At 42.2% G+C, this 108,460-nt stretch overlaps 3 protein-coding genes across 11 annotated transcripts; 2 read left to right on the forward strand and 1 right to left on the reverse strand.

Moving 5' to 3' along the window:
* Window positions 1–12,634: 12,634 nt before the first annotated feature.
* TMEM62 (transmembrane protein 62) lies at window positions 12,635–58,344 on the forward strand. Of its 7 annotated transcripts, XM_082388768.1 has the most exons (14): window positions 24,027–24,342; window positions 24,619–24,730; window positions 25,892–26,029; window positions 28,262–28,307; window positions 32,087–32,228; window positions 34,749–34,873; window positions 35,021–35,143; window positions 38,311–38,466; window positions 42,001–42,160; window positions 46,176–46,289; window positions 49,492–49,576; window positions 52,863–52,967; window positions 55,021–55,139; window positions 57,493–58,344. In XM_082388768.1, exons 1-14 carry the CDS (start codon window positions 24,163–24,165, stop codon window positions 57,817–57,819), a joined length of 1,932 nt encoding a protein of 643 aa, XP_082244894.1. In that variant the 5' UTR covers window positions 24,027–24,162; the 3' UTR covers window positions 57,820–58,344. The 7 variants fall into 7 exon arrangements, with proteins under 7 accessions (XP_082244895.1, XP_082244894.1, XP_082244899.1 ...); XM_082388769.1 differs by lacking the exons at window positions 24,027–24,342; window positions 24,619–24,730 and adding an exon at window positions 12,635–12,775; XM_082388773.1 differs by lacking the exon at window positions 24,619–24,730 and having other exon boundaries at window positions 24,071–24,342.
* A 130-nt stretch (window positions 58,345–58,474) lies between these two features.
* CCNDBP1 (cyclin D1 binding protein 1) lies at window positions 58,475–69,783 on the forward strand. Of its 3 annotated transcripts, XM_082388835.1 has the most exons (11): window positions 58,477–58,670; window positions 58,859–58,918; window positions 59,212–59,291; window positions 62,064–62,145; window positions 63,936–64,032; window positions 64,209–64,276; window positions 64,859–64,935; window positions 65,283–65,563; window positions 66,710–66,770; window positions 68,380–68,426; window positions 68,682–69,783. In XM_082388835.1, exons 1-11 carry the CDS (start codon window positions 58,562–58,564, stop codon window positions 68,794–68,796), a joined length of 1,077 nt encoding a protein of 358 aa, XP_082244961.1. In that variant the 5' UTR covers window positions 58,477–58,561; the 3' UTR covers window positions 68,797–69,783. The 3 variants fall into 3 exon arrangements, with proteins under 3 accessions (XP_082244962.1, XP_082244963.1, XP_082244961.1); XM_082388836.1 differs by lacking the exon at window positions 68,380–68,426 and having other exon boundaries at window positions 58,475–58,670; XM_082388837.1 differs by lacking the exons at window positions 59,212–59,291; window positions 62,064–62,145 and having other exon boundaries at window positions 58,476–58,670.
* A 1,284-nt stretch (window positions 69,784–71,067) lies between these two features.
* Window positions 71,068–88,871, reverse strand: EPB42 (erythrocyte membrane protein band 4.2). The gene is given in 14 exon segments (XM_082388876.1): window positions 71,068–71,517; window positions 73,357–73,490; window positions 74,610–74,764; window positions 77,543–77,842; window positions 78,885–79,127; window positions 79,896–79,999; window positions 80,296–80,434; window positions 81,005–81,182; window positions 82,069–82,173; window positions 83,099–83,217; window positions 86,049–86,279; window positions 87,243–87,428; window positions 88,642–88,644; window positions 88,647–88,871. Coding segments are annotated over 14 exon segments (2,154 nt in total). The 5' UTR covers window positions 88,741–88,871; the 3' UTR covers window positions 71,068–71,354.
* Between the last annotated feature and the right edge of the window lie 19,589 nt (window positions 88,872–108,460).

Raw genomic sequence — 108,460 nt, forward strand, 5'->3', positions numbered from 1 at the left:
TTAAGTGGTCATAAAAATCAAGAATAATAATATTTTGTGACATGTGAAAGTTATTTGAAATTAATATTTCAGTGTGCATAAAGTTTTATTGGAATGTTGCCACTTGTCTCTGGCTGCTTTCATGTTGCCACAGCAGAGCTGAGTACTTGCTACAGAGACCAGATGGCCCACAAAACCTGAAACATATATTATCTGGTCCTTTACAGAAAGTGTGTCTACCCCTGTCTTAGAAAATGATACAGCTCTGCTCCAAGTAGAAATTACATAGTCACAATGAGGTCAACCCTGAATACAGACTTAACCAAAATTGTGATACAACTGTTTTGGGAGGAGGGGTCTGGGTATGAATTAAGGTAGTCCTTGTGGTGGTTATGAAAGAGGGTTTGTTCCTAAGTGGGAGTCAGTAGGATATCACTTAATCCTGAGAGCCCAAAACTATCATGATTGGCATGTCAAGAGAGATATGGAGGTTGATAAAAAAGAGTGAGCTCCAGAATTGAAAGTCTCCTCTGGAATGTGTGAATGGGGAACACTTGGGACCCAACATTTTCTTGGTAGTAAACGCCATTTTCTTAGTCACAAATTTGTTGAAATATTGCTTCCTTAAACTGAGAGCATGTATAATTTTGAGTAAAATAAAAATTATATTAGAAAATAGTGCCATGGGGGGGGGGAACCTGGGGGGATTCAGTAGAGGCCAAACTTCTTCATATTTTCTCTATTCAGGTACGATGGGAGCTCTGGATAAAAATAATAGCCCTCCCTTCCCAGCCGAGGCTTTGGAGGTATGTGAAGAGACACCTGAGCTCTCCTGTCAGGAATATTGTTAATGGGACTAAGGCACCTGGTGTGGAGGGAGTGTGTGTGTGGGTGGAGCAACTTCAGAAAGTTGGGAAAACAAAAAAATCATGTGCAGGCAGAACTTGAATAAATATAAAGGATGTAAAGCGAATATATATGTTTATGTATGTACAAATTAAGCATCTACATTGAATTGAACGTTTCCATTTGTAAAAGTTGTCAAATTATTTTTACTACTCTAGTAAGATTATCCCAGCTTCCTGTTAGTCTGTAATTTACATGAGTGGTTATCCTTAGCCTTTTATTTGTCTTGTTCATTGACTAGAGTTCCTGGATTGTCTCAGTTGGGTCAGCATGTTCCTTGTCAAGAAATATTTCCTTCCTTTTTGACATTAGGGACTGTTTTTCTTTTTCTTTTTCTTTTTTCTTTTTGGCTGCACCTCGCGGCATGTGGGATCTTAGTTCCTAGACAAGGGATCAAACCCCTGTCCCCTGGAGTGGAAGCAAAGAGTCTTAACCACTGGACCACCAGGCAAGTCCGGGACCAGGCATGATTTGTTAAATGCCAGCAATTTGAATGTTGCAGGGTTGGAACACAGGTATAAAAATGAAACATGTATGGAAGCAAATCCAGTATACCCTCTGCAAATTTGAAAAGGCATTTATGTATGGTGAATGCTTAGTGGTTTGAATAATGATTGTTTGCTCTGGGGTGGAAAAGTTAGCCTGTCTTCAGAGAGGGGGACTCATCTTATCTCATGATCGGTTTAGAAAACAAAACAATATAAACCTAAGCTGAGTCTTGTGCTTACTAAAGGAAATATAAATTTTAAAGAAGAAGCAAAGAAAGAAAGAAAATTATAGAATGGTACCACTGTCCTCATTTTCTGATTCAATTTCTTCGCAGCTTCTACTCCTGCTACCTGTCCCAGGAGTGCTGATTTCTGAGCTGAGAAAAGTGGGGCGGGGGAGGGGGGCTGGCTGTCTGTCCTCTCAGGGAGACTGTGGACCATAGCAAACCGATTTGGGGGCAGGTTCACTTGAAGAAAGAGGTTCTCATATTAAGCTAAGAAGCAGGGGTCATTGAGGTCAATAGGGTCAAAGGATGTGGAGAGGGTGGTCCACTTTAGTCTTTAGTCTTGGACTAAGATCATTCCCACAGCTGAGATCAACCCTCTGTTAGAACCAGGAAAGTCCTGAGAATGTGGTGAAATAATCAGGGTTGGAGACTTCAGCACCAATTTTGGAAGAATTAGTCCTCAGATCAGAGATTTCATTTCTGAGTTTGGCTTGGTTTGTTGGGGTTAGCTTCATTTTAGAGAAGAGGATTTCCACACTCGGAATCATTTCTGGAGTGAAACTCAGATTGCTGGTTCAAATTGAGTCAGACATAGGTTAGGGGGCATAAATAGACCTGGATCTTGGTTTTACTCTCAGCCCTGGATCTAAGCCCTGGATCATTTAGGGCACTGCTGGTCAGAGGATCCTGGCCCTGCAGGTGATGAAACACAAGAGCATTTCAGCCATAGTGGAGGGGAAAGGGTGTGGAAAAAGGATCAGACAGATAAAGAATTTGCCAAAGGTAACACAACTAGGAAGAAATAGAGTCAGGATGTGAATCAAGATCCATAAGACTCGAGGGAATGTGCTCTTCACAGAGGCGCCTGGGCATGGAGATGTGGAAGTGATTGGGAAGAAATGAGACTAAATGCTCAATGGAAAGAACTTTGTTTAGACATGCAGGAAATAGCTCAGTCTACCAGGAGAATAAAATCTAGTTTGGAGGACTTCCCTGGTGGCGCAGTGGTTAAGAATCTGCCTGCCAAGGCAGGGGACACGGGTTCGAGCCCTGGTCTGGGAAGATCCCACATGCTGGGGAGCAATGAAGCCTGTGAGCCACAACTACTGAGCCTGCACTCTAGAGCCCACAAACCACAACTACTGAGCCCGCGTGCCACAACTACTGAAGCCCGTGTACCTAGAGCCCGTGCTACGCAACAAGAGAAGCCACCGCAATAAGAAGCCCGCACACCGCAACTAGAGAAAGCCCGCGCATAGCAACAAAGACCCAACACAGCCAAAAATAAAATATAAATTAAAAACAAAATCTAGTTTGGAAATAGACAAAGTTGATGATTCCACCAAGTCTTTGAAAGGAGTTATATGCCCTAGTTTGCAGACGACTACTTCAATCCTGGGGTTCAAGTGGTTTGGTGAACACATTAAATAGACATGAGCAAATTTCTTTGTCCAGGATCTGAGTAAATTCTAGGAAGAGGACCCACATGGGACCCATGATGGACCCACGATGGTTTGAGAACCTGTCGATGCAGCTTGCCAACCAACTATATATTCTATACAGGCATCTTTTCCCTTAAAATGTGGCAGTGTTCCAATAAAACTTTATGTGTGGTAGGACTTCCCTGGTGGTCCAGTGGTAAAGAACCCGCCTTCCAATTCAGGGGATGTGGGTTCAATTGCTAGTCAGGGAAGTAAGATCCCACGTGCCATGGGGCAACTAAGTTCGTGTCACAGCTACTGAGCCCGCACGCCTCAACTAGAGAGCCCACGTGCAGCAAACTGCAGAGCCCATGTGCTCTGGAGCCCGCACGCAACAACTAGAGAGAAGCCCTTGCGCCCCATTGAAGATCTTGTGCACCGCAACGAAAGATCCTGCCTGCCGCAACTAAGACACGACACAGCCAAAAATAATTAATTAATTAATTAAGTTAATTAAAAAAACTTTATATGTGGACACTGAAACTTGAAAAAATGGAGGTGAGCTGAGTATAAGCAATACATGGAACACTGTATTACTAACAGAGATAAAAGGCAAAAGAAATCCCTAGGCACAGAGTGAAAACAGATACCCAGACAACAGTTGTGCACCAGACATGGTGAACAAACAGGCCAGGTTAGAAGTTAGAAAGCTCTGGGAGATGCTGTTTCTGAAAAATCAGAGTGACACAATACTTGAAGGGTTTAAAAATGCCAAGTAGAAGTTCAGACAATTAGTGATAAGAACTTGAAAAACCAAACATATAGAAAAACCGAGATAATTCATCGCTGTAGGAAAAGGAGTTGTGCAAGATAAGAATAGTTGTCCTAGAGCAGGGGTTAGCAAAATGTGGCCCCCAATCCACCTGCTGCCTGTTTTTGTACAGCCTTCAGGCTAACAACAGTTTTTACATTTCAGATGGTTGAAAAATAAATCAAAAGAAGAATATTTCATAGTACATGAAAAATACATGAACTTCAAATTTCAGTGTCCATATGTAAAGTTTTATTGGAACGCTGCCACTTCATTCGTTTATGTATTGACTCTGGCTTCTTTTGGGTAAAGGTAGAGTTGAATAATTACAAAAGAGACAATCTGGTCCACTAAACCTGAAACATTTACTATCAGGTCCTTTACAGAAAAAATTTGCTAACCCAAAACAAAACAAAATTTTTCTTCTCTTTACATGGTTATTGTTAACAACTCAGAAAATATGTATAAGCAAAGAGAAGGAAATATAAATAACCTATAATTTCATAAAATCTCACTATCCCAAGATAAGCATTATTGACAGTTTGCTATACATGTTTCCAGGCTTTTTTCTGTGTGTGTGTGTGTGTGTGTATGTGTGTAAAATGACATTATACTGTAAAGCTTTATAAAATACTCATTATCATGTTATTAACATATTTTCATAACATTAATATTTTTCTTCAAAATTGTTTTAAGATTATTGCATGTAATTCCCTTATATGGCTGTGACATTTTATTTTTAAGACTCTTATTGTGGAACGTTTACTGTAGTTTGTTTCCAGTTTTCTCCTATTATAAATTTTGCTTTATTTTTAAATTTTTTAAATTATTTATTTATTTATTTTTTGGCCACGCAGCTTCCAGGGATCTTAGTTCCCTGACCAGGGATTGAACCCTGCCCCCAGCAGTGAGAGTGCCAAGTTCTAACCACTGGACCACCAGGGAATTCCCAAATTTTGCTTTAAAAAACATATTTATTGGTAAATTTCTATAAACATCCATATTTTTCCTTAGGATAAGTTGTAAGTAGAAATACTTAGGATAAGTTGTAAGTTGAATGTACATTTTAATATTTTTTATACTTTGATGGATAAAGTATGAATTTATTATATTTTTATTAAATGTATCTCATAAGAATTTTGTGTTAAATATTTTATACTACTAAAGATTACATGTAACATGTGTACAAGTTAAAGAATAACGGTAGAATGAATACCAGTGTATCCACCACCAGCTTCAGAAATAAAGGTTAATTTTTTAAAGTATTTATTTATTTATTTATTTATTTGACAGCACTGGGTGTCAGTTGCAGCACGTGGGATTTTTGTTGTGGCATGTGGGATCTCTAGTTGCAGCATGCGGGATCTTTCATTGCAGCATGTGAACTCTTAGTTGTGGCATGTAGGAGCTAGTTCCCTGACCAGGGATTGAGCCTGGGCCCCCTGCATTGGGAGCTTGGAGTGTTAGCCACTGGACCACCAGGGAAGTCCCAAAGGCTAATTTTTAAATATTAAAAATAAATAGTAATAATGTGACCAAAATATTTTTCTGGTAGTTTTTAGTTTTAATGACTGATTTTGGTGCTTTTTCTGATTTTTGATGAAGGCATTAGTCCTCTGCATTTTTTTTTTTTTTAATTTAAAGCTTGTGGATTCATGCTTCATTGCAGGGATGGCAGAGTGGCATTTGTATCACAGGAAAGTGAAAGCTGACAATCTTATGATTGTTTGTAAATCTGTTTCATACATTTAAATAGATGTAAAGAATGGATTTGAAGTTAATCAAACTTGCCTTGATTGACTCATTCCAAAGTGGCTATCTGGTCATTGTCTCTTTTACTCAACCATAAAATGACTTATGAATGGTGATCATTTTAATAGTGACCTAGGTTCAAGCCTCCCACCTTTATTTTTTTTTAGTTTACTACTTATCCTTATTTTAGAAATTGTGGTAAAATATACATAACACAAAATTTACTATTTTAATTTTAAAGTGTACGTTGTGTACATTTTTGTTGTCAACCCCAAGTCTGTGCACCCAACAAACGGTAATGCCAAACAAACAGAAATGTCAGAGTTCTGAGGAGAGAAAGGTTTATCGCAAGGGCCAAGCAAGCAGTAAAGCTGGCTCATACTCAAGAGACCTGAACTCCTTGATGGTCTTCAGAGAAGGGTTTTTAAAAATTATTTATTTATTTATTTTATTTATGGCTGTGTTTGGTCTCCGTTTCTGTGTGAGGGCTTTCTCTAGTTGCGGCAAGTGGGGGCCACTCTTCATCGCAATGCACAGGCCTCTCACTATCGCGGCCTCTCTTGTTGCGGAGCACAGGCTCCAGACGCGCAGGCTCAGCAATTGTGGCTCACGGGCCTAGTCGCTCCGTGGCATGTGGGATCCTCCCAGACCAGGGCTCGAACCCCTGTCCCCTGCACTGGCAGGCAGATTTCAGAGAAGGGTTTTTAAAGGCAAATTTTGGGGGGAGGGCTGCAGGATGCATGAATTTCTTCTGATTGGTTGGTGGTGAGGTAACACCGTGGTGTTTCAGGAATCACAATCGTCAGCCTTCTGGTTCCACCTCACTACAAATAACTCAATTTTGTTTCTTTTTATGGGTGAGTAATATTCCATTGTATGTATGTGCCACATCTTTATCCATTCATCTGTCGATGGACACTTAGGTTGCTTCCATGTCCTGGCTATTGTAAATAGAGCTGCAATGAACATTGTGGTACATGACTCTTTTTGAATTATGGTTTTTTCAGGATATATGCCCAGTAGTGGGATTGCTGGGTAGTTCTATTTTTAGTTTTTTAATGAACCTCCATACTATTCTCCATAGTGGCTGTATCAATTTACATTCCCACCAACAGTGCAAGACAGTTCCCTTTTCTCCACATCCTCTCTGGCATTTATTGTTTGTAGATTTTCTGATGATGGCCATTCTGCCCGGTATGAGGTGATACTTCATTGTAGTTTTGATTTGAATTTCTCTGATAATTAGTGCTGTTGAGCATCTTTTCATGTGCCTCTTGGCCATCTGTATGTCTTCTTTGCTGAAATGTTTATTTAGATCTTCTGCCCATTTATTGATTGGATTGTTTGTTTTTTTGATATTGAGCTGCATGAGCTGTTTGTATATTTTGGAGATTAATCCATTGTCTGTTGCTTCTTTGCAAATATTTTCTCCCATTCTGAGGGTTGCCTTTCACCTTGTTTCTGGTTTCCCTTGCTCTGTAAAAGCTTTTAAGTTTCATTGGGTCCCATTTGTTTATTTTTGTTTTTATTTCCATTTCTGTAGGAGGTGGGTCAAAAAAGATCTTGCTGTGATTTATGTCATAGTGTGTTCTGCCTATGTTTTCTTCTAAGCATTTTATATTGTCTGGCCTTACATTTAGGTCTTTAATCCATTTTGAGTTTATTTTTGTGTATGGTGTTAGGGAGTGTTCTAATTTCATTCTTTTACATGTAGCTGTCCAGTTTTCCCAGCATCACTTATTGAAGAGACTGTCTTTTCTCCATTGTATATTCTTGCCTCCTTTATCAAAGATAAGGTGATCATATGTGTGTGGGTTTATCTCTGGGCTTTCCGTCCTGTTCCATTGATCTATATTTCTGTTTTTGTGCCAGTACCATATTGTCTTGATTACTCTAGCTTTGTAGTATAGTCCGAAGTCAGGGACCCTGATTCCTCCAGCTCCGTTTTTCTTTCTCAAGATTGCTTTGGCTATTCAGGGTCTTTTGTGTTTCCATACAAATTGTGAAATTTTTTGTTCTAGTTCTGTAAAAAATGCCATTGGTATCTATGCCAATAGATTGCTTTGGGTAGTATAGTAATTTTCACAATGTTGATTCTTCCAGTCGAAGTACATGGTATATCTCTCCATCTGTTTGTAACATCTTTAATTTCTTTCATCAGTGTCTTATAGTTTTCTGCATACAGGTCTTTTGTCTCCTTAGGTAGGTTTATTCCTAGGTATTGTATTCTTTTTGTTGCAATGGTAAATGGGAGTGTTTCCTTAATTTCTCTTTCAGATATCTCATCATTAGTGTATAGGAATGCAAGAGATTTCTGTGCATTAATTTTGTATCCTGCAACTTTACCAAATTCATTGATTAGCTCTGGTAGTTTTCTGGTGGCATCTTCAGGATTCTCTATGTATAGTATCATGTCATCTGCAAACAGTGACAGTTTTACTTCATCTTTTCCAATTTGGATTCCATTTATTTCTTTTTCTTCCTGATTGCTGTGGCTAAAACTTCCAAAACTATGTTGAATAACAGTGGTGAGAGTGAACAACCTTGTCTTGTTCCTGATCTTAGTGGAAATAGTTGCAGTTTTTCACCTTGAGAACGATATTGGCTGTGGGTTTCTCATATATGGCCTTTATTATGTTGAGGTAAGTTCCCTCTATGCCTACTTTCTGGAGGGTTTTTATCATAAATGGGTGTTGAATTTTGTCAAAAGTTTTTTCTGCATCTATTGAGATGATCATATGGTTTTTATTCTTCAGTTTGTTAATATGGTATATCTCATTGATTGATTTGAGTATATTGAAGAATCCTTGCATTCCTGGGATAAACCCCACTTGATCATGGTCTATGATCCTTTTAATGTGCTGTTGGATTCTGTTTGCTAGTATTTTGTTGAGGATTTTTGCATCTATGTTCATCAGTGATATTTGCCTGTCATTTTCTTTCTTTGTGACATCTTTGTCTGGTGGTGGTATCAGGGTGATGGTGGCCTCGTAGAATGAGTTTGGGAGTGTTCCTCCCTCTGCTATATTTTGGAAGAGTTTTAGAAGGATAGGTGTTAGCTCTTCTCTAAATGTTTGATAGAATTCGCCTGTGAAGCCATCTGGTCCTAGGTTTTTGTTTGTTGGAAGATTTTAAATCACAGTCTCAATTTCAGTGCTTGTGATTGGTCTGTTCATGTTTTCTATTTCTTCCTGGTTCAGTCTCAGAAGGTTATGCATTTCTAAGAATTTGTCCATTTCTTCCAGGTTGTCCATTTTATTGGCATAGAGTTGCTTGTAGTAATCTCTCATGATCCTTTGTATTTCTGCAGTGTCAGTTGTTACTTCTCCTTTTTCATTTCTAATGCTATTGATCTGAGTCTTCTCCCTTTTTTTCTTGATGAGTCTGGCTAATGGTTTATCAATTTTGTTTATCGTCTCAAAGAACCAGGTTTTAGTTTTATTGATCTTTGCTATCGTTTCCTTCTTTTTCATTTATTTCTGATCTGATCTTTATGATTTCTTTCCTTCTGCTAACTTTGGGGGTTTTTTGTTCTTCTTTCTCTAATTGCTTTAAGTGTAATGTTAGGTTGTCTATTTGAGATGTTTCTTGTTTCTTGAGGTAAGATTGTATTGCTATAAACTTCCCTCTTAGAACTGCTTTTGCTGCATCCCATAGGTTTTGGATCGTCATGTTTTCATTGTCTTTTGTCTCTAGGTATTTTTTGATTTCCTCCTTGATTTCTTTAGTGATCTCTTGGTTATTTAGCAGTGTTGTTTAGCCTCCATGTGTTTGTATTTTTTACAGATTTTTTTTCCTGTAATTGATATCTAGTGTCATAGCATTGTAGTCAGAAAAGATACTTGATACAATTTCAATTTTCTTAAATTTACCAAGGCTTGGTTTGTGACCAAAGATATGATCTATCCTGGAGAATGTTCCATGAGCCCTTGAGAAGAAAGTGTATTCTGCTGTTTTTGGATGGAATGTCCTATAAATATCAATTAAGTCTATCTTGTTTAATGTATCATTTAAAGCTTGTATTTCCTTATTTATTTTCATTTTGGATGATCTGTCCATTGGTGAAAGTGGGGTGTTAAAGTCCCCTACTATGATTGCGTTACTCTCAATTTCCCCTTTTGTGGCTGTTAGCATTTGCCTTATGTATGGAGGTGCTCCTGTGTCGGGTGCATAAATATTTACAATTGTTATATCTTCTTCTTGGATTGATCCCTTGATCATTATGTAGTGTCCTTCTTTGTCTCTTGTAATAATCTTTGTTTTAAAGTCTATTTTGTCTGATATGAGAATTGCTACTCCAGCTTTCTTTTGATTTCCGTTTGCTTGGAATATCTTTTCCCATCCTCTCACTCACTCTGTATGTGTCCCTAGGTCTGAAGTGGGTCTCTTGTAGACAGCATATATATGGGTCTTGTTTTTGTATCCATTCAGCTAGTCTATGTCTTTTGGTTGGAGCATTTAATCCATTTACATTTAAGGTAGTTATCAATATGTATGTTCCTATTACCATTTCTTAATTGCTTTTTGTTTGTTATTGTACATCTTTTCCTTCTCTTGTGTTTCCTGCCTAAAGAAGTTCCTTTAGCATTTGTTGTAGAGCTGGTTTGGTGGTGCTGAATTCTCTTAGCTTTTGCTTGTCTGTAATGGTTTTAATTTCTCCATTGAATCTGAATGAGATCCTTGCTGGGTAGAGTAATCTTGGTAGTAGGTTTTTCCTTTTCATCACTTTAAGTATGTCCTGCCACTCCCTTCAGGCTTGCAGAATTTCTGCTGAAAGATCAGCTGTTAACCTTATGGGGATTCCCTTGTATGTTATTTGTTGGTTTTCCCTTGCTGCTTTTAATAATTTTTCTTTGTATTTAATTTTTGAGAGTTTGATTAATATCTGTCTTGTTGTGTTTCTCCTTGGGTTTATCCTGTATGGGACTCTCTGCTCTTCCTGGATTTGATTGACTCTTTCCTTTCCCATATTCGGAAAGTTTTCAACTATAGTCTCTTCAAATATTTTCTCAGTCCCTTACTTTTTCTCTTCTTCTTCTGGAACCCCTGTACTTCGAATGTTGGTGCATTTAATGTTGTCCCAGAGGTGTCTGAAACTGTCCTCAATTCTTTTCTTTCTTTTTTCTTTATTCTGCTCTGCAGTAGTTGTTCCCACTATTTTATCTTCCAGGTCACTTATCCGTTCTTCTGCCTCAGTTATTCTGCTATTGATCCCTTCTACAGAATTTTTAATTTCATTTATTGTGTTGCTCATCACTGTTTGTTTGCTCTTTAGTTCTTCTAGGTCCTTGTTAAACGTTTCTTGTATTTTCTCCATTCTATTTCCAAGATTTTGGATCATCTTTACTATCATTACTCTGAATTCTTTTTCAGGTAGACTGCCTATTTCTTCTTCGTTTGTTTGGTCCGGTGGGTTTTTACCTTGCTCCTTAGTCTGCTATGTATTTCTCTGTCTTCTCATTTTGCTTAACTTACTGTGTTAGGGGTCTCTTTTTCCCAGGCTGTAGGTTCATAGTTCCCATTGTTTTTGGTGTCTTCTCCCAGTGGCTAAGATTGGTTAAGTGGGTTGTGTAGGCTTCCTGGTGGAGGGGACTGGTGTCTGTGTTCTCGTGGATGAGGCTAGATCTTGTCTTTCTGTGGGTAGGACCATGTCCGGTGGTGTGTTTTGGCGTGTCTGTGAACTTAATATGATTTTAGGCTGCCTCTCTGCTAATGGGTGGGGTTGTGTTCCTGTGTGCTAGTTGTTTGACATAGGATGTCAAGCCCTGTAGATTGCTGGTCATTGGGTGGAGCTGGGTCTTAGCATTGAGATGGAGAAATCTGGGAGAACTTTTGTCATTTGATATTACGTGGAGCCAGGAGGTCTCTCGTGGACCAATGTCCTGAACTCAGCTCTCCCACCTCAGAGGCTCAGGCCTGACACCTGGCTAGAGCACCAAGACCATGTCAGCCACATGGCTCAGAATAAAAGGGAGAAAAAAGAAAGAAAGAAAGAAAAATAAAATAAAGTTATTAAAATAAAAAAATTATTAAACGGTAATAAAAAAGAAAGAAAGAAAGAAAGAGAGCAACCAAATCAACAAACAACTCCACCAGTGATAACAAGTGCTAAAAACTATACTAAAAAAAAAAGCAAAAAACAGACAGACAGAATCCTAGGACAAATGGCAAAAGGAAAGTTATACAGACAAAATCACACAAAGAAGCATACACATACACACACACAAAAAGATAAAAAGGAAAAAATATATATATATATAAAGGAAGAGAGCCACCAAATCAATAAACAAATCTACCAATGATAATAAACTCTAAATACTAAACTAAGATAAACATAAAACCAGAAACAAATTAGATGCAGAAAGCAAACCCCAAGTGTACAGTTGCTCCCAAAGTCCACCGCCTCAATTTTGGGATGATTCATTGTCTATTCAGGTATTCCACAGATGCAGGGTACATGAAGTTGACTGTGGAGATTTAATCCACTGCTCCTGATGCTGCACAGAGAGATTTCCCTTTCTCTTCTTTGTTCATGTAGCTCCTGGGGTTCAGCTTTGGATTTGGCCCCGCCTCTGCATGTAGGTTGCCCTCTGGCGTCTGTTCTTTGCCCAGAAAGGAGGGGGTTAAAAGAGCGGCTGATTAGGGGGCTCTGGCTCACTCAGGCCGGGAGAAGGGAGGGGTACGGAATGCGGGGCAAACCTGCGGTGGCGGAGGCCTGTGTGACATTGGACCAGCCTGAGGCATGCTGTGTGATTTCCCATGGAAGTTGTCCCTGGGTCACAGGACCCTGGCTGTGGTGGGCTGCACAGGCTCCTGGGAGAGGAGGTGTGGATAGTGACCTGTGTTTGCACACAGGCTTCTTGGTGGCTGCAGCAGCAGCCTTAGCATTTCCTGCCCATCTCTGGTGTCCGCGCTGATAGCCACGGCTCGCACCCATCTCTGGAGCTCGTTTAGGTGGTGCTCCGAATCCCCTCTCCTCACGCACCCTGAAACAATGGTCTCTTGCCTCTTAGGCAGTTCCAGACTTTTCCCCGGACTCCCTCCCGGCTAGCTGTGGCGCACCAGCCCCCTTCAAGCTGTGTTTATGCAGCCAACCGCAGTCCTCTCCCTGGGATCTGACCTCCGAAGCCCGAGCCTCAGCTCCCAGCCCACACCCGCCCCATCAGGTGAGCAGACAAGCCTCTCAGGCTGGTGAGTGCTGGTCGGCCCCTATCCTCTGTGCGGGCATGTCTCCATTTTGCCCTCTGCACCCTGTTGCTGTGCTCTCCTCTGTGGCTCTGAAGCTTCCCCCCCGCCACCCCTTGTCTCCTCCAGTGAAGGGGCTTCCTAGTGTGTGGAAACTTTTCCTCCTTCACAGCTCCCTCCCAGAGGTGCAGGTCCCATCCCTATGTTTTGTCTCTGTTTTTTCTTTTTTTCTTTTGCCCTACCCAGGCACGCAGGGAGTTTCTTGCCTTTTGGTAAGTCTGAGGTCTTCTACCAGTGTTCAGTAGGTGTTCTGTAGGAGTTGTTCCACATGTAGATGTAGTTTTGATGCATTTGTGGGGAGGAAGGTGATCTCCACATCTCACTCCTCCACCATCTTGAAGGCGCCTCTCCCAATACTCCTCAATCTTGAGGGAGAACAAGTGTGGGACAAGACAGGTCATAAAGTTTTGGATAGAGAAATTAATCATAAACTCTGCAGAAGAACCTGGCTTTAGGGGAACTCAGTTTGATTTTGAAGTGTACATTGTGGGCATGCACATTTTAAGTGTACAATGGCATTAAGTGCATTCACATTGTTTTGCTACCCTCACTATACCATGCATCTCAAAGACTTTTTTCATCTTGCAAAACTGAAAATCTGTACCTATTAAACATTACTTCCTCATTTCCCCCTCTCCCCAGCCCCTGGCAACCACCATTCTACTTTCTGTCTCTGTGAATTTTACTACTCTTGGTGCCTCACATAAATGGAATTGAAACCTGGACCTGTGGGGCCCTCCTGGGCACAAAAGTCTTTCTGTGTCCCTGTTTCTTTCTTTTTCTTTTTTTAATTGAATTTTAAATACACGCACTTCAATCTGCTCATTTAACACTTACATTTTAAAAAATTAATTAATTAGTTAATTTATTTTTGGCTCTGTTGGGTTTTTATTGCTGTGCATAGGCTTATTCTAGCTGCCACAAGCAGGGGCTACTCTTTTTTGTGGTGCACGGGCTTCTCATTGCAGTGGCTTCTCTTGTTGCGGAGCACAGGCTCTAGGCACATGGGCTTCAGTAGTTGTGGCTCCCAGGCTCTAGAGCGCAGGCTCAGTAGTTGTGGTGCACAGGCTTAGTTGCTCCACGGCATGTGGGACCTTCCCGGACCAGGGCTTGAACCCGTGTCCCCTGCATTGGCAGGCAGATTCTTAACCACTGCGCCACTGGGAAGTCCCATCCCTGTTTCTTGCTTGTAGGAAATAGGCTTCATTTAGCCTCCTTGACCTTCCCTGAGTTCCAAAGGGCAGATTCAAACAGTTGTTCATCAGGGAATGGAGGGGATGCAGAAAAAAGGGAGGAGCAGTCAGGAAACAATAGTTCAGTCTTGGGGCAGGGTCCTGGTTCCTCCTGAGGAAGTATACATAAAAATATCTTTGAGTTGTCCTGCAGGAACTAAGGCCCCCCCCCCCCACCAAGGTGGAGGATGGTAAGTTCAGGCAGAGCACCAGATTCCTGGAGCACCACCGTGTTATGTCACCGCTAACCAATCAGAAGAAGTCACCTACTCTGCAGCCCTTACCCCAAATTCTTCCTATAAAAACTTCTCCTCTAAAACCACTGGGGAGTTTGGGCTTTTGGGGCATGAGCCACCTGTTCTCCTTGCTTGGCCCTGCAATAAACCTTTCTTTGCTCCAAATTCCAATGTTTCGGTTTGTTTGGCTTCACTGTGAGTCAGGGACATGAACTCGTGTTTGGTAACAGAATCATTCAGTATTTGTCTTTTGTGACTGACTTAATTTACTGGCATAATGTCCTCAAGTTTCATCCATGTTGTAGTATGCATCAGAATTTCTTTGATCTCTGACTTATTACTTTTGCAGGTGTTTCAGGTTCCTTATACAGAGTCTTAACTACCTAGACAAAATTCCCCTCAAATTTCTGTTTCCTAAGGAGTTAAAGGAGTGTTCCTTGTGCATCTTTTAATCCCAGTTTATTCTCCCCACCATGCACACTATCATATATAAAATAGATAAGCAACAAGGACTTACTGTACAGCACAGGGAACTAAATTTAATATCTTTTAATAAACTATTATGAAATAAAATTCATATTTTATGGCAAGATAAGAAAAATTTAAACATAAAAATTTTCTATGTCCTTTGGCCTCCTCTTTCCCTGCACTCTGCATTGTGTAACTGCATTATGCATCGACCAAACCTCCTCCATCAGAAATACTTGCTCGATCATCAAGAGCAACATTCTCCTAGCATCAATGACTCCTTAAAGATAATATTCCTTCTTGATAAGGGGTCCCATGGCGCTCAGATCTGGATTGTGTAAACTGTCAGTAATATGTAATTTAATGTACAGCCCTCTTTCTCAAAAAACTTACATAACTGTGCCTTGACTTCTAATGGGAGGAACAGTTCTCAGAGCTTTTGGAGATGCTTTCCCAGGTTATTATCCTCAAATTTGGCTTGAATAAAAATTTCTGTTTCTTTCTTAGATAGACTGATTAATTTTTTGTCAACTGTATAATGGAAAAGAATTAGAAATAGAATATATATATTCATATGTGTGTGTGTGTTTGTGTGTGTGTGTGTGTGTGTGTGTAACTGAATCACTTTGCTGTACACCTGAACTAACACAATATTGTAAATCAACTAGACTTCAATTTTTTTAAAAAAAGAGTGTTCCTTAAAAAGCTTTAAAAATGTCTGGTACATAATGATGTTTAGCAGCATTATTCACAATAGCCCAAAGGTGGAAACAATCCACATGTCCATTGACAGATGGATGATTAAAGAAAATGTGCTATATTCACATAATGAAATATTATTCAGCCTTAGAAGGAAAGGAAATTCTGACATATGCCACAACATGGATGAACCTTGAAAACATTATGAAGTGAAATAAGCCAGACACAAAATGACAAATATTGTATGATTCCACTAATATGAGGTACCTAGAATAGTCAAATTCATAAAGACATAAAGTAGAATAGTGGTTACTAGTGGCTCAGGGGTAGGGAGGGAAGAATGGGGAATTAATGTTTAATGGTTACACATTTCAGTTTGGAATGCTGAAGAGTTCTGGAGATGCAAAGTGGTGATGGTTGCACAACAAAGTGAATGTATTTAATGCCACTGAATTGTACACTTAAACATTGTTAAGATGTGTAAAACAAGGAATGTTGCCATCCATTCCAGTTCTTCAAGGATTAAGTTGCAACCCACTGCAGTCACCCACCCTGAGGGGAATTCAGGATGGAATAAGAAGCATTCTGTGCTTTGGATAAAAGGGCACCTAGATAGTTAAGATGCATATCCAAGGAAAAATTTCTATGACCCCAGATTCTTGCATCTTCCCATATAGAGAAAAGTGCTAAAATCATTCACTTGAAATATCTGTTCTTTGTGATTAGCAGTAATCTTTTTATGCCTGACTACATGTTTTTCCCAGCAAAACATTCACATATATCCTGGCTCCTTCCCTGCCTCTTCACAGCAGTTCCTTAGAGCTATCTGAGAGGCTATCTCCTGGGCTATAGTTCTCAGTAAGGTCTGTGAATAAAACTGAAACATGCTCTTAGGTTGTGCACGTTTTTCAGTTAATAGATATATAACATGTTATATGTATTTTATCATGATTTTGAAAAATAATTTTTAAAAACATTTATATACACGAAAAACTCTTTTGATTATACTACTTTAGCTCTCTATGGAAATTGAAGCCATGCTCCATAGCGTTAACAGAAGCTGGTAAGTAATGAAAATTCTTGAGCTTGTCTTACAGAACAACAGGTGTGGGAACGGCTTGTTAAAACCCCTCTGCCTGTAAATGGCCTTCATTGATTAAGGTTTTCTTCCTTCCTTCCTTCCCTTCCTTCCTTCCTTCTTTCCTTCCTTTCTTCCCTTTCTTCCTTCCTTCCTTTCTTCCCTCCCTTCTTCCTTCCTTCCTTTCTCTTTCTTCCTTTCTTTCTTTTTCTTTTTCTTTCTTTCTTTCTCTCTCTCTCTCTCTTTCTTTCTTTCTTTTTTCTTTCTCTCTCTCTCTCTCTCTTTCTTTCTTTTTCTTTCCACACCTCCCCAGCTTCACACAGCCCAGCTGTTTTACAGAAACTTGCAGTTAGCTCTTGCCCAGTCCAAGCTGGCTGGGGCTGGTTGGGGCCACTGACCTTTAAAACTGGGCCAGGGCAGGTGTCTGATGAATAGCCTCTTGATGTGAGACAGCCTGAAAACTCCACCCTCTAATCATGCTAAGCATTTCCATTTTCAATATGCAGAAACATGTAACCCACATGCACCTGCAAAGAACACCGATTACCTCACCTTTTCCCCTACCTCCAATCACCTTTCCCCATGCCTAAGACCACCCTGCTTATCCCTTAAATATCCCACCCCCCTCGCCTTTGGGGAGGCAGATCTGAGACTTGTTCTCTCATTTCCTCGTCTGGCTGCCTTGTGAATAAACTCTTTCTCAGCCATAATCCTCAGAGTCTCATCGTTTGGCTTACTGTGTGTCGAGCAAATGGACCTCATTGGGTAACAAAATGACTTCACAGAACAATGATTTAATAATACAGTTTCAGATTTTAAAATAAGGTTAGTATAGAAATAGTGATCTGATGGCAATTGCTATCATAAAGATAGCAAGCAGCAATTCACCATGAAAGCAAACTTTCCTAGAAATAAAGTCAAGGGAGGGGCTTCCCTGGTGATGCAGTGGTTAGGAATCCGGCTGCCAATGCAGGGGACACAGGTTCAAGCCCTAGTCCGGGAAGATCCCACATGCCGTGGAGCAACTAAGCCTGTGTGCCACAACTACTGAGCCCACACGCCATAACTGCTGAAGCCCGCATGCCTAGAGCCCGTGCTCTGCCACAAGAGAAGCCACCGCAATGAGGAGCCCGCGCGCTGCAATGAAGAGTAGCCCCCACTCGCCGCAAATAGAGAAAGTCCGTGTGCAGCAACAAAGACTCAATGCAGCCAAAAATTTTAAAATAAAATAAAATTAATTAATTTAAAAAAAAGTGAAGGGAGAATTTATCACTTGGACATTTCACAATACAATGTACACTGTCATCAATACTCATGTTTATGAGTCACGTAGTTCAGTTTATGAGTATTGATGACAATGTACATTGTAATGTGAAATGTCCAAGAGATAAATTCTCCCTTCACTTTAATTCTAGGAAAGTTTGCTTTCATGGTGAATTGCTGCTTGCTATCTTTATGAGATTACAAGAAATCTACCTTTCTCCTTTGACTGTCAGGAACTGAGAACCAGCTTTTATCCTAATTTGTAGTGATTAGCTGGTCAAACCAGTATTTCTCTGGAGAATCATTAACCATCATGACATAAAATAAATTCCTGTTTCTACTCACTTTTGTTACTGAACAAAGTTCGTGTGCCTGATGCACAGTGAGGCCAAGTAAATCAAAATGTTGAAGCTTGGAGCAGAGAAAGGTTTACTGCAGTGCCAAGCAAGGAGAACAGGTGGCTCATGCTCAAAAGCCCTGAACTCCCCGATGGTTTTGGGGGAAAAGTTTTTATAGGCAAAATTTGGGATGAGGGCTATATGGTGCGTGGCTTTCTTTTGATTGGTCGGTGGTGAGGTAACAGGGCGGTGTTCCAGGAATCTTGTGCTCAGTCTGAAGTTACCATCCTCCACCTGGGTGGGGGCCTTAGTTCCTACAGAACTCAAAGGTATTGTTATGTATATATTCCTTCCTGAGGAACCAGGACCCTGCCCCAAGGCTGCACTATTGTTTCTTGGTGGCTCCTCCCTTGTCTCTGTATCCCTTCTCTTCCCTGATTAGCAACTGTTTGAACCTGCCCTTTGGAACTCAGGGAAGGTCAAGGAGGCTGAATGAAGCCCATCTCCTACAAATAGGAGACGGGGGACACAGAAAGGAGGGATGGCCCCATAGGGTTCTGCTCTGTTTCACTTTGAGCACCTTGGGTGAAGCAGCTTGGTTACAATTCAGTGTCTGAAATTCAAACTGGTGGCCTTTGTGACTTTAAACCATGTTTCTCTGTCCAAGATGTCTTTACAGCAAGTCTGTTCCTATCATCTATCACATGGCTTCTTGTTGTATTCCATTTCTGGAAAATGATTTTCATATCTTTCATAAGATATGAAAACCTCCAAAACCTCTTCAAATGCATTTTTTAATATGCTACATTGCCTGTGTTTTAAATCAGATTATCTCAACCATATCTTCCAAATTTGCTTTAAAGATATTCAGCCAGATGTTTTTCAGTGGCGCAGTATTAGACAAAACCAAAAACTTTATTCATATGGACAATGGTCTCTACACATACACTATAGCCCTAGTCTTTTTCATCACTAGAGTTCCAAATTTTATACTAAATTTCAGCTATCTTTTGTTCTTCCTTCAAATATCCAATCAGCTGTCAAATTCTGTAGTTTCTGTCTTTACAATCCTTCCTTTCTAATCTCAATGTCACACTCTTCCACCTTCCTACTTCAGGCCTTTGTAATTACCCACTACCTGGATATCTTAGTCCATTCAGGCTGCTATACCAGAATATCACAGACTGGGTGGTTTGTAAATAACAGAAATTTATTTCTCACTGTTCTGTAGGCTGGAAGTGTAAGATCAGGGTGCCAGTGTGGTCAGGTTCTGGTGAAGACACTCTTCCAGGTTGCAGACTGCTGACTTCTTGCTATGTCCTTGATCTTGGGTGGCCTTGGCCTGTTGTGGCTTGAAGCAGGATTTTGGTTCCTCAGCCAGAGACTGAAGTCAGGCCGTGTCAGTTAGAGTGCTGAATACTGGCCACTAGACCACCCGGGACAGTGTCCAGTTGTTGCCGAAATGTAGGCTTCCCTGTGCACCGATGCTGAACAGAAATATGGAGACAGGGATTTTGGAGGAAGAGAGAGATGGCTTTATTTTTCCGCCAGGCAGAAGGGAAGACACAGCAGGCTAGTGTCTCAAGAACTGTGTCCACCCCTCCTTGGGAATCAGGGAAGATTTTATATGCGGGGCTCGCAGTCGTGGGTACAATAAGGATCAAAGTAGTGAAGGTCTTGCATTCTTCCTTTCCTTTGCATTATTTCAAAACAGTCATAGCTGGCCGTCAGGCCGTTGGGTAATTGAGGTCCGGCAGTGTGGTAATTGTGTCCATTTGCCTCTGGTTTATTGGCCGGTGACCTTGTTTCTGAAATGCAAAAACTACAGGGAGTGATTTGTTACCAGGGGCATATAGAATGTAAGTGCTTGGAGGTTATAAGGTTAGGGGGTGACAGGCATCCTGTGTGAGGATGTAACTCACACAGAGTTAGCAGTGATAGGTGCCAAATGTAAATTACATAGTGTCAGGGAGTGAGATTAGCTTTGTAAAGTACAAATCTAGTTACTACAAATTAGTGACAGCTAAAGTAAAACAAGGAGTGATTAACTCTTTCAGGCCAAGTTATGTTTCTTCTCTAGCCTGTTTGCTGTTCCCTTTGTTTTCTTTGCTCTCAGGAGAAGAAGAAAGAAAACTCTCACTGCTATTTACATTGCAACATAGTGACAAGGCCCTGGCCCTTGGCTTTGTAGAAATGAATTTCCCCAGGAGACAGAAAGTAGTGAAACAAGTAAAGTGTTTATTAGGAGGAAAAAGAGTACCTGTGAATAGACACACATGGGCGGTCACAGAGAGAGAGTTGTGCCCTCGTGGTAGTTTGAATCACTTATATGGGGCATTTGTTCTGGGTTTCCTCTGGCCAATCATCTTGCTTTGCCTGGTTCTGAGTCCGTATTTGGTTTATCTCAGGGTCCTCCCATGTGTGCACGCATGCACATCTCTTAGCCAAGATGGATTCTAGCGAAGAAGCCTATGGGTAAGTTGACGTCACTCCTCTTTTGACCTCCAAGGAGCCTTTCTGCGCATGTGTAGTTGGGAAGGTCTCCTTGACTTCGAGAATGAGAAATATGCGGTCTCTTTATCTTTTATCTGGGCAGGGCTCAGCTCCTCTCTGCTACTGTCCCCCCACAGGGGACAAACTCCAGCTGCTCAGCCTGGGGTACACCTATCTCCTGCCTCATCCTCAAATGGTGGAAGGGGCCAGGGATCTTTCTAGGGTCTCTTTTATAAAGGCACTAATCCCATTCAGGAGGTTGGAGCCCAAAGCCCCCACCTCCAAATACTATCAACATATGAATTTTGTGGGGACATATTCAGATCATTACACAGGATTAGTGCAGTATTCTTTTAACAGGACTCTCTGCCACATCTCTCTGTTTAATTGGTTCCCTATGCCATTGCCAGATCTATCTTCACCCTTGGCATTTATAGAGGCTTTCTGTTGCAGGAAAAAAAAAGGGCACAAGAGGAGGGTCATGTCCCAGGTCTTGAGTGAGTCTGTGGGACTGGCCGCCAAGTGAGGGTCCTTGGCTTTGCACAGGAAAGAATTCAAGAGTGAGTCATAGAAAAGTGAAAGGTTTATTTAGAGAGATACACATTCCGTAGACAGAATGTGGTCTATCCCAGAAAGTGGCCCTGAAATATGGGGTGGTTAGTTTTTATGGGCTGGGTAATTTCATAGGCTAATAAGTGGGATGATTATTCCAACTATTTTGGGGAAGGAGTAGAGATTTCCAGGAATTGGGCCAGCACCCACTTTTTGGCTTTTTATGGTCAGCCCTGGAACTGTCATGGCGCCTGTGGGTGTGTCATTTAGCATGCTAATGTATTATAATGAGTGTATAATGAGGCTCAAGGTCTACTGGAAGTCAAATCTTCCACAATCTTGGACTTATTTGGTTCTAACCGGTTTATGTTGTGTCCTCAATGGCTATGCCATTCTTTTAAAGGTTGTGCCCTGCCCCCTTCCTGTCTCACTTCTTCAATGTGGATCAAACAAAGGGTCCGGTCTAATTCCTCTAGGTATAACCCAGCCCCAATGAAACTAAAGTACAGTGTCCCTTGGTATGTGTGGGGTATTGGTTCTGAAACTGCACAACTCAGATGGGATTTGAACCCAGCGAAAACTCAGGTTGGGACTTGAACCCATGTGCTGGAACTCGAACCCACTGTCTTTATTTGAGATCACATACCTGGTCTCAGAACTTAATGAAACTCAGGTTCTTTATGTCTCAGCACAGAAGGAATTCAGCAAGAGGCAAAGTGATAGGTAAGAAGTGGATTTATTGGGCTTCCCTGGTGGTGCAGTGGTTGAGAATCTGCCTGCTAATGCAGGGGACACGGGTTCGAGCCCTGGTCTGGGAAGATCCCACATGCCGCAGAGCAGCTAGGCCCGTGAGCCACAATTACTGAGCCTCCACGTCTTGAGCCTGTGCTCCGTAGCGGGAGAGGCCACGAAAGTGAGAGGCCCGTGCACCGCGATGAAGAGTGGCCCCCGCTTGCCACAACTAGAGAAAGCCCTCGCACAGAAACGAAGACCCAACACAGCCATAAATAAAATAAATAAATAAGTTAATTAATTAATTTAAAAAAAAAGTGGATCTATTTAGAGAGATACACATTCCACAGACAGAATGCAGACCATATCAGTAGGTGAGCGTGGCCATGGGAGAAACACTCCAAAGACAGAATGTAGTCCCTCTGAGAAAGTGGGAGTGGCCCCGAAATACGGCATGGTTAGTTTTTTATGGGCTGGGTAATTTCATAGGCTAATGAGTGGGAGGATTATTTCAGCTATTTTGGGGGAAAGGCAGGGATTTCCAGGAATTGGGCCTCTGCCCACTTTTTGGCCTTTTGTGGTCAGCCTTGGAACTGTCATGGCACCTGTGGGTGTGGTGTGTCATTTAGCATGCTAATGTATTACAATGAGCATATAATGAGGCTCAAGGTCTACTGGAAGGTAAATCTCCCGCCATCTTGGACCTATGTACGCGGTTCTAACCAGTTTTTGTTGTATCCTCAACAGCTGTGTCATTCTTTTAAAGGTTGTGCCCTGCCCCCTTCCCTCCTGTTTCAGTTCCAGGAGTCTGTCCCCACCTTCCACCCCCCACCACCCAACTGCCAAAACCACTGGGTGCCGAAGTCCCAAATTTGGCCCTTTGTATCTGCAGCTTCCACACCCCCATGGGTTGGTTGAATCCACAGATGCCCAACCCCTGGATAAGGAAGACTCTCACTGTCTCTTCAACACGACCTGCGTTTTCACACCTTAATGTTCTGGTTCATGTTGTTAGGTCCTGGTGGAAAGTGCTTCTCCCCACCCCGCCCCCAATCTCTGCCACTCAGAAATGCTATCCATCCTTTATATGCCACCTCCTTAATTAAACTTTTCCAGATTCTCTCCAAAGATGTGATCTCTCCAGGTTTTAACCTTCCTCTAGCCTTTTACATCTCAATGTCACGTGTAGCAAAATGGCATGTTCTTCTCAACCTCATTTGTGTATTTCTCTCTGCTACATAAACTTCTAAGATAGTCAACTTTTTAGCTACTTACCATTATGTTTCTTTATGTTTTCTGCTTAGATCAATGTGTTGAATTCCAAAGGTACTAAAAAAATATTTAATGAATTGAAATAGGCATAACTTAAATACTGGCAACACAGCCCAATAAAATAACTCAAAAAGGGGTTAAAAAGGTGGCTCTATTCATATAAAACTGTTTATTAAGAACAGAAATATGTTTACCCAGAATGTTTTTCAAAACATGTTTATTCAAAAATGTTTATTCAGAACATAATAAACAATCCAAAAGTTCAACAATAAGGGAATGGTTAGATAAATTAAGGGCAGGACCCAAATGTAATTCTTCTCTTGTACCTGGCCCATAGGAAGTATTTTAAAATGTAATAAATGAATGGCACACCACCGTATTAGACTATTACGTAACCAAGTGCACATGAAATCAGTTTTAGGAAAAAATAACTTTCACAAAACATACGGATTAAATCTATAGAAAACCTACGGAGCGACTTTGTTAATAATCAGAAGGAACCAGAGAAAGCCACCTGCCACATGTGTGCAGCAATTTTTAAAAGGCGTCCTCATACATATTTTGATTCTCAAAACAACCCTGTGAAGTACGCTCGGTAGGTATTAACTCCGCTTTGCAAGGAAACCGATCGCCGGCATGATTGACTAAGGCGGAGTCAGGACGCTAGCCTCCGCCTCCCAGACCCGGGCTCCTTCCCTGCCACCCCACGGCTACTGCGAGTGGCGCTGGGGGTCAAGGTTTTTTTTTCTTACTCCGCATTGCATTAGCAAACCGAGCGCAGAGCCGCGGGCGGCCTGCAGGTGCACAGCCAGGCGCAAGTGCCAGCGGCGGCGGACCAGACCAGCGCCGTAGGCCCCGCGACCATAGAGTCCGGAAGTACGGCCAGAGCAGCTCCCGGGGGGCACCGCTCGGTCTCGGTGCAGGTGCCGGCCCCGGCCCCGCACAAGGGTGCCACGCCCCGGCGGGCGGAATGGCCGCAGCGCTGGCCGTCAGGGTGGTCGCCGGGCTGGCGGCCGCGGCCTTGGCGGCAGTGCTCTTGGAGCACTACGGCCTGGCCGGGCCGCCCTCGCCACTGCCCCAGCCCCGCATCCCCCGGAGCCCGCACCCTGCGCCGGGCCCCGGAGCCAGCAACATCTTCTGGGGTCTGCAGGTGACGCAGCGGGAGCCCAGGCGGGGGCTGGGTGGGTGCAGAGCTGGCGCCGCGCGGTGAGACGCCAGCAGTTTCCGCGGGGTCGCGACCCGCTCCTGTTTGGGCCCACCCTCTGGGCTGGGGGAGAGGGGGGTGGTGCTCCGTCCTTCCCTGGGGGTTTCGTTGATGCACTGCGTGTTTGCCTTTTCCTTCCGCCGGAGAGAGCCGCTGGGTCGTCTCTGTTCGTGCTGCCTCTTCCTGACTCAGATATCTCTGTTTAATACCTGCTTTCGGCAGATATCCGACATTCACCTGAGCAGGTTTCGCGATCCAGGCAGAGCTGTAGACTTAGAGAAGTTCTGTTCTGAAACTATTGACATCATTCAACCAGCTCTCGTCCTAGCAACAGGTAGGGAGGATTGCCGTGCTGTCATGTTGTTCTGTGGTCCGGATGGTACAATGCAGACAGGGCTGCAGCCTTTTAATTTGGGGACATTAGGAAAACTTTAGCCACAGCCTCAGGTGAGTCCTCCTCCTGTAGAGGAGATAGGATATTATAATTTCCTTTGCCTATGGATAACTGAGTCAAGATCCGGGCTAAATGACTTGCCATAGCAAGGTTTCGTCCAAGCGGTGGAAGCAAGGCTCATGATTCTCGTGTTAGTGTTCCGTCTGCCGTATCTGTTATCTGTTTTTTTGTTGTTGTTGTTGCATCTCTGGATTTGAGAGAGACTTAGAGAAAGCCCTTTAACCAGAAATGAACAGTTTTGCTCCTCCTCCTCCTCTTCTTCTTCTTTTTTTCTTAACTTTCCCATTTTCTTTACAGTATTAATCTTATATTGTCAGTTGTTTGAGGCTTCAGGTAACTCAGGACACTTTTTTTTTTTTTTCCATCCTTTGGTACTTCTGTGACTTGGTTCCCTAGAGTGTTCAAACCCCAAACCCTTTGCTCCCAACTGTGTTGGAGAAGAAGCTAAAGGAGCATCTCTCCTGGCTCTTGGGGGATTCATCTTTCACCCACCTTACTGAAACACCTGCTGATATGATGGAGTCCTCATTTTATGCACGATCTCAATTTCAAATATGTGTCTAGTTTCCCAGAAATTTTGGTATTTCATTTTCCAAACTACACCTTCCAGATTGTTTCTTGCTGTAAAAATAATAGTTGGTCAGATCACATATCCTGATTTGGGGTTTGGAAAATAAGGTTACCATAGATATTTACACCTTCCCAAAGTGTTGGAATTTCTTATTAAAGAGTTTTCATTTCATCACAGTCTCAAGATACGTTTTGTACTGCTCCCTTTAAAGATACATTTTCCACAACCCATTTCTACTATCACAGGAGGTTAAATAGGCACTTGCTAACCTGTAAGAAACAAATAAAGCCTGTGCTGAGAGTCTTATTTTCAATGGCTTGCTTTGGACAGAGATGGATTCATAAGTGGTAATGCTAATGCATATTGAGTACTTTAAATATCTTTGTTCTTCAGTGTGCATTAAAAAAAAAATTGAACCCCCAACCCAGCTTTATTTTGCATTGCTATTCAATTCTTATGTAAACCTACAGGAGACCTGACAGATGCCAAAACAAAGGAAAATTTGGGATCCAGGCAGCAAGAGGCAGAATGGCAAACTTACCAGGGTATTCTGAAGAAGACAAGGGTCATGGAAAAAACCAAGTGGCTCGATATCAAAGGAAATCATGGTAAGAGTCAAGTCCCAGTTATAATTAAGACTAGATTTTTTTTCCTTCAGGAGCCTAGATTCTCCAATTTAAATTGTAAAATTACAAAATAGGACATTGTAACGTAAGCTTAGATATACTAAAGGCCACAACTATGAAATTCAACTATAATATGTGATTTTAAAACTTCAGATGTCACTGTTAGACCTTGAGGGGGAAATTGGTATGGTTTCTTTCTTCTTTACATGGAAGAAAAGCATATAGCAAAATCCATGCAGATGGATGTTTAAAAAGATATAATTTTGCTAAGTGAAAGAAGCCAAACCCATAAGTCTACATTACTGTATAATTCCATTTATATGACATTCAGGGAAAGGCAAAACTATAGACAGAGAACAAACTGTGGTTGCAAAGGCTTGAAGATGGAGGGAGAGGCTGACTACAAAGAGGCATCATGAGATAATTTTGCAGGGTGATAGACCTGTTCTGTATATTGATTGTGGTGGTAGATACATGACTATGCATTTGTCAAAATCCATAGAACTGTACATCACAAAGATTGAGTTTTGCTGGATATATATTTAAAAATTAAAATTACAAATATATCCCAATATGCATGGAGAGAGAAATGGATAACCCCTTCCCATTTTTTAGATTATGATTGTTGTGTTAATAAGGAAATGAACTATTTTCCAGGAGTCCTGATGGTAGATCTGTTTGTTTCATAAAGGTTGACTTTCTTATTGGTTACTTAAGTATTTAATTTGTCTGCTTCATTTGATTATTCGTTGCTGATGAGTACCTATTTATATATTTTTAAAAAGCTATCTTTTTAAATTCTATCTGTTGAAATACACAGCTATTGGTTAGATCGGAAAATCCCTCTTTATAAAAACAGTTGACCCTTGAAGAACGTGGGGGTTAGGGGCACCGACCCCCAAGCCGTCAAAAATTTGGATATAACTTTCAGTCGGCCCTATGCATCTGCGGATTCAACCAACCAAGGATCTGTGTAGTACTATAGTATGTATGTATTGAAAAAAATCTGCATATAAGTGGATTGACATAGTTCAAACCTGTGTTGTTCAAGGGTCAACCATAGTTCTTACAAAGCAGCTAGAAATTATAAATTAAAAATAGGATTCTGGCTTACATCTTCCTCTGGTATGTTTACATTCCCTCTTTTCCCTGATCTTAATTAAGGGTACACGTCAAATTCTTTTGCAATTAAAAGCAAATCTGTGTATATTAAAAAAGTTTTCCAAGCCAAACTACTGACATATTTAAAGTAACAAATATCAAATGGAGTTTTGTGATTGAATAATTTGGATAGTCCTTTGGAGTTCATAATCATTGAATTTGACTTGTATAGGCATAAATGCTTATGGTATATATGTGTGTGTGTGCGTGTGTATATATATATAAATCTTTATTAAGATTTAACTATAATAAGGAGTTCTTTGGTGGTCTAAATGTCAGGATTCAGCACTTCACTGCCATGGCCTGGGTTCAATCCCTGGTTCAGAAATTGAGATCCCACAAGCCGTGCAGTGTTGCCAAAAAAAAACCAGAAGATTTAACTCTAACAGAATTGTTCTCTTAGCAAGAGGATTATATACACAATAATATTTCTTTTGGCCTAAATTGAGCTTACAGCTTACTTTCTAAGGTTATTAGAAATGTAGTGGATTCTTGGAAGTCAAAGCTGATAAACAATTTTAGCTATTGCAACCAAGCAATCAAGCTCTATGAAATTACTATATTTCCAGATAAGTATTCTATGATGTCCTAACCTTTTCCCTTACCATTATATAACTTCTTTGTTACTGAATCTTTTTTAAGATTTAAAAAGAGAGGGGCTTTGGCCCTGTTATCAAAGTCATCTGCTGTTTAGAAACCCATGACATGGATCCATATATCAGGCATGAATCCAGTCCTTCCTGGCTTCCAGAATCACACAATTAAAACAGCAGCAACAGTGGTCCAGTCTTAAAACTTCAAATTGATTTATTCTGAGTAGCACATAATTCAAAATATTTATTGTTCTTCAGTGTACTAGGTGCTTTAGATAAGTTTCCAGTTAACCTGAATTCTATTATCAAGTTTTAAAAATTAAAATTAAATGCCAATCTAATTAACTGGCATCTATCATCTAAAGTGTTATTGAAAGAATTGTCATTTTTCTTTAGTCATTAACGTGTTTGCATATTTCTTTTTAATATAGATGATGTTTGCTCTTTTCTTTTTAATTAGATGCATTCAACATTCCAAGTCTGGAGAGTGTTGAGAATTATTACAGGTACTGTAATGAACAGACGACAGACCACAATGTACAGTCTGTTACAAGGAGGGTGCAATCAATTCACTGAATGGGTGAAAACATTTTTTAACAGAGAAAAGAACCTCTGGTAATTTAGAAAAGGAGCCTTTTCGTTTATTATTATTATTATTATTTTGGTGATTCATTTTTTGTTTGCTTGGACCTCTTCTTTCCTTTTATTCTTTTCTTAAAAAATTATTTATTTATTTTTGGCTGCATTGGGTTTTCGTTGCTGCATGAGGGCTCTCTCTAGTTGCAGCGAGCAGGGGCTACTCATCATTGCGGTGCGTGGGCTCATTGCAGTGGCCTCTCTTGTTGTGGAGCACGGGCTCTAGGCACAGGGGCTTCAGTAGTTGTGGCACGCAGGCTCAGCAGTTGTGGCTCGCGGGCTCAACAGTTGTGGCTTGTGGGCTCTAGAGCGCAGGCTCAGTAGCTGTGGTGCATGGGCTTAGTTGCTCCACGGCATGTGGGATCTTCCCAGACCAGGGATTGAACCCATGTCCCTGCATTGGCAGGCGTATTCTTAACCACTGCACTACGATGGAAGTCCCTTTTATTCTTTTTATTTCATATACTTTAATGCTTTTTGTTGGCTAATGGTATTTTTAATATTCTATACAGACTTTTTTTTTTTTTTTTTTGCCATTGATGCACAGCAAAAATCGTTTAGATCAGAGCTTGTCAACCAGAGTACTGTGAATTTTAAGAATGCTGAGATACTGATTCTCTTAGCCTCTGGGGCGGCTGAAGAGCCCAGTTGTTCACCCCTGGCTGCTTTGTCCAGTATGTCATACAAATATTAAAAAAAAATTTATGTGCATGAATATGAAAAAGGCCATGAATATGAAAGGATCTTTGAGTTAGAAAACTCATTCTCTAGTTTCACTGTATTGGAATTCTTCTTTTGGCTGTAATTTCACTTTCTCTTCCAGGGTATTCAGTAGCTTTGTTTTACACTGTCAGTCAGTCAAGTAGCAAGTCTTAAGAGCCTATCATTAGTTGGATAGTGTGAGAGATACAAGAGCTAATATTAAAAAATATGGCCTCTACCTTCAAGTAAGTCTAGCTAAGGGAGATAAAAATTGTTCAGGAAACAATTAGAAAAGAACATGAAAAAAAAAAAAAGAACATGAAGGAATGGCTGTGAAATGCTAGATTATTTATTACACTTAATTATCACTATGAGAAATCAGAAAAGGCAGAGGTTAGCATGGGGTGGACATAGAGCAGACTTTATTGTTTATTTTTATTTTTTATTGAGATATAATTGACATATAACATTGTGTAAGTTTAAGGTATACAGTGTGTTCATGTGATACATTTATATATTGCAATATGACTGTTATCATAGGGTTAGCTAAAAACCCTATCACAAGTGACACAGTTAACTGTTTCTTTTTTTGTGGTGAGAACAATTAAGGTCTGGTCTGTTAGCAACTTTGAAGTTTATAATATAGTACTGTTGACTATAAGTACTATACTGTGCTTTAGATCTCTAGAACTTACTTATCTACTAGCTGCAAGTTAGAGAAGACTTTGTAAAAGAAGTGAAAATTGTGTCCAGTCTTAAAAGACGGGTAGCATTTGGAGAAGTAAGAAATTCTGAGGGGTATATTTTGAAACGATCAGTATAAACCGAGCTTTAGTTGCATGCCACAACTAAAAGATCCTGCATGTCGCAACTGAAAGATCCCACATGCTGCAACGAAGATCCTGCGTGCCACAACGAAGACCCGATGCAGCCAAATAAATAAATTAAAAATTAAAAAAAATACATTAAGAAAGCTAGAATGAGCTTTTGGGGGGCAGTAAGGAAACTGCTATCACCAGAATAAAGGTTCATATTGAGGATTGGTGTGACACTGGATAGATAGTGTAGAGCCAATTTATGGAGGTGTCAGGTGACAAGCACAGAAATTTAGATGTGATGGATAAGTTTATAATCCAGTATAGGTTCCTAAGGAGATAAGTAACAATGAAAATAGTATTTTATAAAGGGCAGACACACAACAAAATAGGGATAGAGATAAAAAGAAAAAGGGAGAGATTAGAGTTGTGTAGACCAAATAGAAGAATCCTGCAGCAGTCTAACCATCATAAGGAAAAGGCCTGAAATGAATATAAGATATACCTGTCTGAAAAAGGGTCATGGATATGGGGATGGTGACATGAATTTGAGGATGGTAGGTCAAAAAGCATTGGTCAACATATAATTAGAGTCACCTTAACTTGGAAGAGGAGGTTGTCCTCTTTTGTTAGTGTGAGGAAGGAAAAGGACAGAGATGAAAATCTTTTACTTCTTCTTAACTGTTTGTATCTTTGATGGCAACTGTGGGAATGGGCTTAAGAGACATTTTCAAAGAATCAATAGGACTTAGGGTCTGATTAGTTATTGGGAAGGTAAAATTATTAGTCACTTTAAAGTTTCTTACCTTTATATTTTTGTTTCTAACCACCTAAACTTTATCCGGATTTAATATGTGACATTTTGCTAGAGATATAGACATTACAGAAATATCAACTGGAAGGAAAAAAATCTTAAGGTTAAATCTTGATCTCTACAATGCCTCAGAGATGCCAAAATCCAGAATTCAAAAACTATTGTATATTTTAACCTCTGCTTTCAAGTAGTTGGATTTTATTTTAGATAGTTGGATTTTAATATGTCAAAAATGTAGGAAAGGAAACAACATATGTAAGATTATAAGATCCTGAAGAATAACTCTGAAAACAAACTAAGCAGGAAAAATATAAATACAAATTTTAATGAGGAAAAAACCCTGAAATAGAAATTCAAAAAATACCAAGAGGAGAGGTAATAGAGCTAATTGACTATTAATTGTAATATCTATGATAATATATTTATTTTTGATACATTTGTTGGCTGTTGTTGCTTAAAAATAGCTCCCTGATAGCACATTAAATTTCAGAATTTTATTTGTATTTTTTTCATATGTGCTCTTAGGTAAAACATGATATAAGACACTTAGATATTTTCTTATAATGTTCTGACATTTGAATAATAAAGGTATACTCCAAATATAATCTATACTTTCTTTCACATTTATTCAACAAATACTTAATGAGTGCTGACGCTGTGTACTCTGTTACCCATCCTTTCTCCCTGCTCTTCACTCTCCAACTTTCTGGACACTTGAATACTGTTGATACTTAAGGTGGTGAGGACTTTCATTACTGGATGGGGACCCTGTGTATGTTTTGAATATATTTTTAGGAACCGATAAAAGATTTACTGGCCCAGACCTAACATTTTTCTCCTGGCTTGATGACTTCATCTTTGCAAGGCTTTATTGTGACTTAAGCCTCTGCAGTCCTGCTTCAAGAAGTAAACAGTTGTATCTCACTACACCAAGAATTCTGCTAGGTACTTAGAAGGCCCTCACTAAAATTTTTAATGATTGATAAATACTATTTCCCTGGATTCTGACTAATCTCTTTTAAAATGTTAAGTGGACCACCTAAATCAGCCACCTACTTCTCTGCTTTGCTTGGTGACCTTGTGCTTGGTTACTGATGAATATGTTTGCCTGAATCTTCGGAGCCAGTGGGAGAAAATCTTTAAAATTTCTTTTAATCGATGTATCCATTGTGGATCTAGTTTTGTGTATTTCTCTGTCAGATCATGGAAATTTCCTTTTCAAAGGGAGGCAAAATATAGTGTGATTTTAGGGCAGGAATTTAAACTCAATCTGTCATTTTATGATTACACTAAAACTTTCCTGTCTTGTATTTTTTAGGAAATATTCTGCTGTACGTAGGGATGGCTCTTTCCATTACGTCCACAGTACTCCCTTTGGCAACTATTCTTTCATCTCTTTGGATGCCACTCTAAATCCAGGGCCTAAGAGACCTTTTAATTTCTTTGGAATTTTAGATCAGGTACAGTAAAAAATCTCACTTCCCTTTGCAGCTAACCTATTTTATCTTTTCCCAGATACATGCGGCTCACTTAAAGTTATACTAGGTAAACAAGTTCTTATCTAGAAATGCTCGAGGAAAATTCTACTGTGGTTACAGGTATGGCTAGAAGAAATTATTGACTACTTGAACCCTATTATTGTTATCCCTGTCCTTGTTCCAAAATCTGGGAAAGCAGTACCTCACATTTTACATTAATTCAGTAAACATTTGTTAAATATGTACTGGGACTTCCCTGGTGGTCCAGTGGTTAAGACTCCTTGCTCCCAATGCAGTGGACCAGGGTTTGATTCCTGGTCAGGGAACTAGATCCTGCATGCCACAACTAAGAGCCCGCATACTGCTACTAAAAGAGCCCACATTCTGCAACGAAGATCCTGTGTGCCACAACTAACCCAGCACAGCCAAATAAATATTTTTTTAAAATAAAATAAATATGTACTAAGTGCAGCATGCACTTTGCAAGGTGCAGGGCATACAGCTTTGTATACTATATGGTATATTCCTAAATCCCCACAGTTGCCATTTCTTTTTTTTTTTTTTTTTTTTAATGTCTGAAACATTTATATTAACATATACAGTTGCCATTTCTAACTAATGGTCTATATTTTTTTGGGAAGAGAAGGGCAACCATGGAAGTAAATGAGTTTTTTTTTTTTTTTTCATTTATTTTTTGTCTGCATTGGGTCTTCATTGCTGCATGCAGGCTTTCTATAGTTGTGACGAGCGGGCGCTACTCTTCTTGCGGTGCACTTGCTACTCTTCCTTGCAGTGCACGGGCTTCTCATTGCAGTGGCTTCTCTTGTTGCGGAGCACGGGCTTTAGGTGCACGGGCTTCAGTAGCTGTGGCTTGTGGGCTCTAGAGCGCAGGCTCAGTAGTTGTGGCGCACGGGCTTAGTTGCTCTGCAGCATGTGGCATCTTCCCAGATCAGGGATCAAACCTGTGTCCCCTGCATTGGCAGGCAGATTCTTAACCACTGCGCCACCAAGGAAGTCCTAAATAAGTTTCTTTTAAAGTATTTTTCGTTAAGCTCGGTGAAAATTGTTGCTGGATTAAAACTGTATGGAAAGTCACATCTGAGAACCTCTAATTATTTCTTGGTACAGCAAATGTCAACTCATTATTGAGCACGTGCCCAAATGCAAAACATATGTGCCCATATATAAGAATACAAGGGTGATAAGATCAAGTCCTTGGCCTCTTAGAATATTTAATGTACTGGTGGGGCTTAAGACCTATACAGAAATAACTATAATAAAAGGCAGAATTTGCTAAGTGCTGAAAGGTTCAAAGTGGTATGAGGGTTCAAAAAAACTTGAGCAGAATATTGTTAAATGCTTTGGGTTTATTAGACATTTTATTTCAGGAAGGTATATTTTGTTTCCTGTCTACTGAGTGTCTTTAGACGGAGTTGATCAGCTTATTATTTTAACGCCTACCCCTTAGAATGGTGTTTTTTAAGGTATGATTTGATAATCTGCATGAAAAGCAACTGTTTTGTAAAATGCAGATTCCTAGGCTTTGTCTGAGACTTACCAAATTAGAAACTCTGAAAGTAGGAGCCAGGAATTCATTGCTATAAGCACTTTGGAGATAATATTAATGTACATTTTTATATATACAAGTTATTTTAGAAATAATCTTTATGAGGGATGGTTTACAGACAATAAAATGCACTCATTTTGAGTATTTGAAGAGTTTTGACAAATGTATACTGGTGTAACTGTCACCACAATCAAGACAGAACATTTCCATTACCCCAGAAAGTTCTCTGGTGTTGTTAGTCTTCACCTGCAGTCCCAAGGAACCACTGACGGGTTTTCTGTCAGTATCGATTAGTGCTGTTTGTTCTAGAATTTTACATAATGAAATCATACAGTATGTACTCTTGTGTCTGGCTTCTTTTGCTTAGTATGTTTTTGAAATTCATCCGTATTACTGTGTGTATCCTTTTTATTGCTGAGTAGTATATTCCATTGTATGGGTATGGATATACTGCAGTTTTTTGATGTTTTCTAGTTTTTGTCTGTTATGAGTAGAATGTTGTAAATATTCAGGTACAAGGCTTTCTGTGGACATATGTACATCTTGTTTTAGAAGTTTAGTTTCAATATCCTCTTTATTAATTGCACTGTGGTATACAGGGCTGAAAAGATTAGTGGTTCTTCATTGCTGCAAAGAAATTTATAAACAAAGAAAAAAATTTATGTAATTTAAAGATTGTTTATTTCTGTTTCTTTATCTATCAAATGGGAATAATCCCTGTCCTAGTTAGTGCAGAGTTATTTTTAGGATCAAATAAATTGTATGTTTAAACAGTTTGAAACTTACAGAGGTCCATACAGGTCACTGTTTAGTAGGGTTTAAGCTTTAGAGGTAATATACTTATTATAAAACCTCGAGGGAGTCGTGTAACCTGTTGACATTAGATTTCAGCCTGAGCCCTTATTAAAGCTCCTTCTGTTTTTCTCTGATTTCAGAAACAGATGGAGGATCTTTTATTACTGGCCAAGGAGAGTAGTCGGAGCAACCACAGTATTTGGTTTGGACACTTTACAACATCCACTATCCTTTCTCCATCACCAGGAATTCGGTCCATAATGAGGTGAGGCAGGCTTCCAAAATCAAAATTAATTGCTTTTAATTCTTTTATGTTGTTCTACCTATCTTGCTTTTCTGAAGAGATATTTTTATTAGTTTGGCATCACAAGTTATCTTTGTTCATTTATTTCATTTATTTTTCATTGGTTAGTTCGGCTACAGCTTATTTGTGTGGGCACCTCCACACACTTGGTGGACTGATGCCTGTTTTGCACACTCGTCACTTCCAGGGCACTTTGGAACTTGAGGTGGGAGACTGGATGGTTAACAGAAGGTAAGGGAACTACCCCACAGAATACAACTTATACGTGTAAGTTTTGCTAAAGCAATGATAGTTTTCTGATCACTATCATGAGTGATCCCAGTTAAGGAAAAACATGTGATATCTCTATGTTTTTGAAGGAATATATGTATCTGGCAATTTTTATCCTTATGCAAAAACCTTGTTGCAGCAATTATGTTTGCCATCACTATGTTATGTTGGCTTTTCAAACGCATCCTCTAGGAAATAGTTCTCAAAATCTAGTGTACACGAGATCTATGGAGGAGCTTATGAAGAGTAAAAATTACCAGGCCCTGTCTCTAGAGATTTTGTCTGTGTTGGTCTGGGTTAGGACACAAGAAACTGCTTTTTTTTAAAAAGTCCACCAGATGCTCAATGGACCATACTTTGAGAAACACTAGGGCTAGAAATATGTCATCTTTTTCCCTGAATTTTATATCTGCCTTTCTAGTTATTGCTACAAGATTTAGTGATTTAAGTTTTTCAAACAGATTATAGTTGGTTTTATTAAGGTTAAAGTCTTTTAAAAATTATTATTATTAGACACTTTTTTAATTGAAGTATAGTTGTACAATATTATGTTACAGTTGTACAGTATAGTGATTCACAATTTTTAAAGGTTATACTCCATTTATAGATATTGTAAAATATTGGCTATATTCCCTGTGCTGTACAATATATCCCTGTAGCTTATTTTATATGTAATAGTTTGTACCTCTTAACCCCCACCTCTATCTTGCCCCTCCTCCCTTCCCTCTCCCCACTGGTAACCACTAGTTTGTTCTCTGTATCTGTAAGTCTGTTTCTTTTTTGTTATATTCCCTAGTTTGTTGTATTTCTTAGATTCCACATGTAAGTGGTATCGTACAGTATTTGTCTTTCTCTGTCTGGCTTATTCACTTAGCATAATACCCTTCAAGTCCATCACTGTTGCAACTGGCAAAATTTCATTCTTTTTTATGGCTGAGTAGTATTTCATTGTATATGTACCACATCTTCTTTATCCATTCTTCTGTTGATGGACACTTAGGTTGCTTCCATATCTTGGCAATTGTAAATAATTCTGTTATGAACATTGGGGTGCATGTATCTTTTCAAATTGGATATATATGCAGGAGTGGAAATGCTGGGTCATATGCTAGATCTAAGGTTAAAGTCTTCTGAAGAGAAAACATAACTTATTTATCAAAAGGATACAGTATAGTTAAATATATATTTATTGAGAAGAACGAAATATATATATTTGCGAATAACTATTTAAGTGCAAGTTTAAGTATAAATAAGTATCATCTCATTGTTTTTTATCAATTGCTCTTTAACTTAGTCAAACCCAGTGCTATGAAGATATTAGGTACTTAGTGAATATTTGTTGAGCTGAATATGTTATCTTTCTAATAACTACAGTTGACCTTTGAACAACACAGTTTGAACTGCGCAGGTCAACGTATACTCAGATGTTTTTCACAAAATACTTACTACAGTACCACACGATCTGTGGATAGTTGAATCTGTGGATGCGGAACTGAGGATACAGAGGGCTGATTGGGAAATTATACTTGGATTTTCTACTGCTTGGGGGTCGGTGCCCCAACGCCCGCATTGTTCAAGGGTCAACTGTACTTCCATTCATTAAAAAGCAGCTTTATATCTTGGAAGGTACTTATTCATTTCAGTTGGCTTTTCTAGAAACTGTATAAGAGCTATGCTTGAAGCCTGTGATTAGTTGGCAACTGTAATTACTTTGAACTAAGACCTGTCTGTTCATGACTGTGAGGCTGTGGGCTGGGCTGGAATTGCCTTTTACCAGGTAGCCTTCCTAACCCTTGATCAGCTTCTTTATTTCTTATAAATGCTACAGTTACAAGTTAAGTGATGTTAATTATGGAGCCGTTTCCTTTCTTTCTCTTCCCACCTGCTCTCCTGTGTTCCAACCCTGGGGTTTTATTTGGAGTTTGTTTTACTGAAAGGACCTAACCTTTACCTGCCCTTATAAACGTTTAAATTATATTAGTACAATAGAAGAGTTTTTTTTTTTTTTTTTTTGGCTGTGCCTTGTGGCTTGTGGGATCCTAGCTCCCCGACCGGGGATCGAACCCCGGCCCTCAGCAGTGAGAGCCTGGAGTCCTAACCACTGGACTGCCAGGGAATTCCCTAGGAGAGTTTTTAAAAACAGTTAGTATATTAGTAATATTAGACTAGGCTTTGTTGTGGATGCAAATAAATCTAGAAATATCAATGGCTTAACACAACAGATGTTTAATTTTTCATTTATGTAAATCAGTATGAGTCAGGGAAATTCTCCTCCATGGGATAACTCAGGGATTCAGACTTCCTCCATCTTATAATGTGACTATTTCAATACCTCAATTCCAGGGCAGGCAAGAGAGCACAGAGAACTCATACCCATTCTTAAGTACTTTGGACCAGAAGTGTGATGCGTGTCACTTCTGTTCACAGCCCATTGGCCAGAACTAGTCACATGGTCCCAACCTAATACCAGGGAGACTGGGAAATGTGGGGGAGCACGTGGAGTGTTTGGTGAGCACTATTGTTTCTGCCATAGCTAATCATTTCTCTCCTTAGTTCTAAAAGTTAGAAAATACAAAACTTTGGTTACTTTTTAGTGAATAGTTTTACCTTTCATTGTGCATTTAGAAAATCAAAACCACTTAACTTTTGCTGTTTTCTTTGAAATTATAGAAATAAAAGTTTAAAAGAAGAATTAAAGGTTTCTAATTATGTTTATTTTAATATTTTATGTAGCATTGTTGATGGGATGAAGAATGTCAGATATTATTAGACTTATGATGAATGTTTTAGGTTCAAAATAGCCTTAAAGTATAGAAATCAAATGATTTAATTCAACAGACATTTATTTAAAAATTAAAGAGTACATGCTATGTACCAGGCATTGTTCTAGGACACAGTGAAAATTCATTGCTTCAGTCAGATCCCAGTTGTGACAAATGTCACATGTGCCAAAATGTATAAAGTGATAAGGGCAAGGGAAGAAAGAGGAACAATATTATTTACTCTGCATTCAAATTCATGATCTCAGAAAGTATAGTTTTATATTTTTACATTTGTTCTGTATATATCCTTCAGGCCCTCTTATAATATGAAGTAACTAAATTACCTTCTTGTCCTCTGGTGTCTAGGTACCGGATCTTTGCTTTTGATCATGACCTCTTTAGCTTTGCAGATTTGATCTTTGGCGAGTGGCCTGTGGTTCTTATCACTAATCCTAAATCACTCCTCTATAGTTCTGCTAAACATGAACCACTAGAAAGACTCCTTCACTCAACACACATCAGGTATGTAGCAATTTTTCAGAATTTACTTTCAGTTTGATATTGATGAAGAATAAGTAATTGTGATTGCATTCTTATGTGAAAGCTATGAGATGCTCTACTTTAGTTTTCTCAGCAATCTAAACATTATATAAATTGCCTACTGTTTCATTCCTATTCAGTTAAAAAGTATATAATTTTTAAGCTGCTGAAATAAAAAAGAAAATCTAGAAGCCCATAATCCTACCATTATTATTTTTGTCTTTTATTCTCACTTTTTTTATATGCATGGTTTTACATTGCTGTAATCATAATGTACCTGCTCATTTGTATCCTACTTTAGAAAATTTACATCATATATCAGAAGTATATATTTTTTTGTTTTGCTACATAGCCTTTCAAAAAAGCAAAAGCTATGTAAACCTTTTGGAATTGAAAATTCATTTGGCATATGAATTTGACAGTGTATATAAATAGAATATTTTTTTAAATTTATTTTTTATTGTAGTATTGTTGAATTACAATGTGTTAATTACTGCTGAGAGCAAAGTGACTCAGTTATACATGTATACATTCTTTTTCATATTCTTTTCCATTATGGTTTATCACAGGATATTGAATATAGTTCCCTGTGCTGTACTATAGGACCTTGATGTTTACCCATCCTATATATAATAGTTTGCATCTGCTAATCCCAAACTCCCAGTCCTTCCCTCCCCCACCCCTTCCCCCTTGGCAACCACCAGTCTATTTTCTATATCCCTGATTCTGTTGCTGTTTCATGGATAGGTTAATTTGTGTCATATTTTAGATTCCACATATAAGTGATACTATATGGTATTTGTCTTTCTAACTTCACTTAGTATGGTAATCTCTAGTTGAATCCATGTTGCTGCAGATGGCATTATTTTGTTCTTTTTTATGGCTGAGTAGTATTAAATAGAATCTTAATGAGACATTAACATTCCTTTTGCAAAGAGACATAACCTTTTGCAAACATAAGGGCACTTGTATTTTTTTTTTAATTTATTTTTTATTTATTTATTTATTTTTGGCTGTGTTGGGTCTTCATTTCTGTGTGAGGGCTTTCTCTAGTTGCGGCAAGCGGGGGCCACTCTTCATCGCGGTGCACGGGCCTCTCACTATCGTGGCCTCTTTTTTTGCGGAGCACAGGCTCCAGACGCGCAGGCTCAGTAGTTGTGGCTCACAGGCCTAGTTGTTCTGCGGCATGTGGGATCTTCCCAGACCAGGGCTCAAACCCGTGTCCCCTGCATTGGCAGGCGGATTCTCAACCACTGTGCCACCAGGGAAGCCCAAGGGCACTTGTTTTAATATACTCTTTTAAATTTTATTTTGAAAAGTAGTACAACATAACTTTTGGAAAATAGAGTAATGGGATTATATGTGTATCCATGTCCCACCCCCCACACCCCCCAATAGAACTATTATTAACATGAGTTTTCCTTCTCAGGCATTCTCTTTCAGGCCTGTATTTACACAGTCGTAATCATAGGGCACAGTGTATTCTAATTGCTACTTTTTTTCTGTCAACAGAGAGAATGGACCACAGTTTAACCATTTTCCTATCTTATTGGTGAACTTTTAGATTTTTTTCTCATTTGAGGATGAACATCTGATGCATATAGATTCTTCCTTCATTTGAATAATTGCTTTAGATAGAGTTCTGGAAATAGGATTCTGGGTGAAATAGTTTGAATTCCTTTGTGACTGTTGATAAAGATTGCCTGATTACTTTTTTTTTTGCAACTAAAATCATTATTCTTTTTCAGAAAATTGTGGTAAAATATACATAACATAAAATTTACCATGTTAAGCATTTTTAGTGGCAATAAGTACCTTTATATTGTTGTGCAACCATCGCTACCATTTTTTTCAGCTTCCAAAACTGCAGCTCTGTACCCATTCAACACTAACTCCCTATTCCCCCTCCCCCCAGCCCCTGGCAACCACCAATTCTACTCTGTCTCTATGAATTTGATGACTCTAGGTACCTCATAGGAGAATCATACAGTATTTGTCCTTTTGACTGGCTTTCTTTCATTTAGCATTATGTCCTCATCCATTTTGAAGCATGTTTCAGAATTTCCTTGCTTTTTAAGGCTTAGTATTCATTGTTTCATATTTGTTTATCCATTCATCTGTTGATAGACATTTTTGCTTCTGCCTTCTCACTATAAATAATGCTGCTATGAACATGGGTGTACAAATATGTGTTCCAGTCCCTGCTTTCAGTTCTTTGGGTATATATTCAGAAGTGGGATTGGTGGATCATGTGGTAATTCAATGTTTAATTTTCTGAGGAACCTCCACATTGTTTTCCACAGTGGCTGCGCCATTTCACATTCCCACCAGCAGTGCACAAGGTACCTGATTACTTTTTAAAACAGATACTAATTTATAATGTTATCAAGCAATATGAGCGCCAGTTTCACAGCACTCTTATCATTATTGGATATTGTACTTTTAAAAAGATTTACTAATTATTCTGGAAAAAAGTGTACCAATATGTTTTAATTTATTTCTTTTGATCACTAGGTAAGTGGAACATACATCTCTCGGTCAGGTTTCTTTCTTTTTTTTTTTTTTTTAATAAATTTATTTATTTATTTCTTTATTTTTGGCTGCGTTGGGTCTTCGTTGCTGTGCGCGGGCTTTCGCTAGTTGCAGCGAGCGGAGGCTACTCTTTGTTGCTGGAGGGCTTCTCATTGCGGTGGCTTCTCTTGTTGCGGAGCACGGGCTCTAGGCACGTGGGCTTCAGTAGTTGTGGCGCGTGGGCTCAGTGGTTGTGGCTCGCGGGCTCTAGAGCTCAGGCTCAGTAGTTGTGGCGCGTGAGCTTAGTTGCTCTGCGGCATGTGGGATCTTCCCGGACCAGGGCTCGAACCCGTGTCCCCTGCATTGGCAGGCGGATTCTTAACCACTGCGCCACCAGGGAAGTCCCGGTCAGGTTTCTTGATAGGAGCTGGATATCAGATTTAGATTTAGAATAGTTTCTAATTTCTCACCAGTTCAGGTTGGCTGAATTATACAACTCCAGAAGCCACCATTTAGAAAGAAACCAGATCATATGAAGAGTGTCATATGAACAGTTGTACAATGTAATGGTCTGCCTTACCGTTGTCCCTCGGTATCTCTGGGGGATTGGTTCCAGGACCCCCTGGGAATACCAAAGTGTACAGATGCTCAAGTCCTTTATATAAACTGGTGTAGTATTTGCATATAACCTATGCACACCCTCCCTATACTTTAAATCATATCTAGATTACTTATAATACCTAACACAATGTAACTGCTATGTAAATAGTTGCTGGCGAGAGGCAAATTAAAGTTTTGCTTTTTGGAACTTTCTTGAAATTTTTCTTTTCTGAATATTTTCAATCCATGGTTGGTAGAAACCACAGGTTCCACATCCCAGTAACTCGCAGATCAACCAACGGAAGGCCATCTGTACTTACATCTTTTCAGGTTATAATAGGGTTATTCTTCTTTATAAAAACAATGCCAAATACCTAAAACCGTGCATTTATGCTCTCATTTTAGAGTCTTGGTGTTCTCCTTATCCTCCATTACTTCAGTCGCAGTTAAGATTGATGGAGTTCATTTAGGGCAAGCTAGTCATTTGTCTGGTCCTATTTTCATACTAAAGTGGAATCCGAGAAACTACAGTAATAAGACACATAACATAGAAGTAATCGTCCAGGTAAGTTAGTAATTTTCAACTTGCTATGTGAATGATTAGGCTGTAACCACATTGAACTCTGATTTGTTTTTTGTTTTGTTTTGTTTTTGTTTTTGTCAATTGATAAGATGAAACTAAGTGAATAAAAAATTTGAATACACTGGATTTAGTATGTTCTGAAAATGGACACTCAGGAATAATTCTACTTTTAGACTAAAAACTGGGCAGAGGACATGAGTGTGCAACTACTGGCTATAGTCCCCTCTTTTTATACCCAGGGAATCATTCTTCTGTTTTCTTCCAACTTTGGCCAGAATCTTTTAATAATGGGAGCACATTGCCCAATATTCCTAAAGATAATAGAATAAGTTGGAAAACATATAATATTTACATATCCATGCCTTTGATTGCTGTCTCCAAGAATAGGAAATTGTGTCACTATTTTGAAAGCTCTAGGGTAAATAATTTTTAAGGCATCCATCAAAGGGATTTTTTTGTTTGGCGAGTGGGCATTGATAGCACATGCAGTAACTGTCTGCCTTTCCCTTTTCTGATTCAGCTTGAGGAACATTTAATTCACTAGACCTGCCGGAGTAGAAAGTGATCATCATCACCAAAGTAGAGCAGTTTCATCAACAATCTGAAACACTTTAGGGGATAGACTGTGCTAAAAAATTAGTTTCTAGAAAAAAAAAAATCTGTCAATTTCTACAACTTTATGATTTGATGAAGTTTTAAACTATTTAATCTTTTAATGTTAAGTCTTAGTTTGAAGATTATCAAGTAATCCTTCAGAAAACATGTGATTATTTTCATTATCTTTTTTGTATGTGTCACAGAGAAGGATTTAGAGCAGGAAGGAGCTATTTACTGAGCTTCTTCTAAGGAGATGCCAGACACTTAGAATTTTTTACGAAATCTGTGTAACAATCTTATGTGGTGGGTAGTTTTATCCCCAATTCATAGATGAGGAAACGAGAGAAGGCACTTTGCAGTACCACCCATCTTTGAAGTGTTCTGCTTAGGAGGAAGAAGACACTCATGGGTAGGAAGTGGAAGGAGGGACTCCTGGGGATGAACTCCTTAATGTCTTTCATATTAGAAGTTGGCTCATTTTAAAAAGACTTGAAGATACAAGTGCACATAGAATAAATTGTTCCCTATCTTTACAGTCATGGGGAAGAAGTAGGAGCAACCGTAGGAGACCTGCTCACTGTTGGAATGGGGAACTTCCAAATCTTTGGATTGCTTCCGAACCCCAGCTTCTGTAGTTTTATGAGGAAGGAACCATAGCTCACATTTCTTGAAACATTTCTGCCTGCTTAGTTGAATTCTTAGTAAAAATGTGAAATCACATATACTTTTTATATGTTTAACATTTCTTACGTTATTGAGGTATAATTTATATTAAAAAACTCCATATATTTAAAGAGTACAATTTTGTGTGTTCTGACTTTCTTATACATCCTTAAAACCATTTCTACAATCAATATGATCTATCACCCTCAAAAGTTTTCTTACGTCCCTTTGCAACTGCCTTCCCTCCACCTTCATTTCCAGGCAACCACTGATCTGTTTTATGTCTATGAGTATAACTTTAAAAAATTAGTCTACTGAATATTAAACAGGGAACCTGTCCCCTCATTCATCAGTGAGAAAGTTCTGTCCTTTTAAATACAGTATACCATAGATAAGTCTGAAAGAAAAATTCATAGGAGAAGACATCGATTTATTATCTTATATTTTACCTATTCACTGTATTTATTAAATATCTGTAAAGTTCTGGGCAGCCTAGTACCAACTAGACCTTTAGGTCAGTTCTCAGTGTGGTTCCTGAAGTAGTAGCATCAACATCACCTAGGAACTTGTTAGAAATCCCATCCCAAACCTATGTATCAGAAACTCTGGAGATGGAACCCAGCCATCTGTTTTGACAGTCCCTCCAGGCGATTCTGATGTGCATTAAAGTTTGAGAACCAGAATTTAAGATTATTGTGCCTCCTTTGCCAATTTAAAGGGCAAACTCTAGAAATCTCTATATCTCGAAATTAAAGAAAATCTCTGCTTTAAAACAAGAACTTAAAAAAAAACCCAAGAACTTGTCATTCAGAGTAAGAACATTTGAGCAATAAAAGTTTGATAAACACCAGTACAAGTTCTTTTTGCTATTTTAAAACTTTTTATGATGAGGAATTTTTTAAATATATGAAAGAAATACTATAATAAATCTCCATGTATCCTTCACCCAACTTCAAAGATTATCAACTTTTGACCAGTCTTGTTTCATCTGTACCCCATCCACTTCTCCCTGTACCACGATGTCATTTCATCTGTGTAAATATGACAGTATATATCTCTAAAAGATAAGAGCTATTTTAAAAAAATGTAACCATAGTAACATATCACACCTGAAAAATTAACAGTAATTCCTTAATATCAAACTATCCGGCTAGTGTTCAGTTTTCTTATTTTGTCACATATAATTGCATTTGGTTGGTTCAAATCAGAATCCAAACAAGGCTCAAATATTGCATTTAGGTGATTGTCTCTTCAGTGTCTTTTAACCTATAGGTTCCCTCTCCACCCTCCTTTTTTTTTCCCCTCTCAATTTGTTTGCTTTGGAAACTGGATCTTTTATCCTGTACTGTTTCTGTATTCTGGATTTTTGCTGTTTATATCCATGTGTTATCATATAGCATGTTCCTCTACCCCATCTAGTTTCTATTACTGTAGTTAGATTTCGAGGTTAGATCAGATCTGAGTCTGTTTTTTGGCAGGAATACTTCATTTGGTGTTTTATGCTTTTATCAGAAGCTTATGGTATCTGGTTGTCTCTCTTTTAATAATGTTAAGATTGATCAATGTATGTAGATATTATTGACCCTACCCAGTGGTATGCTGGTAAATATTTAACAACCAGCTTGGGGCAGGTTTGAAGGGAGGACCCTGATTTGTAGCGTCTCCCTGATTTATACCAATTTCCATAGAATAAATATTCCTCCCGTAGCTGGTTTTAAGCTACTGACACATCAGCTGGTCTGCAAAATTCCTGAATATGTAGCAGTTGGCCCTTGTGGGTCAGTCAAGCCAGTGCCAGCACACTGCAGGCTTATCCTCCATTCAGCTTTTCAGTACCCAATCAGCTTTTCACTGAGGGATTAGCACTTACTGATAATCTCAGCCTAGATCCATTATTTCATCAGAGTTATAAAATGGTGATATTCAAATTGCCACTCCTAATTATAGGAGTATTAATTAGAATAGTCCCACAAAGAAAAAATTTGCCTCATCTTTTTGGTACCCAGATATAGAGTTCATACAGGAAAGGCAGGATAAGTCTTCATTCTTCCTCCACCTTTCCTGTTCTAAACCAGCTTTCAAAGTAATGAGTTACTTCTCTAGCTTCTGCCAAAGGTAACTAAATGAGTCTTATAGTATCATTATTAATTCATAGTTTAAAAAATATATATTTGGTATGTTTCAGTCCATTGCATTTATTCTTTTTGATGCTCAGTTGTTTGTCTTTGACTAATGGGAGCCTCTCCAAGTTGGCCACTAAGTCCTTTGATACAATCCCTGTAGTCCTTGTTAGTTTTCTTGCTTTCTGGTAGAAGATGTTTCAAGTTCTTTTGCATTTCTTACTCAAGAACTGGAATCACCTATTTCTCTAAAGAGCACTGGTTTCTTGTAGTGAGAAGTTTTATTTTGAGACCAAAATCTGGGCACTAGCCCAGCTAGCTCATTGTTGTTGAGTTCATTATTATTTTTAGGCCTTTTCAGTAAACAGAGGGAAATACAGATTTCTTTTTTTTAAAAGAGAGAATACATTGTAATACATGCTGATATTTCCAGTTCAAATCTAGAATTACAGGGTTTAAAAGAAGTTTTATTTAAAGTGCTTATAGGAAGAATCAAAAGTAAATGAAAAAAATGTTGCTTATTCTGAGATAACTGACAAAAGTTATTGGAAACTTAATCTTGGAACATTGTACGTATTTGTACATGAGGGTTGCTTCTCTGCTGTGCTTATAACTAGGACTCTGCTGGAAGAAGTAAGAGTGTTCACCACATATTTTCTGCTCGAGAGGATATTCACCTCAGGTTTGATCCTCTGGCATCATTTATTCTCCTTACTGACCATTGTACTGTGGTGAGTAAATTCAACTAAATGTTATGTGTGTTTTTAGTTTGGTAGGTCCAAAGTCATAAATAATATAATAATCATGTGATGAGAAAGTGGAACCTTATAAAATTAAAAGTTTAGTTGCTTGTCTAGAAGGATACAGTGATTTTAAATTGATTTGAATTAAAAGAAGTGGAGGCATGGACATATAATACCTGTTTTGGGACCTAGTTCTACCTAGTGCCATAAAACAAGGATAACTAAATGAATTATAGGGACTGTGCTAAATTGGATTGGGATCTTTCAAAAATAATATTTCTTCCTATATAAATAATACATGCTTAATATAGAAAACTTGGAAAATTTAGAAATAAAGTACAATCAGCCCCACATCATTCTTTTTTTTTTTTTTTTTTAAAGTTACATTTAGTTGCCTTGGAAATATATTTATTTATTTTATTTTATTTTTGACTGTGTTGGGTCTTCGGTTCGTGCGAGGGCTTTCTCTAGTTGCGGCAAGCGGGGGCCACTCTTCATCGCGGTGCGGGGACCACTCTTCATCACGGTGCGCGGGCCTCTCACCATCGCGGCCCCTCCCGTCGCGGGGCACAGGCTCCAAACGCGCAGGCTCAGCAGTTGTGGCTCACGGGCCCAGCTGCTCCGTGGCATGTGGGATCTTCCCAGACCAGGGCTCGAACCCGTGTCCCCTGCACTAGCAGGCAGACCCTCAACCACTGCACCACCAGGGAAGCCCCCACATCATTCTTTTATCACACTAGCCATTATAGCCATTGCATTTCTCATTATGATACTCTCTATTTATTTTTCTCTTACGTACATTAAGATATGAGTTTTTAATATAAAATGGTAATATACTTTTTTTTTTAAATAAATTTATTTATTTTATTTATTTATTTTTGGCTGTGTTGGGTCTTCGTTGCTGGGCGCGGGCTTTCTCTAGTTGCGGCGAGTGGGGGCTACTCTCCATTGCGGTGCATGGGCTTCTCAGTGCGGTGGCCTCTCTCATTGCGGAGCATGGGCTCTAGGCACGCGGGCTTCAGTAGTTGTGGCACACAGGCTGAGTAGTTGTGGCTCGCGGGCTCTAGAGTGCAGGCTCAGTAGTTGTGGCGCACGGGCTCAGTTGCTCCGTGGCATGTGGGATCTTCCCGGACCAGGGCTCGAACCCGTGTCCCCTGCATTGGCAGGCGGATTCTTAACCACTGTGCCACCAAGGAAGCCCGGTAATATACTTTTCATTCTTTTTTTTCTGTCTGATTTTTTCCACTGAGGAATTTGTTTTGACTGTTTTCTTACATCACATTTATTTTATAAATGATGCTTATTGGCTGCATTATATAGTCATAGATACATCTTAATTTATTTGACCATTTCCCTATTGTTGGACATTTGTTTCCAATTTTTCCCTCTACTATAAAAATACTGCTTATAACTAAGTTTTTGCACATACTAGTTTTTTTTCTTAAACTTTTTATTTTATATTGGAGTATAGTTGACTAAAAATGTTGTGATAGTTTCAGGTGTACAGCAAAGTGATTCAGTTATACATATGCATGTATCTATCCTTTTTTGAATTCTTTTCCCATTTAGGTTGTTACATAATATTGAGCAGAGTTTTCTGTGCTATATAGTAGAGGTCCTTGTTGGTTATCCATTTTATTTTATTTCTTTTAATATTTCTTTATTTATTTAATTTATTTATTTGGTTGCGCTGGGTCTTAGTTGCAGCAGGTGGCCTCCTTAGTTGTGGCTCGTCGGCTCCTTAGTTGTGGCATGCAAACTCTTAGTTGCAGCATTGCATGTGGGATCTAGTTCCCTGACCAGGGATTGAACCCTGGCCCCCTGCATTGGGAGCGTGGAGTCTTAACCACTGCACCACCAGGGAAGTCCCTGGTTATCCATTTTAAATATAGCAGTGTGTACATGTCAATCGCAAACTCCCTAACTATCCCTTCCCCCCACCCTTACCCCCTGGTTTGTTTTCTAAGTCTGTGAGTTGTACATATTAGTTTTTTTGGAAATTTCTGGAAATGAATTGTTGGATCAAAGAGTGGATGCATTATTCTATATACTTCATTTATTTATTATATAATTCCACAAAATTTTAAATTATTTATTATATTCATTGTTTTTGGTCTGTCCCCCCTCATTAAAATATAAGCCCCATGAGGGCAGAGATCTTTGTCTTTTTGATATGCCTAACACAAGTAGGCCCTCAAATAAATATTTCTTGAATGAATAAATGGTTTTTTTTTTTTAAATATACACTGTCAAACTGTCTTTCAGAGAAGCTCTGGCAATTTACACTTTATTTTCCTCAGATCTCCCTATCCTGGGTATTGACATAAAATACACTACAATGTTCAGAAGAAAACTTAAACCCCCTTTAATTTCATCTCCCAGAGATACCTTAATATATGTCCTCACATACTTAAAATGTGAATTCCTTATTTTAATTTACTTTTATTACTTGTGTGATTGAACTTTTAAAAAATATGACTAATGGGCATTTGCATCTCATTTTTACAAATCTTTTTGTGTCATTTATTTTTCTTTTGGGAATTTTTAATGGTCGCCTAGATCAGGCTTTGGAAACTTTGGTGTACTTATGAATCACCTGGGAATGTTAATAAGAGGCAGATTCTGATTAGTAGGGCTGAGATGGGGCCTGAGATTCTGCATTCCTAACAGGCTGAAGGTGATTCCAATGATGATCTGGGACCCATATTTTGGGAAACAAGAACCTAGATAAAATGTCTCTTTACTGTGAATTAATCTCCAAGTGAGTGACTTCTTGATGGAGAAAGCATAAGGAAATGCAGTCTCTGTTCACTCAGCCTGCAGTGTACTGTGTACTGTTGTTGTTTTTTTCCACTCCTATACAACTTTAAATAAAACAGTACAAATTATACTTATCCTAGTACAGTGAAAGTAGACTATTTTAATTTGATCACTTTATATAAACTGTATGAAATCACTTAGTTTCAACATTGGTCCAGGTATCATATCCAAATCTTGAAAGAATAATGCTGAGGCAACTTACAATTATCTTTTTTGGTGGATCAGATGTTCAATTCTCTTTGACTGTATATTTTTCTCATATAGTCATTTCTGCTAATGATGTCATTTCCATTTTTGTTAATTAGGCCATTTAAAAAAACTGAAGCTGTATCCATGTATCTTTGTCACGTGAGTATCTATTTCTCTGCAGGCCCGGGTCCTTTTTGTCATGATTGTGCTGATCCAGCTCATCATTCTCATTACTTTTCGGTATCGAGCATATCCAGAGCATAAAGGTTAGTCACCATGGTTCCTTAATCTTAGAAGACTTTACTTTAGTGTATCCCATAATGTCCTCACTATTACCAGGTGATAAATATCAATGCAAATTATCTTTGCCTGAGCTCTGTGAGGTGCATCCTTCAAACTACCATGCTCACCTCAAACCCTCTTTTCCATACCATTTTCTCCAGCCATTCTAGGTCATAATGAGCGCTTGCTTCTCTGAATCCCAGCAGTCCTTCCTGAGGATTAATTCTGTATTTAACTAGCCAATGATCTTGTTTTACATTACCACTTCAAATGTATATACATTTTCTCTTCAATCAGACTGTAAGTTCCTCAGTATAGGAGCTCTTGTTTTCTACTTCTTTTCTCTTTTCCACGGCACCCAGTTTGTGCATTACAGACAATAAATACTTGTTGAATTAAATGTTCATTATCCCTTCTTGGCTTGGATGAAGTCCCTGGGATCAGGAACTGATTGTGGGGGAGGTGAGTACTGTAGTAAAGGTTAAACAGTAAAATGATTAACTGAATAGGTAGTATACATATCCTACTGAATGTTTTTCTGCTTATATATATATTTTTAAATTCTATGAAAAAGTTCAAGAAGCATTATTGCACACATATATTTTCTTGCCCACAGTGTAAATAAATAAATATTTGAGGGAGGCCCCAGCCTCATGTGGGAATACCAGTATTTTTGTATAGTTGTTTAAAATTTACAACATATTTTTACCTACATTATCTCACTTAATCCTTACAACAATCCTGTGAGGTAGGTATTATTGTCCCCATTTTAAAGATTAGAAGACTAAGGACTGCAGAGGTTATGTAGGTTGTCCAATGTCTCATAGCTAATAAGAGACTGACCCCAGGTTAGTTTTTTTCTTTAAACAACACTTCTCAACTTTGACTACACCTTAGAATCTCCTGGGGAACTTTTTAACATCTCAGTGTCTACACAGCACCCTCAGTGTTTACACAGAATCTCTGGGGGTAGGACCTAAGCATCAGTATTTTTTAAAGCGCCCCAGATGATTCCAATGTGCAGTCAAGGCTGAGAAGCACGGCTCTGTCTAAAGCAGTATTTTCAGTCCTGCTGCCTAGAATCACCTGGGTTGCTGTCCCAGCTCCCCTCTTCCCCAGGCCAATTAAATCAGAATCTCTGGAGGGTGAGACCTGGGCATGAGTATTTACTAAAAGTTCCCTCAGGTTACTCTAATGTGTAGCCAAAGTAGAGAATCATTGCTTAAAGTTTAAAGCATAGCTGCCTCTAAGGCTAAAGAATGATGTATTTATAATAAATAATAATTACTATAGGTGGATATGTAGATTACTACTTTGAGAAGTACCAGACTAGAACAAGAGAGAAGCTGAGAGATGAATGAGTAGCAAGTATGAAACACACAAAGGGAGAAAGGTCATGCGTTATCAGGCTTTGTCTGAAATTAACTGTCAGGCTGAACAGTGTTATGAGTATAAAATGAATATGCTGGCCTATTAGGGAAGACGTGCTATTTAACTTACATCAGGCTGTCTTTCACTGGAGCCAGTCCTTTAAACCTTTAAATAGTTCACCTCTAGCATTGCTCAGTGTGTACTGAGCTTGCCATCATAGTCTTCTGCTAACCAGTGTATGATCGGCTGCAGATGAGTGAAATGGCTGGCTGGGGTTGAGGAACGGTGATGCTTTAGTCTGTGGCTGCAGAATGAAGCCCTTATGCTTGGGCTTTCTGGCACTGTATTGTGTGTGTGTGTTTGCCACACCACACAGCTTGTGGGATCTTAGTTTTCTGACCAGGGAGTGAACCTGGGCCCTCTTCAGTGAGAGTGCAGAGTCCTAACCACTGGACCACCAGGGAATTCCCTTTAAGAGATGCTAATTTGGAGAGCTTTGCGGATTCTTTTCAGTTGGAGTAAGAGGAGAGCTGTGAGTTAAGAGCTGTATCACATATGGGAATGGAATATTTGGACAGATACTCATAGTTAAGATTAAATTTTGATATTTGTTTGATATGCCTTTGATATGTATATAGTATATATAGTACTATATATATATAGTTTTTAGAAAATTTTATTGGAGTATAGTTGATTTACAGTGTTGTGTTTCAGGTGTACAGCAAAGTGATTCAGTTATATGTATATTCATTCTTTCTCAGATTCTTTTCTCATATAGGTTATTAAAGAATATTGAGTAGAATTCCCTGTGCTATACAGTAGGTCCTTGTTGGTTATCTATTTTATATATAGTAGTGTGTGTATGTTAATCCCAGGCTCCTGATTTATCCCTCACCTCCACATTTCCCCTTTGGTAACCATAAATTTGTTTTTGATATCTATAAGTCTGTTTCTGTTTTGTAGATAAGTTCATTTGTATCATTTTTAAAAAATTAGATTGCACATATGAGTGATATATGATATTTGTCTTTTTCTGTCTGAATTACTTCACTTAGTATGATAATCTCTAGGTCCATTCATGTTGTTGCAAACGGTATTATTTCATTCTTTTTTATGGCTGAGTAATATTCCATTGTATATATGTACCACATCTTCTTTATCCATTCCTCTGTCAATGGACGTTTAGGTTGCTTCTATGTCTTGGCTATTGTCAGTGGTGCTGCAATGAACATTGGGGTGGCCTTTGATATATTTTGATGCAACTTTTGGAAGTTTGTACATTTGGATACTAAATCTCATGGAAAACAGGGATTTGATCATCCTTTGAGCACGGAATATATGTGTTTGTGTGTGTGTGTGTGTGACAACTACACCATTGCTTTGACTTCCTACCCTCTGTAATTCTTTTTTTTTTTTTAATTTTTTATTGATTGATTGATTGATTGATTGATTGCTGTGTTGGGTCTTCGTTTCTGTGCGAGGGCTTTCCCCAGCTGCAGCAAGCGGGGGCCACTCTTCATCGCGGTGCGCGGGCCCCTCACCATCGCGGCCTCTCTTGTTGCGGAGCACAGGCTCCAGACGCGCAGGCTCAGTAATTGTGGCTCACGGGCCTAGTTGCTCCGCGGCATGTGGGATCTTCCCAGACCAGGGCTCGAACCCGTGTCCCCTGCATTGGCAGGCAGATTCTCAACCACTGCGCCACCAGGGAAGCCCCCCTACCCTCTGTAATTCTAAGTGAGTTGGTTTATCAGAATTCCTGCCAACTTCTGAATTTAAAGTGGTGTCATCCATATAACAAATGATTTGCTGACAAAGTAGTAGATGGAAGTCTACTAGAAAATATTATAAAAAACTTGAACTTTGCATGTGTTCACTGGATTTTTCAAATTTATTGTTTAGGACCTCCAGGATTTGTAAATTTGACCTCGTTTTCCCTTCACGTCTTGAGCAAAATAAGCATCTTCTACTATTCTGTGTTGTTGCTGACACTCTATACAGTGCTGGGTAAGTCAATTAGGAAACCTGAGATTGTGGAGAATTCTGCCAAAGAATATACTGAGAATTTTAACAGTAGTCATTTAGGTTCTTGAGAGCATAACGACCGGCACACTGCTCCTTCGTAAGTCATTTCCTGCGATGTGATCTTGGGAAATAAAGTTCTTTCCTAACTTAAAGGACATTTAGTCAACACCAAGTTAACTTAAGGGTGCTGAGAGGACCATGACAATTAGTATTTGTGTAGAAACCTAATAGAAGATAGAAGTTCAGCTTAAATGCCATCTCCTCAGAGCAGCCTTCTTTGACCACCTTAAAGCTTTATCCTCTATTTCACCATACTTTTTATTTCCTTCATTACTTTATCAGAATTTATGATTATCTTCTGTATATATCATCTCTCCCCTCATTAGACTATCCATTGATGTCTTGTCTATCTTGTTCCCCTCTATGCCCAGCATTAAGCACAATGCCTAGTATGTAGTTGAGTGACTATTTACTACCGTGTGACTCCTAAAAACTCAGCTCAAAAAAGAGAGAAACTGAGATGAGCAGTGAGTTCAGGCATTTGAGCTCTTCTCTTATATTAATTACTATACCCAATACTGACAAAATCACTTAGTCACTTATGGAAGCAGAAAGCACTGTGAGTCTCTTTTTAAAGCTTTTTACTAATGTTCCTTACTAAGAGTCATTTAGGAGTAGATTAGACTGTTTGTTGCTTAGTCTCTGTTTTCTACTTTTAGTCCATCTTTGGACTTTTCTTTCCTCATTAGTAACTCCCACCAGAGAACAGAAAGTATTTAAAGAAATAATATGACCCTTTACAATTCTGTATAACAAGCTATGCCAGATTCCCCTTTTGAGGTTGGTTTCCTTGTTAGAAAATAGGTTGAAGCTGTTTTAAACACTTGTCTTCCACTAGGAGGCAAAGCAGGTGATTTGGTTCCTGGCTGTAAAGGAAAACATTAGAAGGGGAGAAGTTGTTTCATTTTTCAAGGTTGAAACTTAAAGGGGAAACACTTTTTAAAACTAATATGTATCTAATGGAGAATATATATCTGAGAAAATTACCTATGACTTTTTAAAGTTGAACTCTACTTTTTTTTTTTTTAATATTTATTCATTTATTTATTTGGCTGCACCGGGTCTTAGTTGCAGCACGTGGGATCTTCGTTGTGGCATGCGGGATCTTTTAGTTGTGGCATACAGGCTCTTAGTTGCAGCATGCAGGATCTAGTTCCCTGACCAGGGATTGAACCCAGGCCCCCTGCATTGGGAGCGCAGAGTCTTAACCACTGGACCACCAGGGAAGTCCCAGTTGAACTCTACCCTTACCAGCAAATGATGGTATTACATTTTGAGAAGGGAAATCCAGCTGTCCCTTAATCACTCTTGACAATATAGTAGTTCTAGAAGCCTGAACATTGAGAAGGGGCAGTAAATAATAATACGGGGTAGAGAAAAGTCATTCTGGCATTGCAGATGAAAAATTAAAACAAAGAAGTGAGTTAAACTTTGTACATGTTAACCCTGAGTATGTAGTTGATGTACAAAGTAATGACTGTGGGTCAGCCAGAAAAGATTAAAATACATTCATTAATATTTATAAGAAAGTAGTGTGTTTTAGAATGATTAAAGTGGTTGAAGTCTTATTGCGTAAAGGAGTAAATCTCAGTTATCTGGAAAATTAACTGTGGTATCTATGGAGTACCTTTTTGCTTCTTAAAGGAAATGTGAATGCATTATATTGAGGTTACTACTGTAATAGAATCTTCTAAAATTTGTGAATGTACTCCAATCTGTTTCTGGAATCTATTCCAGGTATAGTGCATACTCAGGCAATTTTATAATCTAGAGAAATATGGAGCAAAGAAGCAAATAATTGGTTAGCTAGGATATTGAGTGTAACACAGAGATTAGCAAAGAAGAAAAGCTATACAAATAAATGCTTATAGATGACTAGTCTCATATTTCTTCATTATTTCTATAAATGCATCTCATGATGTATGTAATCAGTCATAGTTATTTAACTTCCTTTCTTGTTCATTGCCTCTTTCAGGACCATGGTTTGTTGGTGAAATCACTAAAGGCAAATTGGGTTGCTGCTTTTCCTTTGGGATCTTTGTTGATGGACGTTTCCTACAAGGCAGTGTAACGTTTATAGTTGGAATTCTCCAGGTAAGAAGTCAGAAACGCAATTTAAGAACATCTTGACCTTGTTGGACTAATTGCATAATAGTTATGAATTAAATCCCAAATCCCAAATTTAACACCATAGATCATGTTTTCTAATTTACTGGCAGGGCAGTCTTTAGTATCTGGTGTTTTGTTTGCTTTTAGAGTGCTTCCTAAGCTCTTTCTTCCACCACTCTTGTATGTAAACATCTAAAATACAGTTTTGGCAGGAAGTTTTATAAGAGGTGAAAGAGCTTTTTGTTTTTGTTGTTTGTTTCACTGTGCTTTTTCATCGATAAACAGTGAAAGAAGAGACTTATGGTAGAATAAATGAGACTTCTGGGTAAAGCAAAATTGGTTGTGATAATGAAGAAGGAAATTGTTTCAGAGGGAGGAAAAGAAAAATAGACACACAAGAAAAGTGGGTCAGCTACCCAGTGGAAGCTTTCTAGTGATGTCCTAGCAGTACACTTGTTTATGAAACACTGATATGTTAGGTTTACATTTGGATTGAGATTCCTTTAGAACAAACACAAATAAAAAACGCAGATCTATAGCAAATTTCTATAAATGGGTTTGAAAACTATTTACCTAACAATTTATCTATTGTACTCATCTGATGGGGCTAATGGATCAAAATCTGAGGTGATGATCTGGAGTTGTATAAGAGATCCAAAAACATTGTTTGAAATGAGTTCACAGCCTCATAAGAGGGCAGTAAAACATGATCAGCAGGATTAGAGACAGACAAGTAGGGAAGATCTTTGCCTGGTGAACACTGACCACAGGCCAGAATATTCTCTGTTTAGCAGCATTTTATATGTGACTAGATCCGGGTCTAGTTCAGTTTTCTATTATGTAGATGGAGGCTGTCTCTCAGGAGCACTTATTCCAAGTAAAACCTGACCCTTACCAAAAGGTGGGCTTATAGTCATATTTTAATAAATAGTACACTAAGAATGGATATTATGTATCATCTAGGCCCATGGCCCCTAAATCTATTATATCTCTGACCCAGACCTCTTCTTTGCACCTCAGGTGCCTATATATGCAACTGCCATTTTGCATCTTCCTTAGATATCTAACAGGAATCTCAACTTAATATACCTCTAACAGGACCTTTAATTTCTATCCCTGAACCGGTTCCTCCCCCAGTTCTTTCCAATTTCAATAAATTATCCAGGAGGTATCTTCTCAAGGGTGTATCTTCAAATTTTCTCCTTCCCTCATAGTTTATATCTAGTTCATCAGCAAGTAGTACCGTATTTGATCTACCTCCAATACATGTGCTGAATCCACCACTATTACTGTTACCACCACCCTTGTCTAAATCATAATTTTTTCTTGCCTGGGCTACTACAGTAACCCCTAACTGGTTTCCCACTGCTGCTCTTGCCTCCCTATTGTCAGTTTGCCACAGAGCATGCACTGTGGTCCTTTTAAAATCTTAATCAGCTCACTCACTTCTCAGCTTAAAACCCTTTAAGCAAATCAGTGACTTGATCTGGGTCCTGCTGACTGCCCCTGTTTCCACCTGGCTTATCATGTTCCAGCTAACCTCTCCCACCTCTGGGCTTTTCATTTGTTTCTTCTGCCTGGAATGCACTTCCTTCCACTGACTCATTTCTGTCCTTCAGGCCTCAGAGGGCCCATCTCCCAGTTACCCTCCTGTGACCCAGTTATTTTCTTCATTGAATTCATCACAATCTGTGATTATCTTCCCCCTCCTTTTTTTTTTTCTTTTTGGTTTCTCTTCTCTCTATTAGAATGTAAGATCTATGATGCATCTTTTCCAACTTGGTCACCCATGTGTGTGTCCCTTGCCTAGAGCCTTGCACAGTACGTGCCACATAATGGGTGTTCAATAATTATTTGGTGAATGAGTGACTCATATAGTAGTTAAACTTGGATTATAACTTAAATCTTCTAATTTATATTCCAGTATTCATTATGCCACTTCAAATAAAAATGCAGAGAGAAGAAAAAATACTGATACCCAAGTCCCCCCCTCACTCTGCCAAAAATAAAAAACAAAAAACAGGGTACTGTATATATGTGTATGTGTCTGTACACCCACATATTCAGTTCGTTTCTACCTTAAACATCATTTGAGGGCTTCAACATAAATGAAATGACACTTGCCTTTAAGATGAACAAAAGGATACAGGAAAATAAACAACTAACTACAAGTCAACTATTGTGAGTGTTATAAGCAAGTGTGATTGAAGCATAAAGAATCAGTTAACCCCCAAGAGGGAAAGCAACATATTTTTAAGAGCCACCAATAATATGTTAGTGAGACCTGACCCTTCCAGGGCTTGCTAATAAGCTAATGGTCCTGTTCTGCTCTTTCCAGCTGGTGTTTTTTAACATCCCCTTGATGGTTTACCTGTGTTGGAGCTTGCTACAGCGGTGCTTTGGTCACAGCTTCAGGTCTCATCTCCATCAAGGAAAATACTTGAAAATCATACCTGTTCACCTACTTATGTTACTGCTGTACATCTGGCAGATTTATTCCTGCTACTTTCTTCATATGACATATGGTACTCTAGCTTTATTATTCTCCCCTTTGCGGACCTGGTTGACACTGGTGACGCCTGTTCTCATTCGTTGTGTGTGGACACTGAACCCTGCCGAGCTTGGAACCTTCATAGTGCAGTTAAAAAGCCACCTGAGCTCCTGAAGGCCATGTCTCATCATCCACCTGTGTAGCCCAGGCCTCTGCCCCAGCAGCAGGCGGAAGGCCAATATTGGCGGGCAAGCCTTGGACGTTCCTTGGACGCCTGGGAGTTGAGGGGATTACCCACTACTGATTCCTGCAGAATGGACTGCAGAAAATTCTCTAAACAATGCCATGATTCCTTCCTTCCCCAAGAAGGCAAAGGGTGGATTTACTTTTGTGAAGAGAAAGCCCTAATCTAGGAGATCCACAGGCCAGGAGCTGGTGGATATGGGAGTATCTGTGGCCCACCCAGTGTGTTTTTTACGTTACCTCATGTAAAGTACCTAGCACAGTGTCTGGAACTCAGCAGCCTATAAGGGCGCCACGTTAGGGGCAGGGAACCAGTGCACACTTGGGCCTGGCCCTGACTACCCTTGGTTAGTTCCCAGTCCTCTTTTCCAGCAGGGTTATGGGCTGTCTGCTTCCTCAGTCGGGGGTGTTTTCGAGTAATCAAATATCAATAAATGAATGATCAATAAGAAATAACTCGGTCTGGGACTGGCCTGTGTCGCCGGGGCGGGGCGGGGCGGGAGGAGGTGTAGCCGCGCTTCGGAGCGCGGAAGGAGGCGCGGCTGGGCTTCTGGGCAGGGGCGGAGCGGGGCGGGTTGTTGCCGGAAGCGAACCCGCGGCCCGGAAGTGGGGCGGTCACGGCAGTACGGCTCCCGCAGCGGCTTAGTCAGCGAACTCCCTGCGTCCTGCTGAGATGGCGAGCGCAGCTGCACCTGCAGCCGCAGGCTCTACCCTGCCTCCGCCTTTGGAGCAGCTCCGGCACCTGGCAGGGGAGCTGCGGTTCCTCCTTCCTGGAGTGCGGGGTGAGCTGACGTACTGGGGACGGGCGACGGCCGGGGTGGGCTTGGGTGGGAAGGGGCGAGGCCGTGGCGGCGGCGGGGTCCGGGCGGAGGAGGTGGGGTCCGGGCGGAGGAGGTGGGGTCTGGAGGTGGCTCCGCTTACCTGTGCTCTTTCTTTTGCGGCTGCCCGGCCCGCACGCCGCGCCCACTAGTCGGCGAAGCCCGGGAGACCACCAAGGAGTTTGATCGGGAAACCTTTTGGAGGAGACTCCGTGAGTGCCTCTCCTGTTGCAGGCTGCCATCTCTCATCTCTTGCAGCGTCCCTACCCCTTTCCTTCCTGCTTTCCCCCGCCCCATCCTGTCTGTGCGGATACCTCGCCTTACCCATCCTCGGCACCTCTGAGACTGAGATAGAAAACACTGATTTTGGGTTGTTTTTTTGAGACGTCTCTGCCGGCAAGGGTGGAGAGGGAACGCATTATCTTCAAAGTCCATGCAGCCGCTGGAGCCTTATCGTTTTGGCACTAACATATTGGCTCCCGCCTCCTCCTCTGTCACCCCCCAGGTGAGGCAGCTATGGCAGTGTCAAGGGCAGCCACGACTCTGACCGAAGTCTTCTCTCGACTTCCACTGCCGTCACCACAGGTGGGCTTCACTTTCCTACAGTTCTTGTGATGCCTCGTTTTATTCCTTAGGAATCCTCTCATTTTCTTTCCACGTTTTACACTCAAAGCTGGGGATTTAATTTCCTCATCTGTCAAGTAAGATGGTGGTTCTCACATTACAGGATTGTTCTGAAGATCAAATTGCCAAATGCAGTAGCTGTCATGGGGTGGGCAGCTCTTCTAAATATTGGTTCATTCTGAAGTTCATCCTGGTTATTTCCCTTCTGATAATTTTTTTTAAAAAGCACTTGCTATTTGCTAGGTGTTTTCACATACATGATCCCCATCTGACAGATGAGTAAGCAGGCTCAGACGCTCAGGTTAAGGTGGGTAAGTAGTGGAGCTAGGATTTAAATTAAGTTCTATCTAATGTCTAAGCTACACCTTTTTTGTTATACTACATAATACTCTTCTATATTGAATTATCTTTTATATTAGTAATAATGTAGACAGTAGAAAATTCAAAAGATATCAAAGTTAAATGTGATAAAAAGTTTATATCTCCTGTCCCTTGTTCCTTGTGTATTATTCCATATATATGCTATGCATATACACACTTATGTATATATACCTGCTTCTTTTTACACAAATGATAGGATACCATAAACACTTTTCTGGAACTTTTTAAAAAAACTAACAACATAGCTTGCAAATTGATTTTTGGGAGCACATATAAAGTTGCTCAGTTCTTTGTAATGGCAGCATGGTATTTAACAGAGTGGATATAACCATAATTTATTTAACCAGTACTGTGCGGACATTTAAGTTGTTTCCAGTTTGTAACTATTATAAACAGTGCTGTGGTAGATTGCCTAATACAGTCTTTGTGCATATCTATATATCGGTAAAAATTCCCAGAAGTGGAATTGCTAGAACAAAGAATTTGTGCCTTATTATAAAACTTTATTATAAAATACTTGAAAGTAAATATTGTTGGCTGTGGCCAGGTATGCTCTATGCTCAGTTTTTCTAGAGCTAGGTATACTTAATTTGGGAGTAAGTTTGTTTTAAAATGGTGTATTCATTGCCTTATTTTATTTTCATAGTCAATACTTTCATTCTCTTTCTCAATTATGTATCTAGATGTTTTGAAATGAAAAAATCTTCTCTTGCTGCACCTACAGTAATAAACTCTCTCCACTTACATACCTCAGAGATCGGAGATGAGGAAACGAGAGAATTGTATGAAAGTACTTTAAAAGTTTGTTGAAGAAAGTCAATCTTTATTTCAAAGGGAGTAGTAATGTTACCTTATTTTTCTTATGTGCTGACTCCTTCCTTCCAAATACACTTAGGACTTGTGGCTAAAATTCACAGCTAGTAAGATACCATGAGGAGCAAGAATAGAACTATTTTTCTGGATATGCTCAGGACAGTGGATTTTTACTCATTGATGAAAAATTAGAATATGGTTTTATTTGAATTATATATATTTGAATCACAATTGCTTTCTTAGGAGCTCAGCACATTAGTTCTATTAAAGAATGTTTGGGGGTTTTTTTGTTTTGTTTTATTTTTATTCCAGTTCTTATGGCCTGGTATTTTTATGAAATTATATGTTTGAATGTTGAAACAATGTCAAATTGGCATAAAAGTTTCTAAGTGCTCTCAGTCATTGTACTTATCCATCCCAGACTGGTAACAGACCACTTATGGACTGGCACCAATCTGTGGACCACATTTTGCAGAATGCTGGCTTAGAATTGAGCAGAGAAGTGAGGAAGAGAAGGTAAGGGAAAGTCAGTGACTGCCTCGAAGGAAAATAGTCAACATTGAGCATTGTAGAGTCCTTGCTAATTACCTTTAGATATATTGAGATTCTGTTAGAAAGAGACAGAGACAGACACAGAGGCAGAGAGACAGACAACTGGTTAATGGTCTAAGATAGAGTTGGCAAACTTTTTCTGTAAAGGGCCAGATAGTAAACATTTTAGGCTTTGCAGACCAACTACTCAACTCTGCCCCTGTAGTGTGAACACAACTGTAGACAATATGTAAATGCAAGAGTGTGGCTGTTGGGACTTCCCTGGTGGCTCAGTCGTTAAGAATCCGCCTGCCAATGCAGGAGACACGGGTTCGAGCCCTGGTCCGGGAAGATCCCACATGCCATGGAGCAACTAAGCCCATGCGCCACAACTACTGAGCCTGCGCTCTAGAGCCAGCGAGGCACAACTACTGAAGCCCGTGTGCCACAACTACTGAAGCCTGCGTACCTAGAGCCCGTGCTCCGCAACAAGAGAAGCCACCGCAATGAGAAGCCCACTCACCACAACGAAGAGTAGCCCCCGCTCGCCACAACTAGAGAAAACGCGCGTGCAGCAACGAAGACCCAACATAGCCACAAAAAAAAAAAAAAAAAAAAGTGTGGCTGTGTCCCAGTAACACTTTATTTACAAAACCTGGCATTGGGCCTGATTGGGCCCTTGGGCCCTAGTTTGCCATCTCCTGGTCTAAGATATGGTGAATACCTCAAAACAGGTCACAAATATCTTGGGATATAGAGTATCAGGACTAAGTTTTTCCTGCTGTTTCCTGCTTCATGTCTTAACCAGTTGTCTGCTCAGTATCTGGTATCCAGCTAACTCCTCAATGGTATGTTATGAGAATAGCACAGGGCCTAACTCAGAATAGGACTTCAGAAAATGTTTGATGATGCTGTACAGATGTCTGCTCTCTTCCACAGTAGATGGGTTGACCACATTGATCTAATCCATTTCCTTTTTCCTTCTGAAATTGGCTTATCACCTCATAGGAAACCCAGAAGTTCTCTGAACAAGTCCATGCTGCCATCAAGGCAATTATTGCAGTATACTATTCGCTTCCCAAGGATCAGGGTAAGCCACTCCATACACATAAGTGTTCAGTTTATGGGATAGGTCTTTGCTACTATGACAGCTTCTGTCCTGAAACTTTTACCTTTTCCTCATTTTGAGCATGTAATGTAACTTTCTCCCATAAAGTGCAGTCAAAGGTAGTTATGTAATATATGTGACCTCCATAAGTAAGCCTTTGTGCCAAGGTTCAGATGCTGTGTTCCCATCTCCCCTGCCTTGCCTGACTCTTTTTTTTTTTTTTAATAAATTTATTTTATTTATTTATTTTTGGCTGCATTGGGTCTTCGTTGCTGAGCACGGGCTTTCTTTACCTGCAGCGAGCGGGGCCCACTCTTCGTTGCGGTTCGCGGGCTTCTCATTGCGGTGGCTTCTCCTGTTGTGAAGCACAGGCTCTAGGCATGCGGGCTTCAGTAGTTGTGGCTCGCGGGTTCTAGAGCGTAGGCTCAGCAGTTGTGGCACACGGGCTTAGTTGCTCCGTGGCATGTGGGACCTTCCTGGACCAGGGCTTGAACCTGTGTCCCCTGCACTGGCAGGCGGATTCTTAACCACTGCACCACCAGGGAAGCCCTTGCCTGACTCTTAAGGTTTTTAATTCTCCCTGGCTCCTCCGTCTCTCTAACATTATAACTGCCACAGATGCTGGTTGGATATCAGCCCCATCCCCAGGCCCAGGCAGTCCCCAGGCTCCTCCACCCATATTACATCACATGCTGTTTCTGAGCTCCCTTATAGGTTAAGTGGCCTCCAGCCCTGCTTGTATATTCATGCCTTGATTATAATCATGCTATAATTATAAATGAGTACATGTCTCATGGATCTTCAGGGCTACTCATGTGGTTTAAACTTGAAGTGTTTTATCCACAGTTGTCAAGAAGCCACTGGTTTTTTTAAATTTATTTTTGGCTGCATTGGGTCTTCGTTGCTGCACACGGGCTTTCTCTAGTTGTGGTGCACGTGCTTCCCACTGCGGTGGCCTCTCATTGCGGAGCATGGGCTCTAGGTGCGTGGGCTTCAGTAGTTGTGGCACGTGGGCTCTGTAGTTGTGGCTCGCTTGTTCTAGAGCACAGGCTTAGCAGTTGTGGCACACGGGCTTAGTTGCTATGCGGCATGTGGGATCGTCCCAGACCAGGGATCGAACCTGTGTCCCCTGCATTGGCAGGCGGATTCTTAACCACTGCGCCACCAGGGAAGTCCCAAGAAGCCACTGTTTTTTGTTGTGTTTTTCTTTTTTAATTTAATTATTTATTTTTTGGGCTGTGTTGGGTCTTCGTTTCTGTGCGAGGGCTTCCTCTAGCTGTGGCAAGTGGGGGCCACTCTTCATCGCGGTGCACGGGCCTCTCACTGTCTTGAGAGGCGCGGGCCTCTCTTGTGGCGGAGCACAGGCTCCAGACGCGCAGGCTCAGCAGTTGTGGCTCACAGGCCTAGTTGCTCCGCGGCATGTGGGATCTTCCCAGACCAGGGCTCGAACCCGTGTCCCCTGCATTGGCAGGTGGATTCTTAACCACTGCGCCACCAGGGAAGGCCCGAAGCCACTGTTTTTAATGAATGAATACATGCTGTCATGGAAAGATTTTGTTCCAGATCTCTTTTGGAAAATACCACTAAGGAATGGCGGGAGGAGCAAGAAAATGACATGGGGATATAAATAAGACCTGAGTTTTGTGTTGGCACTCCAGTTAAGCATGTGGGTGCACATTACCTCAAATTCTGTAGGGCTTAGACTCTCAGGAAAGCAGATGGTGACTTCTGGAAAGACGACCAGGCTGCTTAGTCTTTGTGTTTGGCTACAGGAATCACCCTGCGAAAGCTGGTACGGAGTGCCACTCTGGACATCGTGGATGGCATGGCTCAGCTTGTGGAAGTGCTTTACATCACTCCAACTCAGAGGTAGTGATGCCACAGTTGGGGTTATCGGTTAATGGGGTTCCTTGCTTCTGGGAGGGGGAAAAAACTCATTTTAACAGCAAAGTTACTGATAACTGAGAATAATGACCAGCAGGAAGGACCTTTTAGGAAACAGGAACCTAGGTTATTGATACATCCTTATTGATTCCTTTCCGTAGCCCGGAGAACCTTATTTCCTACAACAGTGTCTGGGAGGCGTGCCAGCAGGTGCCTCGGATCCCAAGAGGTGGGTGAGAGAGTGCGAAGTGGACATTGACTCTGCTGGCCAAAGAAGACAGACCTCTCGTATCTAGCTGCCAGTTTTGTAGTATATATGTATTTTTACTTATATAAAGAGCTTAGTGAAGTAGATCTGGTTTATCACCAACATGAAAAGATAGGTATTAATACTTTTTGCCAGTCTTTTTAGTTCTCATAACTTCTAAATTCAATCACTCTCTGGCTGTGGCTCTCTTGTTGAAAGATGTGGTTTTCTCTTCTGGTCCTGCCCCAGGGGCAGTATTTTGAGGACACTGAAGCAATTATGAGGTAGAGCCTGCTGGGCCAAAAGCTGTGGTCATCCAAGAGGACCATGATGAGAAACATCATATGACCATTTTATTTCTTCCTGTGGTGAATGACAAAAAGCTTTTCAGTCCCCATCTGGGTACCCAGAGGATGTATGTGAGAAGAATTTTACATTAAACTCCTGCCCTTGTTGACTGTCCTTGGCACTCCCTTCAAATGGGGACATTGTTGCTTTTTTCAGACTTAAGAGAATTGTTGAGTTTCTCCTCTAATTGTAGTACTTCCAATTCTTCACTCATAGATAACAAAGCTGCAGCCCTTTCAGTGCTGACAAAGAGTGTGGATCTTGTGAAGGACGCACATGAGGAAATGGAGCAGGTGAGGGGACCTCTGTCTTTGATGGTCATCAGAAGGCAACTCTGTGTCTAGTAGATGAGGATCGGTTATAAAGAGAGAAGATGTGCTGAGCGTCAACCAAATAGGTCCCATCCTCACTCCTGTCCTCCATCTCCTATCTCCCACCCCATGCTGGTGTGTGATTTAGTACCACTCCCCTCTGTTCCATTGCTGCACTAGGAGAGTCAGAAGAGGGTTTATGAAGTGATTCAACTCTGTAGCCATTAGGGAAGTAGCTGACTAAAGTTTGGGGACAACTCAGACATGATGCTGAAAGTACAACACCTTTTTATTTTTTTGGCATTCACATGTATCATGGTGTGTCTTAGGCTGTGGAAGAATGTGACCCTTACTATGGCCTCTTGAGTGACATTGAGGAGGACAACTCTGACAACCATGGTGATGAGGAGGATATATTGGGATGTCCAAGCAATCAGGACTCATATTGGTCAGAGGAAGATCAGGAGCTCATAATCCCATGCCTTGCACTGGTGAGAGCATCCAAAGCCTGCCTGAAGAAAATCCGGCTCTCAGTGGCAGAGAATGGGAAGAAGGATCAGGTGGCCCAGCTGGATGACATTGTGGACATTTCTGATGAGATCAGCCCTAGGTAAGCGTGATCTCCACTCAAAACATCTGAGCAGCAGCATTCTGATCTCAACCTGTGCTGTCAACCCAAGGTTTTTCCCCACCTTTTTATTTTGAAAATTTTCAAACCTACAGGAAGGTTGAAAAAGTATTGGCAGTGAGTACCTATACCTCCATCTAGATTCACCTACTGTTCACAATTTTTTCTGTATTGGTTTATTTCTCTATAATTAGAGGTAGCTTTTAAAAAATTGAAGTAGATGTGCCATTTTTATCCCTGAACCATTTGAGAGTAAGTTTGCAGACATTAATGACATTTCACCTCTAAATATTTCAGCGTGTATCTCCTAAGAACAAACATTTCTTACTCTTATTCTTAGTATTACGTTTAAGAAATTTACATCGACTATGATAATGTTATCTAATATTCAGATTTCCCCAGTTGTCTCTACAATGTCTTTTATAGCTTTTTTTTTTTAAATTCAGGGTTCCATCAAGCTGTCATACCACATTTGGTTGTCTTCTCTTTGGTGTCTTGCAACTAGAACAGTCCCTGTCCTTTTTAGCTTCTTTTGACATTGACTATTTTTTTTTAATTTATTTTTTTGACATTGACTTTTTTAAAGAATCCAGGTCAGTTGCCTTGTAGAATATCCAACAATCTGGATTTATGTGATTGTTTTCTCATAATTATATTCAAGTTAAACACTTTTTGGCAAGAATATCACATAGTTGAGTGTTTTGTGCTTTTCATTGCATCATATCATATCGGGAGGCACATGGTGTTAGTTTGTCCCATTATTGGTGGTATAGTAATAACTTGATTGCTTGGTTAAAGTGGTGCCCACTTTAGTGGCATTCAGGGATGAACCCTGCCTGTGTTAGTTATTTATGGTTTCAGGTCCTCACATTTTTAACTGAATTAATCATGTCCCATCCTACTGGTCAAGGGAGGTTTTCCCCCCAGCTTCCTAGTGAAACAGGGTATGTATGTATTCTGTAAATACCAGTTGAATTGGTTATTTATTGGTTGCCCAATTTAAGGAACCGATATGCATTTCTGGGAGTCATTTTTTCACTAGTCACATCCTTAGTTGTGTACTGGACACCACCTAGCTGAGCTTTGTTCCTTCTTTGTTAATGGTTATTTTTGCTTTCTCCCCTTAAGTGTGGATGATTTGGCTCTGAGCATATACCCACCTGTGTGCCATCTGACTGTGCGAATCAACGTAAGTACCGGCTTTGAGGGAATAGCTACAGACCTAATTGGTAGAATTTCAGTAATCACTAGTATTTCCTTTAAGCTATAGGGAACATGTTTATTTGTTACACTTGGATGCAAGTACAACAGTAATGTCACGATGTGTTCGTGCTTGATCTTTATCAAGCTGAATTTGAATTCTAATAGCCACGAGCTCTGGTAGTACTCTCTTCCATAACCACTTGGGTAATCATTTAGAAAAACCCAAAGACCTTGGAAAATCCTGCTTTGAAAAGAAAGTCTTAATTACTACAGTGCCTTAGGATTCTTTCAACCTGAAGTCACAAGTTTTTAATTTCCTATATAGGCCAAAATAGGTGTTTCAGAAACATACTCTGTTTTAATATCAACACATTGTGTGATTTAACCACAAGGATTAAGCTCTTTATAAAATTCTGATTTTATTGTATTCTTTCAAGTCCTGGGTCCTATGTTAGAGTTCTATTCTCTTATTTTTATAAACTTCAAGTTCTTATGTCTCATTTTATTGGAAAGAGAAGTAAAACTGCCAGTGGCTTATATTTTACCATCAGATATATCAATCCTAATAATATTTGGTAAATTAGGTAGTGGAAATTAGAGTGATCAAATGTATCTCCACAATGGACTCCACCTTGGAGTTCAATAGGATCCTTTTGGGCATTAACTTTTTTTTTTCCACATACTTTTTTAAAAGTTGACTTCGTAAGAAATAAACATCTTTAGCAATATGCCTTGTCAGTTACCCCAAATAAAATTTTAAGGAATGCACAGTGTATTGGTAACATACATACATCCTCATGTTATCTTGTTATTGGTATTCCTAAAATTCTGTAAGTAAATTAAAAAAAAAAAAAAAATCTAGGGGCTTCCCTGGTGGCGCAGTGGTTAAGAATCCCCAATGCAGGGGACATGGGTTCGAGCCCTGGACCGGGAAGATCCCACATGCCGCGGAGCAACTAAGCCCATGCGCCACAACTACTGAGCCTGTGCTCTAGAGCCCATGAGCCACAACTACTGAAGCCCGCATGCCACAACTACTGAAGCCCTCACACCTAGAGCCCATGCTCCACAACAAGAGAAACCAATGCAATGAGAAGCCTGCGCACCACAATGAAGAGTAGCCCCCGCTCACCGCAACTAAAGAAAGCCCGCGCAGCAAGGAAGACCCAATGCAGCCAAAAAAAAAAAAAATCCAGTTTGTTTCTGCTATATATATCCTGAGCTATCAGCAGTTGGGACAAATTCAGGTTATATTCTTCCTTTTTCTGTTTTCTTTAATTAAAAAAATATTTTAAATATAGAAAAACTTATAAAGATGTTATAGCAACAGTATTAATAAGATTTTGCTAAATAGAGAAGAATCCATGATCCCACCACCCTAATCTAATCAACATTTTTGTTTTTCACTGTTTTCTCCAATGGTCTTTTTATTACTTGAGTATTAAATAATAATACTTAATGACTTTTTAAAATGACTTTTTATTACTTGAGTATTAAAATATTTTAGCTCTCCTTCCCCCCCCCACCCCCTATTTTTTCCCTCCTTTCCTTTTTATGGTAGGGCTCAGGGTGAGTAACTTCTCTTTTTTTTCTAGTGTGCAAAACTTGTATCCGTTTTAAAGAAGGCACTTGAAATTACAAAGTGAGTATGAAGACTTATCCCCAAATAGCTTTTTGAGAATAAACCTATACAGCCATTCTCAACTCCCAAACCCCCATTTCGAGGAGTAGAAGCTGAGTGTAGTGTTTTCTTTCAACTTTACTTGTGGAGCAGCTGAATTTCTGCAGAGAAACTTGCCTTTTCTTACTGTAATTTTCCCTGTGCTCCCTTTTGAGGGTAGGTTTTTCCTTGACAGTATAATAAATTTAACTTCTCTTTTTCCCATTCCATTCGCAGAGCAAGTCATGTGACCCCACAGCCAGAAGATAGTTGGATCCCTTTACTTATTAATGCTGTTGATCATTGCATGAACAGAATCAAGGAGCTCACTCAGCATGAAGTTGAATCATGAATTTTCAGGCTCATTTGTACCCTCCTCTCTCCCTTTCTTACTGTCGCAGCCAAGCTCTGATGTCTGCTTTTAGAATGGGGCTAGGATACTTTCTGGACCGAAAGGGAGGTCCTATCTATACTTATCAAGAGACACTATTACCAAAGTTTGTTGATTAGGCCAAACTGGCAATTATTTATAAACCATATGAGTATGATATGTTTTTCTGTGCCAGATATAAAAGATAATTGTATGAGCTTTTATTCTTGAGTTGCCTCTCAGAGATTCCTGGGGAAGCTGCCTTATTCCCTATTTGCAATCAAGTGTGTCGTTTCATTGCTAAAGATGTTGATAGTCTCAATAAAATGCTAACCTGCTAGTGGTTAAATGAGTACCTTTCCAAAGTGTCTTTTCTACCAGAAATATGTGGGTTGAGACTAACAACATTGCTTTTGTTTAGGTTTCTAGGTCTAAAGATCTGATTCTGATCAGAAATATATTTAGAAGAAAAAGACTTGACTTTTTTTTAGAGCAGATGTCTCCAGAACCCCTCTTAGTACTTGCGCATGTTATAGAATATAATTATTCTTACCAGAAAGTTCTTCTGAATATTATTCCAGTTTACTCCATGCCTCTGTTGGTATTGAGCTTGTGAAAATTAATAAAGGGAAACCTTCTTTAAAATGGAGTTGAGAGGCCAGAAGGGGCAGGGGCGGGGCGGCTCTCATGCAGTACCACTCTAGGTCAGGAAGGACTGTCAGTTACGGACAGGAATGATGTACACTGCCTCTCCTAGGGGAAACTGACTACCCCAGCTACTAAGCCAGTGAGAACCCCTCATCCCCCTGAACTCTTGCTTTCCTCCATGGAATTTTGTTCAGAACAACTCCCGGCTTCCTCCTTTTTCCTCTGTTTGTGGGACTTGCCTATGGCTTTTACTATAGCCTGTTTGACCCGAATTGCAGTTCTTTGTTATTCCTGAATAAACCCATCTTGCTGGTAAAATAACTGGCTGTTTTATTTTTTAGGTTAACAAGCTCAGTTGTTAGGTTTGTTCACCTTATCGAACAGGGTTGTTTTCCTTATACATACTTGTATTGTTGTTCTCTATTTTGTATTACGTATCCCCAAATGTAAGTACAAAATTTTTACAAATCAAAAAATTTTAAATGTATAAGAGAGTTTACATAATATTAAGGGCCTCTTCAGTTAATCCTTTTGCTAAACCATCGCCAGTTAATTAATATTTTTGCATCAGTCTGGAAGATCACATCTTGGAAAGCAAGGTAAACCTGGAAGGTCATATCTTAGAAAGCAAGGTATACAGTGATGTAAATTCTGGTGACCTGACTTAGGCCTTAATGTATGTACTACAGGTCTCCACACTTCTATTGCTGGTCCTTTGTCTTGTATAGATGTACTTCATCACATCTGCCCTTCTGATGTCCCCATGGTCTCTTTAGGTATAATCAGCAACAGTAGCTGTCCTTTTTTTTAATTCCCACCACCCCTTCTTTGTTATCTTCACTAGTTTGTTGTATTTTTTAGATTCCACATATAAGTGATATCATACAGTATTTATAGTTCTCTGACTTATTTCTCTTAGCATAGTACCCTCCAAGTCCAGCAGCCATTCTTTTGAGAGACTGGTGTGTACTTGGGGTCGAAATTCCTTGAGTCAAGAGTTTTTTATTTTATTTTTTTAAGAGTTTTAATTTACTTTTATAAAGTGCCATTCTGTACTTCTAAAAAGTGTTACAAGGAAAAGGAACTAAAATCAAACAGAGTATCAAAGCAACAAAATGTAAGTAAACCAAAAATCTTGTAACTGTACAAAAGGAGTCCAGTTCTTTTATCTTTCTTTATAGGTCCTATTTTCTTTTTTTTTTTTTTAATAGGTCCTATTTTCTTTATACTTAATAATTGTGTATTTCTCTACTGGACCAAATTTATGTTATTAACATCAGACTTAATTGTGGGATATTTAATATTTAATAATATTTAATAAGGACTTATCTGTAGCTGAATCTAGAAGATCATTCTGTGCTCAGGTCTCATGCTGTGTGTTTTATAACTTTCTTCAGTCATCTTTGGATCTTTAAGGATAATGGTCAGGGATGGCACTGGTCAGTGTAATCTTAGGATTACCTAAAAATCATATTTTTAGCTAATATTGTCCCATTTCATCAGAAATACAAGAATGATTTGTTAGGTTCTTTTCCTTTATAAATTAATGTATGTATTAGTGAACAGTAAATGGTTATGAAGAACCCTGGACTCAAAAAATCTGAATTTACTTATCTGAGTACCTTTACAAAGGCTTCTTTTTATTCCTCAAGCCCAGTAGTTTGCGTTCTAAGACAACTAGTCTTCATGGGTGCCTTGAGCTGGGGTGACAGAAATGAATGAACGTCTTTTCTGTTGATTTCTGGGAGTCTGGTTTTGTTCTTGGTCACTCTTCTGCTCAACCTGAACAGAGATCCACTCGTCTGATAAGCAGAGTTTCTCTTCCCAGCACGTTCGGTGTTAGATTGTAGATTCAAGGGGTGGTTGGGGAGAGTGATGCTGGAGCTGGAAGTTTAAGCCGGAGTTCCAGGGGCTACCACAGTGACACTTCTGAAGTTGGTTAGGTTCTGGAACATGTCGCAGTCCATTTCCACAGTGAGCCTCTGGAGCCCCACCCGCATTGGTGTGAACTCGAGTTGGGTGCGCAAGGTGTTTCTGGACTGCACCGAACTTAATCTGAAATAAAGGAAAAGGCAGCTGCTAGTTCTGTCCCAGGGTCATTGCTTTGCTGGTCCCAGTGACTCTGATCCTTACCTGCTTAAAGAGGTGGACTCTGAAGAAATAAACATCCAAGTACCTTGCTGTTGAAACAGAGGAGGTTTGAAGGGGATGGAAGGCAGGAGCCTCCTATGGTGAGCAGTTGTATGTTTGAGAAGAGAAACATCCTATTCTAAGGGCTTCCAAGCTGCATCTGTTGTTTCATTTATCACCTGTGACTTCAGTCTGGTCCCGTTCTTAGTAATAGTATGTTGGGGAAGGCTGTTTTGGAACCCTCATTGCTAACTGCAGTGGGTCCAGTGGGCATATTGAGATGAAAGTATGTCAACAGGTGGTGTTTTGGAGCCCTATCAGCAACCTTCTGGTCTGCCTGTGGACCTTCTTATGTTGACTGAGGGAATGGTGCAGATTTTTTTGAGGAGCTTTGCCCCACAATTGAGCTGGGAGAACACAGAAGTCTGGTTAAATGTTGGTAGTCCCTCCTCTCAACTTATGGGCAAGACTGGCCCACTGAGTTTCTTGAGGCTGAGGCAGTGGCTCAACAACCAGACAACCTGTCAGGGACCTCAGGGGTGGTAGGAGTAGGCATTGTGAACTCTAAACTGTATGTATGTATTCAGCAGAGGATGCCGTGGACATCATGAGAGAAGGAGCAATAATGAACGAAGATATAACATCTAAAACCAACAAGGCACTAATCTAGACTATACAGGGTTTGTGTATATACACACACACACACACACACACACACAAATCAAGGGAAAAAGGCAGGAACACCAAAAGAAAGGTGGGCAAAGTTAAAAAACTATACAGAGGAGGAAATGGAAAAGGCTAATAAACATATGAAGAGTTGTAAATTAAAACAATAATGAGATATTACCTTATCCTGTTAGACTGGAAAAAAAGAGAAAGCTGGGTATTGCCAAGAGTGGAGGAATGGCAGGAAGATAGAAACTGTCAAGTACTGCTGGAGGGAGTTGTAGACTCTTGGAGCCATTATGCAAGCCAATCTGATAGCACGTGATCAAACCAGGTCATATCCTATGTCTCAGCAACTCCATTCCTGCGTGTATTTCCCCCCACCTCCCACAAATTTTCAAGCGAGTATGTAAGGGGACGTATATTTGTAGTGTCCGAGAGTTGGAGGCGCTGTGGAGTGGCGTGGTAGGAAGTGGGGGGTGTACACGGTGGAGTAATATGCAGCAGAAGCAATGGACTTGACATGTGGATGAATCGTAAAAACATAGTTCTGAGTGAAAAGCAAGAAAAAGAATTAGACGTAACACCATTTACGTAAGTTAAAAATACAGTACTCATGAAGCAACAGTACTCATTTTATACATACTAAAAAAAGGATATGAAGAGTGGTAGTGGGAATGGGGGTAGGGAATAGGAGTAAAAGAGAATGCGTAAATAAACAAAATTCTGTATTGTGGTGTCACTAGTAGGATGCAGCTCTCTGGCTTCACTGAGAGGCAGCCTACCCTCCCTGTGGCGTTCCCTCCCCCCCAGCCCTAACCCCCTCGCCTGCATCCACCAGCAATACCCAGGCTCTCCCTGTGTGACCAGGGCCGCGGCCAGCGTCAGGTGCCCGAGAGGCACAGAGCCTCCTCTGTCACTCCTGTACCCACATTGGTGGCCCCAGGATGAGAGAGGCCCTAATCCTTTAGTTCAACTCTGGCAAGTGTTTGCTCTGTCTCCATAGACAAAGCAAAAAGACAGTCATCGATCTTGGGTTCCTGCCTTTCTGACCAGTTGAGATGTTTTTTGTGGGTTGAGAAGCTTGCGGTCTCTTACCTGTAGCTCTTCTCTCTGTGAATGAGTCCCCTTCCGAAGATGGAGATCACACAGCCCTTCATGGGAGCATCTAAGGAGTTACGGACGCTGACTGAGGCCGTAAGGGGCTGATGCTGCTCTGCTGTCTCTGGCATCTGTGGGAGATGCAGTCACTCCTTCCCCTCCTGGCCACCCTCCCTGAAGCCTCCTCAGTTACTCTCCTAGCTCTGCCATCCTCACCCAAACTCCACAGCTGACTTCCCCACCCCTCTACCTGCTCTTCCTGCATTTACTCTCACGCTTGACCCATCACTGACAACCTCTGATGGTGCCTTTCCCTCACTTAGAAACTTTGGAGGGTTTCCCATTGTCCTCAGAATCCAGCTTCGGTTGGCATTCAGAGCCCTTCCTGATCTGCCCCCAATCTACCCGCAGGCTCATTTGTTCCTCCCCTGACTGCAAGACACCCCAGTCTCTTTGGGCACTTTCGCAGCCTCAACGCACCCCTCAGGCTCCCCTCCTTTGGGCCTCTTTACACAGCCTTCTGTCTGCAACGGCCTTCCCCCACCTCTGCACTGAAAGCTTACGCATTTTTCAAGGCCCAACACAAATGCCACATCCTCCATGAAGTCTTCCCCAAACCCACCAGCTGGAATTAATCCCCTTTACTTCACTTGTCCCAGAGCAATTTTGTACTTCTCCTAAAGCTCTGACATAAAAGACCGCACGTTGTGTCTCCCTTGCCCAACTGTAATAACCTCCTCCAGGGCAGAGACCAGGTCACATTCGTTTTGGTCTGGGTAGACATGTGGAAAGAGGACTGGACCAAGAGCCGTAAGCCTCTAAAATGTCCTATTTTTGTGATTGTGGGCATGATGCTCTCTGGGACTGTTTCCTCCTCTGAACAATGGGAACAATTCCACCTCCCGGGGCTTTTGTATTAAAAGAAGTAAAAGAGGTGAAAATACATTGGCACATGTACAAAGTGCTAAATAAACATAGGCTGTTATTATCTCTGTAAGTATGGAGGCAGCAACTGGGAAGACCCCAATTTTAGAAAACTTTACTTAATCTGAACTAAAGTTGGAAGATTTAAACCTTAATAGCATGTATAAGAAACCATCTCTTTCGAGAGAAGGAGCACTCAACCCAGCGTTTCCTGGTAGTTCTTCAGCACGGTCACCTGCTCTGACGCTTGAGGGGCTCGGTGCCTTCTGAAACGGGGACCTGAGTAGCGGCAAACGCCAGTGATATGGGGAAGGACTGGTGCCTACCTCGATGGCAAGGTGTGGTCTGCAAATGGCGATGTCTTGCTGAGCAAAGCAGGTAGGGCTGCAGTGTGTTGCCATAGCGGTGAGTCTGAGGAAACTATTCTCTGGCGGGTTTTGTTTAAAATTGGAGAAGGACAGGAAGGTGGAGATTTTCTCAGCTGAAACATATGACAGGTGGAGTCAACGCCCAGGGGTGAGTGCATGCGCCCTGGAAACAAGCAGTAGTTTCACACACAACGCAAAGGAGTCGGGACCTCACTGAAGCCAGAAAGATGCCTCATTCCTCACAGCAATTTCAGAACTGAACTCAGTCAAGAACCCACCCATGACCACCATCACCGCCGCCACTAACACTCTTGACGGACCACCTCCACAGGGCTGGGGAAAGGACCCCTGTGAACTAGAACAAGTGAAGCTCTTGGAGCCTGTTTCCTTGTCTAATAATAACGCCTACCTGGCGGGACGGCTTGTGGTTCACGAGACAGTCATTAAGTGCTGGTCTCAGACCTGCCACCCAGCCGTGGCTGAATATATGTATGCTTAGTCCCCTCCCCTTCTCTGCTTCTCCTCTTTCCCTTTTGCAGAGAAAATGAAGCCATCCTTCGTCCTTGAGGAAGCCTCTGGAGCTCATGTTCTCATTCCCAACCTACAGACATAGACATCTACCCCTGCTGTTAACCACCCCCCCCAGCCCCCCGGAGGGTCAGGCATCCCCCCTGCCCAAGTCCAGTCCTTTGCTTTTTAAATCAGTGCCCCACCCTGACCCCACCACTGCTTAGCTGTGTAACTTTGGGCAAATTATTTAACCCTCTGTGTCTCGGTCTCCTCATCTGTAAAGTGGGATAACAATGGTGCCTGCCTCATAAGGTCGTTATGAGGATAAATGAGATGATGCATATAGAACACTTAACACCATGTTTGCCAAAAATAAGTGCTCGATAAATGTGAGCTATAATTATTCTAGTTGCCTGTCATTTCCCCAAGGGTTGCACCATCAATTATAACCCATCTCTCCTGAGGTTTCCGTCTCTTTCTCTCTGCTGATTCTTCCTCAGCCTGTAAGCGGATTCTGCTGTTTCTCATCTTAAAAGAAAACAAAGAATACCCTCCTCCCCAGTGTCCCTGGCTGACTACCACCCGGTCTCCCTTCTTTTTCCATCCATTCTTCCAGGAAGGACCGCACACCTTGTCTCACTTCCTCAACTCTCAATCTGTTTAAGCCCCAGGAACCTGGTCTTTGCCATTGCTTCTCTGTCAGACCACTCTGTCAGTGGATGTTTTTCAGCCCTGACCTCTCATGGCCTCTCTACTGACCTTGCTTTGTGCCCCCATCCTCTCTTTCACTTCTCAGTCTCTCACTCTGCTCTTTCCCTGACTGACCCCTGCACCCCAACATGCTGGTGCTGCCTGGGTTTCCTCCTCACCCTCTCGTCTTTTCCCAGTCCTCTCCCACTCCCCCCACCCCCATCCAGGCCTTTATCTTGCGTACCAGGTTTAGGTTTCCAGCTGCCTACTGGCCGTCACAGCTTGGATGTCTTACGGGCTTTCAAATCCAACATGCCACAAACAGAACTTAACATCTTTCTCCCCAAACCTGCTCTTCCCCATTTGCCCTATTCTAGAGGCTCACCCAAACTGGAAGCGCCCTCTCCCCACATACACGAGTTCAATCTAGCCCACCTCTTCAATATGACTTCATTTGAAAAGTGCTGCTAGTTTAGTTTGTCCTTCATTTCTTGGCTTATTACAAAACCTTCCAACCTCTAATCCAGTGGTTGTCAACACTGGATGTACATTAGAATCATATGGGAAGCTTTATAAAACAATCCCAGTGCCAGGCCACACCCCAAATCAATTACAACAGACTCTGACGGTGAGGCCCAAGCATCAGTATTTTTAAAATTCCCCAGGGGATTTTAACGTGCAGCCAAGGTTGAGAACCACGACTCTAATACAACCCCTTCCATTCCATTCTGCCCAAAGTTCTTTTTTTAAAATGAATTTCTGATCACATTGACTCCCCTGGTTAAAACCTGCCACCAGCTCCCCACTGCCCAGAGAACAAAACCCAAACTCCTCAGCAGGATCTACAGGCCCTTTCATGATCTGGCCTTGTCCAGCTCTCACACCACTCCCCCACTCCATCCCTCCCTCCCTTGGGAAGGGAACAGGGTGGAGGGAGTGGAGGCAGGGGGACCGGTCAGGAGGCTGCTGCAATCATGTAGACAAGCACTATTCCACTGATTCTCTTTGCCTACACATCGGAATCACCCAAGGACTTTAAATTTTTTTTGATGTTTGGGCCAAACCATAGAGTTTCTGACTTAATTGGTCTGGGGTGCAGGCTGAGCATCAAACTTCCCCCAGGTGGTTCTGATAGGTAGCAAAGTTGGAGAACAACTGCTGTAGTCCAGGGAATTTCAACCCTAGAATAACCCAGGGAGCTCTGAAAAAATACCAGTGTCTGGATCCCATCCCAAATCAATTAAATAAGAATCTGAAGGAGGAGGAAGAACCTGAGCATATGTCCCTTCTTCCTGGAATGCCCATGACCCACTTTTCTGTCTGACACTGTCCTACTCAACCTTCAAGACCGAGGGCAGCCCGATTTACCTGGGGGCAGCCTGCTCCAGCCTGGGTAAGACGCTAACCCGCCATTGTGCTCTGTCTACCTTATCAAACACTTCTTACACTGCTTCTTACACTGTCTGTTTGCTTATATAACTGCAATCAGAATTGTGGGGTTTTTTCCCTGTGTGAAGCTCAATAAATATGTGTTGAATGAGAAAGAGAGAGAGAGAAAAAGAGAGAGAGGGCACACCAGGGGCTAGATGCTATCTCTTCAGATCTGCAGGGGGTGCTATAAAGCTGCTGCCTGCCCAGGGTGGGAGCTGGGTGTGTGGAGTGTCTGGGGAGGGGGGGCCGTAGAGAGTTACCTGAGTTGGCACTGAGTGTAAGGACAAGCTTCTTCGTCCAGAGCTTGGCAGCAAGGACACCATTGTAGTACACTGCCTGCAGCCCAACGGCCAGCTGCACTTCTTTGTCATGGTCACTAGGGTTTAACAAGTTCACAGAGAACCGGGCATCCCCTCCCAGGGCTAGGGAGCTGGGTGCTTCCAAGAAGAAATGTAGAGGATCATCAGTCTCGAGACTGGGAGGATGGATGCCATCGTCTTTCCCATGTTTCATTCTGTTTTCCTGGACCTTCTCCAGCACCTCTTTTTCTTGAAGAGATCCTGAAGAATGGAATAAACAAAGCAAGCCTCTTACCCAGCAGGTGTAGACCCTTCTAATAGCAGCCCAGGATTAAGGTTCATTTCCCCGCTGCTGCTCAAATGCCAAAGCCACAAGAGCTTTGCAAACCTCTAGGTCCGTATTTAGCTAAAAAAAGATGTGTTAGACCCATCACAGATACAGTGTATCTCTTCCAAGCCACTCAGGGATCAAGTTCTTCAAGTGCTATGAATCTGCCCCTTGAACGGTGAGAGAGCTAGTTTTTGTACAAGTTGCAGGGACTTGAATCTTCCTAAGTGAAGAAGTTTGGACTTATTCCAAGGGCAATGGAGGCCATGGAATATTCTGGAACAGGAATATTCTGTAACATAATTATATTTGTGTCTTGGGAAGCTCATTCTGGAAACTGTAAGTTGAAAATCGAATAATGATGGGGAGACTGGAGGCGGGGGTCTAGTTAGGAGGCTGCTGCAATACTTTAGACGAGAGATGATGAGGCCCTGGATGACCTACAGGCAATGGGGAAGGAGATGAGGCGATGGGTGTGAGAGTACAGTGGGGTGGTCATGGGGGAGACTCAAGGACAGTGCAAGCCTTCTTGTTTGGATAAATGGGTGGACAGTGCAGTGGTGGGCTCCAAATCAGGTTGGAGGGGTGTTGAAGGAGAGCAGAAGAGAGAGAACATCTCTTGGCAGCTGGGCTTGCTATTAACTGTGCTGTTGTATAGCAGTGGTTCTTAACTGGGGGCAGTTGTGCCCCCAGGGGACATCTGGAAATGTTGGGAGACATTTCTGGTTGTCACAACTGGTGGCAGTGGTTGAGGAGGGGTCGGCATCTAGTGGATAGAGGCCAGGAATGCTGCTGAATGTCCTGTGGTGCACAGCCCTCCACAAGGAAGTTAGCCAGTCCAAAGTGTGAATGATATCAAACAGGGCTGAGAAATCCTGTTTCAGATGGTGGGGAAAGGCCCTCTCTTTGGCCTGCGTGTGCCTGGCGCACGCTCTGCCTCCTGTTGCTGTTGCGGGGCCCTCCTCTGCCCAGTACCTTCAGGATACTTGTAGTTCTGCGTGATGTCCTCACGGCGGTCACAATCCACACCCTTGGTGCTGATGCTGTTGCCAACATACTTAGTGTTGGAGTCGGTCAGCTCCAGTGTCCCATCCTCATGGCACTTCCAGACCACACACGAGGCATTTATCGAGGCAAAAATGTCTGATACTGCAGGGGTCAGCCCCAGCGTCCCCTCCTTGACCGCTTTGACTGGGACCAGATCACAGGCCTCCAGGACTGGGGGAGAGAAAGGTCGGTGAGCGAGAGGAACCATGCCCAGACCTCAGCTTGGGTCAGAGCCGCCCAACAGCAGTCCCCATCCTATGCCCTGTTGTCCCTCCCCTGGGATCAAGGTCAGAGGTGGGCACTAGGCAGGGTTTCTGAGAGGGCACTGCTGAGGTGAAACTCACTATTTAGTGACAACACTCTTTGGTCATGGCCTATGGCAGGAGCCCTCTCAGAAACTGGACGGGTAATAACCTCAGAGGTACAGAGTACACGGGAGTTCCTAAGCCAGCTTGACTACAGACATGATAGGAATAGGTTGCCTTTGCTGAGCACTTCCTATGTGCCAGGCTCTGTGACAGTTCTGTTCCTGGGAAAGGAAGAGCCATCCTTTTATAACTCCTGAAGATTCCTTTTCTGAGCTTGAGGCTATCCTGATATCCTCTTTATCCACATCCAGAACCCCAGAAGTCCCACTCTACAAGCTGTCTTAAGACCTGTGCCCTTCCATGAGACTCAGCTCCCTCACCTGTTGCCCTGAGGAGGGCTAGTCTCCCTGAGACCTTGGGGCCAAGATGGCTAACACCTTTGTTCCCTTGAGCCTGCGGGCATCAGGTCAGCATTCTGCTGGTCACTATCATTCCTGGCGCTTCTCCTGTTTTAGGGGATGCAGACCCCCTTTGGACCACCTGCTGCCCCTGTTTCCTCTCTGAAGGACTCCTTGTCCTCATGCAGCTCTGTGCAGCCCAGGGCAGTCCTGGGCCCATGCCCAGGCTTTACCTCCACCTCCATTAGGAGCACTTGGGTACAGAATCTGCCATCCGTCATAACCCTGGGGCAGAGCAGGCCGGGCCATCCAGCACTCCGTGGAAGTCTGGAAGATCCTGAAGGTAGCAAAGGAAACAATTCAAGTGGGGAAAAAAAAGAGTCCCGAAGCGGTCCTAGAAATGACAGAGCTGTTACTAGGGGGATAGGCGGATGCTGCATAAAAGTGGTTGCAACACTCCTGGGAAGGGGCGTGCACTCCACAACTCACCCTGACCATCAGCATCCTGCCTTCAAGAGTCTTGAAGGCCTACTCTCAGCAGGGCCACTTGGGGGTGGGGGGTTCCCATGGGTGACACCCCGCGGGCTTGGAGCCCTTCCAGGTCTGGGACCTCATCCCCTTCGGGCTTCTCACCAGATTCTGCCTCTGTGGCCTTGTCCATTCTGAAGCCCCTCCTCATTGTAGTACTCATCGACCAGCAGGCCCCCGCCAGTGCCCTGGGCTGAGGTGAACGTGGTAACGACGCGGGCAGGGATTCCCAGGCCTCGCAGCACTGCACGGAAGGGGGCAGGGGGTCAGGGCACCAGAGGGGCCTGGGATGTGGGGGGCAGGGTATACGGCTAGCGTTTTCAGGGTCTCCTCTGGACACCGGGCGCTTTCACTATCTTAAATGCCAGGCAACATTGTGGAAAGAGAAGGGACACAGGCACCGGAAAGTTAGAATTGACACCAGCCAGATCCAGGCCATATGAAGGCCCAGAAATGAGGAACAAACCAGTTACACAGCAGGCAGAGTCCACAGCGGAGGGAGGCTTACGGGATACACAACAGGGCTCGCTTTCCTGGGGCAGGGGCGGGGGAAGCTCCGGGGAGAAGTCAGTTTGGGAGCGGAGCTCGCCAGATGGGCCCAACTTTGCCGAAGGGGCGAAAGGAGCTGCAGCTGGTTGGGAGGTGGGGGATAAGTGGCCGGTTTCTTGGCCAGACGGCGCACCGGGAGCAGTAATGGGTGTGATGGAGGCGGGGAAGCGCTGCGGGGTGGAGGAGTGGCAACCCAAGAAGCAGGGCAGACACTGCGCGGACGCCAAGGGGACGTTGGGGCGCGGCAGGCGAGCCTGCGCTGTACCTGTGCAAGCAACGGCGGCCAACACCCAGGCCTGACCGTCATACACGGGCCTCCCCCGGCCCTTGACCCACTGCCGCAGGATGGGCGCGCTGCCCCGGCGCTTGTTCAGCAAGGCCCTTTCCTCGGTGGTCTGGATCTGCGGGGTGGGCAGGACACTCTTCTCCTTGAGAATGTGCAGCTGTTTGGGGAGATGTGGGTGGGCAAGGAGGGCTCATCACAGTTCTCCAAGCGTGGGGAACAGACCAGCTGCAGGGCAATCACCTGGAACTTGTTAAACCTGCGTCTCCCTGGGCAGTGAAAGCCCTGAGTCCTAACCACTGGACCGCCAGGGAATTCCTGGGAATCCTCCTTTTTAACAAGTCCTCCGGAAGCAGGGGTTCATGGACCGTAGTGAAAAACAAAACTCAGGACACAAGAGCGGCAGGAGGGCTGCCCCTCGGGGGAGCGCCTTCGCCGCTCCTTGGCCTGCCTGGCGCCCGTTCCTTGTAAGTGTTTGCACCTGGGGCCTCGAGGCCCACGCATCCCAAGCTTCCTCCTCCTCGCAGGCTGGCCCTGTCCCTCACCAGCTCTTCAGAGGGGTGGACGGAGCCACATGAGGAAACGCGGAACACGTTATTCCTGTGAGAGAACTTTTAAGGACAACAGGAAAGCACCAAGCTACCTTCATGGGAATAATTTAGAAATGAGAACAAATTCCTTTGACCACCTTAGCAGCAAACACTGGGTAAGATGGACCTGACCCCCTTCCTCCTAGGGACCTAAGCCCCCAGGTTGGGCTGGGGGTGGGGAGGAAGGGAGGGGGAGCACTCCAAGGAAATCCAGGCCAGCTTTAGTCCTTGCTGGCTTGTGTCCTGAGGGATGACACCTCCCTGTGCTTTTCTCTCCCCTGTGGATGCTACTGTCCTCCCCTCCTCGCTCAGAACCTTCTTCACGGACTGTCCCCCACACCCTGGGAGGAGGGGACCATTTGTGATTTGAAGATTGCCAGGGCCATAGAGGTGGGACAGCTCTGTCAGAGGGCTGCCCTCTCATTGCCTCCCCCTCCCGACCCTGTCCTCACTCACCAATGCACCCAAGACACGGGCCACATGCACGGGGTTGCCCCACTTCTCCACCCGCTTGTCCACGTTCAGTAAGTCCAGGCTGAGGTCGATGACATCCTCCTCGAACTATAAGGACCACACAGGGCCATGATGGCGGGTGTGCAGGTCAGGCATTCCTCCCACAAGTCAACCCCGTCCCCTCATCCTTCTCCAGACTCAGGCGCCACTCCTTCCTGCCTTGCCCCCTCGGGAGTTCTGGCTTTTCCCTCTGCCCCCAGGGCTGCCTGGTCCCTGCGCCCGGCACTCCAGCCCTTTGCCTCTTCTGCTGTCTGACTCCTGATAGTGTGAGCTCTTGAGCTCCAGGGCTGTGTCGAGTCCTTTCATTTCTATCGTTTTGCATGTCATTTGCTCCCACCGCCCCTGACAGGGCAGTCCTGTGTGGGGGCACGTTAGACGGCAGCTCCCACTCTTGAGGAGCCCGGGGTTAGGAGGGAGGGGGACATGTGGCCGCTTAGGCTACAGATCTCAGCAACGCGGCCAGGGCTCTAGGAGAGATGCCAACCCAGGGAGCACACTGGAGAGAGTCACTCTGCCTCTGGGGGCTGGGAGAGGCTTTCAGAGGGCCTTAAAAGATGGGTAGGAGTTTTCCAGGGGTTAAGGGAGGGAAGGTATTCCTGGCAGAGGGAACATTCAGCCTGCACATTCAAGGGATGGCCAGGGGCTGGAGCATGGGGTGGCTCTTGGGGAAAGGAAAGCAGTGGCCTGGCTGTGAAGAGCCTTGTGTGTCAAGCCAGGGGATTTGTTTTTTATCCTGTAGGTGGTGGGGATTTAACAGAGGTTTGATTTGCGTCGTCTTTAGGAAGATAACTCTGGAAGCTGTGGAGGATGGTCTAGTGTGGCTCTGAGGGAAGAGAGGTACCACGGGGCTGAAACTGCATAAAGAAATGGCCTCATGACCAGGGGATTTTGGACCTGCCCACTCTGTTTGACCTGAGTACTGAAGGTTATGGGACACTCACTGTCCCCCAGGCTTCCCCGGGGGCCCCCGTACCTGGCCAAAGTCCCAGGGCTCAGCCTGGATGCAGTCAGCCGTGCCCAGGAAGATGAGGCCATTCTGGTTCAGCAAGTACTCCCTGCGTTGAGCTTCATTCGCCAGGAACACAGCATCCTCTGAAGAGAAGCAGGCAGGGATGAGGCTCTGTGGGATACTGGGCTTGCCCTCCACCTCCAGGCCTCTGCCCTCCATGCTCAGGTGAGACTCAGCTGCAGGCCTTCTCTTCAGCTCCAGGCCTGATGGGGACTGAGGAGGAACCCCCTCTTTTCACCCCACACTGGGATCCAGGCTCCTCTCTGGTGAGACTGGGGAAGGGGGTCAGAGTCCCTGGATCAGCCACGGTGGCCTTCATGGTCAGCCAGCCAACAGGAACAAGCCAACCTTAAAAGGCCTACTGGTTCCTGAAGATACTTGCAGCCAGAGTGCTACTGAACCAAGAGAATTTGGCAACAGCCCAGGGAGCTTCCCAGGGGGCCTGTTATGTCTCTCTCACAAGTTCAAACGAAAAAAAAAAGTGATTCAGAAAAACCAATCAAACGTGTTGACAGGCATGCACCGAAGGGAAGATGAGCAGGGTCAGGGGCAGCGGTGGGCCTGTGTGGAGCGGTAGCCAGAGCATTAGTTTCCACCCAGGGTGTCCAAGTGGGTCTGGGACTCCTATGGTCTCTCCCCGCTGCCTCTCCAGCTGTCTCCATCCAAGGGTTGGGCTGGGGATCATGAGGAGGGTGGGGGCTTTAAGGAGGCCATCACCCACTCTAGGAAGCTGGGAGCAGCAGAGGGACCTGCTCTGCTTGCCAAGTGTCTCCCTCTGCCTGGTGCTAGGGGTGAAGTGGGGGGTGGGAGACTAGTTCCTGGGGACTAGAAAGAGAAGAGGATTTCCAAACCATCCCCCAGGCATCCAACTGGGATGAGGGTACTCAAAGTAAAAGAAGGATGGCATATTAGAAATCAGGAATCCCTGAAAAACCTGGGACAGAAGATCACAGAACTATGGGCCCAAGGAGCCCTGGGCCCCTGCCCCTCCATCCTTAGTACTGTCTGTGAAGTCAGCTGGACATCACTTCTTTGGAAATCACTTTAAACCGAGGTGTTTGGCCCCAGGCCCTGCAGGCTCTGGGAAGTACATTTTCAGAGCATAAGTAGCAGCCCCTCCTCTTCTCTGCTTGGGTGGAGCCCCTCCCCCCTTTATAAAGTCCCTGCTTATGAATAGGACTTTCATTACAGGATGTAAAATTTCCTTTTGAATCCAGGAGAGCCCCATCTCCAAGTATGCTAAGATGAGACTGAGTGCCAGATAACCTCTGAAAATCTCTTACCTCCCAGGTGAGCAGTGCCAACAACTCACTCCTGGCCAGACAGACACTGCCCCCCTCCACGCCTCCCTCACCCCCATAGAGAGGCCTTCCCTACACAGGTCCCTACAAGCCAGGCATGGAGGCAGGAATCCTGGCACTGAGTCAAGACTGTGAGCTCCCTCTGAACCAAGCACTGTCCCAGAACTGTCTTTGCTGTGTCTTTGCTCTGGCCATCAGGGTCTAGCTCTGGCTGTGGGCTCAGAGTCAGCGAGGCGGGTACACTAAAGCCTCAGTTTTGGAGGGAAATGGCTTGAGGGTCTTTCAGTGTACGGAGAGCCATGGGGCCTCCCCCAGCTGAAGGGGCCCTGAATCCACACTCACCCACATGGGACAAGGGCACCTCAATGGACACTAGTTCCCATCCATTGTTCAACCTGCCAAACCCCTTGGAGCAGAAGCAAAGGGCCTGAACTGAGGAGAGACAGGGCCACCTGAAAGAGGGGGTACTGCAGAACCCCAGCCTGGGCAAAAGAAGTGGAGATAGGGAGCTCACTGGGATTCAGGTGCCATATAGAAAGGGCATCAGGTACTGGGGTGCAGGAACCTGGTAAGATTTCTTCCACTTCCCCTTGTTCCCAGCCCTGCCTCGTAATGAGGTCGTGAAAGGAAAAGGCTTGTCTGGCGTAGCAGGGACAGGCAAGCAGGAGGAAACTTTTCCCGTCCCCCAAACAACTGTTCAGGGAACACAAAGGTTTAAGGTGGGGGGTGGAAAATTCTAAAGGGAAGACAGATTCAGTCTTCAGAATGGGCAGGAAGAGGAAATGTTCTCTTAGCTCCCGTTTGGAGCACGTCAGCCATGTCTGATGTCTTTTCTAGATGAAACAGTCCCGACAGCTAGAGCTGAGCTTTGCCAGAGGTGGCCACTGGAGGCCACCTGACCCCAGGAAGTCCACCCAGAGGCTGCTGAGCTAGGGAGGCTGGCTGTTTGATTTGTTGCTCCACGCAGATATTTGGATAGGTCAGTGTGGAGAGAGCCCAGCAGTCTGTAGTAAGGACAGAACTAACAAGTGGAGGGAAGCAGAGAGCGCAGAAAGGAAGATTTACTGTGAAGTTGAAGCTGAAGCTTTGGGCCCCCCACCAGTACAGACCCCTATAAGCCCAGGGAGGAGCCTTAGCAATTCAAAATTCTGTGTTCTTTTTCTGAAAGAGGGTCCCCCAAGTTATATAAACTTCAGGTCCCACAAAACCTGGATTCACCCTGGAGACAGACTTTGGGAGCCCAGGGAGGGAACAGAGAAGCCTCTCCCTCAGGTCGCCTCTTTTCCTGAAGCACTTTCCAGCTCTTGGCCCCTGTCCTGTTATAACAGAGGGTAGTTCTCCTGGGGTCATCTCAGTGAGTCTCAGCTCCTGTGACCAAATAGCCTGAGCCAGCACCAGACAAGCCTCTGCTCTCAGTGGGAAGCCCTGGTCCAAGGTGACCCCAAGAGAGGACCCTGGGTCTGAGAGGCCATTCATCCAGGGAGCAGGCACCACGGGAGCTGAGTGCTGGTGCTGCCCTAGAGGGAGCTGGGCCCTGAGGCCTGGAGCGGTCTCACCCCAGCTCCGGGGCCTTGAGTCCTTTGCAGCCCAGGCTGGCCGAGGTCCAAACTCACCTCGACTCCAGGGGTTAAAGAGCAGCGTGAACTGGCCCAGGCATTGCTTCCTGCCCGAAACCTGCAGCAGGAGTGAGTAGTGGCCAATGACAGCGTCTGCGGGTGTGGTCATAGAGATAGTCCAGGACTGGTCATCTCTCTCCTCCACCATTGCACTCCACCACTTCCGGTCCCCCAGACTGGAAATTGAGAACGTGGCTTGGGTCCGGTTGGCCTTGGAAGGCTGATCTCCTGCAGTCACACAGAGATGAATTGGTCATTTGGACCTCTTTGCCACAACTCAGAGTAACAAAGTGAAGTATCACAAAGATGGAGCAAGTGAAAATTAGATTAGGAGGAGAATGAAAGCAGCCCATCCAGGAATGGGAGGCAGTAAAGGGTGATGGGAGAGCACAGGTCTTCAGCACTCATGGACCTGTATCTAGAAAAGGTTCATAGTGTATAACATGGGTGTAGTAATAATACCTCTTTCATAGGGCTGATGTGAGGTGTTTTTTTTTTTAATACATTTATTTATTTTATTTATTTATTTTTGGCTGCGTTGGGTCTTCGTTGCAGTGTGTGGGCTTCTCATTGCAGTGGCTTCTCTTGTTGCAGAGTGTGGGCTCTAAGCACGCAGGCTTCAGTAGTTGTGGCACATGGGCTCAGTAGTTGTGGCTCGCAGGCTCAGTAGTTGTGGCCCGCAGGCTGTAGAGTGGAGGCTCAGTAGTTGTGGCACACGGGCTTAGTTGCTCTGTGGCATGTGGGATCTTCCTGGACCAGGGCTCAAACCCTGTGTCCCCTGCATTGGCAGGAGGATTCTTAACCACTGCACCACCAGGGAAGCCCCCGATGTGAGGTTTTAATGAGATATTGCATGTAAAGCCCTTGGCTCAATATCTGACATATAGTACAGATTCAGCAAGTAGTAGCAATTAAATGTTATATTTAGCCTAGGTTAAATCCCATTCAGACTTTTCTACAAAACTGATATTATATATGCAACAAAGGAACCCCTTAGTGATAATGCGGCTGAGCAACTTCTGAATCATAATAAATGCTACTTATTATGCATATTATCTCATCCTCACAGGCCCTGCCGGTGGGCAGGACTCCTGGAGGCCCAGGTGCAGTGTGAGCCATGTGCCCCTTGGTGGGCAAGAGAAAGAAACCCCCAGTCCTGCTGCCAAAGAGGTCGAGGCCTGCCCCACTCACCAGTTTGTGCAATGAGGACTACCTTCTTCAGGGTTTGCAAAAATGTGCGGATTGGAGCCCAGAAGTTCAGGCTGATGGTGAAGGGCTGCCCCCTCCTCACAATGAGGCGCTGGGAGCTGATGTCATTGGTGTGGTGCTCTGCATTGTTTCTTGCTGCCTGGAAATCGCAGCTCTTGATCCCCAGGCCTATTGTGAAAAGAAAGAAATCATGGAGACTAGGCAAATATGACAACGTCAGTAAATGCAGAGACGCTGGAGCCAGAGACCAGGGTTTAAATCTTTGACTCAACTCACTCACTAGCTGTGCCATCTCAGGCAAGTAACTTAACTACTCTGAGCCTCAGTTTCCTCTTCCTTAGAACAATCATCCCTCCTTGCAGGGTTGTGGAAAGCAAATGAGGTAATGTATATAATGTGCTTGGCACCATGTCAGACACATAGTAAGTCCCATTAAGTAGGACTGTTACTATTATTAATAAGAGCGAAGCTTGTTCTCATTGTCAACCCACCTTTCTGGTCCCAATCCAGAAGCAATGAATAAAATCCAGAATTTTGCTCACCCCTACTCATTTTTTTTCTAAGAACAGAATCAGACAATTTTTAGAGCTGGTTTTGAAATCACTGAGCCCAATTGTTTTGTTTTATAGGTGGGAAGAGTGAGGCCCAGAGAGTAGAAGCAACTCACTCGAGATTGCACGTGGTTCTTTCACCTAAAGGCTCATTAAACCCGTGGTACCATGCAGCCCAGAAAAACGCTACAAGGAGGGGGCCTGTGAGTATCATGACATCCTCTCAGGCAGTTCTCACTTTACATCGAGAACTTGTAAATGTAAATGTGCTAACAGAGGCCCCTGAGATTTCTGCATTCTCTGCTGCTGCCTGTTTCCTTGCTTGGTGTCTGTCTCTGCCCCTTTTAGTTGGATTCCCTGGCTCCTACCTTCCTTCTCTCCCATTTAGCTTTGATATACCACAACCCAGTGAGAAGAGCCATGTTAGGATGATCCTGGGATAAAGAATATAAATCCGTTTAACCACCATCACTATCTTACCGCCGTCATCATGATGATGACCAGTTTACCACCAACAACCTACCCTATTGCCACTCCATAGCCACGCTCCCAGTACCATCGCCACCACAGCACCCACCACCACTTCCCACCATAATCCACCTCCGTCATCTCCACTGCTGCCAGCACTGACTACTACCCTCCCCACCAGAGCCACACAACCATTACCTCCAGTACCACCAGTACCCACTACCAGCCCCCACACCTCAGCCCCTCCACCAGCAGCAGCACCCATTTACTATCCCCCCACCATAGCCCTACCGCCATCACCTCCACCACCATCAGCACCCACTACCACCTCGCCGTCACGGTCACATCATCATCCCCTCCACCACCATCCTGCTTCTTTTAATGAAAACATGTAATGATGGAGGAGCTACTGAGAGCCCAGTAAGCCCTGTGGAGAGCAGGCTTGGCTCACCTTGTCCCATGGCTGCAGGCTGCTCTTATCCACTTGGCTATAGGAAACGCCTGTCTTGAACTGTTGCTCTGAGCTTCCTCTCTGAATCTGTCTTCCAGACAGAAAATGATGAAGGCACTTTTGTTGGCTTAAGAATCTGTAAATAGTGGAGTTTCCTTCTGCTCCACCTGTGTGCTTCCCCACATGTTTGTCTCTCCTGCTCCTTCCCCTCTGGTATCTCTTGGACCAGCTGCTAGGAGTTCCCCTTTCTCGTTTTATCTCTTGTGCCAGGAGGCCCAGACAGGGGTATGTCTGGCAGGCTGGAGCGGGGTGTGGAGAGGGGGAAGATCTGACAGTTGGAGAAACCCAGGTAAACTTCTAAGCCTCTTGCTTCAGTGACCTCAAGAGACCCTCAGAGATGTTACCTGGATGACATTGAAAGACTCTGGAAGGAGGCCCATATCCAGCTCCAAATTCAGGCCCTAAACATATCATGAGCTGCAAGTTGTTAGATGTTCATGGGCCATTTTGATAGTATAAAGAGAGAACATGTGTGTCCGGGATTCATCTGTGTGAAAGAGATTAGCGGGTAGAATTTGTTGGTGAAAAATAAATGTCCTAAAAGCAGAAGCAAGAGCTCTGCCTCTTCCAAGCCTGATGGGTTTGGGACACTCTACCAGAAGGTTTGGAACTCTGTTGGGACTTAGGGCTTATGTCTTTCCTATTTCTACTTGTTTAGTCAACAAGGACACGACACAGGGGAGGATCTCCTATTTGGCCCTCTTTGGTCTCCTGAGTTTTATCTGGGCTTCTGAGACTGTGTCACCAGAAGCTCTCTCAGGCACAGCTGGACTGGCCTGCATATATATGGCATACCTATAGAAGGATATAAAAGAAACTACTGCCTGTGGGGAGGGGAGCTAGGGAATGGGGTTAGAATGTGATTTTTCTGCTGTTTACTGTTTTGTTTTGTTGTTGTTGTTGTTTTTAAAGTGAAACATGGTTGTATCAACGCATTTTTTTTTTAACTTTATTTATTTATTTATTTATGGCTGTGTTGGGTCTTCGTTTCTGCGCGAGGGCTTCCTCTAGTTGCGGCAAGTGGGGGCCACTCTTCATCGCGGTGTGCGGGCCTCTCACTATCGCGGCCTCTCTTGTTGCGGAGCACAGGCTCCAGACGCGCAGGCTCAGTAGTTGTGGCTCACGGGCCTAGTCGCTCCGCGGCATGTGGGATCTTCCCAGACCAGGGCTCGAACCCGTGTCCCCTGCATTGGCAGGCAGATTCTCAACCACTGCGCCACCAGGGAAGCCCTTTTGTTTTGTTTTGAAACATCTTTATTGGAGTATAATTGCTTTACAATGGTGTATTAGTTTCTGCTGTATAACAAAGTGAATCAGCTATACATATCCATATATCCCCATATCTCCTCCCTCTTGCGTCTCCCTCCCACCCTCCCTATCCCACCCCTCTATGTGGTCACAAAGCACCGAGCTGATCTCCCTGTGCTATGCGGCTACTTCCCACTAGCTAGCTATTTTACATTTGGTAGTATATATTAGTCCATACCACTCTCTCATTTCGTCCCAGCTTACCCTTCCCCCTTCCCGGTGTCCTCAAGTCCATTCTCTACATCTGTGTCTTTATTCCAGTCCTGCCCCTAGGTTCATCAGAACCTTTTTTTTTTTTTAGATTCCATATATATGTGTTAGCATACGGTATTTGTTTTTCTCTTTCTGACTTACTTCACTCTGTATGACAGACTCTAACTCCATCCACCTCATTACAAATACCTCCATTTCATTTCTTTTTATGGCTGAGTAATATTCCATTGTATATATGTGCCACATCTTCTTTATCCATTCATCTGTCGATGGACATTTAGGTTGCTTCCATGTCCTGGCTATTGTAAATAGAGCTGCAATGAACATTTTGGTACATGACTCTTTTTGACCTATGGTTTTCTCAGGGTATATGCCCAGTAGTGGGATTGCTGGGTCGTATGGTAGTTCTATTTGTAGTTTTTAAAGGAACCTCCATACTGTTCTCCATAGTGGCTGTATCAATTTACATTCCCACCAACAGTGCAAGAGTGTTCCCTTTTCTCCACACCCTCTCCAGCATTTATTGTTTCTAGATTTTTTGATGATGGCCATTCTGACCGGTGTGAGATGATACCTCATTGTAGTTTTGATTTGCATTTCTCTAATGATTAATGATGTTGAGCATTCTTTCATGTGTCTGTAGGCCATCTGTATATCTTCTTTGGAGAAATGTCTATTTAGGTCTTCTGCCCATTTTTGGATTGGGTTGTTCGTTTTTTTGTTATTGAGCTGCATGAGCTGCTTGTAAATCTTGGAGATTAATCCTTTGTCAGTTGCTTCATTTGCAAATATTTTCTCCCATTCTGAGGGTTGTCTTTTGGTCTTGTTTATGGTTTCCTTTGCTGTGCAAAAGCTTTGAAGTTTCATTAGGTCCCATTTGTTTATTTGTGTTCTTATTTCCATTTCTCTGGGAGCTGGGTCAAAAAGAATCTTGCTGTGATGTATGTCATAGAGTGTTCTGCCTATGTTTTCCTCTAAGAGTTTGATAGTGTCTGCCCTTACACTTAGGTCTTTAATCCATTTTGAGTTTATTTTTGTGCATGGTGTCAGGGAGTGTTCTAATTTCATACTTTTACATGTACCTGTCCAATTTTCCCAGCACCACTTATTGAAGAGGCTGTCTTTTCTCCACTGTATATGCTTGCCTCCTTTATCAAAGATAAGGTGACCATATGTGTGTGGGTTTATCTCTGGGCTTTCTATCCTGTTCCATTGATCTATATTTCTGTTTTTGTGCCAGTACCAAACTGTCTTGATTACTGAAGCTTTGTAATATAGTCTGAAGTCAGGGAGCCTGATTCCCCCAGCTCCATTTTTCGTTCTCAAGATTGCTTTGGCTATTCAGGGTCTTTTGTGTTTCCATACAAATTGTGAAATTTTTTGTTCTAGTTCTGTGAAAAATGCCAGTGGTAGTTTGATAGGGATTGCATTGAATCTGTAGATTGCTTTGGGTAGTAGAGTCATTTTCACAATGTTGATTCTTCCAATCCAGGAACATGGTATATCTCTCCATCTATTTGTATCATCTTTAATTTCTTTCATCAGTATCTTATAATTTTCTGCATACAGGTCTTTTGTCTCCTTAGGTAGGTTTATTCCTAGATATTTTATTCTTTTTGTTGCAATGGTAAACGGGAGTGTTTTCTTAATTTCACTTTCAGATTTTTTGTCATTAGTGTATAGAAATGCAAGAGATTTCTGTGCATTAATTTTGTATCCTGCTACTTTACCAAATTCATTGATTAGCTCTAGGAGTTTTCTGGTAGCATCTTTAGGATTCTCTATGTATAGTATCATGTCATCTGCAAACAGTGACAGCTTTACTTCTTCTTTTCCTATTTGGATTCCTTTTATTTCTTTGTCTTCTCTGATTGCTGTGGCTAACACTTCCAAAACTATGTTGAATAATAGTGGTGAGAGTGGGCAACCTTGTCTTGTTCCTGATCTTAGTGGAAATGGTTTCAGTTTTTCACCATTGAGGACAATGTTGGCTGTGGGTTTGTCATATATGGCCTTTATTATGTTGAGGAAAGTTCCCTCTATGCCTACTTTCTGCAGGGTTTTTATCATAAATGGGTGTTGAATTTTGTCGAAAGCTTTCTCTGCATCTATTGAGATGATCATATGGTTTTTCTCCTTCAATTTGTTAATATGGTGTATCACATTGATTGATTTGCGTATATTGAAGAATCCTTGCATTCCTGGGATAAACCCCACTTGATCATGGTGTATGATCCTTTTAATGTGCTGTTGGATTCTGTTTGCTAGTATTTTGTTGAGGATTTTTGCATCTATGTTCATCAGTGATATTGGCCTGTAGTTTTCTTTCTTTGTGACATCTTTGTCTGGTTTTGGTATCAGGGTGATGGTGGCCTCATAGAATGAGTTTGGGAGTGTTCCTCCCTTGTAGATTTTTTGATGATGGCCATTCGGACTGGTGTGAGGTGATACCTCATTGTAGTTTTGATTTGCATTTCTCTAATGATTAGTGATGTTAAGCATTCTTTCATGTGTTTGTTGACAATCTGCATATTTTCTTTGGAGAAATGTCTATTTAGGTATTCTGCCCATTTTTGGATTGGGTTGTTTGTTTTTTTGATATTGAGCTGCATGAGCTGTCCAAGCTATACTGTTAAATGAAATAAGCAAGGTATAGAACAGTGTGAACAGTATACTACCTTTGTATAAAGGTGTGTGTGTGTGAGAATATATAAAAATTTGCTTGTGTTTACATAGAATGTTTCTGGAAAGTTACTGCTTCTATATAGGAAAACTCAGTGCCTGGGAGTAAGGCTTTTTTCTTTATGTCCTTTAGTGTCTTTGTACCACAGGAATATATTATGTGTTAATATTAAAAAAACAAAAAAAAAAACCCAAAACTTGTAGGGGTAAGAAAAGGCTGACCAGAAGACTGTTTTCACCACTGTGAGCCCCCTACCTGGGAGGGCAATGGGGGAGTTGTGGGTTGGCTCCCCTTTTGGGGTTCCACTTCTGGCACTAGCAAAGAGAATCTCCTCTTTCCTGATACAATTCCCATAGAGCTTCACAAATATCCACTCTCTGGCAGTATTTCCATTGGGCCACTTTTAGAGAAGTCTGTGCTGAGACAGATACTACTGTGTTTTGGGGGAGCTGGGGAAAGGCGAGTGGGAGATGTGAGGAGGATGTAGGGAGGGGTGACCAGAAAGGTCTGTCCTGCTTCCTCTTGCACCCACACCTTTCAACGCCCCAGCCTCTGACAGAACAACAAACTTTCAGCTGGTGTGCACCCAAGAAGGATTCATTTATTCATGTGTGACACAAATATTTATTGAGCACTGTTGTGATTCTGGAACTGTATTAGGCACTGACTGGTAATATAGTAATAAATTAGCTGGGTGTGTACTTGCCACCAAGGAGCTTATATTCCAGCAGGGGCAAACAGACAGTATTAAGTGCTTACACCATTAATTATTTACTTGCTGTTGTGACAAGTGCTATAAAAGATATAAGTTCTGAGTTCTAGGACCTAGACGTGGAGGTCAAGGAAAACTTCCCTGAGAAAGTGATATTTAAGCTGAGACACTGGAAGGGGAAACAGTGAGCTAGGCAATGGTACAAGGGATGGGGTGGGAGGAGAGAGAACAGCCTGTGCAAAGGCCCTAAGGCAGTAAGCAATTGAAGGAATGCCATGGGACTGGAGCACAGATTATAATGGGGAGAAGTAAGGGAAGGGCTCCTCTTACAGAGTTGAGTTAAGGATTTTTCATTTTATCCTTAGATCACTGGGGAGCTATTGAATGGTATTTTAAGCAACGGAGTCACACAAGCAGATTTGCATTTTAAAAATACCACACTGGCTAAAATAGGGATAATAAGTTATTTAAAGGGGGCAAAAGTGGAAGAGAGAGGACCAATAAGGAACAACTGTAATGGTTCAAGTGAGAGATGACAGTGGCCTGGTCAGAAGAGTGTTGGTGAAGATAGAGGTGGACAGATTTTTTTTTTTTTTTTAATATTTTTTCACTTATTTGGCTGCTCCAGGTCTTAGTTGCGCCACGTGGGATCTTTAGTTACCGGCACGCGGGCTTTTAGTGTGGCATGTGGGATCTAGTTCCCTGATCAGGGATCAAATCCGGGCTCCCTGCGTTGGGAGCACAGAGTCTTAACCACTGGACCACCAGGGAAGTCCCAGAGGTGGACAGATTTGACGGAAATGTAGGAGGTTAAATTGGCAAGACATGCTAATGGCCAGGATATGGAGGGCAAAGAAGAAAAGATATTCAACGTGACTCCCAGGTTCAAATAAATTAATCATGCTGGTACATTGCTTTACAAAGCACTTTCACATACATTATCTCATATCATCTGACCTCAATCTTGTAAACGCAGTAAGGGATCAATATTCCAATTTTATTGGTGAGAAAATAGGTTCAGGGAGTAAACATGTTTATTTTAATGAATGAATTAATGAATAAATTGATTACTATACTGCCTTGTTCCAGAAAGAATTTAAGATGACTAACAATGAAACATGATGTGTCAGAAGAGCATATATTAAAACAATGCAAAAGATGAAAGATGAATAGAGATGGAGACAAAACAGAGCAAAGATGAGGCTAAAAATTCACATCAAACCTACCTGTACACATGCTGTCCACACACTAGAAATATATCTCTAAGCTTCCCAGGATTTGAGTCTTTCCCAAGATCTCACACTGTATGATAAAGACTGGACTCCACTAGGGTTTTCCAGCTCAGATCCCATACATTTGAGTTCATATTAGTCTGTAATCCAAACAACCACTGAGAAGGTCTCCGTATTTAATCTTTAAAAAAAAAACCAAAAAACTCCAGGATTTCAACTTCTAAATATAGCAGAATAGCTTGATACCATTGCCCCTGTTGAAAATTACTAGAAATCTGACTAAAATATCTCAAATTCCTGTCTGAAGGAATCAAAGGCAGCAGAGATTTGAGGGATCTTAGGGAGAAGAGAAGCACAGAGAGGTAAGCCTGACAGAGTGCCACTTTTTCCTTTGGGACACTTGCTGATTCACAATTGGCAGATGACAGCCTGAGGATCTGAGCAGATCTCTGGCAGTCTTACAAGGCTGAAGGATAAAAATCGGAGTTTCAGAGCCATTCAGGATGAATAACCCCAATAAACACCCTAGGTTTTCAGTAGAGAGCCCTTAAGGGCTGTACCCCAGGAGTAAATGTAAATAAGAAATAGACCAACACTTACAAAGACTGAAGCCTGGTTTTGATTGTTTTTAGGCTCTCATTCAATGGAAATTTTTATTCCTGCTGACATTGTTATGGATGCTATTATCACTATTATTTATCTAATAAGGTTCTAAATGTTGGAACAGCATAGAATGGTTTAAAAAATTTTTATCGTGATAGAAAATATATATCATAAACTTTATCATCTTAACCATTTGTAAGTGTAGTGTTAAGTATGTTTACATTGTCGTGAAAGAGATCTCCAGAACATTTCCATCTTGCAAAACTGAAACTATACCCATTAAACACAACTCCACTTTGCTCCCTTCCCTCAGCCTCTGGTAACGATCATTCTACTTTCTATATCATTAGTTTGACTAATTTAGATACTTCATGTAAGTGGAATCATATTGTATTTATCCTTTTGTGACTGGCTTATTTCACTTAGCATAATGCCCTCAAGGTTCATCCATGTTGTAGCATGTGACAGGATTTCTTTCTTTTTTAAAGGCTGCATAGCATTCCATTGTTATGTATATACCACATTTTGATTATCCAGTCATCCACTGATAGACATTTAGGTTGCTTCCACCTCTCGGCTACTGGGAATATTGCTATGAACATGAGTGTGCAAAGATCCCTTCAAGACCCTGCTTTCAATTCTTTTGGATATATACCCAGAAGTGGGATTGCTGGATAATATGGTAGTTCTGTTGAAGTGGTTGCGGCATTTTACAATCCCACCAACAATGCATGAGTTCCAGCTTCTCCACATTCCCACCAATACTCATTATTTCCTGTTTTTCATATTAGTCATCCGAATGGGTGTGAGGTAATAGTGAGAGGGTCGGGATTTATTTTTCTGGTTCTAAGAATACAGACGTTCACTCTTATGAGGAAAGGATTCCTGATTCGTGATCCCTGTACACTGTGGGGCTGCCCCAGAACACTGCACTCTGCTTTCTTTCAGGACGAGGGATAAAGAAAACTTAAAAGTTAAAGATACCTATCCCTATATAGTCATAGAATAAGCCGTTTTATTAAAATTAGAAAGGCTTGCTCACTCTCCACTCTGGCAGCCCCGTGTTCCCCTCTGGCCATTTCGGGGCTTTGCTCCGCACCCGGGTCCCAGGTCCGACTGGGTGCCGCCCCCCCCCCCCACCGACCCCCTGCAGCCCCAGGCCCTCCTTCCTGCTGACCGGATGCAGGGCCAACGAGGTGGACACCTCCAGGCCCCTAAGTTTAAGCTGTTATTGTCTTAGGGTTTCTTTCACGTGTGTCTGGCTGACCCCTCACCTCCTCAGGCAGAGCTGTAACGTGTACCGGAGGACAGACGGAGAACATACGAAGGACAGACGGGCGCAGCGTGTTTGCGACCCTGAGCTGACCCAGGCTCCCCGCCATGTCCAAGGGGCTCGGGGGGTGGCCAGTGTCGTGTTGGGGGGACGCTCTGAAGGCAGCCGTGATGGTGGTGGGGAGACTTTCACCGGGAACGGTCCTGCATGAACCCATATTCCCACGAGGGGAATAATCAGTTCTAAGACAAGCAAAAGCAGAAGGGAGGCCTTCTCCCTTCTCAGGGGCACTTTCCGGGGTCAGACCCCGTGACGGGGACGGAGGGGGCGCAGTGGGGCTTGGTCAGCGATCCTGGAGGCGGACGCTGTGCCGCCCTCATTTTGCAGAAGAGGAAACTGAGGCCCAAGGAGGTTCAACTAGAAAATGGTGGAGACTCTCCGGGTCGGTCCCCAGACGCACCTGCTGGGGGACCCAGGGCGCTCCAATTCGCCGCCAAACGCGGAAGGCTGAGTGAAGGAACCGAGCGGGCCTGTTCCCCTCAGCTTCCCCACAGGTCATTTTCTACGGCTCGACACCCACGTCGCAGCCCCGCTGAGTCCAGCCCGCGGGCCTGCACTCGGCTGACGCGGGGGTCACATTAGGGCCGGGTTTCCATGGAGACCTCCTAGCGGCGCTGAAAAGCCCTCCCAGGGGAGGGCCTGGCGCCTAGTGAGCGCTTTTACGCAGAAATACGAGCACAGCCACCTACGCAGCTAACCTTGCTTCTGTAAACTGAGGCGGAAGCAGAGAGGCGGTCTCGGGCCAGGCCACCAAGGGTCCCTTGCACCAGCCGGCCCCGCCCGCTCCGCGAGGGCAGGACCCGGGCCTCATCTCAGCAGCGGACGGCCGACCCCTCTGGCTCGGGCCCTGGACAAGGCAAGTCTGTGTCTCTCACCCACCCCGGCCGCGCCCAGGGCTGGAATCCTAACTGGGGGGATGGGGCCCCCCACTTCAAAGGGTTGAGGAGAGCGTGAGGGTCCCTAAACTGAAGTGTGCGTGAGTCTGCCCGGTGGGGACCCCAGCCCCGATTACTGAGCGGCCCTTCCAGAAGCGTCGAGGGCACGGGGGACCAGGTGGGCCCCCCGCGGCCCATGCTCCGCTGGGACGCCGCCCTCCGTTAACTCAAATGCTCCTCCACTAAGACGCCAGCCCTGGGTTTGAGACGCGGTCGAGTAGTACGGCAGGATTGGATCCCAGAGCGCGAGCACCAACTGCAGTGATTAAACTTCGATTCAGCCCGAGCTCGAGCACCGGCTTCCGGGAGTAATTCCAGAAGAACCCATAGGGAAGCCAGGCCCACATTCTAGGGAAGCAGGTTTCCTCAGCCCGGGGGTGCGGGGGCTCTGCCTGGTGAGGCAATATTTCAATTAAGGTGTTTTTTTTTTCACTGTTTGTAGAATTTTATTTTTTTATCCTATTTTTTAAAAATTGAAGTATAGTTGATTTACAATGTTGTATTAGTTTCTGGTGTACAGCAAAGTGATTCAGTTATACGTATTGATATATATGTATTCTTTTCATATTCTTTTCCATTATGGATTATTACAGGATATTGAATATAGTTCCCTGTGCTATACAGTAGGACCTTGTTGTTTATCTGTTTTACATATAGTAGTTTGTGTCTTCTAATCCCTGCTCCTAATTTATCCCTCCCCCCACTTCCCCTCTTGGCAACCACAAGTCTGTGTTCTATGTCTGAGTCTGTTTTGTAGATAAGTTCATTTGTGTCATATTTTAGATTACACATGTAAGTGGTATCATATGGTATTTATCTTTCTCTTTCTGATTTACTTCACTTAGTATGATAATCTCTAGGTGCATCCATGTTGTTGCAAATGGCATTATTTCATTCTTTTTTATGGCTGAGTAATATTCCATTACATATATACACATGCCACATCTTCTTTATCCATTCTTCTCTCGATGGACATTTAGGTTGCTTCCATGTCCTGGCTATTGTAAATAGTGCTGCTATGAATGTTGGGGTGCATGTGTCTTTACGAATTATGGTTTTCTCTGGATATATGCCCAGAAGTGGGATTGCTGGATCATGTGGTAACTCTATTTTTAGTTTTTTAAGGAACCTCCATGCTGTTCTCCATAGTAGCTGCACCAATTTATATTCCCACCAACAGTGTAGGAGGGTTCACTTTTCTCCATACCCTCTCCAGTATTTGTTATTTGTAGACTTTTTAGTGATGGCCATTCTGAGTGGTGTGAAGTGATACCTCATTGTAGTTTTGATTTGCATTTCTCTAATAATAAGCAATGTTGAGCATCTTTTCATGTGCCTATTGGCCATCTGTATTTCTTCTTTGGAGAAATGTCTCTTTAGGTCTTCTGCCCATTTTTCGATTGGGTTGTTTATTTTGTTGTTGTTGAGTTGTATGAGCTGTTTGTATATTTTGGAAATTAGGCCCTTGTCAGTCACATCATTTGCAAATATTTTCTCCCATTCTATAGGTTGTCTTTTCATTTTGTTTATGGTTTCCATTGCTGTGCAAAATCTTGTAAGTTTGATTAGGTCCCATTTGTTTATTTTTGTTTTTATATCTACTGCCTGGGGAGACTGACCTATGAAAACATTGGTACGATTTATGTCAGAGAACATGTTGCCTATGTTCTCTTCTGGGAGTTTTATGGTGTCATGTCTTATGTTTAAGTCTTTTTTTTTTTTTTAATTGGGGTGTAGTTGCTTTACAATATTGTGTTAGTTTCTGCTGTACAACGAAGTGAATCAGCCGTATGTATACATATATCCCCTCCCTCTTATATCTCCCTCCCACCCCACCCCCATTCCACCCATCTAGGTCACCACACAGCACTGAGCTGAGCTCCCTGTGCTATACAGCAGGTTCCCATTAGCTATCTATTTTACACATGGTAGTGTATATATGTCAATCCCAATCTCCCAATTCATCCCACCCCTCTTCCCCCGCCGTGTCCACATGTCCCTTCTCTATGTCTGTGTCTCTATTCCTGCCCTGCCAATAGGTTCATCTGTACCATTTTTCTAGATTCCACATGTATGCGTTAATATACGATACTTGTTTTTCTCTTTCTGACTTACTTCACTCTGTATGACAGACTCTATGTCCATCCACTTATGTTTAAGTCTTTAAGCCATTTTGAGTTCCTTTTTGTGTATGGTGTGAGGGAGTGTTCTAACTTCTTTGATTTACATGTGGCTGTCCAGTTATCTCAGCACCACTTGCTGAAGAGACTTGTCTTTTCTCCATTGTATATTCTTGCCTCCCTTGTTGAAGATTAATTGACTGTAGGTGTGTGGGTTTATTTCTGGTCTCTCTATTGGACACAGTTGGAATTTGAACCCTAGTCCCTCTAATTCTAAGGTCCATGCTATTATCACTAGACTATACTGTCTCTTTTTATTTGACTCAAATGGCATGGAACTGCCAGATTAACTTTCCTAATATATTTCATCATGTCACTTTTCTAATCAGGTACATCCAGCAGTTCCCAACTGTCAACAAATCCAAATCATTCTACTTTTATATTCCTAATTGCCTATCACAGTTCAGCCCACAATATAAGTTTAATATATAGTCTCAAATAATTCAACTCATATTATTGAATAAATGAATAAATGGATGAGAAAACTTCTACTGTATTGATAATCTGTATTAGATGGTAGGATCTTAATACTTGCTTTAGCATTTCCCAATTCACCAATCTTAATACATAGTATGCACCGAATAAAAAACTTATTAAAACCTATAATATACATATAAGCACTATCAGCTTTTAATCTCCCCACAGATAGCATTATGCCTCCAAGCCAATGAAATACTAAAACTCAGCAAAACCTATGTGTGTGTATACATAGATGTGTGTATATACATATATGTGCATGTATGTAAAATACTTTATTTCATTTTAAAGATAAAAGTACTAAAACATCTTAAAGGTTGCACATATTATATGAGACTATTTATATAAAATTTTACGCATATATCTCTGTGCCTATATATTGAGAAAGTTGTCTGTGAAAACGTTTAGATGGCTTTTACCATTTTTCTCTGAAATTTTATATTTTGTCATAATTAATTAGTATGTAATTTTTTAAAAAACAGAACTATTTAAGCTGTTTTAAGGTAAAATTCTTTTTGAATCCTCAACAGTAAAGGGATTAAAAATAATCCCTCCCATCTCACTCAAAAACATACTGAATCATATTTGGGAAGTAAATATTGAAGTCCTAAGAATAGGTAGCTACATAAATTAGAAGATAGTTTTAATTTTTAGAAAGACATGTTATATACTCAAAGGCCCTGAAATCATTCCTTATTAAATTAAAAATGATTGGAAAATTATCAGTATTTATAGCACAGTACTGAATTTTCATTATTTCACATGATTACTGAAGAGTAATTACATTTATCTCACAATGAAGCAATCATTTTTTTTTTCAGAGATCACATGTATTTCACATCCACTCTAGATGCAATTTTTTAAAAAAAGACACACTTAACAATGTGTAGAACTAAGAAATTTCTTTCTTTTTTAATTTTTATTTTATATTAGAGTATAGTTGATTTACAATGTTGTGTTAGTTTCAGGTGTACAGCAAAGTGATTCAGTTATACATACACTTATATCTATTCTTTTTCAGATTCTTTTCCCATATAGGTTATTATAGAATATTGAGTGGAGTTCCCTGTGCTATATAATAGGTCCTTGTTGATTATGTATTTTATATATAGTAATGTGTTTATGTTAATCCCAAACTCCTAATTTATCCCTACCCTCCACCTTTCCTCTTCGGTAACCATAAGTTTGTTTTCTATGTCTGTGAGTCCATTACTGTTTTGTAAGTAAGTTCATTTGTATCGTTTTTTTAAGATTCCACATATAAGTGATATCATATGATATTTGTCTTTCTGTCTGACTTACTTCACTTAGTATGATAATCTCTAGGTCCATCCATATTGCTGCAAATGGCATTATTTTGTTCTTTTTTATGGCTGAGTAGTATTCCATTGTATAGATGTACCACATCTTCTTTATCCATTTATCTGTTGATGGACATTCATGTTACTTCCATGTCTTGGCTATTTTCTCATTTATTCTGCTGTTGATTCCTTCTAGTGCAGTTTTCTTTTTTAAAAAAAAGATTTATTATTTATTTATTTTGGCTGCTCTGGGTCTTAGTTGAGGTATGCAGGATATTTGCTGCCATGTGCAGGGTCTTTTAATTGCAGAATGTGGACTTCTTAGTTGCAGCATGTGGACTTCTTAGTTGTGGCATGCGGACTCTTAGTTGTGGCATGCGAACTCTTAGTTGAGGCATACATGCGGGATCTAGTTCCCCGACCAGGCATCGAACCCGGGCTCCCTGCATTGGGTGTGTGGATTCTTACCCACTGGACCACCAGGGAAGTCCCTAGTGTATTTTTCATTTCAGTTATTGCATTCTTCAACTCTGTTTGTTCTTTATATCTTCTCTTTGTTAAACATTTCTTGTATCTTCTTGGTCTGTGTCTCCATGCTTTTTCTGAGATCTTGGATATCTTTACTATCATTACTCTGAATACCTTTTTGGGTAGATTGCCTGTCTCCACTTCACTTAGTTGTTCTTCTGGGGTTTTATCTTGCTTCTTCACCTGAAGGTGAAGGAGCACTATAAAACATATTTCTCTGCCAACTCATTTTATCTAACTTTCTGTGTTTGTGGTCTCCGTTCCGCAGGCTGGAGGGTTGTAGTTCCTCTTTGCTTCTGATGTCTTCCCCCTGGTAGGTGAGGCTGTTCTAGAGGCTTTTGCGGCCCTTCTAGTGGGAGGGACTGGTGCCTGCCCACTGGTGGGTGGAGCTGGGTCTGGTCCCTCTGGTGGGCAGGACTGTGTCAAGGGATGCGTTTAGAGGGGGCTAGGGGCTCAGGAAGACTTTAAGTAGCCTGTCTGCTGATGGGTGGGGCTGTATTCCCACCCTGTTGGTTGTTTGGCCTGAGGCATCCCAGCACTGGAGCCTACAGGCTGTTGGGTGGGGCCAGGTCTTGGTGTCAAGATGACAGCCTCCAGGAGAGCTCACGCCAATGGGTACTCCCCTGTACCTCCACCACCAGTGTCCTCGTCCCCACAGTGAGCCACAGCCACCCCCACCTCCCAGGGAGACTCTCCAAGACCAGCAAGTAGTTCTGGCTCAGGCTCCTATGAAGTCACTGCTTTTTCCCTGGGTCCTGGTGCACATGAGACCTTGTGTGCACCCTCCAAGAGTGGAGTTTCTATTTCCCCCAGTCCTGTGGAGTTCCTGCAATCAAGCCCTGCTAGCCTTCAAAGCCAAATGCTTTGGGGGCTCCTCCCCCCGATGTCAGAGCCCCAGGCTGGGGAGCCTGACATGGGGCTCAGAACTCTCACTCCTGTGGGAGCACATCTGCAATATAATTATTTTCCAGTTTGTGGGTCACCCACCAGGCAGGTATGGGATTTGATTGTATTGTGAATGTGCCCTTCCTACCATCTCGTTGTGGCTTCTTTTTTGTCTTTGGATGTAGAATATTTTTTTGGTAGGTTCCAGTCTTTTCTGTCAATTGTTGTTCAACAGTTAGTTGTGATTTTGCTGTTTTCATGAGAGGAGGTGAGCTCAAGTCCTTCTATTCCACCATCTTGTCTCCACCGCCTCAGAACTCCTGTAGCTGAACTTTGGGGGAAAATATTCTCCCATGAAAGGAGGTACAAAGACTTCTACACATCTTTTTTTTTTTTAATAAATTTATTATTTATTTATTTACTTATTTATTTTGGCTGTGTTGGGTCTTCGTTTCTGTGCGAAGGCTTCCTCTAGTTGCGGCAAGCGGGGGCCACTCTTCATCGCGGTGCGCGGGCCTCTCACTATTGCGGCCTCTCTTGTTGCGGAGCACAGGCTCCAGACGCGTAGGCTCAGTAGTTGTGGCTCACGGGCCTAGTTGCTCCGCGGCATGTGGGATCCTCCCAGACCAGGGCTCGAACCCGTGTCCCCTGCATTGGCAGGCAGATTCTCAACCACTGCGCCACCAGGGAAGCCCTCTACACACCTTTTTATCCCATAGCACGTCCTTATAATCTTCCCAGAACCTCAGCTTGCAGCACATTCTCTACTGTCCAGCAGACAGACGCCCTGGTAAAATGGGAGCCCCGAGCTGCCACTGCCACTGGCTGCTCCGGCCCCTTCAATACAGTTTTTAAATTTATTTATTTATTTTTATTTATGGCTGTGTTGGGTCTTCGCTTCTGTGAGAGGGCTTTCTCTAGCTGCGGCAAGTGGGGGCCACTCTTCATCACTGTGCGTGGGCCTCTCACTATCGCGCCCTCTCTTGTCGCGGAGCACAAGCTCCAGACGCGCAGGCTCAGTAGTTGTGGCTCACGGGCCTAGTTGCTCCACGGCATGTAGGATCTTCCCAGACCACAGCTCGAACCCGTGTCCCCTGCACTGGCAGGCAGATTCTCAATCACTGTGCCACCAGGGAAGCCCCAATGCAGTTTTGATTTGCATTTTTCTCATAGTTAGTGATATGGAGCAACTTTTCATATGCTTATTGGCCATTTGTATATCAACTTTGAAGAAATATCTATTCAAATCCTTTGCCCATTTTTAAATTGGGTTATTTAATTCTTGTTGTTAAGTTATAGGAGTTCTTTATATATTCTGGATATTAGCCCCTTATCGGATTTATGATTTGTAAATATTTTCTCATAAACCATAGGTTGTCTTTTCACTCTGTTGATTGTGTCCTTTGATGAATAGTAGTTTCAAAGTTTGATGTAGTCCCATTTGTCTATTTTTGCTTTTGTTGTCTGTGCTGAAACCTTATTTAAATCCGCCTGGGTTATGGTGTCCTACCTTAAGTGCCTACTAGAAGGAAATTTCTCTGGAGGATATTAACAGTATCCAGAACCTGACTTAATCTCTATGATTTTTATATACAATATCTAGCATTCAATGAGAAATTACCAATCATAACAGAAAAAAAGACCAAATGACTGAGAACCAAGAGAAAATATAGACAATAGAAATAGGCCCACGGGAGATCCAGATATTAGAGTTATTCATCACAGACTTTAGAAATTATGATTATTATATTCAAGAAAATAAATGATAATCTGCAGAATTTTGGCAGATGATTGAAATATGTATTAAATAATCTAATGGAGATTCTAGTATTGACAAATATAATAACTAAAATTAAAAACATCATAAATGAGTTTAAAAACAGATTAATCCCAGCAGAAGAGAAGATTGGTGAACTGGAAAACAAATCAATAGAAGAGAGTCAAATTAAGCATGGAGGAAGAAGTCTCTGTGAAACGGCAGTCCCAGAGGAGAAGAGAGAGAAAGAGAATAGGGCAGAAGAGATGTTTGAAGAGATAATGCCAAGAATGTTCCAAAACTAAAACCACCAATTCAAGATGAGCTAAGAACTCCAGTCAGGACTTTTTTTTTTGGCTGAATGTGGTCTTAGTTGCAGCACATGGGATCTTCATTGCCGCATATGGGATCTTCGTTGCAGCCTGCGGGATCTAGTTCCCTGACCAGGGATTGAATCTGGGCCCCCTGCACTGGGAGCATGGAGTCTTAACCACTGGACCACCAGGGAAGTCCCTCTAGTCAGGATTTTTAAAAAAAACTTTTTTAAGTAACCAGAGAAAAACATATTACTTTCAAAGTAGTAAAATAAGATAAATAGATGATATCTGAATGAAAACAATATAAGCCAGAAGATAAATGAAGTGATAGCTTCAAAAATGCTGAAGGAAAAACTGGCTAATCTAGAATTGTATATATGAGAGAATGTATTCCAACAAATGAAGGCATATATTTCCAGGCAAACAAACTTTCCTTGTTATCTTTTGTTATGCCCACAGCAGCAAACACAAGGGCTCAAGAAACATTTATGGACTGATGGGTTTAATGAACAAATGAAAAATTAGAAAGCTGAACAAGGATTCCCTAGTTTGTTGTTGTTGTTTTTTTTTTTTTAGTTTTGAATTATAGAATGATAATGCTAATATCTGGGTGAGATTAATCATTGATAGTCTTTTAATGTTTTTCTTGATAGAAGCCTATTACCCAAAGAATTGGATAGCTCACCTCATTCCATAAAAGGGGTAAAGTTTAAAAATATATAAGGAAACTGAGAGTCAATTAACATAATTCCTGGTCTTTCTGTATTTGTAACTCAGTTAATACCTACAACATGGGTCTTAATGAGTCATTCTTAGCCAAAGTGTTCTGCAGTCCAGTTTAAAAGAGCTTGAAAGACCATATGACTTTTAACATTTCCTGCAGGATTTTTCCAGGCCTGAACAACTTGTGAGTCAATGCACAGCTATGTCTGGATTTAAGTAGGATGGGAGAGTGGTCTGTCTGTCAGCTCACTGGAGGTCAGGGGCTGAGCTGGGGTTCTGGATGGAGGAACTTTCTTTATCCTTATTGTGCCCCAGCTGGACACCAAAGTGTGTGAGCAGCTGGGCTTTACTGCAGAACTTCAGACATACTCTGCAGGTTCATTGTGTTTGCATACCTATGCCTGCTGTAAGTTTTTTTCTTCTGAATTATAGCCCCTTTAAACTGTGGGAACCTTGACTCCCTTGCCAAATGTGTAACACAGTAATAAACTAAGCAGGCATTTATGAAGCAGTTCCTGGAGAATGCAGACTGTACCATGGAGGAGTGGCTGTAGAATATACCATCCATAAATGAGAAATAGGCCATTTCCAGCTAACTTGAAGATCAAATATTTTTTAAGGTTTGAGTCACACTTTTAAGAAGGTAACATGGAGAGTAGAGCAGTGTGAACTGGTACCCAGGCCAAGCTGTGCTCCTCACCCACGGTTTTCTGGGCCAGGATTCCCCCTCTGAGGCTCAGTACCTTTAAAATCAGGAGGTTGGATTAGTTACTTCCTATGCTGGATAGTTTCCATTTGTATATACTCTACAGCCCTCTCCATCTTGCCTTGTGCCCCAAAGCTGCATGATGGACCAGTGTGGATGATACACAAAGGCTCCCTGCCCTCTGGCCCCCCATTATGTTCTTTGCCTAACAAGGGGCACAAACATAAAATCAGAGGATGGAGAAAAGCGAGGTTGAAGTATCAATTCTCCTGATTCCCTCCCTGTAGCGTCACCAAAGGTCAGTTCCTGGCAGGCAGCCTTCTCCACAAAGCTCCTTCTGTCTCCTCTTTCCAACCGTCTCCGCCTCCTCTCACTCCTTGAGGCCTAAGGCTCTAGGTGCCCCACAGTTACTGTGGTTCTCTACCCCCTGGCCACCTCTAAATAGCCCCTCTCCTCAAAATATTCCCCCCTCACAGACAGAATTAAAAGGAGAAATAGATAAATCCACAGTCATAATGGGAGATTTTTTTTTTTTAATTTTTGGCTGTTTTGGGTCTTAGTTGCTGCGCACGGGCTTTCTCTAGTTGCAGCGAATGGGGGCTACTCTGTGGTGCTCGGGCTTCTCATTGCTGTGGCATCTCTTGTTACGGAGCATGGGCTCTAGGCGCACGGGCTTCAGTAGTTGTGGTGTGTGGGCTCCGTAGTTGTGGCTCGAGGGCTCTAGAGCACAGGCTCAGTAGTTGTGGCGCACAGGCTTAGCCACTCCGCAGCATGTGGGATCTTCCTGGACCAGGACTCGAACCCCTGTCCCCTGCATTGGCAGGCGGATTCTTAACCACTGCACCACCAGGGAAGTCCCATAATGGGAGATTTTATTTTAGTGTATTTATTTATTTATTATCTATTTATTTATTTATTTTTGGCTGTGTTGGGTCTTTGTTGCTGCGCGTGGGCTTTCTCTAGTTGTGGTGAACGGGGACTACTCTTTGTTGTGGTGAGCAGGCTTCTCATTGTGGTGGCTTCTCTTGTTGCAGAGCACGGGCTCTAGGCACGCAGGCTTCAGTAGTTGTGGCATGTGGCTCAGTAGTTGTGGCTCGCGGGCTTAGTTGCTACGTGGCATGTGGGATCTTCCCGGACCAGGGCTTTAACCGTGTCCCCTGCATTGGCAGGCAGATTCTTAACCACTGTGCCACCAGGGAAGTCCCATAATGGGAGATTTTAATACACTTCTCTTAATAATTTATAGAACAAACAAAAAAAACATGCGTTACAAAACTGCAGAACACACACTCAAGAGCACATGAAACATCTGTCAAAATGGATCACACTCTGGTCCACAGCACAGGTCTCAACAAATTGCAAAGGATTAAAATCAGAGTAATCTAGTCACATTGGAACTAGGCTAGAAATCAGTACCAAAAGGTAACTAGAAAATCCCCAAGTACAATGGATGTAAACAATATGTTTCTCAAATCAGCCTTTCGTTCCCCCTCTGTTTCTAATCTTGACCCTTCTCCCTCCAACTTGGTGAAGAATGACAGAGCTCTTTCTCACATTCCCACAGATTCCTATATTGTCCCAGCTCAAGCATTTACTGTACCCCCTTGCTATCGCCAGCACTTGGCCTGCCTCCCTTAGGAAGCTCTGTGCTCGTGTACAGTCTGAAGCCAGGTCCCATCCTATGGGTCTGAGGCAAGCTGGGAGCACTTTGCAATCAAATTCTTTTTGTCTGTACTTCTAAAAAAGCAGCAGGCCCAAAGCTGGCACCACGTGCTTTC

Source organism: Balaenoptera borealis (assembly GCF_965194805.1).
Source record: "Balaenoptera borealis genome assembly, chromosome: 3".
Classification (NCBI taxonomy): domain Eukaryota; kingdom Metazoa; phylum Chordata; class Mammalia; order Artiodactyla; family Balaenopteridae; genus Balaenoptera; species Balaenoptera borealis.

What these genes read in the sequence shown, in the direction of transcription:
- TMEM62 (XM_082388768.1), top strand. Translation starts at nt 24,163, where the DNA reads ATGGCCGCAGCGCTGGCCGTCAGGGTGGTCGCCGGGCTGGCGGCCGCG. An exon ending in TCTTTGGAATTTTAGATCAG is followed by an intron (nt 32,229 to 34,748) that starts GTACAGTAAAAA and finishes CTCTGATTTCAG; the next exon opens with AAACAGATGGAGGATCTTTT. An exon ending in AGCATATCCAGAGCATAAAG is followed by an intron (nt 49,577 to 52,862) that starts GTTAGTCACCAT and finishes TTTATTGTTTAG; the next exon opens with GACCTCCAGGATTTGTAAAT.
- CCNDBP1 (XM_082388835.1), top strand. Translation starts at nt 58,562, where the DNA reads ATGGCGAGCGCAGCTGCACCTGCAGCCGCAGGCTCTACCCTGCCTCCG. An exon ending in AACCTTTTGGAGGAGACTCC is followed by an intron (nt 58,919 to 59,211) that starts GTGAGTGCCTCT and finishes GTCACCCCCCAG; the next exon opens with GTGAGGCAGCTATGGCAGTG. An exon ending in TACATCACTCCAACTCAGAG is followed by an intron (nt 64,033 to 64,208) that starts GTAGTGATGCCA and finishes TCCTTTCCGTAG; the next exon opens with CCCGGAGAACCTTATTTCCT.